We start from the raw sequence: 144,179 nt of genomic DNA, 5'->3' as shown, positions 1-144,179 counted from the left end.
GGCAAGAGTACTGGAGTGGGGTGCCATTGCCTTCCATATTATTAAACTAGAGATAGACGAATTCAGCAGGGTCCTTCCCCTAAATCTGGTTTGGTCCCCACCAACTATCACTTTGAGTTTCTCAGAAAGTGAAGGTGATGGACAGGATTGATTCTTCTAAGCATATCCGAAAACGGTGTCTTGCAACCAATTTTAAGGTCCTGTGCCGACGTGGCAGTTGTCAAGATGGATGAAAAGACATTGGAGGCATCCTTGTGAATGAAGTGCCTGAGGCTTGCAGAGAAGGCAGCCAAAGGGTGGTATCTTTTTGAAATGCCCGCTCTCTGACAAGCCCATCATCCTGCTCCCAAGAGTACAGAAAACCCACTCCCATCTCTCACACTTTCTTTCTCTCTGTGTCTGCCTCCCCGTCAGACCCAAAGTGAAGTTCACTTAGTCGTGTCTGACTTTTTGCGACCCCATGGACTATACATGGAATTCTCCAGGCCAGAATACTGGGGTGGGTAGCCTTTCCCTTCTCCAGGGGATCTTCCCAGCCCAGGGATCGAACCCAGGTCTCCCACATTGCAGACTGATTCTTTACCAGTCATACCCAGTTCTGAACCAAAGCCAGAATGTGGCTCCTGTCAGCCTTCCTTGACACCTCAGTCCTTGAAGCAGCCCTTGCCCTCCTGCCTGGTCTTTCTCCCACACTCCTTCCTTCAGGATCAACCGGTTTTCTGAAAGCATCATTTCCACCTGAGGGTGAATTTAAATCTCTGAATTATCTCCTGCAGAACCATAAGCATTTACATTTTATCTCTAGCTCCTGTTAGAGGGATTCCTGACTTACACAGTGGGGGAGTTTTATGGTTGTAATTCATCATCGTTCCCACCCACCTTTCTGAGGGTCCTTTCCAGGCACTCTAAAATCACCCCAGGCAAGAGGTTGTCTTCTCTTCCTGGTTATAAGGAGACCCCAGGGTCCTCTGACACTGCCCACACTGTCCTCAACCCACCTGCCTCGTTCTCCTCCTCCGAGGACTTGGAGACATCAGTATTTATTAAAGTGAATTGTGGTGTGAAAGAGATATTTTGGCAGTGTTGGCATCTTTCTTAAACCCAACGAGGAGCTCAGGCTTGAGAGACAAGCACCAGATGTCTGAACATAGATAACTGTCACTGTCAGATAACTGTTTCTGAAAACCCTTCCCTTTAATTTATGCATGCTCTATGAATAAATACGTTTCAAGTGTGCCCGAAGCCATTTTTAAGTGAGTACCAGCGTTCTCACTGTATGGTATGTCTGCCGTCAATATGATGTGCTGTCAAGATACTTGCCTTAATGAACACCGATTTTAAGGTTTCAAACATTCTCTATTTTCCTGACATGTATTTCAACTTTCCAGGATCTGCTTCTTTCCAGGTAAAAAGGATAAAATATAAAAACAAGTATCTGCCTCTAAATCAGAGCCTTTGGTATCAGAATTTAGAGTTAGGAGTTTTGAGGCATATGTACACAGATCAAAAAAAAAAAAAAATGCTGATTTAGAACCAAGTGAGTGTTGTCAGTGTCTTCAAATGAGTCAAAATGTCTGAAGTATTGGGATCCAAAATGACTGAAATAATCCTCTGCCTTTGACTTTAGGCATCAAAGCTGTGGGTACTAGTAAATGTTTCAGTTTCCAAAAATCTGGTCCCACACTCTTGCTTGCCCTTGTAGTTCACATTCGTCAGAGTTGAATAAATGGCACATGCCTGCGTTTCCATAGCAGACCCCCACCACCTTGGTTTTGCTGCTGCTGCTGCTGCTAAGTCGCTTCAGTCGTGTCTGACTCTGTGCGACCCCATAGACGGCAGCCCACCAGGCTCCCCCATCCCTGGGATTCTCCAGGCAAGAACACTGGAGTGGGGTGCCATTGCCTTCTCCGACCTTGGCTTTAAGATGGCTTTAATGCTGTTTGAAGTGTCATAGGCAGTGGTGGTGAGACCTGGGTGCTGATGCATGCTGTGAGTCAGGAATTCTGATGCACACATCCATCACTATGATTAGTCTCTTTTCCTGTCACTTCCTGTTCCTGGTAGATCAATGGGCTAAAAACACCTCCCCTCATCAGTAATTGTTTACAAAACCATCTGCATGTACAGATCATGCTGTTGAGGTTTACAAGTGCATACCCCAAATGAAAACATTTGTCTTGATGCCACGTTATATGTAGCAATCCCACCAGAATCCATGCTCCGCAGATTCATTAAGTAGGGCACTAGTGCTGTTAGTATGTGGATTTCCCATTGACCAATGGGGGCTCTCTTTCCACTGAAATATGATACTCACTTCAGTGAGTCCTGATGCACAGGATTCAAGTTCACATTTGCAAGCTCTAACAGAATAATCAAGCTTCTGGAAAGAGTTGTTTATACCTGTTGTCTCCATTTCCCAACTTACTATTTATTTCCAACCCCTAGCCCCCATCATTCCATAGAAACATCTTCCGCCAAAATAAAAAATGACCTATGACCCACTAGATCCAGTGGGCATCTTCAGGCTCCATTTTTTACTTCCTAGGAACATTCAACCCTGGGGAACCACACTCTCTTTCCTATAGCTTCCTTTAGCTTTCTGGACAACGTCCTCTCTGGGTGTCTCTCCTCACTGTCTGACCCTACTGCTCTGGCTGTCTTGTGGACTCATTTTCCTTCAGCTGTTGCATGTTGAGGCTCTTCAAGGTCTTTCCTGGACCCCTTTCTCTCTTCCTTTCTCCCCCAACCTTGCATTCATGCTTCAAGTGCTATGTATGTCAATGAGCTCACACACAGATCTCTAACCCCTCTAAGGTTAGAGGTCTCCCCCTCTAAGTTGCAAACTAGTTACCTGTCCAGCCGCTAATTAACATCATTTGGATGTTTCAAAGGCACTTGCAACTTGACGTGTCCAAAACTACGGTTTTTCCCCAAGAAAAAGAAGGAGGAGGAAGAAACGAGAAGGGAAGGGAAAGGAAGAAAAGAGGAAGAGAGAAGGGGGAGAAGAGGGACGCAGCTCCCAAGTCTAGACATTCTTTTGATGGTGGGGGTGGGGGGGCGGGGGGCGGTGGCGGGCCATGAAGCATGGCTTGTGGGATCTTAGTTCGCAGATCAGGGCTTGAACCTGGACACTCTGCAGTGGAACTGTGGAGTCCCAACCACTGGACCACCAGGGAAGTCCCAAATCTGGACATTTTTTTTGAGCTTTATATTCTCACAACCTGACAACCTGGAGGCCAGACATGGGCATTAAAAAATGCAGTAATCTCTAGTGACAAGCCCCCAATACATTGAAGTCACTGGGTGAGACCCCAGCACCCCAATCCATCCTCTCCACTCCCTCAAACTCAGTGGAAGATGCCCTTGCTGTTCTTCCCTTTCCCACACCTACCACATTCTGTATCTGCTATTTCCTTATTGCTCCACCCACTTGTTGACAAAAGAGACCAGAGCCACCACCCTGCCCCTCATGACATTCAACTCTTGCTGCCATCAATGCAAGGGTGGGAAGATGGTTCCTCCACTGTTACCAGGTTCAGTTTTCTCAAGTCTGGACAAACCTGAAAGATCTGGCTTGTAAGCAGGACACCAGTCACTGCCCCCGGATGGTGCCCAAGTAGCCCAACCCTCTCCTACCTGCCCATCCAGCTTGCTTCTCTCAGAAGTTTGGGACAGCATTTTTCTCTTTCTTATTTAGGAGAGTTGATTTTTTTTGTATTTTTTTGCGTGGCCACGATAAACAGTTTGCAGGATCTTAGTTCCCTGACCAGGGATCGAATGGGATCCCCTACAGTGGAAGTGCTGAGTCCAGCCATTGAACTGCCAGGAATTCCCTTGGAGAGCTGATTTTGGAAACACCGTTTCTGTAGAACATACAGTGGACCTTTGTATAATAGAGAGTCTTGATATGCAGTCTATTATCCTAGACCTGAGATGACCCCAGCATAATCCTTGCTACACTTTCCCTTCTGCCAAGACACCTCTTCTATCCCTCCAGGCCCTCACTTACTCTAAGCCTCCTCAGCTCAGACCTTACTTTCTCAGGGCAACCTCCTCTGACCTGCACACCAGATCAGATCTCTCTGTGGTTTGCTCCCTCTCGTCTGTAGCTCTTACTACAGTTGGTAATTCTATATTTGATTTCTATCTACATCCCCCTCTAAAGATAAGGTCATTGAAGGCAGCAATTCTTTTCTGCCCTCCATAGCTTCCCCAGCACCCTGCACAACACCTGGTCCATGATAGGGGCTCAGTGAATATCTGTTGAATGGGTGAATGAACTATGATTCACTTCATTATGTGTCAATCTTTTGGGAGCCTGTGTTCAGTAAAGCCATTCCCTTTGATGACCAAGAAAACACTCTGTGGGGCAGCCATTAACCAGCATGCATTTCATGTGTGAGCACCACAATATTACTACTTGTGAGTTTAATACTCCAACTTCATATTTTATTAAAGTATTTCATTCAGGATGGTAAAAAAAAAAACACTGTTACTGGCTTGTGGGCAGTTAAACCTGGCTCTGGGGGAAGGGGTCATGTTACAACACTGCAGATAAGTGGGGATACCAGTGCCAGGCAGGGAGGAGACTATGTGAACACCCCAGCTTCTGCTTGGGGACATTCTACCTCCTGCCTTCAGCCCTGCAGATTGCAAAGGGCATGAAGAAGGGATTAGACAGTCCCTAACCAAGTGACAGGTACTCCTGCAATCCCTGCAGTCATGAGGGAGTTCTTCAAAATGGTCTCAGAATGAGACTGTGTGGCTGGCTTCCAACATTGCTGGGTTCATTAAGTCATCTCACCCTGTGCTATTGGAAGATGACAACAGCAAAAATGACAGCAAAGCAGCTGTAATGTATTGGGATGAGGCTGGTAGTAGAGTCAGAACCATCATCCAGTTCCTTGGTTCCTGGTGGAAGTCACACATTGAGAATGAACCCTTGGTGAATGGAAGGTGAGGCTCCGGGAAGCAGTGTGGGAAGGAGAGAGGAGCACTGGGCTTGTTGTCAAGGTGATAACCACGAGCTTCCATGGAGCCCTTGCCATGGTTGGGTGCTGCATTGAGCATTTTGCAGGCATCGTCTTATTTAATCCCACAATAGCCTATAAGTGTTCTTATTATCACCAGGTTTCAGCTAATGAAATAAAATGTCAGAGTGAAAAAAGCGTGCCTGAGGTAACACAGCTGAGCAAATGTCAGAGCCAGGATCTGAAGCCAGTTCTTTTGACTCCACGTCGGCCTACTTAACCCGAGATGTGTTGCCCATCAGGAAGTGGGTTCCAGCCCTGACTCTTCCATTATGTCTGGATGTCTTGGAGTAATTACTTAGTTTCTGTGAAAGTTTTAAATCTGTAAAATGTGAATAATAATACCTTTGGCAGAAGGTTTCTATGAAGATTAAATGAGACAATGAACTCTTTAGAACTGTGCTCAGGCAGCAACCACTAGCCACGTGGGGCTACTAATACTTGGAACGTGTCTGGTGAACTGAGATGGGCTGCTAGTGTAACATATACACTCGCTTTTGAATATTTGGTATGAAAAAAGGATAAAATATCTCATTAATAATTTTGCATATGGAATATATGTTGAGATGACCAGTTAAATAATATCTGTTACTTTTCCTGTGGTCATGTATGGATGTGAGAGTTGGACTGTGAAGAAGGCTGAACGCCGAAGAATTGCTGCTTTTGAACTGTGGTGTTGGAGAAGACTCTTGAGAGTCCCTTGGACTGCAAGGAGATCCAATCAGTCCATTCTGAAGGAGATTAGCCCTGGGATTTCTTTGGAAGGAATGATGCTTAAGCTGAAACTCCAGTACTTTGGCCACCTCATGTGAAGAGTTGACTCATTGGAAGAGACTCTGATGCTGGGAGCGATTGGGGGCAGGAGGAGAAGGGGACGACAGAGGATGAGATGGCTGGATGGCATCACTGACTCGATGGACGTGAGTCTCAGTAAACTCCGGGGGTTGGTGATGGACAGGAGGCCTGGCGTGCTGCGATTCATTGGGTCGCAAAGAGTCGGACATGACTGAGCGACTGATCTGATCTGATCTGATTACTGAAATTAATTTCACCTGTTTCTTTTTCCTTTTTGATGTGGCTGCTAAAAAATTAAAAGTACATATGTGACTCACATTACATTTCCAGTGGACAGAACTGCTCTAGAGCACTATAAAGATGAGTGATTATTGTTATGGTAATTTCATACAGAACTCTATTTCCCCGCTGAGGTCAGCACCTAGAAGAGTCTGACATAGAACGAGTTCCCCTTTTTTCTGTAAACATGAGTTCTAATGAATTTTGGGGCTTCCCTTGTGGCTCAGCTGGTAAAGAATCCATCTGCAATGCGGGAGACCTGGATTTGATCCCTGGGTTGGGAAGATGCCCTGGAGAAAGGAAAGGCTACCCACTCCAGTATTTTGGCCTGGGGAATTCCATGGACTGTTAGTTCAGTTGTTAAAGAATCTGCCTGCAATGCAGGAGACCTGGGTTCGATTCCTAGATCAGGAAGTTCCCCTGGAGAAGGAAATAGCAACTCACTCCAGTATTCTTGCCTGGAGAACCCCATAGACAGAGGAGCCTGACAGACACCTCTGTCAGAGTTGGACATGACTTAGAGACTGAACTACCACCACAGTGAATTTTTAAAACTGTGGGTTTTAATCTTTTAAATCCAGTCTTTCTGATGTGTGCTTTATTGTTGTTTTTCAAGTAAGGAAGGTTTTCCAAGTGAAGGGAACTCTCTATGTCTGAGCCATATACACTTAAAGTATATAGATGACAATCTAACACATTCTGCCTCAGATTTTTTATTCAGATAACTGGAGAGTAAACTGCATCACTCAGAGCATTAGAATCACTTTTTCCTTACACATCCCTTTTTTCTTCCATTACTAATCAAACATTGCCTATCCCAGTTCATAATAATGTCTGAATCATTACAATTGTTTCAAACCACATCTATGAAAGTGTATCATTTTAATGCATGCCTAAATTTCATCTTGTTCCTTTTGACCAATCTAGATAAATTTTGAATCTTGAGTCTCTCAAAGAACATCATGCTACCCCTTTCAGCTTTGTCTGCAAGTTTTTTTCTAGATGCTCTATTGTTCATTCAGGTCACTAAATGAGAACATGGCTAAAGACAGAACAGTTCACTAAATTATAACCTCCATAAGGACAGAGGGACCAAGCTTACACAGCTGAAACAGAGGAGTGAGCCACATTCCATCCTGGAATTATATTACAAAAAAATGAAATATAATGAAAGGTTTTTTTTTTTAAATTAGGGTAACACTACCTGCTATAACACATAAACCCCAACATCTCAGAGATTCTGAGACAACAGAAGTGTATTTCTTCCTCATATAACAGCCTGGTGTTACTGTTCCTGCTCAGTGGGTATCTGTTTTCCCTCTGGTGATTCAGATCCAGGGGGTTCCTCCCCTCCCATGGCTCTGCCATCTCCCAAGCAAAGAGAGAACTTGGAGATGGCACTCACATTTCTTAAACCTGACCTGAAAGTGGTATACAACAGCTTCTGTTCATATTCCACCAATGCAAATTTAGCATGTGGTCCTCCCATAAGGGGAGCTGGAAATACAGATCCAGGATGGGAAGGCCCTTTCTAGAAATATAGTACCCTATGAGAGAGGATCATGAAGTCAGGTCTACAGCTCCCTGTCTTTTTATTTATTTGGCTGTATCAGGTCATAGTTGTGGCACATGGGATATTTGTTGAATCATACAAGATCTTTCGTCATGGCTCACGGACTCTTTAGTTGCGGCATGTGGGCTTCAGAGTTGCTGTGCACGGGCTTAGTTTCTCCACAGCATGTGGGATCTTAGTTCCCCAACTGGGGATCCAAGCCTTGTCCCCTGCATTGCAAGGCTGACTCTTAACCACTGGACCACCAGGGAAGTACCCAATCTCTGCTATCTTCTAAATGGTACTTACTTCCATAAGGCTGCAAAAATGCATGCAAAATAATCTAGATGTATTTTCAGACTTCACAAACCTTTACATATTATCACTGTCCCCCAAACACATTAGATGTCACTTAAAATGCATGGCATAAAATAATAGAAATAACAAAAGACTGCAGAACCATTTACATTTTATAAGGATACTATTAATACACTAGTGCACCAAAGGCAATGATCATAAAACTGTATTCCTAAGATGGAAGGAGTTAGGCGTAGAGTGGCAAGATGACCAAACTTTACCTCTCTTCACCCCACTGTGGGAGCAGTTGCAGAGACAGCGCAAGATAAATCAATTTAAGGGAGGCTGCAGTTGGTCTCCTTCTTATGCCCTTCAAGTTTGTGAAGAAGTGAAATGTCAACTGTTTTCTTTCTTTAATTTTAGTAACAAAAATCTCATGGTTACTCATATTTGCTCTGTCTTGGCCAAACTTTCTAGATGACTTGCCAGCTAAATACCTTAGAAATATACCTTAATACCTAACTTATCACATAAATATGTGAAAAATAATATGAAATGTTGAAGAGTAAACATGAACAATGACCCCTCAATTTCTTTATATTCCCCATAGTGCCTAGCAGTGCCGTGCCACAGCAGGCACCTGCTAAATATGTATTGATTTTTGATGGATTAAGGTGGATCCAGAATTTGTTATGACTGCCTTACCTGAATATTCAGTTCTGAAATATTTAATACTTATGTATATTATAGACATCAATCCCCTTCATGGAAATTCTTTCTTTGATGTGAAAATGTAACCCATTTAAATTTTTTTTAGTTTTTTTTTTTTTTCCCCTTGCCACGCTGTGTGGCTTTTGGGATCTTAGTGCCCTGACCAGAGATTGAACTTGGGCCCTCAGCAATGAGAGTGCAGAGTCCTAACCACTGGACCACTAGGGAATTCCCTTGCTGCTGCTGCTATGTCACTTCAGTCGTGTGCGACCCTATAGACGGCAGCCTACCAGGCTCCTCCGTCCATGGGATTTTCCAGGCAAGAGTACTGGAGTGGGGTGCCATTGCCTTCTCCGAGGGAATTCCCTTATTTGTGCTTTAATTTAATTTTTTTGAGGGGGGACTATATTCTAAATTGAGATCTTTTCATGTCTTTGGGCTTCCCTGATAGCTAGTTGGTAAAGAATCCGCCTGGGTTTGACCCCTGGGTTGGGAAGATCCCTGGAGAAGGGAAAGGCTACCCACTCCAGTATTCTGGCCTGGAAAAATCCACAGACTGTATAGTCCATGGGGTCGCAAAGAGCTGGACACGACTGAGTGACTTTCACTTTCACTTTCATGTCTTCAGTTTTGAACCTGCTATCTAGCTTTGAATGTGACAGTTAAGGTTTTCTGTTCTATATGTGGCTAGAATATAATAAATTAAAATGTCTAAAAATATCTGAATATGGGCATTTTTTCTGTTTAAAAGAGTAGTCACAGGACTTCCCTGGTGGTCCAGTGGCTAGGGCTGCATGCTCCCAATGCAGGGTGCCTGGGGTTCAATCCCCAGTCAGAGAACTAGATCCCACAGGCTGCAACCAAGACTTGGCACAGTCAAATAAATAAATTAAGTAAGTAAATAAAAACAAATATTTTTTAAAAAAGAGTAGTCACTTTTGATCATACCATGCTTATCTAATGTACCGATGTGGGGCAAGGGAGGAGATCAATTTATGCAGTAAATGTCTTGTTGTAAATAATCATAAAAATATAATATGTTGAGCTGTTTTAATAAGCTCCTCTCTCAAAGTGGGAAAATATTTTTAACTATGAGTAAATTCCAACAGCCATACATACCAAAAAGACTGATATATTTAGCAACATTAAAAAGAAAATATTCCCACATGGCAAAAATACTATAAAGTCAAAAGACAATGTAAACTTTGAGGAAATATTTGTAACTTGTATAACTAGAAGCTAATTTTCCTATTATATAAAGAATCCATAAATAAAAACAAAAAGCAAAATCCACTAATAACCCAATGTAAAAATAAGCAAAGAAAAAAAACATAAAAATGAGCAAAGAATATAAAAGACCACACAGAGAAAGGAAACACATGGGCCTTAAATATATGAAAAGATGTTCAACCTCATTCATAAAATAAGTGTAAATTAAAACTACACTGAAAACATATTTCACTAAGACTTTTCAACTTACAATAACACACTCTGTAGGCAAGGGCCTGGGGAAAATTAGGAGGATAATAGGGGACAACATCTGCAGAGAGCAGCTTGACAATATCTCTCAAAACTGAAGGTGCACTTACCTTCCCACCCAGCAATTCTACTTCTAGAAGTCTACCCGAAAGATATCATTCATGCATATAGTCACTTGTATACTGTCACTATGCATTCATTCCATTATTAGTTATGATAGCAAAAGTGTTGGAAGCAACCTAAATGTTCATAGACAAGAAGACTGGATAATTAATTTATGGCTCATTCATACAGTGAAACACTATCATATTTTGGGGAAAAATTTTTAATGAGGAAGCTCTCTGTGAGCAGATACAGAAAGATCCTCAAGCTATATATTAAGAGGAAAAAGTCAGATGTAGACCAGCATGAACAGTATGCTACACTGTGTAAAAGAAAGATTATTCCTGAATGCTTATTGGCACGTAAAGAAACTCAGACTAATAACAGTGGAGGAGAATCGATGGGAACCAAAGACTAAGAGAAGCCACAGAAGGGAGACTTTTGTGAAAACGCTTCAGATATCTTCTGATGTTTTAGCCTTGTTAATGTATTATCTATTCAAGAAGTTAAATTTTTAGAAGTAAAAGATCTCAGTGAACTTTTAATTCAGCTTTGGTGAGATGATGGTGGTCTAAGGAAAATGTGAATTTTCATGACTAGTGACATAACTGTATTATACAGATGGTCTTGTATGGCTCACTGACTTCTTCCGCCCAAGTCTCGTCTCCCCATTGAGATTGATGGCCCTCACCTCTTCTTGAGTGTCTACAGTATCTAACCTAGGTATCCCTTCAGGATCTGAGGAAACTTGCTGGTTGATTAGATCCCTGACTTTCATTTCTTTTCATCATGAGCATCTGTTGTGTGTCTCCATTTCTTCAAGTAAATCAAAATATTAGAGCAAAAGGACAAGTAGAGTAGAAAGTTGCCAGGTAAATTAGGCCTCCTGAGAGTACATCTTCAGGTTTAAAAAATGGCAGTCTCCATCTCACTGATGAAAATGTGTTTGCTTTCTATTCAGTCAATTACCTATTGTATGTTGGATGGTATTTTTCTGGTTCAAATGGCTGTCTGTATCAAATGCCAACATTTAAAAATCTTATTTCCTCACTATAATAAAAAGTCTATTTCCTCTGCTCCTGTTTCAATGTCGACAACTCTATTGTTAGAATCTGCAAGTTGGTGTCTTTCCAACCAGATGATAATTCAGCTGAGATGTTTGATTGTTACAATATAAATGTGATCTCACTTCTCCATGTGAGCTGCTTCCTGAAAAATCACTTAGTGGAACAAAGAGAAAAAGACGTAGAGAGTCCAGAGCATGCTGTGCTGACTGCTGGGGTTGGCGGCGGCAGGAGCAAACCAAGTTTGAAAGACTCCCGCCACCGGCTGAGGGGCCTCCTGGGATCCAGGTCCCACCCACAGGATCCACAGAGAATCGTCCTGGGCAAAGCATTCCAGCCTCATGCTTCCAAAGAGCTGAGAGAGCCGGGTGTAAAGAGCAGTTTACTGCCCTGCCTGCCCGCTGCTTCCTGGTCGGGGAGTCTGGCCAAGCAGTGGCACGCCAGCGGGGCTGAGACGCGCAGTGAGGAAGGTGTCATCTGACACCCCCCAGACTGGACCCCCAAGGCCCAGCCTGGACAGCACTGCCCCTGTACACGGCCCCTCCACCAGGCAGAGAGACAGTGCTTTGGGCTGGATCCCCAGGGTTTAGCATCCTCTTTCCTCCCAGCATCAGCGTTCCCTTTCTTCAATTCATTCCCCATGGGAGAAACTCTAGAACACATATGCTTGGGCAAGCTATTCCAGGACAATTAATTAATCTGGCTGGGTCTCAGTTTCCTCTTTTTTATAGTAATATCAAACTTTACACCCTTTAGAAAGCTATTCGGTAGTTTCCTATAAAGTTAAATATACACCCTGTATTTGACTCCTAAGTATTTGCTCAAGAGAAACTAAAATCTGCTTTAACTGAAACGCTTGTCCACAAATATTCATAGCAGCTTAATTCACAATAGCCAAAGACTAGAAACAACTCGAATGTCCATGGACAAGTAAACTGAAAACACACTGTAATGTATTCATAAAACAGAATACCACTCAGCAATAAAAGGAACAACTCCTGACACATGCTTCAGCATGAGCGAATTTCAGAAGGGTTACACTAAATAAGCCAGACTATGATTTATAGGAATCATAGAATCATTTATAGGAAGTTTCTCGAAAAAACAAAGTGGATTTATGGTCTGAGAAATCAGAACAGTGTTTTCTTTGGATGGTAAAGACTGAGAAGGGCAGAAGGAAGTTTCTGGAGTGATGGAAATGCTCTGTGTTTTGATTAAAGTGAAGGTTACATGAGTATATATATTAATCAAAAATCATATAATTGTACTTTAAATTTTGTATGTTTTATTTTATGTAAATTAAACTTCAATTTTAATATCTTTGAACAAATAATAGGATATACCTTACAAGATTGTTTTAATTATTAAATGAGTACGTAAAGTGTTTAGAGTAATGCCTGGTATATAGATATTGCCATATGAGTATTTGTGTAGCATTTGTAGTAGTATATACACGTAGTATTTATATAACATTTACTTTGGCTGCCTGATGCAACGAGCTGACTCATTGGAAAAGACCCTGATGCTGGGAAAGATTGAGGGCAGGAGCAGAAGAGGGCGACAGAGGATGAGATGGTTAGATAGCATCATCAACTCAGTGAACATGAGTTTGAGCAAACTCCGGGAGATAGTGATGGACAGGGAAGCTTGGCGTGCTGCAGTCCATGGGGTCACAAAGAGTTGAGTGACTGAACAACAACAAATAGTATTTATAATTAACCTGATATCTGTGGCATTATGGGGAAGACATTTTAAAGTACTATATGTCATATATATACTACTGTGTGTAAATAGATACCTAGTGGAAAGCTGTTATATAACACAAGGAGCCTAGCCGGGCACTCTGAAATGACCTACAGATGTGGAATTGGGGGCTGAAGGTGGGAGGGAAGTTCAAGAGGGAGGGACATATATACAGTTTTGACTGATTCGCTTTGTTATAGGACAGAAATCAGCACAACATTGTAAAGCAATTATACTCCAATTTTAAAAAGTAAGGTACTATATGTCAGAATTTTCTTTTTTTCCTTTATTAATATATTTTATTTAACCCACCATATCCAAAACATCTTCATTTCAATATGTAATCAATATTAACTTATTAATGAGCTTTTTTTTTATTAATGAGCTTTTTATATTCTTTTTTTATGTCTTAAATTCTGTGTATATTTTGCCATTACATTATCTCAATTTGGATGATAAATTTTCATTACAAATATTTGATCTGTTTTTAGATTTTAAAAAACGTACAGCTGAAACAGTAGATTCACATACCTAAATTTCTCCAAAGAAGCTTTAAAGTTTTCCAAGAGGGACTTCCAAGGTGGTAAAGTAGTTAAGAATCTGCCTGTTGGCGTAGGGGACTTCAGTTCAATCCCTGGTCTGGGAAGATCCCACATGTGACACAGCAAGTGTACCCATGCATCACAACTAACTGATCTGGTGCTCTAGAGCCTTCGAGCTGCAAGCAATGAAGCCTGAGTGCCTAAAGCCCGTTCTCTGCAAGCCACCGCAATGAAAAGCCCTTGCACTGGAATAAAGAGTAGCTCCTGCTTGCCGCAACCAGAGAAAGCCCAAATGCAGCAAAGAAGACCCAGCACAGCAAAAATTTATAAATAAAACAAAACAAAAAAAAAAACTCTTTGAAAAAAGTTTTCCAAGGAATGCATCCAAACTGCATTGCCTGTAAATTGAATAAGATAAAATGGAATTTAAAATGTGATTCTTCAGTCACACCAGCCATGTTACAAGGGCTGGACAGCCAAATGTAGGTAATGGCTACTGTATAGGACGTCTAGTTTGTTCAGGTATTCATCCTTAGCACCAGAAGAGACTGCTGCATTTGGAGGCAACAGAATTCGCTATAAAGGAATTCACACTGGAGGAGGTAGAATCACTTTACCACTGTCCCTACCTTGTAGGGAGTTGTGAGGATTAAATGGGCCATGTTGCCCAGCTACATTTGTATGTGATTCATAATAATATAAATGTGGATAGTTAAGTCATCCAATTGAACTTTCTGACATAATTTCTATATCTGAGAAACGTTGCTTCAAGTCCTCATATCAAAGAACCACAGAATGATGCAAGGGACACCACATATGCAACAGTTCCATAACAAATACTTATGTGTGTGCATGCTAAATCACTTCAGTCATATCTGACTCTTTGCAACCCTGTGGACCATAGTTTACCAGGCTCCTCTGTCCATGGGATTCGCCAGGCAAGAATACTGGAGTGGGTTGCTATGCCCTCCTCTGGGGAAATCTTCCTGACCCAGGGATCAAATCCCTATGTCTTATATCTCCTGCATTGGCAGGCAGGTTCTTTACCACTAGTGCCACCTGAGATAGATGCCCCAAAAGATGTCACATCAGCTGTGGCTATTTAAACTGCCCCTTTAAGAGGCTGCTTGTGGCAAGAGAAAAAGCTTGACTGCCTAGGTTTGAATACTGGCTCAGCTCCTATTACATGTGATACTGAGGAAGTTACTTAATCTTCCTAAGCCTCGGTTTCCTTATCTGTAAAATGGGAAAAATACCAACCCCATGTGGATTTTTGGATGAAGAAGCCATATGTTTCAGAAATAAAAATTGTTGCTGATCTCTGCAGAGAATGAATGCTGGTGATGAGAGGGTCTTTGTTGAGCAGGCTGTCTGGTCTGGGTGAGAGCATATGTTCCCATGAGCAGTTTAGGGAAGGCATGACCCAGCTGTTCTCTGCCTGAGGAAGGAGAAAAGATGCAGAAGCCCAGAGGAAGACCCTGGAGGGAGTGCCTGGGGCTGGGCAAGATTAAGAGGCCTCTCAGAGAAAGAGTGGTTGAGGAACAGTCAAAAAGGCAAATAAGGGAAGAGATGTCTAACAATGAAACTCTGCACCTATGCTGTATGTGTAAAACCCCCTCTTTCCTTCGTCTGCCATATAAACCGTCAAACAACAGAAAAGCACTACAAGATTTACTAAAGGTCTTGTGTACGTGGATTTTTTTTTTTTTTTCTTTTTTGAGAGAACTGAGAGTAATTGCTAAGTCCTGCTTCAAGGGTGGCACAGGGAGGAAAGACAGTCTGCAAATACTCAAATCTGGGTTACCATGCGCTTTGCACAGTCCTGGGTTCAGGTTACCCGCTTAAAAAAAGACACATATTTTGTGCGCGTGTACTCATCTGGTGAAGAACGTGCCTGATTGAACGCGGTGAGCTGGCGTAACTGCTCCCGCCCAAATGTTTCCGTTAACAATAAAGGTGTCTTTGAGCCTTTGGGTGGGCGCGCGAATGTGGGGATGTGGCTACAGCGGGCACCTGTTTTGCTCGGCTAGTGGACAAGCAAAACCTCCCTCTTTGGGGTGCAAATTACTCTCTCCTGTTTAGCTTCAGGCTGGTGGGAGGCGCTAGGCAATGAGCCCCGAGCAGTCTCCCAGCTGTCGCGTCCCGCGGCGGCCTGGTGTGACTCGCGTGCGTTCTCCCCGGCCCCGCGCAGCTCCAGGTCCCGCTCTGGGATCTGGCGAGTGGCCCGGACCCTGGGCGCTCCGCGAGCTTTCCGCGCTTCGGCCTCTTGCTCGTGACTCTGGCCTCACGCCCGCCAGCCGCCCAGACTCCGCACCGGGCGAGGCCCAGAGTGCGCCCAGACACGTTCCTCGGCCCCGCGCGCTTCTCCCCCGGGGCCGAGCCAGGGTCAAGGTCTCGGCCCTGTCCGCTCGCAGCGCCGCCTTCTGGCGCTGAGCCGGCGGGAACTTGCTGGCAGCTCCAGCGCGGATCTCGCACTGCCGGTTCCATCGCCGACAACAGGGCGGAGACTGGGCGCCCCTTTGGACCCCGAGGCCGGGAGGGGAGGGGCCACCTGCTGGGTGGTCACCCGGGTCTACCTTTGGGGCCTGCGCTTTGCCAGGTTGGAACAGAGTGTTTTAGACCGGAGGTTTGAGACGACGCTCCGGCTGTTGCTTGGATTGGACAGGAGTGTGTAAAATAGGGTCAGCAGCCCTAGTGAGCTCACCTGGTGACGAGAGGCAAGCCTTTTTGAGGGATGGTCCCAGGAAAGCAGCTCCCCACCCACCGAGGAGGTCAGGCGTTCTTGACCTGTCCCCATGGTCGCACCCCACCCGCCTTTGGCCCCGCCCCTCTACTCCCCAGACCTCCCCAGAGGTCTCTACCTCCCCAGAGGTCCCAGACCTCTATTTTGGGACTAAGTAAAGAACCTGCCTGCCGATGCAGGAGACGTAAGAGACAAGGGTTCGATCCCTGGGAGGAGAAAATCCCCTGGAAGAGGGCATGGTAACCTACTCCAGTATTCTTGCCTGAAGAATCACATGGACAGAGGAGCCTGGCGGGTTACAGCCCATGGGGTCACAAAGAGTCGGACACGACTGAAACGGCTTAGCAATGCACAGCACGTGAACTCTCCTGGCTCTGACACCCTCTCCTGTGGAGTGTGCATCTGTAGGGACCTGGGTTGCCCTCTTTGTCCTCCAACCCTGTCCTGCCCAACCCCCCATCACCTTGTCTTCCCCAGTGACCCAGTCTCCCCAAGATCCTTCCTCAGCCCCACCCCTGACCCTTATCACAGCTCAAGCTCACTCACTCAGCAGCTTCAGCAATAACCCTAGTAGGTAGTCAACTCCCATCCCCATTCTCATCCCTGTTTCCCAGTTTTTACAACCCTGTAGCTATTTCTGGCTCCCTATTCCCCTACCTCACTAATCTCCATCTTTAACATGTGCCCCAAACTGTGCCCTCCCCCAGCTGTCATCATGGTCCCTGACTCAGGCCTCCACCACACCTCCCTTGAATCTGGAATCACTGTCCAAGTTCAGCACAGGAACTTATGACCCAGCTTGATGGACTGTATGTGACCCATTGGTGTCCCCACGGGAGACGTCAGCTCTTGTGCTGCCCTGGGTTCCACTCCCAGCTGTACCCTCACTTGTGCTCACAGAGCTATCAGTGGAGCCCAGAGGCCTGGCAGGATCCTCTCTTCTTGTCCAATAGGCCTACTACAGTCCACGGAGCACATTCAGGATCCTGCTTTTTCTATCCAAAAGTTTGAAACCCCATTTCTTTTCTTTCTTTCTTAATTTTATTTAAGTATAGTTAATTTACAATGTTGTGTTAATTTCTGCTGTACAACAAAGTGCCTCAGATATATATACATATATATACTTTTTTATATTCTTTTCCATTATTTATCACATATTGAATTTGATATTGAACATAGTCCCTGCTATACAGGAGGACCTTGTTTATCCTTCCTATATATACTAGTTTGCATCTGTTAATCCCCAATTCCCAATCCTTCCCTCCCGCTATCTGCCATCCGCCTCGGCAAGCACGAGTCTGTTCTCTATGTCTGTGAGTCTGTTTCTGCTTTGTAGAAGTGTTCATTTGTTTTGTATTTTAGTGGTGGTTTAGTCACTAAGTCGTGTCCAACTCTTGTGACCCCATGGACTGTAGCCCATCAGGCTCCTCTGTCCATGGGATTTTCCATGCAAGAATACTGGAGTGGGTTGCCATTTCCTTCTCCAGGGATCTTCCCAATCAAGTAAAAACCCGGGTCTCCTGCATTGGCGGCTGAGTCTTTACCAATTGAGCTATGAGGGAAGCCCTTGTTTTGTATTTTAGACTCCACATGTAAGTGATATCATATGGTATATGTCTTACTCTGTCTGAGTTATTTTCACTTAGTATGATAATCTCTTGGTCATCCGTGTTCCTGCAAATCAAATGACATTATTTCATTCTTTTTTATGGCTGGATAATATTCCATTATATGTATATATATATATATATACATACATACACACATATATATCACATCTTTATTCAGTTATCTGTTGGACATTAAGGTTGCTTCCATGATTGTAAATAGTGCCGTTTATATGAGCATAGGTATGTGTATTCTTTGAAATGCAAAAACTTATAATTTTGTTTGGTTGTGTGCTCAGGCGTAGGATTAGTGGATCATATGGCAACTCTATTTTTAGTTTTTTGAGGAACCTCCATACTGTTTTCCATAATGGCTGCACCAATTTACATTCCCACCAACAGTGTAAGAGGGTTCCTTTTTCTCCACACCCTCTCCAACATTTATTATTTGTATACTTTCTAAAAATTTGTTTATTTATTTTATTGGCGGCACCATGTGGCATTTGGGATCTTAGTTCCTCTACCAGGGATTAAATCTGCACCCCCTGCATAAGAAGCAGAATATTAACCCCTGGGCTGCCAGGGAAAATCCATTTGTAGACTTTTTAATGATTACCATTCTGACTGGTGTGAGGTGGTACCTCATTGTAGTTTTGATTTGCATTTCTCTAATAATTAGCAATCCAGTGCTAAGTCACCTGAGTCATGACTCTTTGCGACCCCATGGACTACAGTTCACCAAGCTCCTCTGTTCATAGATTCTCCAGGCAAGAACACTGGAGTGGGTTGCCATGCCCTCCTCCAGGGGATCTTCCCAACCCAGAATCAAACCCAGGTCTCTTATGTCTCCTGCATTGGCAGGTGGGTTCTTTACCTCTAGCACCACCTGCTAAGCATAATTAGCAATAATGAGCAGCTTTTCATGTACTTATTGGCCATCTGTATGTCTTCTTTGGAGAAATGTCTATTTAGGTCTGCTGCCTATTTTTTGATTGGGTTGTTTGTTTTTTTGTAATTGAGTTGTGAGTAGTTTGTATATTTTGAAAGTTAGACCCTTATTGGTTGCATCATTTGCAAATATTTTCTCCCAGTCCATAAGTTGTCTTTTAATTCTGTTTATGGTTTCCCTAGCTGTACAGAAACCTGTACGTTTGATTATGTCCCATTTGTTTATTTTTGTTTTTATTTCTATTGCCTTAGGAACTGAGCTAAGAAAACATTAGTATGATTTAGATCAGAGAATGTTCTGCCCATGTTCTCGTCTAGCAGTTTTATAGTGTCATGTCTTATATTTGTCTTTAAACTATTTTGAGTTTATTTTTGTGTATGGTGTGATTGTGTGTTCTAACTTTATTGATTTACATGAGGCTGTCCAGCTTTCCCAACACCACTTGGTAAAGAGACTGTCTTTTCTCCATTGTATGTTCTTGCCTCCTTTGTTGGATATTCGTTGTATATAGGTGTGTGGGTTTATTTCTGGGCTCTCTACTCTATTCCATTGATTCATATGTCTGCTTTTGTGCCAACATCACACTGTTTTGATTACTGTAGTTTTGTAGTATTGTCTGAAACCTGGGAGGGTTATGCCTCCTGTTTTGTTCTATTTCCTAAAGATTGCTTTGGCAATTCTGGGTCTTTTATCAGATCAGTTCAGTCGCTCAGTCATGTCCGACTCTTTGTGACCCCATGAATCGCAGCACGCCAGGCCTCCCTGTCCATCACCAACTCCCTGAGTTCACTCAGACTCACATCCATCGAGTCAGTGATGCCATCCAGCCATCTCATCCTCTGTTGTCCCCTTCTCCTCTTGCCCCCAATCCCTCCCAGCATCAGAGTCTTTTCCAGTGAGTCAACTCTTTGCATCAGGTGGCCAAAGTACTGGAGTTTCAGCTTTAGCATCATTCTTTCCAAAGAAATCCCAGGGCTGATCTCCTTCAGAATGGACTGGTTGGATCTCCTTGCAGTCCAAGGGACTCTCAAGAGTCTTCTCCAACACCACAGTTCAAAAGCATCAATTCTTCGGTGCTCAGCCTTCTTCACAGTCCAATTCTCACATCCATACATGACCACAGGAAAACCATAGCCTTGACTAGACGGAACTTTGTTGGCAAAGTAATGTCTCTGCTTTTGAATATGCTATCTAGGTTGGTCATAACTTTCCTTCCAAGGAGTAAGTGTCTTTTAATTTCATGGCTGCAGTCACCATCTGCAGTGATTTTGGAGCCCAGAAAAATAAAGTCTGACAATGTTTCCACTGTTTCCCCAACTATTTCCCATGAAGTGATGGGACCAGATCCCATGATCTTCGTTTTCTGAATCTTGAGCTTTAAGCCAACTTTTTCACTCTCCACTTTCACTTTCATCAAGAGGCTTTTTAGTTCCTCTTCACTTTCTGCCATAAGGGTGGTGTCATCTGCATATCTGAGGTTATTGATATTTCTGCCGGCCATCTTGATTCCAGCTTGTGTTTCTTCCAGTCCAGCACTTCTCATGATGTACTCTGCATATAAGTTAAATAAACAGGGTGACAATATACAGCCTTGACAAACTCCTTTTCCTATTTGGAACCAGTCTGTTTTTCCATGTCCAGTTCTAACTGTTGCTTCCTGACCTGCATACAAATTTCTCAAGAGGCAGATCAGGTGGTCTGGTATTCCCATCTCTTAAAGAATTTTCCACAGTTTATTGTGATCCACACAGTCAAAGGCTTTGGCATAGTCAATAAAGCAGAAATAGCTGTTTTTCTGGAACTCTCTTGCTTTTTTCCATGATCCAGCGGATGTTGGCAATTTGATCTCTGGTTCCTCTGCCTTTTCTAAAACCAGCTTGAACATCAGGAAGTTCACGGTTCACATATTGCTGTAGCCTGGCTTGGAGAATTTTGAGCATTACTTTACTAGTGTGTGAGATGAGTGCAATTGTGCGGTAGTTTGAGCATTCTTTGGCATTGCCTTTCTTTGGGATTGGAATGAAAACTGACCTTTTCCAGTCCTGTGGCCACTGCTGAGTTTTCCAAATTTGCTGGCATATTGAGTGCAGCACTTTCACAGCATCATCTTTCAGGATTTGGAATAGCTCAATTGGAATTCCATCACCTCCACTAGCTTTGTTCGTAGTGATGCTTTCCAAGGCCCACTTGACTTCACATTCCAGGATGTCTGGCTCTGGGTCAGTGATCATACCATCGTGATTATCTGGGTCGTGAAGATCTTTTTTGTACAGTTCTTCTGTGTATTCTTGCCATCTCTTCTTAATATCTTCTGCTTCTATTAGGTCAATACCATTTCTGTCCTTTATCGAGCCCATCTTTGCATGAAATGTTCCTTTGGTATCTCTGATTTTCTTGGATCCATATAAATTTTAGAATTATTTCTTCTAATTCTGTGAAAAATGTCGTGAGTAATTTGATAGGGATTACATTAAATTGCTTTGAGTAATATGGCCATTTTAGCAATATTAATTCTTCCAATCTAAGAGCATGGAATATCTTTCCATTTCTTTGAGTCATCTTCAATTTCACTTATTAATGTTTTGTAGTTCTCGGTATATAAGTCCTTCACATCCTTGGTGAGGTTTATTCCTAAGTATTTTAATTTTTTGCTGCAATTTTAAAAGGGATTGTTTGCATTCCTTTTCTGATACTTCATTGTTGGTGTAAAGAAATGCAACTGATTTCTGTATGTTAATCTTGTATCCTGCTACCTTACTGAATTTGTTTATCAGTTCTAGTAGTTTTTGTGTGGAGTCTTTAGGGTTTTCTATATACAGTATCATGTCATCTGCATATAATGACAATTTGGAACGCTGTTTCTTAATCTCACCTGCCATTGAGGGTCCTGCATCCTTCAAGAATCTCCTGGGATGATGGAAGTGGAGGGGAGCTTGCTTACCATCCCAGCACATCCAGGGATCCTCTTTGGTCAGCTAAACATTTCCACTGAGAATTGGTAAAGGAAGCAAGTCTGGCTTGATCCGGAGTCTGAGCTGCCCCTGTTTCCTGAAGTTGATGATGGCAACAGCCACTTTCTGAGCACCTACGGAGCGTAGTAAGGGAAGATCATCACCCTCTCCCCCAGCTTAGCTAAATCCTACCTTTTCCATCAAGGTCCAAGCTCCATGCAGCTGAGGGCTTAATTAGGAGCCCTTATAACTTGCCATGTTTTTCTCGTTCTGTCTTTGCTATCTCCAGAAAGAGCCAGTAATGTTAACTCTGTCCCTTTGGTCAACTCTGGAGCACCCCATCACACCTTAGGCTGGACATCCAGGGACATGCCAAGAGGGGCAGGACTTCCATTTCCAAAGACACTCAGGAGGTGTGCTGTGGATGAGTGCTCAAGACGTATGTGTGCAGGTCTCTTACGCCCCACGTGGCCTCCACAGATCTCTTCTTGGCTCATCCTGAAGACACAGGGCATCCTGCCCCTGGATGAAGGCAGGAGTCCGTTCTTTCAGGGATACACACTAAAATAGTGCTTCTCACATTTTACAACATTTTTTTTGTACCAGGAAAGACACTGGAGAAGGGGCCAACAGGAAGTGGCTAACTTTTTAGTGTTCCAAGAAGTTCACTGATAATAATCACTATCATTTCATTCATAAACTTTTTTTAATTCTAAAAATATGGAAATGACATCATTGAAGGATTACTAATAGATTTTGCTTTTTTTTACTTTTTGTTTTGAAATTATTTCAAACTTACAAAAAGTTGCAAGAATAGCACAATGAGCTTTTCACTGAGATTTGCCAGTTACCAAATATTTCACCCTGTGGTTTGTCATTTTATACACACGCACACACAGACACAGAGAGAAAATAGTGTAGCTATTAATACATAAATTTCTTAACTGAACTGTTTGAGAATAAACTGTAGACACAGTATCTCTTAACCATGAAATACCACAATGCTCTTACCAAATCAGGAAGTCTGACATCTTTGGTGCAATGCTATTATCTAATCTGCATACCTTCTTCAGTTTTTGCCCGTTGTCCCAGTAATGTCTCCTCCCCTCCCTGCTACTGCTGCAGCTCCCCCTCCTCCTTCCTCTCCTCCTCCTCTCCCCTTCGTCTCATCCTTCCGTTTCTCCTCCTTCCAAGAGCTATTGTCTTTTCTGGTCTAGGGTCCAGCCCAGGATCACATGTTGCACTCAGTCGTCATGTCTGTTCAGTCCGCTATGGTCTAGAACAGCTCCTCAGCCTTTCTTTGTCTTTCATGACACTGATGGGGTTTTTTTTTTAATATATGGGCCAGTCATTGTGTAGACTGTCCCTCAGTTGGAATTTGTCTGATGTTTCCTCATGATTATATTCAGGTAATGCATTTTTGCCAAAAATACCACAGAAATGATGTGTCCCTCCTCCGTATATCACAGCAGGAAGTATGTGACATTGGTTTGTCCTATTTTGAGACAAGTTAACTTTAATCACATGGTTAGAATGGTGGTGACTATGTTTCTCCACTGTTACATTACTTTTTTCTCCTTTGGAATTGTTAAGTAATTTGTAAGGTGAATTAACAAATTTTTTTAGAGGAAATATAATTGTCTTTTTGGAAATCTCTCTCTAGAGTCCTTCGTTTCCTCATTTGCTCTTGTCTAGTGAAAATATCTTCAAGATCATCAGCGATCCATATACTGGCTCTTGAAAATCACTGCACAAGGATACAAGCAAATCATTCATTTATCAAACAAATACTTGAGTACTATATAGGCCCGGCACTTCAGAGGAAAGGACGGAATACAGTTGGAAACAATAAATAACATAATCAAGTATAGTCCACCTCTTTTGTAGAGGGGTCTGGAAAACACAGGGAGTAGAGGAACAAGTTGAACAACACCTAGAGGAAACAATCATTAAATTCAGCGAGTGGAACATTCTGTAAGAAAGCTGGCCTGCAGTCTTCAAAACAACAATGTCTTCAAAAAGAAAGGAGTAGCTAACCTAGATCAAATGATACAACAGTTCAGAAGCTTTGATTCAATCTGATTTTTTTCCCTAAAGCTATAACTGGGGACAATTGGGGAAACTTCCATGTAGCCTTGTATTAGCTATATCATGGAATTATTCTTAGTTTTCTTAGATGTGACGGTGGTTTGTAGTTATGAAAGGAAATGCCCTTATTTTAGGAGATGCATGCTAATGTATTTAGGAGTGAAGTGGTGTGATGTTTGCAATTTACTTTCAAAAAGTTCAGCAAAAAATGTGTTTATGTATAGTGAGAGAGAGAGCAAAATGATCAAATATTAACCTTTGTTAAAGCTTGGTAGAAAGTGTAAAAGGGTGCTCATAGTACTATCTTTTCAACTTTTCTGTGGTTTTGGATGTTTTAAAATAAAAAATTTGAAGGAAAACTCTGTGGGTGTGATTGTGATTAATACAAGTAAAACTCCCTTTTAAACACTGCTGAACTTATAGTAGATTTCTTTTATCATTGTAAATTTTCTCTACCAATTTCTCTTCACTATCATATGAGGGAAAATGTCCTCAATTTTTTTATCTTTAAAAAGGCTCCCAATTCAGCCTCTCTGGAAAGTATCTGGGTAATATAAGAAACATCTTAAAAACTTCATGTCATCTTTGACTTGGGACTTTAATCAAGAAAATAACCATGCATTTCTGTAAAGACTTAGCAATAAAGATGTTCATCCCAGTATAACAGTATGTCAGTGTAAAACTGGATATAATTTAAATGCTCACCAATAAAGAGTTGGTTAAATAAGTTATTATTTATTTAAACAGGGGCTTCCCTGGTGGCTCAGATGGTAAAGAATCTGCCACAATGTGGGAGACCCAGGTTCGATCTCCTGAAGAAAGGAATGGCTACCCACTCCAGTATTCTTGCCTGAAGAATTCCATGGACACAGGTAGGCTACATTCCATGGAATCAAAAAGAGTTGGACAAGACTGAGCAACTAACACTGTACTGTGCTGTGAATAAACTATGGCCCAGTCAGCCAAAGAAAGGAATATAATGCAGCCATCAAAAGTATTGTGGGGTCAGCTATGTGCAGATAGTAGTTGAAGCTGAGTAATTTGTATATAGAAGCCCATTATACTAGGCTCTCTGCTTTCCTACATTTTTGGAATTTTCCTTAATTGAAAAAAAAAAAGTTCCAGAACAATGTTTAACAATGAGTGGAAAGATATTTGGACAATATATTTACTTCATGGAAAAAAAAAACCTGTATGTACTGTATAATGCCATTTTTGCTAAAAAAAAAAAAAAAAAAATTAGAAGAAAAATGAAAAACATTCACTCAAGTGGCCTTACTTTGCTTATCTCTGGGAGTTGGGCTTACAGATAATTTTTATTGTTTTCTTTAACTTTATTTCTACTTTCTAAAATTTATAAGGTGAACGTGAATTAACTTTATACTAAGAAAACAATAAAAATGAAATCTGAAGGAATGCTGCTGAGTTACTGAATGTGTTCCTTTGAGGAGTCTAAAGAAGCCGCACTGAGGGTCCCTGGGGCCGTATCCAGAAGTGGGACCATCCCCAGCCACGAGGTGGCAGTGCTGTTTGCTGAGGCCACCCTCCTTGCCTTGAGCACCCTGCCACACCCCTGAGCGAGCCTCCTAACCCTGAAAACCCAGGGACACGCCTGAAAGTAGAAAGACAAACTGGTGAGAACAGAGGTTCCTCCCCTCTCCGCACCTAGGTTAGGGATGCAAATGGTGTGAGCGAGTAGAGTAAATGTTCCTTTCCTTGGGGAAAATGGAAAGCCTTCGTCACTAGAGCTTGTCTAGTTATCTCTAGATGTGTCCGCAGCTGCCAGATTGAGTGTGTGTGTGTGTGTGTGTGTGTGTTTATGTTCTGCATGTTTTATTGATTGTGTCATTCTCCTTGTTTGTGTGTGTGTGTGTTTTAATGTTTAAGAACCTGTTCTTTATTTCAGAACAACATGGATAGAATGTTGACAAAAACACATTTACTTAGTACCCAATTCCATGTATATTTTCTTCTGTTTCAGTTCACATATTGTTCATCATAATGGAAATCTTTTCTATACCTGCCTCTGAAGCAGGATCATTTTACTATACTAATATAATTTCAGCAAATAACTTGACAACCAATATGCAATGTATTGAGTAATGGTATCATTTTGCATTATGCTCTGTGAACTTGGTCCATTGGTAAAGAATCTGCCTGCCATGCAAGAGACCCAGGTTTGATCCCTGGGTTGGAAAGATGCTCTGGAGGAGAGAATGGCAACCCACTCTAATACTCTTGCCTGAAGAATCCCATGGACAGAGGAGCCTGGCAGGCTATAGTCCATATTGTCGCACAGAGTTGGGCATGACTGAAGTAATTAAGAAGCAGCAGCTGTGAACTTATCTTAAAAGTACTTTATCTACACAACAACAAGGTAAGTATATAAAATCATTTCCCAATTAATAATTTATAAAAGTTGACATTTGCACAATGTTTTTTAAATACAACTCACCTAATTGTTTAAAGTGTAAAGTGAGTGTGAATGAATGCTCATTCATTCAGTCATGTCTGTCTCTTTGTGACCCTATGGACTATAGCCTGCCAGGCTCCTCTGTCCATTGGATCATCCTGGCAGCAATACTGGAGTGGGTTGCCATTTCCTACTCCAGGGGACCTTCCTGACCTAGGAATCAAACCTGTGGCTCCTGCAGCTCCTGCAATAATATGGGGATCCTTTACCCCTGAGCCACCTGGGAAGCCTAAAGTGTAAAATTTAATGTTTTTTTAGTATATTCACAGAGTTCTTCACTCATCACTGCAATCAATTGTAGAATATTTTTGTCATCCCCAAAATAAATCTGTATCCATTCGTAGTCATTCCCCATTTCCCCCCAGTACCTTCCCTAAACAAGCACTAACCTGCTGTCTCTACATATTTGCCTGTTCTGAACATTTCATATAAATGGAATCATGCAATATATGGTCTTTTGTGACTGATTTGGCATGTTTTCAACATTCATGTATGTTGTCACATGTATCAGTAATTAAGTCCTTTTTGTATGGAATTTTACTTATCCATTCATCAGTTCATAGATATTTGAGTTGTTTCCACTTTTTGGTTATTATGAATAAAGCTGTATAAACATTCTATACATTTTTTGTATGGATATATGTTTTCATTTCTCCTGGGTACATACCTTGGTAACTCTGTGTTCATCTTTTGAGGAAATAGCAGGCTGTTTTCCAATAGCAATGTATGTGGGTTCCAATTTCTCCACATCCTAGACAATGATTTGGAGAAGGAAATGGCAACCCACTCCAGTGTTCTTGCCTGGAGAACCCCAGGGTTGGGTGGGCTGCTGTCTCTGGGGTCGCACAGAGTCGGACACGACTGAAGCGACTTAGCAGTAGCAGCAGTAGCAGACAATGATTGTTATCTGTCTTTTTGTCATAGGCAGCCTGGTAGATATGAAGTGGTATCTCATTGTGGTTTTGATTTGCATTTCCCTGTTGGCTAGTGGTCATTTGCCACTAGCCATATTCTTCTTTGTAGAAAAGTCTGTTTAGGTCCTTTGCTCATTTTTTAGTTGGATTATTTATCATTTTATTATTGTAAGAGTTCTTTGTATATACTAGATACAAGCACCTTATAAGACATCTAATTTGCAAATATTTTTGCAAATACTTTATCTGACTTGCCTTTTTACTTTCCTGATGGTGTTTATTCTCTGAAGCACAAAAGTTTTTAATTTTAATGAAGTTCAGTTGATCTGTTTTCTCTTCTGTCATTTGTGTTTTGCTCAGCCCAGGGTTACAAGGATGTATGCTTGCATTTTCTTCCTGTATTTCTTCCAAGAAATATATGGTGCTTATGGTCTCAGGTAGGAGGCCAACTTTGGATAGCCAGTTGTCCCAGCAGCCTTTGTTGAAAAGACTATTCTCTCCCCCTTCATTGAATTGTCTTGGCACTCTTATTGAAAATGAGTTGATCATAAGTTGAAGGATTATTTCTAGACTCCTAATTATATCCTATTGCTCTATACCTATCCTTACACCAGTATTACACTGTCTTGATTACTGTGAATTTGTATTAAGTTTTGAAACTGGGAACCATGAGTCTTTCAACTTTGTTCTTTTTCAAGAATGTTTTGGTAACTCTGGTTCCCTCTGATCTCCATATGAATCTTGAGTCAGCTTGTGAATTTCTACCAAAAAATCCAGTTAGGATTTTGTGGTGAATTATGTTGAATCTATAGATCAATTTTAGGATCATTGGCCTTAACCATATTAGGTCTTCTGATCCACAAATGTAGTATATCTGTTAATTAGGTGCACATATGACATTTTACTTTATTTTTACTAGGCAGGAAGCTAAACTATCAGATGGTCCTGGTTCACTCTCAAACATCTGGGTACCTTGAACAAAGTCTACTAAGCAGGTAGGTGTCGTTCACAACAGCTTGAGGTTAACAGCCCCTTCTTTGAAGACAGTTGCTCAGAATAATTTAGACATACTGCCACAAATAGCTGGTTTTGTACTATACGAAACTTTGGGTAAGTCTTATCTGGACTTACTTTCTTTGCCTGTAAAAAAAGCAAGGTAATCATGATTACCTCAATCACATCAGTAAAATTTTGCTAAATGAAAAAAATTTTTAACATATTTATTTATTTATTGTTGGCTGCCCTGGGTCTTCACTGCTGTGTTCAGGCTTTCTCTACTTGTGGTGAGTGGGGGCTCCCCGCTAGTTACGGTGCCCGGGCTTCTCACTGCAGTGGCTTCCCTTGTGAACCACAAGCTCTAGGGCACGTGGGCTTCAGTAGTTGCGGCACATGGGCTTAGCTGTCCTGGAGCACGTGGAATCTTTCTGGACCAGGGAGTGAACCCATGTCCCGTGCATCAACAGGCAGATTCTTAAGCACCGGATCACCAGGGAAGTATGAAACAAATTTTTTTAATTATTAAAATTCGGTGGACAAAAGTTTGAACAGACATTTCATTAAAGAAGATATGCAAATGACCAATAAATAAATGAAAATATGCTCAGTATCTTTAGTTAACATTTGAATAAAGGCTGTGTTGAGATATATACCCACCAGAATGACTAAAATTTAAAAGACCAATAAGGCCATTTATTGGTGAGAATATAGAACAACTGGGACTCTCATTCACTGTTGGTGGGAGTGTTAAATGGTACGACCACTTTGGAAAACAGATTGGCCATTTTCTGTAATGTTAATATATGTAACAATATGTGATATTTACCCAAGAGAAATGAAAATATACATCTATAGAAAGATTTGTATATGAATAGTCAGAGCAGTTTTATTCACAGTAACCAAAAATCAGAAACAATCTAATACCTATTGACAGCTGAATGGATAAATAAATCATGATATATTTAATATAATTAAAGATAAGTCAGGGACTTCCGTGGTGATCCAGTGGTTAAGAGTTTCTCTTCCAAAGCAGGGTTCAATCCCTGGTTGGGGAGCTAAGAACCTACATGCCTTGTGGTCAAAAAACCAAAACATAAAAACAACAGAAGCAATATTGTAGCAATACTATAATTATTGTAAAGACTTTAAAGATGGTCCATATTTAAAAAATCTTAAAAAAATAAAGACAAATCAGTAATTTAAAAGAACAAATTACAGATACACACACAGGCATGAATCTTAAAAATATGCTGAATGTGGAACCCAAACACAATGATTTTAGTTGTATGAAATTCTGGAGCAGACAAAACCAGGCTATAGTAACAGCAGGTCTGTGGTTTCCTGTGGACAATTTGGATGGGAGGAATGACTGCAGAGAAGTTTAAGGAAACTTTCTGAAGTGATGTAAGGGCTCTGTCTTCATTGGAGGGGTAGTTATATGAGCATATAGCCTTGGAAAAACTCATCAAGCTCCTTTTTGTGCACTTGATGTACGTTAAAATTAATATACCTAAAATGGATACATTCCTGATAAAATAAAATTAATATACTTAAAATGGAGTACATTTTATTGTATGTAAATTATACCTCAAAAAAGTTGATTTTAAAATGAGTCTATACTCCAGAATTAGCTATTACAAGTGCTCCAGCTATCCTTCTATCTTATCTGTATCAGGTGCTCACTAATTATCAGAATTAATGTTAGAAATGGGTTTTCCTTGGTGAAAATACTTAGTGATCTATAAATTAATAAATATCTCCCTCAGGAATTCCTTGGCAGTCCTGTGTTTAGAACTCTGAGCTTTCACTGCCAAGGGCCTGAGTTCAATCTCTGGTCAGAGAACTAAGATCCCACAAGCCATGCAGCGCAGCCAATAAGTAAATAAATAAATAGACGAATAAATAAATAAATGCCTCCCTCAGTATTACCGTGAGGATCAAATGTGATAACGTGCAAAAACATCTTTGATGGGCTTTACAAGCAAGTCTTGGCTTATAAATCAGAGATTCCCCCCAGAGTTTCAGCTTTTCCAGCCTCCCCACAGTCCTGACCTAAATGCTTGAGAGGTCCCCCTGGCGGTCCCCTGCCAGGGTCTGGGCTTGTTTACAGTCACCTCTAGGTCACACCCAGTACCCAGGCCCCTGGGGGTTCTCTTTCTGGTGTCTCTCCTTAGGTATAAATAAAACAATGTCCTGAATAATTGGCTTTTTTCTCCCTGACCCTGCCAGTTACCCTGAGTGGTTGGAAGTAGTTGGGCTTTACTGTTCTTTCCCACTAAGAAAGCAGGACTGAAGACGCCTCCAACAAAGACTCCTCTGATGCTGGTGTACGGGTGGGCTGCCCACTGCAGCCTCACCTACCATGATGTGGGCTCTGTAGATCAGAGCCAGGGAAAGTTAAAGTTGCTCATACCCCAGGGGTAAACATGGTTGACAGTGTTCACTGTCCTTCCAGAACTTTCTTTAGGCACATGAAGATATATGGGCTTGTTCATAAGTGTGTGTTGGGTAGTAATTTGAAGGAAAAAAAAAAAAAACAAACAGACTGGGATCATAGTCTTTCAATTCAACAAGTATTTTGCTAACTATATGCTATATGCTAGGCATTTCTGAATTACTGAAAATAATTCTGCATCTTGCAGATTTTGTTTAAAAGTATAAAAATCTTTTATGCCAATACATAATGATCTGTCATTATTTTTTCATTATTGTAAAACACTACACTTATCACTTCAATGTATTTCATGCTCTGATAAATATGAAATTGATAGAGGTGCCCATAGCTATTTCTATCACCAGCATTGGATGGGATGCAATGAGCAGATTTCCTAAGATTAAAGAATCAGGCGATAGCATGGATGAAATGATCACCACAGTAAGTTTAGGTAACATCCATTACCTCATATAGTTATAATTTTTTTCTTGTGATGAGAGTTATTAAGATCTACTCTCTAAGCAACTTTCAAATGTACAATTCAGTTCTATTAATATAGTTTCCATGCTGTGTATAACATCCCCAGAATTTATCTATCTTATAACTGGAAATTTGTACCTTTTGACAATCCTCACCCATTTCTCCCAATCCTACCCTCTATGCCCTGGCCCTGGCAACCAGCAGTCTGCTCTCTGTTTCTATGAATTGGGTTTTTGTTTGTTTTTATTTAGTTAGTTTTGGCTGCACTGGGTCTTTGTTGCAGCGCACGGACTTCCTGTAGTTCCGGAAAGTGAGGGCTCCTCTCTAGTTGCAGTGTTCTGGCTTCTCATTGCGATGGCTTCTCTTATTGAAGAGCACAGGCTCTGGGGTACAAGGGCTTCAACAGTTGTGGCTCGCAGGCCCTAGAGGGCGGGCTCAGAAGTTACGGTGCACAGGCTTAGTTGCCCCGTGGCATGTGGGATCTTCCAGGACCAAGGATGGAACCCATGTCTGCTGCATTGGCAGACAGATTCTTAACCACTGGACTACCAGGGAAGTCCAAGCTGGGTTTTTTAGGTTCAACATGTAAGTGAAATGATACAGCATTTGTCTTTCTCTGACTTATTTTGCTTAGCATAATGCCCTCAAAGCCCACCCATGTTTTTGCAAATGGCAGGATTTTCTTCTTTTTTGTGGCTGATTAATATACCATCATATATATATACACACACACATGTATATATATATACACACACACCATATTTTCTTTATCTATACCATATTTTCTTTGTCCACTCATCCATCAGTGGACACTTAAGTTGTTTCCATGTCTTGAATATTGTAAATAATGCTGCAGTGAACATGGGCGTCTAGACATCTTTCTGAGATAGTGATTTCATTTCCTTTGGCTATGTATCCAGAAGTGGAATTGCTGGATCACATGGCAGTTCTATTTTTAATTTTTTGAGGAACTGTTTCCCACATGGCTACACCCATTTATATTCCCACCAACAGTTCACAGGGGTTCTATTCTCTCCACATCCTCTTCAACACTTATTTCTTGTCTTTTTAATAATACTCATTCTGACAGGTATGAGAAGATATCTTATTGTGGTTTTGATTTGCCTTTCCCTGATAATTAGTGATGTTGAGCATCTTTTCATGTGCTTATTGGCTCTCTGTATGTCTTCTATTCAGATCCTCTACCTATTTTTATTTTTTTTCCTCTACCTATTTTTAAAACCAGATTTTTTTCTATTGAGTTGTATGAATTTTTATATATATTTTGGATATTAACCATTTATTAGACATATAATTTGCAAATATCTTCTCCCATTACATAAGTTGCTGTTTCATTTTGTGGATGGTTTTCTTTGCTGTGCAGAAGTTTTGGATGTAGTCCGGCTTGTTCTTTGCTTTTGTTCCTTTTGAAATCCCCACTTTTAATGCCAAGGAGCTTTTCTTCTATAAGTTTTATGGTTTCAGGTCTTATGTTCAAGTTTTAGTTCACTTTGAGTGGATTTTATGTATGGTATTAGTTAATGGCCCAGTTTCTTTTGCATGTGGCTCTCCAGTTTTCCCAACACTATTTTTTTTTAAGTTTTTAAATCAGAGGATAATTGCTTTACAATGTTATGTTGGTTTCTGCCATACAACAGTGAAAATCAGCCATAATCCCCTCTCTCATGAGCCTCCCTCCTGCCTCCCATTCCATCCCCAACATCATTTATTGAAGAGGCTATCTTTTCCCCATTTTATATTCTTGGCTCTTGTCATAAATCAGTTGACCATATTTGCATGGGTTTATCTCTGGGCTCTCTATTCTGTTCCACTGATCTATATGCATGTTTTTATGCCAATACCATACTGCTTTGATCACTATAGTTTTGTAATAAAGTGTGAAATCAAGTTTATGCCTCCAGCTATGCTCTTTCTCAAGATTGCTTTGGCTCTTTGGGGTCTTTTGTGGTTCCACCCAAATTTTAGAAGTATTTTTCATATTTCTGTGAAAAATGCCATTTGAATTTTGATAGGGAATACTAGGCTGCAGTCTATGGGGTCGTGAAGAGTCAGACACGACTGAGCGACTTCACTTTCACTTTTCACTTTCATGCATTGGAGAAGGAAATGGCAACCCACTCCAGTGTTCTTGCCTGGAGAATCCCAGGGACGGTGGAGCCTGGTGGGCTGCCGTCTATGGGGTCGCACAGAGTCGGACATGACTGAAGCGACTTAGCAGCAGCAGACATTCAGATTGTCTCCATATATTTTTCTATTACAAATAAGGCTTCAGTGAGTGCCTGCATCATATGATATTGTGCACATTTATGAATATTTCTGATACGTCTATGAGGTGAACTCATTATCTCATTTATAGATGAATAAACAAGTCCAGAGAGGTTGATGCCTCCAAATCACAAAGTTAACAAGTAACAGAGCCAGGGAGGAAGGAGCATCTGTGGGTGAAGGCAAGAGTAGCAAGGGCAAAGCCATTATTAACCCTGGGGCTTGCTGGGGACTAGGCTTGGGCCTCAAGGCCAGACCAGTGGGGTGAGGGCTGGAAATGAGACTAAATTCCTTCCCAGACTGCAGCTTGTGGGATCTGTTCTGCCTGGGTTTGTCCTGGTGGGGCAGGAGGCAGAGGCTGTGAATATGAAAAGACGGCCCTGGGTCTCCTAACTCAGAAGGACCAAGGGAGGAGTGGGGAGGACTGTTGCCCTGATCATGGTGGAGGTGTGTACAAGTTGATTACCTGTGTGCAGGCCTTGTCTAGATGCTAATGGGAGACCTCACCCCTCTGCCCAGCTGGCTGCTGCTAAGTCGCTGCCCAGAGCCCTCTGTAGAGACCTCTTTCCTCCAAATAAAAGCATCTCCTTAAACAATCCCTGCATGACTATGGCTGTAAGCCTCGGATCGCAAGGACAGACTCCTCTTTGACCATTTCTGATTCTAGCTCTTGTAGATTGGTCCCCAGAACTCAGTGCTCTGAAGAGACATTCTCAGAAGTTTCTGGCAGACAGCTGAGTGCCTTTCCCCTGAGAGTCCATTCATTCTCCAGGGAAGCTCAGCTCCAGTGGATAAGCTCACAGGATCACAGAAACTTCTATGGCTCTACACCTGCAGAGTTTCAGTATGAAAACAGGAGCCTCCCCAGAGGCAGTACCAAAACCTAGGGGAAGGCACAAGATACCTTCCCCTATGCCAGGTGTGTTAAGGTGGCCCTGCCCACTGGCAGCATGATTGACCTGGTAGTTTTCTGCTGTTTTCAGATCTGAGGGGCCAAGGGCTATAGAGAAGAGCCTTGTGTCCTAATGAGAATGCGGCCTAGGATCTCAGGAAGGTACAGTCGACTTTCTTATTTGTAAAATTAGTAGAAAGTTATCCATGGTGTGGTGATGCAAGGGAATGTCTTTATTCTTAGAAAATTCTATATTTATATAGGGAAGGTGGGAATGGAGAAAGGAAATACGCAAATAATTAGTGAATCTGAGTAAAAGGTATTTGGAAATCCCTTGTACTGTGCAACTTTTCTGTTAGTTTGAAATGGCATCAAAATTAAATGGTGACAGAGAAATACAATTACAAAAGTCAAAGGTGTATATTTAGGTATATACCTGACTAGCCCAGGAAAAGTCCTAATTTTGTGTAAATTTTGATTTATTTTTATCCAATTGTAATCATGAACAATTTTATAGTCTTTTGTGCATGTGTGAACATAGGTCATAAACTGTTTTACCTGCTGGTACACATTCCTGGCAACCGTCATTTTAATGACTTACAATGTTCCATTAGATGTCATAACTTCTGCTCTCTTGCTGAGGGACATGCAAGAGGAAGAAGCGGATTGATATCAGTTCACCATGACTTGGTACCAGGTGCTAGCCACCACAGGCTATGCATTATCTTTTTTAAAAAATGTTGTTGAAATCTAGTTGATTTACAATATTGTGCTAATTTCTGCTGTACAGCAAAGTGACTATGTGATACACACATATATATATACTCTCTTTCATATTCTTTTCCATTGTGACTTATCACAGGATGTTGAGTATCGTTCCCTGTGCTGTACAGTAGGACCTTGTTATTTATCTGTCCTATATATATGCATTATCTTATTTGACCCTCACAATCCTACTATGGTAAATATTTTTTACCCATAATGTGTGGATGAGGCGCTTATAACAAGCCAATCTTATTCCACTGGGGCAGATTCCGGATTCAGCCCCAGTCCTTCTGACCCTTCAGCCCATCCTCTGCCCCTGCTCATGCCATCACTCTGTTTTTTTCATGACCGAAAGCTTTCTTTTCTTCCTCCTCTAACTGCCCAGCTCTTTTTCTGTACTTCAGTTTATGTCTTGTATTGTGATTAGCTCAGCGTCTCAGCTCAAAGCTAGACTATGGGTTCTTTGAGTGTAGAGTCACAGCAGAGTCATCTCTGGAACAGACTCACCTCAACAGGCTTGGTCCAGCATCTTACACACAGCAGGAGTTCACATTGCTTATTCTCTCAGCAAATTCTGTCTTTATGGAAGGCCCACCATGCCCTGGATAGTGTTCCAGATTCTTGGGATGTATCAGCAATTCAGTACACAATGGAGCTTACATTCTAGGGGAAGCAGATGTACAATAAAGAATATATATGACAAACAAGAAAAGTAATGTAGAAGGTGCCAAGTAATGTGGAAAAATAGAACCGAGTAAAGGGAATAAGCTGGTAAATAATCCATTTGCAGTGCAGGAGACCTGGGTTTGATCCCTGGGTCGGGAAGATCCCCTAGAGAAGGAAACAGCAACCCACTCCAGTACTCTTGCCTGGAGAATTCCATGGACAGAGGAGCGAGACAGTCTTCAGTCCATGGAAATGCAAAGAGTCGGACACAACTCTGGGACTAACTTTAATTTTCACTTTTCAAGGGGAATAAAGGAGGAGGGGATGCTTCAATTTTAAATAGAATAATCAGGGTAGGCCACATTGAGAAGGTAACATTTGAGCAAAGACTTAGAGGAGATAAGAGTGACTCACGTATACCACGTGAATGAGCAAGTGAATGAATAAAATGACTCATGATACATTCTAACTATGCAATTAGAAAGCAGGCATTAGAAGCGCTAGGACTCTAAACTCGGAAAGATAAATTCCAAGGAGAGATAAGATCAAAGTTTAAAAGATCATACGAAGCACAGATGGGGTGGACAATGACTCACTCCCCAAATAAAGCACAAATTTGCTACTTCAAAATAATTTTGGAGCAAAGAAAATTGCTTTCCATAGCAGGGAATAAACACGTGAGACTCACTCCCTAAAGACGGTATAGGCTGAAAGCACAGGACAGTTTTCATTAAACCAATAGATGTGGGCCCTGAGGTCAGTGACTGAAAGAAGTTGGGGATATTTTCAGGGTATGGAAAACAATAGAATGGAAAGACTAGAGATCTCTTCAAGAAAATTAGAGATAACCAATGGAACACTGCATGCAAAGATGGGCTCAATAAAGGACAGAAATGGTATTGACCTAACAGAAGCAGAAGATATTAAGAAGAGGTGGCAAGAATACACAGAAGAACTGTACAAAAAAGAGCTTCACAACCCAGATAGTCAAGATGGTGTGATCACTCACACTCACCTAGAGCCAGACATCCTGGAATGTGAAGTCAAGTGAGCCTTAGGAAGCATCACTACAAACAAAGCTAGTGGAGGTGATGGAATTCCAGTTGAGCTATTTCAAATCCTGAAAGATGATACTGTGAAAGTGTTGCACTCAGTATGCCAGCAAATTTGGAAAACTCAGCAGTGGCCACAGGACTGGAAAAGGTCAGTTTTCATTCCAATCTCAAAGAAAGGCAATGCCAAAGAATACTCAAACTACTGTACAATTGCACTCATCTCACACACTAGTTAAGTAATGCTCAAAATTCTCCAAGCCAGGCTTCAGCAATACGTGAACCATGAACTTCCAGATGTTCAAGCTGGTTTTAGAAAAGGCAGAGGAACCAGAGATCAAATTGCCAACATCCACTGGAACATGGAAAAAGCAAGAGAGTTCCAGAAAAACATCAATTTCTGCTTTATTGACTATGCCAAAGCCTTTGACTGTGTGGATCACAATAAACTGTGGAAAATTCTGAAAGAGACGGGAATCCCACACCACCTAACCTGCCTCTTGAGAAACCTATATGCAGGTCAGGAAGCAACAGTTAGAACTGGACATGGAACAACAGACTGGTTCCAAATAGGAAAAGGAGTACGTCAAGGCTGTATATTGTCACCCTGCTTAATTAACTTATATGCAGAGTATATCATGAGAAACACTGGGCTGGATGAAGCACAAGCTGGAATCAAGATTGCCGGGAGAAATATCAATAACCTCAGATATGCAGATGACACCACCCTTATGGCAGAAAGTGAAGAGGAACTAAAAAGCCTCTTGTTGAAAGTGAAAGAGGAGAGTGAAAAAGTTGGCTTAAAGCTCAACATTCAGAACACTAAGATCATGGCATCTGGTCCCACCACTTCATGGCAAATAGATGGGGAAACAGTGGAAACAGTGGCTGACTTTATTTTTCTGGGCTCCAAAATCACCACAGATGGTGATTGCAGCCATGAAATTAAAAGATGCTTACTCCTTGGAAGGAGAGTTATGACCAACCTAGACAGCATATTAAAAAGCAGAGACATTACTTTGTCAACAAAGGTCCGTCTGGTCGAGGCTATGGTTTTTCCAGTGGTTATGTATCAATGTGAGAGTTGGACTATAAAGAAAGCTGAGCACTGAAGAATTGATGCTTTTGAACTGTGCTGTTGGAGAAGACTCTTGAGAGTCCCTTGGACTGCAAGGAGATCCAACCAGTCCATCATAAAGGAGATCAGTCCCGGGTATTCATTGGAAGGACTGATGTTGAAGCTGAAACTCCAATACTTTGGCCACCTGATGCGAAGAGCTGACTCATTTGAAAACACCCTGATGCTGGGAAAGATTGGGGGCAGGAGGAGAAGGGGACGACAGAGGATGAGATGGTTATATGGCATCACCAACTCAATGGACATGGGTTTGGGTGGACTCTGGGAGTTGGTGATGGACAGGGAGGCCTGGCCTGCTGCTGTTCACGGGGTTGCAAAGAGTCAGACATGATTGAGCAACTGAACTGAACTGAACTGAACTGAACTGATGCCCCAACTCTTTGTTGGGATCCTGGGTAAAAGTCTAGCCTCGTGCCATGTTAGAACGTAGAATCTTGGTAGATGGAGCCCTGGACTGTGTATCCTACATCAACCAACATTGAAAGTCCTTTCTTTTACACTTCACGGCTTTGATGTTTGTTAAATTACAAATTGGACAGGCAGAACGATTACATTTGTGGCTTTTTTTAAAGTACAGGAATTACATAGCATCAATTTTTTCAAACATATGATCACACTTTCTGACCAGGTCAGGATATGTCACCTTGTATAATCCTTAACAATTGATTTGCTTAATTATTTCAAAATTAAATGGCTTTTGTTCTTTACAGAACAAATTTCTATTAGAAATTGTTGTAATTGTTTAGTCACTAAGTCATGTCTGACTCTTGTGCAACCCCATGGACTATAGCCCGCCGGACTCCTCTGTCTATGGGATTTCCCAGGCAAGTATCCTGGAGTAGTTAGCCATTTCCTTCTAGAGGGGATCTTCTTGACCCAGGGATTGAATTCACGTCTCCTGCTTGGCAGGTGGATTCATTATCAGTGAGCCACCAGAGAAGACCTTTTATAGAACTATATAAACTTAATTTTGATGAAATGAATCATAGCTGTAATGTATGAAGTTGGCTTAATAGATAATTTCTTTACAACAGAGGCTCACTTGTGAGGCAAGTACCTCCTGAAAATTTTCTCTGTGTATATACATTTTTGTTTATAGAGAACACCCATTTGACATTACAGTTTTTTAAAAAGACTTAAACTTTTTACATACTGATATGGAATGTTCTCAAAAGACTGGCATGTATTTGATGCTGTTATTTCTATTAAAAATATACACATACAGCCTCATATATGTATAGAATATCCTTGGAAAGATGCACCAGGAATTGGGGATAGCATCTGTCTCCAGGGTAAGGAACAAGGTGATTAGAAAACAGAGGAAAGTGGCAGAGGTGATTTTTAACTCTATATCCTTTTATATCTTTGACCTTAGTACCATGTGTATATATTATTTAGTAAAAAACTAAAATAGTTTTAAACACAACATAAAAATAAATCATTTCTGTTCTAGGGTAATTATATAGTCACCAAAATGACTCAGAAATTAAATAATGAATGTTAGTGTTATGACACATTGACAAGGTCAGGGAAAGTATTGTCTGAGTCCAGGAAATGCCTTTTCCTAATTCTCCCTTTAAATGTAGACTAGTATTTCAAGCTAGTTGATCTCAATTTTGATTTAACAATTTACTCAAAATACAACTTATTTCCATGCCTTTATCAGATAAGGACCTCTGCTCTGATTTCACAGCATCCACCATATCTGCTCTTCCAGACTGCCTTTTCTTTTTAAATTGCAGCTTCTGAAACATGAAGGCTTTAATAATTATATGAACAATAGATATAAACACACAACTTGCACAAGATAAAATACAAGTAGTAAACCTAAGCATGGAAAATAGTCCATCTCAAGGATCAAAGAAATTCAAACTAAAAAAAAGAAATCCTGTATTCAATAAGCAATTTATTCAAAGGTTTACCCCAGTGGAAAGAAGGGTCTGGTAGAATCTGTATATATTGATATCACTGGCTAAAATATAAATCAGCTCAACCCTTTTACAAAGTGTACGTCAATTCATGCAGCCATAAAAATATTAATGTTTTTTGACCTGGTAATCCCACTCCTGGGAATTTGTCCTGAGAAAATTTTTCAAAAGAAGAGAAAAAGCTCAGCGTAGAAAGCTCGTCATTGCAGTTCTATTCATCAAAGTGAAGAAGTTACGGGCTAAGAAAGAGCATTGGTTTGGGAGTCAGGTGTCTGGTGTTAGAGGTCTTGTGTAGTCTTGGGTAAATGACCTGAGCCTGCATCTGCCAGGCTGGAAGGAGGGAAATCAGGCTGGAAAAGTTGGGTAGAACCAGATTATGGAGGATCCTGGCTGCTAAGCCAAAGTCTCCAGGCCCTATACTGTCAGCCAGAGGAAGCATAGCAAATGCTGGATTAGAGCTCTGCATCAGGAAAATTAACCCAGCAGTGAGTTATAAGATGAACAGAACAAGCAAGAAGGTGGAGTGGGAAGCCACTTAGAAGGCTTCTGCAGTAGTCTCTGAGAGGCAACGACTAATTAAATGAAACAGCCTAAGATGTGTGAGTACCTTGTGGGTGATGAGCCATTATCATAAATCTCCAGCCTCCCCAAGCATCTGGTTTACAGTCTGCCTGAGCAGAAATATTTCATAATAACACCTTATACTTCTATAGCCCTTTAAAGTTTTATTTTTTTTAAAGTGCTTTCATGTGTATTATCTCATTTGATTTTCTAGGGTGTTTAAAAGTTAATATTTGTAAAGTTTTCCCATGTAACAGACCTAGGTCTATGGGTTTATAATTTCCAGGGTCCACCCAACCTCTCCTCCTTCCTTCAAGCTTCCCTTTTTTGTTCAGTGTTCAGGCGCTCCATAGTTCTTTATTCCATTTCACTGCAAAAAAAAAAAAAAAGTGACTGAACAATGCATAGGCTCCTGGCTTAAGTCCCCCGCCGCCCCACACACACCACCCCAACAAGGCAGGTAAGTCATCAGTGTGCTGGATTTGAGCGCATTTGGTTTATTTAATCATTTGTCCATCGTTCTTGAATTGCAGTGGCATTTCACATGTTCCACCGTATGTTGTCCCCCGATGCTCTGCATACACGAGTGAGCCCACAAGGGGACCTAGCCTTCACTCACCTCCCTCCAGCTCTAACCCTTCTCCCATCCCAGGGAGGAACATCTCCCACAGGAGGCCCTCAAAGGGAGCCCAAGTCAGACAGACCCAATCCACAAGAAGTGGGTCTAGCGATCACCCAGGAAACCTGGGGCCTGGGCCTGCACTGTGCTGGGGACTTCATAACTCGGGGCTTCTCTGGCTTTCAGAGGCACTAATGAGCAGGGCTGAGCAGTAATTAAGTCTGTGCTCAGCTCCACATCAGGCAACACAGCTGCAGCCAGCCAGGAGGCGGGAGAGGGAGGAAGACAGGAAGGAGGCCCCAGCCCTCTCTTCCCACTCCAGGCCCGCTCTCGGGGGCTCTTTCAAGAGGAGGCCGTAAAGCCATAGGTTGAGGGAACAGCTATAGGAAACAGCTGCTCAGGGCTAGAGGGAAGGCACCCGGATGCCAACCAGGTGTTGCTCTCCAGCCCATGGGCTGCCAGTAGGCCAAGCTGCAGGTGTGTCAGAGGTGACGTTTACTCTGTCTTGCAACCAGCTTGGCACTACAGGGCCTGCAGCAGGGTGGGGCTGAGGTCTGGCAGGAAAGAAGGATGACACATACCACCCAGTACTCATTGCCATGCAGGTACACCATTGTCTCTGGGGAGCCTGGGACCTTCTCCAGCCCACACCCCAGACCAAGCAGCTCTGGATGAAAACCAACATCAATGTCCATTACTCAGGGAGTGATCCTCTGAAAGTCCCCGGGTCGATCGGACCCCCTCCACACCCTCCAGTGGGAAGGCTGATGTGAAAACAGAGACATGCCTTTATTTGGGTGTCTTTCTTTGGACGTTTGCATTTTTTATTTTCTATTTCTATTTTTGAAAGAATCATTTGGCGTTTCTTTATGTTTCAGCATATGTGTCTTGGAGCAATAAAGGCATTTGCAGTGTGGAAAAAGTGACATTTGATCTGAAGGAGTCTGGAGGGGATCTCTGAGTGTAGGGAGCTGACCTTTTGTAACCACCCACCCAGAGCATGGGCTGCGAAGTGTGAGCTGAGCCTCCAGGAAGGTTGTCTGGTGCCCTCCACAGGTCAAGTCACCATGGGAGCCTTGGTGACACCGCAAGAGCGTGTGCGTGCTGTACTCCGGTGCCTCTCTCCCGTGGTTTCTCTAGATGGCTGTGGCTAACCTTTTGTCCCTCTCTCACTGTGTCACCAGCTGTCCCGGTTCTCCGTCTCTCCCTCTCTCCTTTCCGCCCAGCCCGGATGCCTGAGGGCTGGGCCGAAGGGAAGCAGTTGTTGCTGTTTTTCCCCAGCTCCCGCTCAAACCCGACACCCACAGAAAGGTCAAGCCCACGTGGTTCAGCACATCCCTGCCTGGCCCGCCCCAGCTGTTGCCATGACGACTGCTGGGCTGGAAATGTCCTTAGCCACCTCTACTCAGCACATTGGGTGGCTGTCCCAGGCTCCGTTTTCAGAAAAGCCATTCCTGCCAGGCATTCCGGAGTTACAGGGCTTCCAGGAATACGGACAGACAGAAAAACAGACCAAGATAGAGGCACACACTCTGACCTAGACAAAGAGAAGCAAACAGACTTAGGGACCCAGAGACTATGAAGATGCAAGAGAAGATGGTGACAGAACCTTGGCAGCGCAGGACAGCGGGGAAAATAAAGTGAAACAGAGTCGGAGATGGAAATAAGAAAAAGAAAGAAAGAGAGGCACAGGGACCCCTGATGACATAAGCAGAGAGAACCCCAGGCTAAAAGGACAAAGGAGAGGCTCTGAGGGAGGGAGGGGAGAGGAAGAGGGCAGAGGTGTGAGAGAAGTCAGTTTTCACACCCTTTTGCTCCCATCCCAGTCAATTACCTTGTTATATGCGGGGCTCGGATCCAATATTTCTCTTTGTCTCATCCTCTCCAAGGGCTCAGGTGGAGTCTGAAAGGATTTGCTGGCCAGGCTCTTCCTCTGGCTGGATAATATTTGCCACCTTAGGGGAGCGATCTTGTCCTAAGCTAATAATGGTAAACTTGAACCTCATTCTACACCAGCACATAAACACACACGCACACACACCCCTCTTCCTGCCCTAGGGAGGTCCTTGGTTCCATCTCACCCCTAACTCATCATAAATACTCACTCTCAGCCTCACCTCTCCAAGGTGGTAAAATGGACATCAGAACACTGAGCAGGGATGAAAAGAAAAGAGCGAAAATTAAAGACTTGTGGATGTGAACATCAGAGATGATGAAGCAGCCCTGGAAGGTAATTAACATGGAAGAGGAGAGAAGAGCTGAGTACCAGACAGGAGTGTGGGAGTAAGAAGATAAGAGGAACCAAGGGAGGAAGAGAGAGATGTGTTCAAGCTCTGACCAAAGCAGGCCAGAGAAGTTAGAGGAGTGGTGAGCCAACTTGGATTGGTCCTCTGGGTCTGGCCAGGAACCCTGCCTCCAATGTTAGTGCTCTGATTTCCCATCTTTGAAGTGTCTCTATGGCCTTGAGTGAGGTTTCTTGGGGCCTTTGAGTTCTTGGTTGTGCTTAGCCTTTTCTTTTTAAGATATAGTGAGAGGAAACTCAGAGCCCATCCAGCCTTCAGCCTTCCCTGGCCTTGAACACAGTGTAGGACGATGGAGCCAATGTCCCTGATGTCACTGTTTCCAGCTCACATGTGGATGGAGAAGAGAGCAGGTGCCAGCTTAGAGGGCCCAGCCCGGTGCCCCCAGCCCAGAGAGCCCAGAGAGGGAGTCAGGCCCAGAAGGGAGACTGGAGCCCAGTAGAGCTGTGGGTGGACACTCAGACAGGGCTGTGCTGAACTAGCCAACCGGCAATGTGCCGTCAAAGGTTCTACACTGGAATGTGCACCACGGAGGCTGGAATGTGCAAATCAAAGGTCCCACGCTGCCCTGGAAAATAGGTCTGGGCCTGGGTGGGAAAGGGGCTGTAGCAGATGTTGTTGTTAGTGCCCATGTCCTTCCAGCCCACTTTTGTGTCCAGCTGCAGCTGCAGTGGATGGTTCTGACACAGCCTCTCTTCTGTCAGAGGCTCTCCTCAGCCCCTGCCAGGCAGCCTGGGAGTCTCAGGAGCTTAACTCTCCCAAGGGCAAACCTCAATCAACAAGGGAAGGCACTGGTGGAATTACTTTATCACTCGGGAGGAATTCTGATCAGTGATCTGTATGGTTCCTCAGAGTGGTCCCAGGTGGACTGAGCTGTAAGTACCCAGAGTGGTCCCCTCAATTCAATTTCCCCATCTCATTGCTCCCTCACTCCTACTCAGCCCCTAAAATAATGCCTACATCCAAGTCCTTGTCTCATGATATGTATTCAGAGAGCATAAATAGCATGAGTGCTGTCTTTCTGTGACCTTCAGAGCCAGAGTCAAAGTCAGTTCCCTTAGGGCTGAGCTAAGATAAGAAGTGTTGGAAAGGGACTTCCCTGGTGGCCCAGTGGCTAAGACTCCCAATGCTGGGGGACCTGGGTTTGATCCCTGGTCAGGGATCCTCGCATGCTGCAACTGAGAATTTGCATATTGCAACTTCAAAAATCCAGAGTGCCACAACTAAGACCCTGTGCAGCCAAATAAATAAATATTAATTTTTTTTTTAAAGTGTTGGAAGGCTCTGTTCCTGACTGCTGGTTGGTAGGTGATCAGGTATTTGTTGGAAGGGGTCATTATCATCTAGGGAAGGAAAAGCACTCACCAGCTCTACCTCCCAGATGTTGGGAAGGCCAGGGCAGACTTGTTAGCAGCAAGCTTACATAGATCTCCAACAGACAGCCATGAACTGTTGTAACTGGGAAGGAACCTCAGGGGGGTTACCTGATCCAATTTTCCAGCAATTTGGGAATTCCCTTTACAACCTCTCTGACACTTGCTTAAACACCTCTAGTGACAGGGAACTCACTACCTTCATAAGTAAGCATTGTCCATTCTTGGATAGCTGTTAGAAAGTTTTTATGTTAAATGGTCATTGGCCTCCTTGAGACTTCTCCACACTGGACCTAGTTGTCCTTTATACTTCGATGTCTCATCTTTCTATCCAAGGCTGCTCTGGATATTCTAAGGCCAACCATGGCTACTACATCTTCTCTTCTCTAGGCCAAAAACTCTTATTGCCCTGGTTCTTCAAATGACTCAATCTTCTGAGCCTCCTCATCCTGGACCCCTCCTCCAGGGAGCACTGTGATTTGCTAACATTCCTCTTTCAGTGTGGTGCCCCAATGATGCTTTGGAGCAGTACGACCAGTACAGAATGTACTTTTCACTACTATGGCCCTAAGTACATTTCCACTATTGATTTCTAGAATTATAATTTTTTGGCAGGTACACAAGTGGGCTTCCCTCATAGCTCAGTTGGTAAAGAATCTTCCTGCAGTGCTGAAGACCTGAGTTCAATTCCTGGCTTGGGAAGATCCCCTGGAGAAGGAAGCGGCAATCCACTCCAGTATTCTTGCCTGGAAAATCTCATGGACAGAGGAGCCTGGTGGGCTACAGTCCATGGGGTTGCAAGAGTCAGACATGACTTAGCGACTAAACCACCACCAACACTGTTGACTCAACTGAACCGAAGGCACAGAATGTCTGTGCTTTTGGCTTCTCTGCATCCCTTTTGCTTTTTTTTTTTAAGATTTATGTGTTTATTTTTGGCTGTGCTGGGTCTTTGTTGATGTGTGGGGGCCTTCTCTAGTTGCAGGAGCAGGGGCTACTGTTCATTGCTGTGAGTGGCCTTCTCATTGTGGTGGCTTCTCTTGTTGCAGAGAACAGGCTCTAGGCATGCACGCTTCAGAAGTTGTGGCTCTAGAGCACTGGCTTGTTAACTGTGGCGCATAAGCTTAGTTGCTCTGCAGCATGTGGGATCTCCCCGGACCAAGACCGGATCTTCCTGGATTGCACTCATGTGCCCTGCATTGGTAGGCAGATTTTTTAACCCCTGGATCACCAGAGAAGCCCCTCTTGCTCTTTTTTTCAGGTAACAGCAACTCTTCCCCCACTTGCCATTCTCAAATGGGTCTGGTCTAATTGCCAACCCCCAAACTCTGTACCTATTACCCTGGGGTTGGACCTAGGCTCAGACAAGAAATGAGTATCCTTTCCCTGGTCACAGTAATTGTTTCAATAAGCATGTGACCCAAGCCAGGCCAATCAGATTCCTTCCCTGAGATTTATTATATAGAGCTAGAAGGGAGAGCTCTACCTTTGGATTTGCTAAACTGGGATGATGTGCAGAACTCTCTGTGCCACACCAACACACACATCAAAGTTTATAGTGAAAAAAAGACTGAAGATACTGTTTGAGTCCTTAGATCTAGCTGGCCTTGAGGCCAGCTCCACTTCTGTTTTTCCCCGTCAGTGTCCCTTTATAGCTTAATCTAGTTTGAGTCTAGCTTCTGTTAGTTCCTTTCTCAAATTCATGGATTCTTTCCTCAGCTGTGCTACCTATTGACAAGCCCATTGAAGGAATTTATCTTTGATATCACATGTGTTTTATTTCTAGCCTTTCCTTTCCGCTTTCTTTTTATTTCTTTGGCTGTGCCGGGTCTTAGTTGCAGCACACAGAATCTTCGATCTTCACTGTGGCAGCAGAATCTTCAGTTGCAGCATGTGGGATCTAGTTCCCTGACCAGAAATTGAACCCGGGCCCCCTGCATTGGGAGCATGGAGTCAGCCAGGGAAATCCCTCCACTTGGCTTTCTTACAGTTTCTGTGTTTGTGCCAAAATTACCCCTTTGTTCATGTAAGCTGCCAACTTTTTTTTCCAACAGGCTGTTTAACATACTAAGTTGTTTCTATTTTTAAAGTTCCTGTCTGATGGTTTCAGTATCTGTGTCATTTGCCAGTCTAGCTCTGTTGATGTATCTTTTGACAATGGATTGGATTTTTTTCTTTGTTGACTTTTTGTATGTTTTGTAAATTCTTATTGAGTGCCTATCCTTTGTAGAACAGCAGAGACTGAGGTAAACGGTATTTCTGCCCGGAAATGGTCACGCCTCTTCTGTCCGCAAGTTGGTCTGAGGGGTGGGCGCAAGATGGAATTAATCCAGTTAGGAGTCAGGCAGGGTTTGGATTTTGTTGCTGCTGTCATTATCTCAGTGTGTCACAGACACATCCTTCTAGTGATGCTGCTTAGAGTGGAGACCACGTGTCAGAGGGTTTTTCTGTATTCCTGTATTTTTCTGTATTCCTGCTCCACTCTCACCTTTTCAGCCATCCCAGCATGCCAGCCCCTCGACCCAGAGGATACTCCCATAGCTTGCTCTTTGGTGCTAGGCTCACGGGGGTTAGAGCAGGGTCTCTGACATCCTGCTTCTGCTTCAGTCTTGGGCAGGTCCTATGTGAGTTTCAGAAGTGGATCTTTCTCAGTATTTCTGCTCCTGCTCCCAAACTCCACCTCCTACCTGTGGTTGGTTTTGGGTCAATCTTTCTTCCCTTTCCCCTAACAGAACAGACCTTGGCTTGAATTTTCAGCCTGAGATAGTTCCCTGCTTCTCCCCTTGGAGTAGAGGTCTTTTGCTTCTGTTTTCCCCCAAAAATCAATGGGTTTTCAAGTGTCGAAGAAGGACAAGAAGGTTTTTTTACCCTTCACCTAGAAGTAGATGAGGGCTTCCCTGGTGGCTCAGTGGTAAAGAATCCACCTGCCAATGCAGGAGACACGAGTTCGATCCCTGGGTCAGGAAGATCCCCTGGAGGAGGAAATGGCAACCCACTCCAGTATTCTTGCTTGGGAAATCTCATGGACAGAGCAGCTTGGTGGGCTACAGTCCACGGTTGCAAAGAGTTGGACATGACTTAGCAACTAAATGAAAACAATAACAACTTAAGCAAAACTCTGTTGCCCCTCCCTAACTTAAGGCTGTTGCTTATTGGAGAAAAGGATTGTGGGAGCAGCTGAGGCCTTTTGCCTTCCCCCAGCAGCTGCCTTAATCAATATATGCTTGCACCACCAAAGAGGAAAGCTCTCTCATTTCCTGCCCTGCTCTCACTTTTTCTCAGGAACCTCAGGGGGAGTCAGTAGAATAAAGCGTGCCTATGAGTATATAACACCCGCCGTGTCTGGAATGGTCTCCAGCTACCCTAAACTGACATGCTAGCCCATGACACCCTAGCTTTTAAACATTTGTTAAAATTTTTGTTGATTTCATCTTGCCCGCTTGTATGACAGCCACCCGTTTCCTGTGCTCTGCTAAAGTTGAAACAGTTCCTGTGTGTGTGTCTCTCTCTCTTGAAGGGGCTTTACTTAGTTGCCTGGTGACCTCAGCTTTCTGAGGACTCAAGAAAAGCTGTAATTTTGTCGATTATCTGGCTATTCCTCATTGTTAAGGTGGCAGTGATGTTTTCTTGCAGCATTGTTCACCCTCGGTAGAAATACAAGTCCTCAAGTCACAGTCAAGAACTGTTGCAGTTCCCTACAACCACCTCACAGCTGGTGCCTGCACCCAATTTTGTTCCCCTCCATGCTACATCCAGCATAACTATTAAAATTTTGTAACCATCAGAAACTAAAAGGGGCTGCAAATTAGCTATAAAATCTGAAACCTAGGTTATGGGGTACACACACACTCAGTCGCGTCCAACTCTTTGTGACCCTTCATGCTGTGCCCGCCAGGCTCCTCTGCCCTTCAGATTTTTCAGGAAAGAATACTGGAGTGGGTGCCATTTCCTTCTCCAGGGGATTTTCCCAAGCCAGGGATCAAACCCGCATCTCCTGTGTCTCCTGCATGGGCAGGCGGATTCTTTACCACTGAACCACCAGAGAAGCCCAGGTTATGGTGTACCAGTTATCTATTGCTGAGTAACAATCCAACCCAAACCTTAGTGGCTTAAACCATGACATTTACTCTGTTCATGAATTTATAGGATTCACAGGGACAGCTTGTCTCTGTTCCACTTGGAGTCAGCTGGGGTAGTTTGAAGGCTGAGCCTGAACTTATTTGAATCACTGGGATGGGAAGACTCAAACAACTGGGGGCTAACCTGTGGGAGCCCCTCTGGCTCTCTGCCGGGCCTCTCTTATATGGAGGCTTCGAGGTTGCCAGACTTCTCACATGCTGGCTCAGAACTACCAAGGAACATTTTGAGAGAGAAAGAGAGAGGTCCCAGGTGGAATGCTTTTATGACCTCGCCTCAGAAGTCACATTATTTGTGCTGTGCTCTATTAGCGGGGCAGTTACATAGGTCTAACCGGGCTCCAGGGGAGGGAATATTGACCTCACATCTCAGCGGAAGAGTGTCCACACCACACTGTAAGATGAACGTGTGGGATGTGATATATTGATAATGGCCATCTTTGGAAAATACAAGCTGCAATACATGATTCTATTTGTTCTATAGTAGTGAAAAAAATAACTTAAAAGAAATCAAGCTAGAAAATAAAAACACAGAAAAACCACAGAGCCATCTGATTGCATTATTTCGTGTCGACACATCATTTCCAAGTGTGAATTTGTGTTCCCCTCATCAATTTAAACACGTCAAACCCATGGCAGCTATAACCATCTTTCTAGATGCAATCCTGATCCTGTCACTGATCCTCTTAAAATGACCCTTTAGCTCCCTGTTGTTCCCCAAATAAATTCCAAACTTCCGAACGTGGCTTATAAGCCCTTCACACCTGGCCTTGCTTATTAATTTCCAACCTCACCTTTGATGCTGCCTCCCTTGTCCTTTATGCTCCAGCTACCCTGAACCTCTTGCCAGTATCCAAACTTTGTTTGGCCTTTTGTACTTGCTGTTTTCCTCTTCTGGGACTTTTCTCTGCCACCGGGCTCTTACACCTCTCGTCTCTCCAGCTGCTATTCTTTTTTCTGGACTTAGCTTCCCTAACTCGAGCTTCCTCCTACCTCCCACCTAACTGGCCTAGGGCTCTCATCTCTCCTTCCCATATGCTCTCAAAGCACTCTGTGCCTCTGCTGAGGCCCTCCAGCACCAGTTAACCAGGCTGCATCACCCCCTCCATCAACCCACGTGGGAAGATAGTTTTATTTTATTCCCCACTGTGCGCAGTGCTTGAAGCATGGCAGGGGCTCAACAAATATTGGTTACAGAAATGAATCTGTGCCTTAAATAGCCCACTAGGTTCAAGTAAACATCCCTCCCACAAGCCTGAGATAGTTTCGGCAGGGTCCCGTCTTGAATGTTATAACTGAGGTAAGACCAAAGCTGGTTGGGGGAGTTTGGAATTTTCAGGAAAATATCAGCTGCTTTATGTGGCTGGAGCTGTTCCTAGCTTTGGAGGACTCATTCCAAGGCAAGGCCAGGGAGTAGCTCCAGGACATTTTTCCTCTTCCCACAACAGTCCTGGTGGGCAGGCCTGCCTGACAGGGACACACCTCAGCAACAGCTGGTAGGATGTTTGTTTACTTGCTGTGCTCCATTCAGAGCCTATTTCTGGAGCAGGTACTGGACGCAAGCCTGTGCCGTTCCAGCACTGATCTTGCCAAGCCCTGAGCCAGGAGAGACAGTGGCAGTCACTTACCTTATCTCCCTGGCTCCAACCCAACCTTCTCTGGATATACCCAGTCATGACCTTTTTGCCCTGCTGGGAATTGCCCTTCTCTGCCGCTAAGGTTTAGCAGTAAATATTGCTCCATGTGCTCTTTCTGTTTCATTAAGGACAAGAGGAAGGAAGAAAGTTAAGGGTGATAAGAAAGGCTCTCTCAACTCATAAATTTTACTGATTTGAGGAAGTCTTAACTGGAGTTCCTTGGGAGTTCCCAGGGTCAAAGGAAACAGATCAGCATTTTTGACCAATAGAATTTTTCCTATGGTTAGTCTCATTTCTGAAACGGGACTAGAATACTAAGAGGTCATTTGACTAACTTAACGATCCCACAGTAAGCCACAGCATGGATAAAGATAGCACCCCAGACTCTTGGTTTCAAATTTAGGACTGATACATCCATTGCCTAAGTTAAATTTATATTAAAAAGCTAGCTTTGGAAACTAATACCAAATTTTTTTGGGGGGGGTAAATAGTTTCACCTTGTTTTTAGACAAATCACTTAAGTTGTCAGCTCTAAACCAATTAAGAAACCACTGGACTCCAGTGGTTACAAACCACTGGACTCCCTTCTGTGGAAGCCTGTCTCTGCTAAGAGTGAAGTGAAAGAGCAGCCAGAGATCCAGGCCTTCCCCTCACCCCAGCCCCCAGTTTCCACCCTGGGCTAACCACCTTTCAGCCCTCCAGTTCCTTCTCAGCTCCTCTAAATCAACTCCACCTTTATTCACACTAAGATTCCTGTTACTTAGGTCGAAAATAGGAGAAAGGGAAAAGGCAAAGTTGGAATCCTGCCTGAATGAGAGTAACGCTGTTTTCTGGTTCAGAAGCATTCTCTAACCGTCGATGAGCAGCTGCTCTTTGGGAGAATATTTCAGACCTCACTGCTTTTCTTCTTAAATTGTTGTTACTGAGGAAAAATAATTTTGTTTATCATGCAAGGAGAAGGAAATCTTTTTTTTTTCCTTTCCTTTTTAAACATATCCATTCATCTGAAAGCCATCAGATGGCTCTTTAGGAAGAGTGAGGGCTGGCACCTGAACCAGGCAGAATCCTTTGCAATTTTAGTCCAGGACCAGATGATTGTCAGTGTCTGGCTTCCTCCAAGTGTTTGGGAAACAGAGGGTCACTCACTTTATCAAAGACATCCTACTAATAAAAGGCAGTAGGAATAAAGTTAACACCAGTAGTCAATGGCAAAAAAAAAAAAAAAGGGAAAATAAATCAGGAAATTATGACAAAAATATTCATATAACCTGATTGGTTCCCATCCTTTTGGACAAGGCAAAATTTCTGCTGCTGCTGCTGCTAAGTCGCTTCAGTCGTGTCTGACTCTTAGCGACCCCATGGACTGGAGCCTACCAGGCTCCTCCGTCCGTGGGATTTTCCAGGCAAGAGTACTGGAGTGGGGTGCCATCGCAAAATTTCTAAATCTACTTGAATTAGAAATGAGCAAATGTTCACTGGAGATTTTTATGGCTACCTGTTTATCATTAGGGATTTGGAACCTACTACCCAAAAAGAAGCTCCATTGGAGCCATAACCCCAGAGCTCCTACCCTCATAGCACTGAAGTTTGGCTTGTCAGAGGGCACGTGTTAAAAAAGGAATCTTCCCTGGTGGTCCAGTGGTTGAGAATCTGCCTGCCAATACAGGGGACCCCAGTTCGATCCCCACTGTGGGAAGATCCTACATGCCCAGGGGCAACTAAGCCCATGTGCCACAACTACTGAAGCCCATGTGACCTAGAGCCTGTGTTCCACAAGAGAAGCCACCGCAAAGAGAAGCCCACGCACTGAAACTAGAGAGTCAACCTCTTCTCTGCAACCAGAGAAAGCCTGCTCACAGCAACGAAGACCCAGCACAGCCATAAATAAATAAATAAACAAATATATATATATTTTTTAAAAAACAGTAATCTGGCAGAGGTTATCAGCTCTCCTGCATTGACATGTGTTTGTCTTTAACTCCTCACTGCCTGGAAGCACCTCCCTCAGAGGAATCGGGTTAATAACACCACACACACGGCTAGTTTGAGGAGAAGAGTTTTATGTGGGCGATACAAACTGAACAAGAACACCATAAACAAGTAAGGAAGCACAGGCTCAGCCAGGAAAGCAGCCACAAGGAGCAGGCGTGGAATTATCCAGGAGCGGTTTCAAATACCAACACCATATTTACATGTCTAATTTGGAACCTGGCTCTTTTTAAGCATCAGAGGAAGTTAGGGGAGAAACCATGCATGAGATTAAAAATATATATACATGTATACACAGAGACACCAACATTTTCACACTTCTTTCGTTCATTTTCCCCACAAGAAACAAATCAGACGGAGGAAAAGCCCAGCCTCTTTTCCCTAAAGTCCCTATATTTATTATGGAGTTGGCAGAAGCCCCAGCTGGGGCTTGGATTCAAGGAGGCAGACTTCACTCTCTTTCACTCTACACACCCCTGACAGTTTACCAATGGAACACTTGGAACATGGGCGGGAACGTTCAGAAGAGGCAAGAAAAAGTACAGCTCATTTAACTTATGCATTATATACAAGGGCATCAGTTTTTCCCAATACCTTCACACTTCGTCCTTTACTAGGTTCTTAGCAGACTTCTGACCTGCAGCAACAGAGCTCAGACAAGCTGTGAGACATAGAGTAAGGTGGTACTTTGATCCAGTGCACACTGGGTCAGTCACTTTACTCAAGACAGTCACACATGCCAGGCCCTGGCAAATCCTCAGGGGGCTGTGGCTTCGTGCTTGGTGGAGTAGAAGGCTGGGCTTTTTCCCTCCCTAGATACCTCCTTGCTGCCGCCGTCACCACCAACGAGTGCTCCGCTTTTCCCTCCGGACCCAAGACAGCTGCTGGGCGTGTATGTGTGTAATTTATTGTTCTGCTGCTGTTGGCTCGTCCCCGGGCGATGGCTTCTCAACCTGTGACTCTGGAGGAATCAGATACTGGACCTCCTCTGTACTGATGGCTACCTTATCTGGCTGGAGCCACCTCTTGAAATGTTCCAAGGTGCTAGGAAAGAAGAGGAGGACAGTGTGACTGCATCAGACTTCACTGACTAATTACTTAATGATTATCTCAGATACTCCAAGACTGCCTTCCCACCCACCACCGATTCCTTCCTACAGTGGTTTTTCACTGCTAACACAGGGTGCGGGGCACAACAGCTCCTCTGACAGCTGTGCATCCTAGCAGCTCCATGGTATAATTTACCCGCTAGGGGGCACTTGGGCAATAAGCAGCACTAGCCCCCCTTCAAAGGCAGTTTCTGAAGACTTAATGAGAACAGCTGAAGAGCCTATGCCTGTCTGGGCTTTTTTCCTCCAAACTGGAGAGAAGAGAAATTTTCAAGGGGCAGGAAACATTTCAAATAAATACCAAATTATTGCATGTTAAGTTGCTTCAGTTGTGTCCGACTCTTTGTGACCCCATGGACTGTAGCCCACCAGGCTCCTCTGTCCAATGGGGATTTTCCAGGCAAGACTACTAGAGTGGGTTGCCACGCCCTTCTCCAGGGCATCTTCCCAACCCAGGGATTGAGCCCACGTCTCTTATGTCTTCTGTATTAGTAAGGCAGAAACCTGAGCATCTTGGTATCTCTGATACCTGAAGTAGTCTGAGGCTCAATTATACTTACAGCACTTAGTTGTACTAAGTGTGGTTTGTTTGGGTGTTTTTGTTTATTTAGTTCATTCTATAGCAAGATGCCAAGCTGGAAACATCTGAGTAGCAATGTCCCCCACAAAGGAATGGCCACTATACCAGGGGGCTTTTTTTCATTTGGATCTGGGGGAAGGAGGAGGGCTTCCCTGGTAGCTCAGCTGGTAAAGAATCCACCTGCAATGTGGGAGACCCTGGTTCGACTCCTGGGTTGGGAAGATCCCCTGGAGAAGGGGTAGGCTATCCACTCCAGTATTCTTGGGCTTCTCTGGTGGCTCAGATGGTAAAAAATCCATGTGCAATGCAGGAGACGTGGGTTTGATCCCTGGGTTGCGAAGATGCCCTAGAGGAGGGGATGGCAACCCATTCCAGTATTCTTGCCTGGAGAATCAATCCCATGGACAGAGGAGCCTACCAGACTACAGTTCATGGGGTTGCAAAGAGTTGGCCATGATTGAGCGACCAAGCACAGCACAGTGGCGAGGGGGAAGTATCCCCGCCTACCCTCCTTGAGCATCCAGGATCCTCCTCTAAAGGTATTAGACATTCACAGTAAACTACAAATGACCAGAAATAGTGGAAAGCTCATTCTATGCTCTTTAACAGCAAAAAGTCATAAGCCAAGAAATAAAGCCGTAACCAGCAGATTTCAGATACCTACCATGGGGGAGTCATGTGGACAGTAAGATTTCCCAGCCCACTGCTCCCTTGCCAAGAGCATTCGATGAGGAGGGGTCACCTATCTGGTCTTCACATACGTGAAGAAACACACAACTCCACTACAAAATGGCCTGTGCTTAAAACATACACTTTTAGGTTTAAAACCAAATGCATATCTGTTTCCTGTGCTTGTTCTGAACAGAAAGAAGCATTCCCACAGATGTAGGCTTAAGGCAACGCAATGTGGGTATTTAATCTTCATCTACCACACATTTCATAAAAGGGTTCCAGTTATTACTACAAGGAAGGGAAAACCACATTATTTTAGGTATTAATAAATACACAGAAACATGAACTTGAGTCTTGGTGCTGATCGTATTTCAGAGCAAAAGAATTCCTATTTAAGAATTATGCAAAAGAAAGTTGTCTTTGTTACTCAGAACTGGAAAGGAAGGAAATATTAATATTAGAGGGGAGAGAATATAATACCAAATTATTAGTGGCTCAGGAATCGGTGCGTCTTCAGCTTTTGTGTTTGGGTCAGTTTACTGGGAAAAAAAAAAGAGTAAATTTTATATTATTTTCTGAACCCTTGGAGGGTAGCTGGCCTGACCTTAGATGCCATCCTGATTTCTGAAGGATCTGGGGCCACCTTGAGTATTTGAGATAATGTAAGTGAAAATACTTCGCAAGTTAAAAAATAAAATGTAACTATGAAGTTCTATTTACATACTGTCCATGATTTCAGCAGCAGTATTCATCTGATACCATGGGACTCTGAAAATCAATGTTAATGATAGGTTGTGAAAGTGAAGTCACTCAGTCGTGTCCGGCTCTTTGCGACCCCATGGACTGTAGCCCACCAGGTTCCTCCGTCCATGGGAGTCTCCAGGCAAGAATACTGGAGTGGGTTGCCATTTCCTTCTCCAGGGGATCTTCCCGACCCAGGGATCGAACCCAGGTCTCCTGCATTGCAGGCAGACACTTTAACCTCTGAGCCACCAGGGAAAGTTAAATCATAGTCCCTAAAACCATATGTTAAAATTCAGGTTTTTATTTCCCTCATTGATTTTCATTTTGAATAATTTCTTAGTGAATTTTAAAATTCTGTTAGGAAGAATAATATTAGGAATAGCTAACACTTTGTACTGACCCTGTGCCAGGCACAAGTTCTAAGTGCTTTATACACAGTAACTCATTTAAGGCTCATAATAACCTTATGTGGTAAGAGCTACTACTCCTGCTTCACAGAGCAGGAAGCTGAGGCACACATGGGTTACTCAGCCAGTAAGTGGCAGAGCTCCTGTGCCCAGTGTCAAGCATCATCCTGCTCTTTGTGACAGAATGCTCTCTCCTCCTTTCTGCATCTGGCGCACCTGCAGATACTGTTTCCCTTTGGTACAAAACTAGAGCCCAGAGGGAGCTCAACTGTCTTTCAACTCTTAAAGCACATTGTCACTTCTGCTCATCTGGCTCTTATGTGCCTCGTTTTGTTAGCTATGTCTTCATATATATTCTTCTCTCCCCAAACTAGTTCTGATGACCAAAAGAAGGGTCTAGAATGTTGTTGCATCTCCCCCTTCATGCCCATGACATCAAGCGCAGTCCCTTCACACCAGAGATGCTTAAGAAATTCATTCATTTGTGCTACACAAATTTGAGTGTCTACAATATGACAGAAACTCTGTAAGGCAGTGGAGATTCATAGGTAAGAAGACGGTTCCAGTTGTTGATTGATGACTAGCTTCTCAAGTGCAGTGTGTACTTAAAAATGAAGACGGTGGTTTATTCTCAACTCTGTTCAACCTGTGATCAAGATGTAGATGGGGTATTTGCTTTTTGGAAAAAATATCCTTTCGCAAAAATCTGCCACTGGACTAAGAGCAAATAAAACCACCTTAAAAAGAATGATATTTAGCTCAGAAAAGCTGCTGTTGATATCAACTTATATCTGGACTCAGATGTCACTCTCCCTGACTTCTTTAGAGGAAGAGAAATGCTTTTGGTGAAACATACTATCACCTGGAGCATGTCTAGGAATCAATTACCTCTCATCAGAATCAAGTCCATCCACAAAGAACTCAGATGCTAACTTCTCCTGGAGGAACCGGTCCCAGCATTCCTTCTTTGCTTGGGCCAGGGTTCGAAGCATGTCCTTCGAAGTCACTTCCTGATTTAAACCTTTGATTCTTCTCAGTTTCTTCTCTAAAGAGAGAGGAAGTTGAGCTTAACAAGGAAACTGAATATGAAACAAAAGTAATCTAAAATGCAAAATGCCAACTGAAAAATTCTTATTGATGAGTATAAGCACATTGCTCTCATTTTTTTAAGGACAAATGTACATTTTTCTTTTTCCTTCACAACATCTTCACTCTACATTGTATCAAACAAATGTTTAACTCCAGAAAAGGGAAAACTATAGATTCTCATAAATAAACTGATGGCATGTTTTCTTTGAAATCATAGAAGCCCAGCAGGTATCTCTCTAAAGAAAGCCTGTTTTCCCTGGCGTGTGATGTGTATACTGTCGTCTTTTTTCAACTCCTGAAAATAGTTTTTCTGAGGAGTAAATGGTTGCTGTGTTTTTTTTTTTTTTTTTTAATAACAGTGTCATAAAGTGGTTTTCAAACCTCATGAGAAAGAATCAGAGAAAATGGAGAGAGATTCATTCAGTGGTTCATTAGACACTAAAATTAACTTGATGAGAACACAATAATAAGAGACCTTTAAGATCATGATGTGTGATTAAAGTCTTGATTAAAGAAAAGGAATCTCCTAACAGTTTTTTCTAAAAGTTGTTCTACTTGTGTCCTGAATGTTGGAGTCTTAATAAAAGCAAACATCCTATACTCCCTGTGAGAGCAGTCCATGTGGCTTCCTGACGATGCATGTTTACTCTTTGCAGTTTAAGTAAGAACACAAGAAAGAGGGACTTCTCTGGTGGTCCAGTGGCTAAGGATCCAAGCTCCCAGTGTAGGTGGCTCAGGCCAAATCTTTAGTCAGAGAACTAGATCCTACATGGTGCAACTAAGATCAAAGATCCTGGGTGCCTCACTTAGACCTGGTGCAGTCAAATAAATAACGATTTAAGAATAAAGAATCCAAGAAAGGGTATCACCATTTGTCTTCTGCCTTAATTTAGTCTTGCCTCCAACTATAATAAATGGGTAAATGATGCCATTTTGGAGGGGATAAGTGGACATCAAGCCCAGGACCAACAGAAGCTTTATGATTCGCAATCTGGTTTTCATTTCTAAGCAAGCCACATCAACTTGAACCCACTTATCAAAACAAACACCTTTATTGCTACAAGTTACCACCAAAAGCTCACCATGTAAAAAAAAAAAAGAACAAATCTACAGTTGATAAATGTTAAATATTTGAGGAGTTTTTTCTCTCCAGGAGGATGTGAAAAGGATTATGTACATCTCACGTTGAATTGGTTAAAAGTTTTTAATTGTTGCTCTTAGTGGATTCTCTGACATAAGTTTATTTGGCAATAAAAACAATCTTTATATTGTTAGACCTTGTCAAGGTGGAAGTAGTCTTTGGGGCTGGAAGAAGTCTTCCCCTCTCTGTGTGCTGAGTCCCTAGTTAGGTGTGATCAGGCAGAAACAGGCACCCTTGCATCCTCCAAACCTGCCTGCCATTGTCACCCAGACTCTGCCATAGGCAACAGAAATGCCTCTTGCTTTCTTCAGGGAAGGACATTTTAATCATCATGTTAACTGATTTTAGAAAAGATGAGTGGAAATTTTAACTTCCTGAACCAGTCTTCACCAATCAAAGACATGACTGATTCCATGAAAGATTCTTCTTTTCCCAGGACACAGAGCACCAACAAGCCAGAGGATCTGGTTCTCCAGCTTCCTCAGACTGTTGCTTCTTCTCCTTACCATCACTGAAGACAGATTCTGACTGCCACAACAGAACTGTTAACCTCCTTGGCCATTACTGCATGGATGACTATCCTATTTCTGATGGCTTCCCAGCAAATTTCACATTACACCCTCATCTTTTTCATTAGCCATCATTCCACATGTGTTTTTCTCATATTTTTTCTTGCACATCATTAACCAAATGCTTTTGTTTTTCCAAGACATTTCTTAGCAATATGTAAACCCTATTCTGACTCTTCTTTCTGTCCTTCCTCAAAAGCTTCTTCCAGAATTGTCTTTCCTTTTTCAAATAATTATTCCCAGGTTTGGCTTTGTGACATGTTGATGGGTCTCATGGATGTTTAATAAAACAGGATAACACAATTTTAAAGTTTGGCAATCCTGTCCAAGACTGATATTTGTCTTTCCCCTATCAAGGGACGATCTGCGTCTCTTTCCTGAGTTAGGAGTCTCTCTAAATACTTAAGGCCATAAAGATAAGTGAAGATGCGTCCAGGAAATATTTTAAAAGTGAAATGGCTAACAAGAGGAAGAATGAACTGTATGTCAATATGTTGTTGTTTAGTTGGGAAGTTGTATCCAACTCTTGCAACCCCATGGACTGTATCCCACCAGGCTCCTCTGTCCATGGGATTTCCCAGGCCAGAATACTAGAGTGTTGTCATTTCCTTCTCCAGGGTATGTTCCCAATCCAGGGATCAAACCCAAGTCTCCTGCATTGGTAGGTGGATTCTTTACCACTGAGCCACCAGGGAAGCCCATTATGTCAATATACTCCCATCCCAACAATTATTCTATTAAATATAACAGTTTCTCAAACTGTAGCATCAGAAATCCAAATGGAGCTCTGGGGTCATGACCTTTTTCTTTCAGGAAGGTATAGGTTTGACACTTTTGGGTAACCTGAATACATGAGCCACTAAGAGTAGGTAAGAGTGTTCTGTAGAATGCCAACAAATAAAGCAAAATTTAGATGAAACAGAGGCCAGAGATGACAAAGATTGTTTTAAGGGATATACTGGGAAAAGGGGGCTCCTTCCCAACAACCAACCTGAAACCCCCTGTAGAATTACATCGGACAGATACATGTGGTGAGGACAAAAAGAAAAATTAAGAATAGAAAACCAGATTTGATGTAACAGAACTTCAACATGCTTCCTTAAAACCTCCAGCTTCAGATTTAAACAAACAAACAAAAAAGCCATCTAACTTACCTAAAGATGCTAAATACACTTCTGAATCCTGCAAGGGAGCCCAAGGCTTTACAGCTGGCTGTGCAGCAAAGTGTGGGGCCTCCCTCTGGCCTGTGCCTGCAGGGTAAGAATCCATAAAGGAGTCTGAGAAGGCATTGCTGGCACTGTCCTCTTGGTCAGGATGTGGCAGGCAGGAACAGATTTCAGCCCAAAGATCTGGGCCAGATCTTGTGGTTGTAGAGTCAATGCTTTCAAACATTTTCATTTGGAATCTGAGCTGAAAAACAAAATCTCAAGTGAATAAGAACTGACTTGGGAAGGAAAGTTACAGCCTTTTAATTAGTTTTTCCTAACAAAATTTAAAATGTCTTCTATTACATTCTTATGTTATAGATAAAAAGATGACAAAAGGGTAATTGGGTTTCTCTTCTGGCTTTGCACTTGGGTTGTTTTCATAATGAAGTCTGTCTTTTAAAATAGAATTTCTATAAGCCAGACACAAAAGACTGAATGATTGAATGATTCCATTTTCATGAGGTCTCTGCAGTCAAACTCACAGAGACAGAAAATAAAATTGTGGTTGGGATGGGGATGGGGTGGTTGGAATGGGAGTTATTGTTTAATGGATACAGAGTTTTCGTTTGGGAAGTTCTAGAAATGGATGGTGGTAATGGTTGTTTGATAATGTTAATACCATCGAACATTACATCTGCTGCTGCTGCTACTGCTGCTAAGTCGCTTCAGTCATGTCCGACTCTGTGCGACCCCGTAGACGGCAGCCCACCAGGCTCTCCCGTCCCTGGGATTCTCCAGGCAAAAACACTGGAGTGGGTTGCCATTTCCTTCTCCAATGTATGAAAGTGAAAGATGAAAGTGAAGTCGCTTAGTCATATCCAACTCTTAGCGACCCCATGGACTGCAGCCTACCAGGCTCCTCCGTCCATGGGATTCTCCAGGCAAGAGTACTGGAGTGGGGTGCCATTGCCTTCTCCGAACATTACATCTAAAGATGGTTAAAATGGTAAATATACGTTATGGATGTTTTACACATATGCAAGCACACACATAGAGGTATTTCTAGGACATTTCCAGTGAGGACAACCGTCCTGCACTTTCCTCCAAAGATCTCCAAGATGTGACCACTCTGTCCTCAACCAATTAAATTCTGTTTTCAATAGGACACAGACTAAAAGTCCTGCACAGTTCCATATACAGTACACCAGGATAATAAAACTGCTGCTTGGTGAAACCTGTCTGTCAGAGTACTAGCTCATTGGCTCCTTACATGGAGAAGCTGAGCTTATGCCTCCTGTTCTTATTTAAAAACAAAACAAAACAGAAAGATAGACATTTTCATCATTTTACAGATGAAAAAACTGAGGATCAGAAGCATAACTTGCCAAAGACACATTATTGGTATAGAGTGAATCCTTGATTGGAAACCAGACCCCCGCCGCTCCAAAAGCCATGTTTTTACCCAATAAAACTCAGCCTGTTTGTGACTATACTGAAAATAGCACGAGCAGAGCTAAGAGGGAATAGCTACCCACAAAGCCCTGGGGGCTTTCATAACTATCTAGTCTAGTAGGATGAACTGACACCTCCTTTCAGGAGGGACCTTTGAGATTAGGAAGGCTGCTGAGGAAAAGATCTGAGTAATTTCAGGAGCGAGAGCCCAGGAAGCGCAGGGCCCGGAAGTAAAAGGCCAGATGTGACGGAGGCCCAGTATGAACTGATGCCAAGGGTCACAATGAGGCTCCACTCCCATCCCGAAGTCGTTTGAACCCACCCACACCAAAACTTTGCTAGCATCAGAGCCCTGGTCCCCCGGTCCCCACTAGGAAGTACCGTCCAGAGCGGAGAAAGAACCCTCGTGTCCAGATCCAGGGCCTCAATCACTCCAGTCTCAAGGACTGGCTAGGCGGGACGACTCAGGCCCCCAGGCACCTCTATGGTATCTCGGAATGCGACCGGAGCCAAGGATAGAAAACGCTGCGCAACCCTGCGCCTCTTCGCCTTACCACAACCGCCTGCCAGCAGCCCGCAAACGCTCGGCTCAGTTTCTTTGCAGGCAGCAGGGAAGAAATAAGGAGGCGGAGTCTCCAGGTGACGGATCCCGGAAGTCCTCCAACCACCGCCCAACTTGGCGATGTTCTGTGCTTCGATTGGTCGAGAGGAGTTCGGCGGGGTAAGGAAGTGAGCTGCATAGCGCTTCGGAAACGACGGGCGGGACTGTTGTTGCCTGGATACGGTAGAGCACACACCCTCCGTCCCTGTTTTCCAAGGGACCAGGTTGATTCCACCTACATCAGTGCGTTCCAGCCGCGCGTACACCGCTTTCCACATGATTCCTGCTCGGTTAGGGAAGCCCAGTTTCCAAGGCCTTGACTTTTCTTGGTTCCCTAAGCAAGTTAGTCTCCTCAGCAGTTCTCTGGACTGGTGTTGGTCCCCGAAAATTTCAGACCTTAGACACGCAAATTAGAGAATTTAATGCACTTTGAATGGGGGACGCAGGCGATTACTTTCCTTACTCCCACAGGAGATCCCTGTCCTTTTCACCAGTTATGACGCTTTCCCACATTAATTTAGTCAATAGGCATCAAGATCCTGCTGTGTTCCAGGCATTGTGTTAAGCGGGAATTCAAGACAGGTAAGACTTCGTATGGCTCCCAGCTTTATGGCTTAGGAGGAAGCTCCGTGGAGACAGACACGTTTACAAATCACAGCAAAGAGTTATAGAGATATGACGGAAATGTGGCCAGAGTACATAAAGGAGCCAGTGGTCATGGGAGGTGTGTGTCAGAAAGGCTTTGTGTGTCAGAAGATGACCTTTGATATCCTTCAGGGGTTCGCTGAGACATAACCCTCCCAACCTGATCTCCAATTTCCAGGGCCGATTACTCTCTCACAAAGCTATATGTGAGAAAAGACAGTAGCCACCCATCTGTAGAAGTAGATTGGCTGAGGGTATAGTCTCTAGATGTGTCTGAAGCTTCTCAGTGTGGCTATGGTGGTGATAACTACCACCATGTGAAAGGCAACTACAAGGCACTCTTTTACTTACATTTATGACCATTCTTAGAAAATGCACACAGAAGGAAGTGGAAAGCAAGAAAGTTAGAAAACAAAGGAGCAAATAATAGGCAAGATTTTTGCCAGTGCTTATTCATAGAGAATTTATGAGGATGGGTGGTTTCCCAGAGTCCTCCAACTGCTGCCTGACCTGGTGACATGAACCTTGTAGCATCTGATTCATAGAAAGGATGACTATCATAGATTTATGGGTGCTTCATTGAACTGCTCCATAGCCTTTCAAGTCACTTACGAAGTTTTCTCTAATTTCCCGCTCACCAAAAAAATACCCTCTTGATTTCAAATTTGGCCACCCATATCTTACATATCTTACATATCTTGATACCAGAATGAGGGTTCCTTTAATAGTAGGCACAAATAGTGGCTAATGTAAAATTGAATACACCTTTCAACTTAAAGTGACAGTTGTAAATTAACAAATGGTCCCCTTTTCTGATAGGGCTGCTCAGGTGGTGCAGTGGTAAACAGTCTACCTGCCAATGCAGGAGATGCAGTTTCCTGGCTTGGGAAGATCCCCTGGAGAAGGAAATAGTAACCTACTCCAGTATTCTTGCCTGGAAAATTCCATTGACAGAGGAACCTGGCAGTGTACAGTCCATGGGGTTGCAAAGAGTTGGACACCACTGAGCACAGCACACCCTTACTAATTCATCCATGTCATTTGAGTTTAATTAGTGTGTGTGCTGAATAAATCCAAACCAGATCCTGGACTTGCAAAAGTGAAACCATAAGCCCTGATGATCTCCGTCTTCCCAAGGACTGCTCACACTTGGAAGCCACATGACAGCAGTCAACATCCTTCTGTCTTAGACTCTGCTTTCCCACAGTGTGATTAGTACAAATACGTTTTTTATTTGTATTCTCAAGCAGCCTAGTCCTTCACTGAGGTCAGAAACCATGTCTTTCTTACCTTTGTATCTCTGAAGCCAAGTGATGCTTGGCAAATGTTCAAAATTTGTTTGGTGTCTGAATGTTTAAATTAGAAACCTTTTGGTCAAAGACTACACTGAACTGGAGCTAGAGCTTGTGATTCACTCTTCAGTCTCTTCTCCAAGTGGCAACCAGTTAATCTTTTTGGAATGAAAATTGGATCATCACACACACACACAAATTGGATCATCACACACACAAACACACACACACACACACACACCCCAGAAACTCTTTGATAATTTCCCATTGCTCTTAAAGGCTTAAATTCTTATCAGAGTAAGTTAGGTAGAGTTCTTAGTTCAAATAATAGAGCTCATTCTAGCCAGTTTAAGCGGTAAAAGGGATTAATTAAATCTGCTCTGTACAATAAAATTTCTGTAATGATAGAAGTGTTCTGTATCTAAGTTGTCCAATAAGGTATCCACTAGTTTTATGTGATTCTTGAGCACATGAGATGCAGCTTCTGTAACTGAATAGCTGAATTTTAAATTTTCTTTCATTGTAAATAAATAGCCACATATGGCTAATGACTATTCTGTTGACCACAGGATTAAAATATATTAAACAGTTCACAGAACCTCAAGATGGGCCAGAGTCAGACTTGGGGTCTATATAGCCAGGAGTTTCTAAAACTCAGTGAAGGACTTCTCAGGGAGCACCCCAGTGCCACTCAATGTAGATACTGCAGCTGGGCACTGCTCACAGGAACTTCCCCCAGGTTAGTCCCCAATATAACTCCATATATAAATATATAAATCCCTCCAATGCTATCTTGTCAGACATGAATTCCACACTGCCTGCTTCCTCTGCTATTATGCCTCTTGAACCAAAGGCTCTGCCTGATCAAAGGAGCCCAGGTGATGGATGCCCAAGTTGCTAGGGAGTCTGAGAAGCCAGTTTCTAGATCCTACCTCTTGGAAACAGTACTTAATGTGGGAAATTCCCCCACACAAAGAAGAGTGTTGAGAAGATGCTGGATGTCCAAAGGTATGAGAACAGTCTACTTTGCATGGTTTATGTCAGTGCTTTCCAAACTTAAATATGTGGTCAGATCATCTGAGGATCTTGTTAAAACAGAGATTCTCACTCAGGGGGTCTGAAGGGAAGAGGGAAAAGATTCTGCAGTTCCAACAAGTTGCTAGATGTTTCCCACGTTGCTAATTCACAGACCACATTTTGAGCAGCAAGGCTTTATACAATTCCACAAGGACTCCCTCTCTAGACCTCTCTTATAGCTTTCTCCTTGTCTGTATTTCAGACACATTCTGAAACAAACAAACAAAAAAACACAAAAAACTTTATTGAAATACAATTCACACTCCATAAAATTCACCCTTTTGTCATGTGGTGGGTTCTCAGAAGTCTTGGCTTATCTTGATTTGGCTGTTTCTGAGCCTGTTCTCCAGCTCTCTTATGAATCCTATGAGGCACTAATATCCTTTCAATAATTCTGTCTCTTATGAAGTTAACTGGAGTTGGTTTCAGTATTTTGCATTTAAGAATTTTGACAAATACATCTTCTGATCCACTTGGAGTTTTAATCTCAGGACAGGAGCATATGGAAGGCAAGTGGGAGATCTCTAGTCCTCATGCTGTTAAGGAGAAGGACAAATGTAAAAATATTTTTCCTCGGGTGTGTGTGCTTAATTACATATATGACAGCTTTATTGAGTTACAAGAAGTGAAATTTAGTTGCTCATTAGTGTCTGACTCTTTGTGATCCCATGAACTGTAGCCTGCCAGGCTTCTCTGTCCATGGAATTCTCCAGGTAAGAGTACTGGAATGAGTTGCCAATTCCTTCTCCAAGGGATCTTCCCAACCCAGGGATCAAACCGCAGGCCAGGTCTCCCTGTCCATCGCCAACTCCCAGAGTTTACTCAAACTCACATCCATCGAGTCGGTGATGCCATCCAGCCATCTCATCCTCTGTCGTCCCCTTCTCCTCCTGCCCCCAATCCCTCCCAGCATCAGGGTCTTTTCCAATGAGTCAACTCTTCGCATGAGGTGGCCAAAGTACTGGAGTTTCAGCTTTAGCATCAGTCCTTCCAATGAACACCCAGGACTGATTTCCTTTAGAATGGACTGGTTGGATCTCCTTGCAGTCTAAGGGACTCTCAAGAGTCTTCTCCAACACCACAGTTCAAAAGCATCAATGTCTCTGCTTTTTAATATGCCATCTAGGTTGGTCATCTCTTCACGCAGCCTCTGCTTCTTACCTTGGAGGAGGGGTATATCCTCACTGCCGCCCCTCCTGACCTTGAACGTTTAATGGGGAAACAGTGGAAACAGTGTCAGACTTTATTTTGGGGGGCTCCAAAATCACTGCAGATGGTGATTGCAGCCATGAAATTAAAAGACGCTTACTCCCTGGAAGGAAAGTTATGACCAACCTAGATGCATATTAAAAAGCAGAGTCATTACTTTGCCAACAAAGGTGCATCTAGTCAAGGCTATGGTTTTTCCAGTAGTCATGTATGGATGTGAGAGTTGGACCGTGAAGAAAGCTGATCGCCGAAAAATTGATGCTTTTGAACCGTGGTGTTGGAGAAGACTCTTGAGAGTCCCTTAGACTGCAAGGAGATCCAACCAGTCCATTCTAAAGATCAGTCCTGGGTGTTCTTTGGAAGGAATGATGCTAAAGCTGAAACTCCAGTACTTTGGCCACCTCATGTGAAGAGTTGACTCATTGGAAAAGACTCTGATGCTGGGAGGGATTGGGGGCAGGAGGAGAAGGGGACGACAGAGGATGAGATGGCTGGATGGCATCACTGACTCGATGGACATGAGTTTGAGTGAACTCTGGGAGTTGGTGATGGACAGGGAGGCCTGGCATACAGCGATTCATGGAGTAGCAAAGAGTTGGACACGACTGAGCGACTGAACTGAACTGAACTGAGGTTGATCATAACTTTCCTTCCAAGGAGTAAGTGTCTTTTAATTTTATGGCTGCAATCACCATCTGCAGTGATTTTGGAGCCCCCCAAAATAAAGTCTGACACTGTTTCCACTGTTTCCCCAACTATTTCCCATGAAGTGATGGGACCAGATCTCATGATTTTCGTTTTATGAATGTTGAGCTTTAAGCCAACTTTTTCAGTCTCCTCTTTCACTTTCATCAAGAGGCTTTTTAGTTCCTCTTCACTTTCTGCCATGGAGTGGTATCATCTGCATATCTGAGGTTATTGCTATTTTCCCCAGTAATCTTGATTCCAGCTTGTGCTTCTTCCAGCCCACCATTTCTCATGATGTACTCTGCATATAAGTTAAATAAGCAGGGTGACAATATAGAGCCTTGATGTACTCCTTTTCCTATTTGGAACCAGTCTGTTGTTCCATATCCAGTTCTAACTGTTGCTTCCTGACCTGCATATAGGTTTCTCAAGAGGCAGGTCAGGTGGTCTGGGATTCCCATCTCTTGAAGAATTTTCCACAGTTTATTTTGATCCACACAATCAAAGGCTTTGGCATAGTCAATAAAGCAGAAATAGATGTTTTTCTGGAACTCTCTTGCTTTTTCCATGTTCCAGTGAATGTTGGCAATTTGATCTCTGGTTCCTCTGCCTTTTCTAAAACCAGCTTGAACACCTGGAAGTTCGCGGTTCACGTATTGGTGAAGCCTGTCTTGGAGAATTTTGAGCATTACTTTACTAGCGTGTGAGATGAGTGCAATTGTGCGGTAGTTTGAGCATTCTTTGGCATTGCCTTTCTTTGGGATTGGAATGAAAACTGACCTTTACCAGTCCTGTGGCCACTGCTGGGTTTTCCAAATTTGCTGGCATATTGAGTGCAGCACTTTCACAGCATCATCTTTTAGGATTTGAAATAGCTCAACTGGGATTCCATCACCTCCACTAGGTTTGTTCGTAATGATGCTTTCTAAGGCCCACTTGACTTCACATTCCAGGACGTCTGGCTCTAGGTGAGTGATCACACCATTGTGATTATCTGGGTCATGAAGATCTTTTTTGTACAGTTCTTCTGTGTATTCTTGCCACCTCTTCTTAAGATCTTCTGCTCTGTTAGGTCCATACCATTTCTGTCCTTTATCAAGCCCATCTTTGCATGAAATGTTCCCTTGGTATCTCTAATTTTCTTGAAGAGATCTCTAGTCTTTCCCATTCTGTTGTTTTCCTCTTATTTCTTTGCATTGATCGTTAATGAAGGCTTTCTTATCTCTCCTTGCTTATTCTTTGGAACTCTGCATTCAGATGGGAATATCTTTCCTTTTCTCCTTTGCTTTTCGCTTCTCTTCTTTTCACAGCTATTTGTAAGGCCTCCTCAGACAGCCATTTTGCTTTTGTGCATTTCTTTTTCTTGGGGATGGTCTTGATCCCTGTCTCCTGTACAATGTCATGAACCTCCGTCCATAGTTCATCAGGCACTCTATCAGATCTAGTCCCTTAAATCTATTTCTCACTTCCATTGTATAATCATAAGGGATTTGATTTAGAGTTATAAATCACAAAATATCCTCACCCTTTAAAGTATACAACGCAGTGTTTCTTAGTACATTCAGAGTTTAGCAATCTTCATTTTGTTTTGTTTTGAAATATTAATAACTCTTTCAAGAGTTTTTCCAGAGTAAAGGAACTTCGAGCATATCTACATGGAATCTACACTTTTAATGAGTCATTCTTACAGCTTTCAACTCATTCAGCTACCTCCTTCACGCCTGTTCTCAACGCGGTCCCGCCTCGGCACTAGGTCTCACTGATTGGTTGGTGCCGAGTGACGCCCTCAGATCGCGACCCACAGGCAGCGGCCGCTGGGTCATGTGGCTGGGAGGCCGGTTGTGGCTCCCGGTTCTTGGGCAAGTGTGCTCCAATCTCCGGTTCCTCGCAATTGCCAGGACTTGGAGTGCCTGTAGGGGACCCATGGCGGAAAGACTCTCGACCGGGGCTGAGGCAGCGAGCGGGCTGGGGGCTCCAGCTCAGCAAAACGGAGATGCGGGCGGCGCCGCGAGGGGTGAGCAGCCCCCTGGGCACCCGGAACCGGGGGGTCCAGGAGAGGAGCCGGTCTCGGGGGACGCGAAGCAGCCCTCAGGAAACGGGGAGCGGGCCCCGGCTGCAGCCCTGGGCCCTGGCAAGCGGAAGAAGCGGCGGGGCGCGGTTGGAGAGCGCGTTGTGCCGCCCCCGAAGAAGCGGCGGGCAGGGGTTAGCTTCGGCGATGAGCACTTTGCTGAGACCAGCTACTACTTTGAAGGCGGCTTGCGCAAAGTGCGGCCCTATTACTTTGACTTCCGAACTTATTGCAAAGGCCGCTGGGTGGGCCACAGCTTGCTGCACGTCTTCGGCACGGAGTTCAGAGCCCAGCCCCTGGCCTACTACGAGGCCGCTGTCCGGGCGGGACGCCTGCACCTCAACGAGGAGCCGGTACAGGACCTCAGCATTGTGCTCAAGGTGGAGTCCTGATGGGGCCTGCCCGAAAGGGGGCATGGTGTTTTCGGTTACTAGGGCATAGGTACCGGAGTAAATTCGGGGTCATTCTGAAGCGTTCTCGTTTTAACTTGTAACACTCTTTTACCGCTCCATTTCCGCAAGTAGACTGCCTGTATGTTTCAGACCTCAGCCGCCTTATCCCCTCCATCAAAGCGACTTTGGTGTTTCCAAGGCACAGAAGTTGGAATTCTTGTGAAAGTGAGAGTTAGTCGCTCAGTCGTGTCTAACCTTTTGCGATCCCATGAACTGCCAGGCCTCTCTGTCCATGGAATTCTCCAGGCAAGAGTACTGGTGTGGGTTGCCAATTCCTTTTCCAGGGGATCTTCCCAACTCAGGGATTGAACCCTGGTCTCCTGCATTGCAGGCAGATTCTTTACCGTTTGAGCCACCAGGGAAGCACCAGGGAATTCTTAACAGCTCCTTTTATGTAGTCTTCTGGCAGTGGCACTGATGATTTTCTGCCTTGCATTGTAGATCTCTGTACAAACGGTAATAATCGAGACTATCGTTTGTATCTCCTGTGTGCTGGGCACAGCGTTAAGCATTTTATGTACTTTAACATTTAATTATAGTGACAACCCTGTGGAGTAGATACTGTCACTTCATTTTGCCTGTGAGGAAGTTGAGGAAACCAAGATCAACCTCACAGAAGTAAGGCACAGTGCCACTTCCAACACCTGTGTTCTTATAAGTGAAGTGAAAGTCAGTCAGTCATGTCCAATTCTTTGCAACCCCATGTACTATACAATCCATGGAATTCTCCAGGCCATAATACTGGAGTGGATAGCCTTTCCCTTCTCCAGGGGATCTTCCCAACCCAGGGATTGAACCCAGGTCTCCCACATTGCAGGGGGATTCTTTACCAGCTGAGCCACAAGGGAAGCCCGTGTTCTTATAACTTCCACTTGAATTATTTATCCTAGAGCCTGATAGGATAGAACTGTGAAATGACAGAGATTGAGACCAGAATTGTGTAGCCCAGTGCTTTGACCCTTCTTTAAATTTCCATCACAGCTAAGAGGTACCAGACATTGTCATTAACAGTGTCTCACCATATTTGTGAGGGGATGGTAAGGCATTTGGAAAATGAGTGGTTTGAATCAGTCACAGTTTTGAAGCACAGATCTGGACTGACGCTCACATTTTACAGATAAGGGAACTGAGGCCTAGAGAAGTTAAGTGACTTCCCTAAGAGCATGCAGTAAGCCTGTAGCAAATCCAGGTCTGGAGCCCACATCTCTGGACTTACAGCTTGGTATTTGTTCAAGGTCACAATAAGTGATGGTTTATGGAGGATTTTCCCCTTCATTTTAGAAAAATATATTGTTAAATATAACTTTATTGTAGAGAAAATACAAATAATCAGAACAGCAAAAACCATAATCACACCATCCAGAGATAGATAACATTTTGGGTATATCCTTCTAGCTCTTTTTCAATTCCTGCTTCTACCTGTGTGTCTGTGTGTTTACAAAATAAGAATACATGGTGTATACTGCTTTTTCTGCTTAAGGATGTACTATGCCCATTCTTTCATCCAGTAAGGAAGATGGGGGGAAGTTGTGTGTGAAGTTGACTGATCATAGGTGGCTGGACCCTGGGCTGACCAGTTGCCTGTGTCATTGGCAGGACAATGACTTCTTACGGAACACAGTGCACAGGCATGAGCCACCAGTTACCGCAGAGCCCATCCGCCTGCTAGCAGAGAACGAAGATGTGGTGGTTGTAGACAAGCCTTCTTCCATTCCTGTCCACCCCTGTGGCCGATTCCGACACAACACGGTCATCTTCATCCTGGGCAAGGAGCACCAACTAAAGGAGCTACACCCATTGCATCGGCTTGATCGCCTTACCTCTGGGGTCCTCATGTTTGCCAAGACAGCAGCCGTCTCAGAGAGAATTCATGAACAGGTTCGGGACCGGCAGGTGAGCCAAACTGAGTTTGCTTCTTGCAGGCCACTTCTGGACTCACAAATGCTCTGCATCGAAAGGGTGTCACTGAGTTCTAGATCTGAAATGAGCCTTTGTGTTTATCTGCTCAAGCTTCCCATCTTTAGGAAGGTCAGCACCTAAGGAGCCAGAGACAAGTTCTTATCTCTTAAGTTTCAAAAGATCTTTAGAGATAACATATACTGCCTCTCTTGGTAATTTGCTGTTTTGAAAATTTTAAATGCTGACAGGCTGAGCAAGGTTTTTAAGACTGTGGAGAGAGTCTACTTGGTGGAAAGATTCTGGATAGAGTTGGAAGAGGTTTGGGTAGAAGAGTTAAATAGTGGTGATTGTGGTCTTGAGACTTGTAATTCTGGATCTGATTATAATGTATTTATTGTTTACTGTTTACCAGGCTCAATACCAAGTATGTTAGAGCCCAGCTAACTAAATCCTCGGAATAGCCCTGTTGCGATAAATGCTTTTCTAAGCAAACATTTTATAGACAAGTTAATGGGTTTTAAAGAAGCTGAGTACTGTAATGTGCCTAGGATTGTGCAACTGGTAAATGGTGGAGCTGGGGTTTGAACCCTCTTCTGTCTGATACGGATGCATTTGTCATCACCGAAAAGGGTTTGGGCTTCATGCACTGACTTTCTCCCTCTTCCCTCCTGTGTAGCTGGAGAAGGAGTACGTGTGCCGGGTGGTGGGGGAGTTCCCTACCGAGGAAGTAACCTGCAAGGAACCCATCTTGGTGGTATCTTACAAGGTAGGGGTGTGCCGTGTGGATCCTCAGGGCAAGCCCTGTGAGTCAGTGTTCCAGAGACTGAGCTACAATGGCCACTCCAGTGTGGTACGGTGCCGGCCACTTACAGGCCGCACCCACCAGATCCGAGTCCACCTCCAGTTCCTGGGCCACCCCATCCTCAATGACCCCATCTACAACTCAGCCGCCTGGGGTCCCTCACGAGGCCGAGGCGGCCACATTCCAAAGACAGATGAGGAACTCCTGCGGGACCTTGTGGCAGAGCACCAGGCCAAACAGAGTCTGGATGTGCTAGATCTCTGTGAGGGTGACCTGTGCCCAGGAGCCCCAGACTCTACAGCACCTTCCTCAGAGCTCAGCAAGGACTGCCTAGAAGAGATGGCTGCATCTTCCCAGAAGATAGATGGAGCAGTTGAGGCAGCCCCTCGGGATCTGGATGGAGTGCCTGTGACATCAGAGAAGGCAACCAAAATGGATGTTGTGAATCAAGAGACAGACCCACTCTGTTCAGAGTGCCGGAGAGTGCCACAGGATCCCTCGCCCCAGGATCTTGTGATGTTTCTGCATGCCCTGCGCTATAAAGGGCCAGACTTTGAGTACTGTTCACCAATGCCTGCCTGGGCACGAGATGACTGGCAAGAACACTGAGGACTATGGCCAACGGAGGGATTATTTATTGGATTGGAACAGGAATGGGCCATGAAGTAGGAGCTAACCACATGGGCTGGTACAGAGTTTCTTGGGGGTGAAGTTGGGCTCTTAAAGGATCTGCTCATACTTGCTAGACCTTCCTCTCCTTCCAGCTAGAGTTTGGGAACTTTCTGGTTTGTAAATAGAGCTCTTTTTCTAATACCTTGTATGTCTAATGTTTTCACTAGTTGTTTCTTTTTTCCTTTTTTTAAGTGAAGTAAAATTGACAACACAATTGCCATTCTAAAACATAGAATTTAGTGGCCTTTCTTACGTTCACAATGATGTGCAACCCTCACCTCTTAATTAGTTCCAAAACATTTCATCACTCAAAAGGAAACCCATATTCATTAAACAGGCAATCCCCATTTCCTCTTCCACCTAGCTCCTGATTCGATTAGCCAATCTTCTGTCTTTATGGTTTTTCCTATTCTGGACATTTCATACAAACGGAATCATACAACATGTGACCTTTTGTGTCTGTCGTCTTTTGTTTAGCATGATGTTTTCAGGCTTCATCCAATTCATAGCATGCATCAGTACTTCATTCCTGTTTATGGCTGAATAATATTTCATTGCATGGATATACCACATTTTGTTATACCCATTCATTGGGTGTTTGGGTTGTTCCCACTTTTTGGCTATTGTGAATAGTGCTGCTGTGCACATTTGTGTACAGATTTTTGTTTGAATACATGTTTTCTGTTCTTTCAAGTATATACCCAGGAGTGGGATTGCCAGCTCATATGGTAACTCTTTGTTTAATTTTTAGGGGAATCACCAAACTTTTCCACAGTAGCTGAACCATTTTACATTCCCATAGGAAATGCACAAGTGTTCCAATTTCTCTCCATCCTCACCAACACTTGTTATTTCCCATTGTTTTGATTATAGTCATCTTAGTGAGATTGAAGTAGTATTGTGGTTTTGATTTGCATTTCCCTTGGGACTAATAATGTTAAACATCTTTTCATATGCTTGTTGGATATTTGTGTACCTTGTTTGGAAAAATGTCTATTCAAATTTATTGCCCTTTTTAAATTTGGATTGGCTTGTTGTTGAATTATAAGACTATATATTCTGGGTATAAGACCCTTAAGAGATATATAATTTGCAAATATTTTCTCCCATTCTGTAGGTTGTCTTTTCACTTTATTGGCAGTGTCCTGTGACTCACAAAAGTTTTATTTTTTTATTATGGTGAAAACACTTAATGTGAGATCAGCCCCTTAGCAAATCCGTGTGTACAATATGATACTGTTAACTATAGGCACAGTACAGCATCTCTGGAACTTAAAATCATCATGCATAACTGAAACCTTATACTTGCTGAATAGCAGTTCCTTATTTCCCCCTGCCCCCAACCCCTGACATCACCATTCTACTCTCTGCTTCTGTGTTTATTTTAAATCCCAGAAAAGAAAAACTCACTTTTCTTTATTCACAGAATACTCTGTACTTTTAAAATATGTGGTGGTTTCCCCACATCAAGCAATTCTCTGACACAGGCTGGGTATCCTACAATCTGACTCACCTCTGACACCATCTACCCAGAGATAGGGTCAGATCCCACAAATTAAGGACTCAGTCCCACAAAACTTGTCCCCACTTCAAATGACAATGGCAGGTCTAGATTGTTACCTGTGAATCAAAATTTCCCACAACTCCCTCCTCGGGTTCAACCATTTATTAGAATAACTCACAGAATTCAGGAAAACAGTTTCCTTTCTTGATTTATGGTTTATTACAAATGATATTAAAGGCTAGAAAAGACCAGCAAGATGAAGAGATACATAGGGCAAGGTCTGGAAGGGTCTGAGCACAGGCGCTTCTGACTCCATAGAGTGCAGGTGGGTCACTCTCTATATGTGGATGCCTTCTTGTTCCCTGACTCAGAAGCTTTCTGAACCTAGTCATTAGGGGTTTTCAGGGCCAATGGCCTTTTATTTAGCCCAAAGAGAAATATGAAAAACTTTCTACTCCACAGTACCACAATCAGAAAAGGAATTACTGCTTCTGTTTCTAACTCCATGGATCACCAGTCATGTCCTCAGGTCTTGCCATCATCTGTTAATTTCACCCTATTGAAGTTGAGTTTGACCCAGTTTTACTTCATTCTGAAGATCTCAAAAGAAAATTTTGAAATTTGAAATCTCGGGCATTGCTCATTCTCACTATGATCAGGAAAAGTGTACTGTTGCTTGCTATCTATTCATAGCTATCTTTGCAGAAGTTACAAAGCATGGGCTATAGCAAGTGTTATTCCCCATTTCCCCAATTCTATTGGCATTTATTCATTTTGTCTTCCCCAAGCAAGTTTACTATAAGCTAGATTTCAATTTTTGTTCTAATTGATCTTCAATATGACATATTATTTAGTTTTCAGCTTACTAGGCATTCCCAGAAGTTATTTTGGCAAAGTAGAGGTTTTCATATGATAGCATGAAGCTAAGGGAATGATTTGAGAAAAAAGTTTTGAGTTGGTGTTGCACCAACTCAACAGAGAACTCTTGCATTAATTCTTGAACCTCTTCAGGCCTTGGAGCTTCCCTCATAGCTCAGTCAGTAAAGAATTTGCCTGCAGTGCAGGAGACCCAGGTTCGATCCCTGGATCGGGAAGTATTCCTCTAGAGAAGGAAATGACAACCCCCTCAAGTATCCTTGCCAGAAAATCCCATGGACAGAGGAGCCTGGTGGTCTATAGCCCATGGGGTTGCGAAGAGTCCGGCCTGACTGAGTGACTAATGCATCACATCACAGACCTTGTCATGACTGTTTTCCCAGAGATGTTTCCCAGTGGGACTACACTTCCTAATGGTAAGGAATAGAAGGATTTAACTTATATCATTGCCTACCTCTCAAAACCAACCTTTGCAAGTCTTACAGCCCTGGGTCTGGGTTTTTCTTATAAGAGTTTAAGAAACAACGGGAGGCCGCACACGCACACACACACACATTTCACTTCTTCCTTTAGAACTTTGTGAGGGCTCACACACACACACACATTTCACTTCTTCAGAGCTTTGTCTGTGAGGGAGGCTGACACATAAGGGCCTGCCCAGGCAGCAGACCATCACCAACTATACACTGGACAATTTTTTCCAGAGCACCTCATTCTCCATTGAGAATTGGTCTTCTTGAAGTTGGACTCAGAATGGAGATTCATTCCCTGGCACTGAAATAATAAAGAGATCTGGAATATCTTGGTAATGCAATTTGGCTGTACAGTAGTTCTTTATTTCTGGTCTTCCAGAGGTTGAGGGGTCCTGCAACAGTTCAGGATAGGACTTATGAAGAACTGGTGTTGATGGAGAATGATTTCCTTGATCTGTGGCTTGTGACAAATTGGGGGTGGGGGTCAGTAATGGGAATCTTGCAAAATGTATTAGCAGATCAGGCAGAACTGTCTTGTCCAAATCTTCAGTTGTAGCTCCTCCAGTAGATGGCGCCTCTAACTCTTACTGCCTTCATTTATTATAAATTTCTTTTTCCATTACTAATCCAAGTCCCCACACCACCACCCCTAGGCTTTTAAATAATCTGGCATGTTGTTAATCCTTTTTTTTTTTTTTTCCAGCTGTGACTCCAGACAGAATCCAAGACGAGATTTACAATCTTTTCTCTGGATTTGAGATTTACTCTACCTTACTGTGTTAGCCTTAATCCTTTTGAGTCTCGTAGAAAGAGGTAAAATAAGCACAACTCTTATACATCAATAGATCACAGAAATGCAAAAAAACTGGGACCATCACAGCAAGACTTACTGCAATTTCATATGAAAGAAACCACAAATGAACTAAGCATGAAAACAGGTAAAGAAATGAGGAATAGAAAAGTGAGTTTCCACTCATGATTTCTTCTTTTTAACCTCAAGACACTTCCAGTGCTTTATAGTTTCAGAATTTTTACAACTGAAGATCTTCCTTTGAGAAAACAACCCACTCACTTTTTATTTATAGAGACTAGACACATTGATAGACCTTATCAATTTTCCATAGGAAGTCATCACTGTGAGAAGCAGGCAAAACTCAGAAAAATGATGTAGACTTGCCACTCTTTGGAGAGGTCAAAGCACCAATGGACAATTTAAATACCATCTGGCAAATGCTGAGGAAGACACACAGAGCTACAGGAACATCTAGGAGGGGTACAAAGACCCAGAAGCAGAAGGGCATGGGACCAGGCGAGAGAAATCTAAGAAGGAGCTGCAGGTTGCAGGGCTAGGAAAGTCTTCATGATAGCGATGACATCAAAGCTGAGATCTGAAGGAGGAGCAGGAGCCAGCCAGGAAGGGGTTGATGGGAAGGAGGTGTTGGGCAGCAGGAGCATGATCCAGGGAGAGGAGTAAGTAAAGCATCTGCAAAGGTTTTGGGGAGACAGAAAAAGGCCTAATTCAGGGGAGGGGTTTTAAGACTAATGTGTTGAGGACACTTCAGAAAATCCCTCAGGAGCTCTTAACCTTTTCTTGTGACACAGATCTTGGGCAGTCTGGTGAAGCCTATGGGTCCCTTCTCAGAATATTGGTTTTAAATGCATAAAATTAAGTTTGTTGTAATATAAAGTCAACCAATTATGTTGGAATACAGTTATCAAAATAGAACAGATAAGAACAGAAGAGAGTTTATTTGAGCCAAACTAAGAAGTTTCAATAGTATGTGAACCGAGAACTAGGTTTCAACAGTACATGAACATCTTGAACTTCCAGATGTTCAAGCTGGATTAGAGAAGGCAAAGCAACCAGAAATCAAATTACAAACATCCACTGTATCAGAGAAAAAGCTAGAGAATTCCAGAAAAACATCTACTTCTGCTTCATTGACTATGTTAAAGCCTTTGTGTTCAGTTCAGTGCAGTCGCTCAGTTGTGTCCGACTCTTTGCAATCCCATAATTGCATCACACCAGGCCTCCCTGTCCATCATCAACTCCCTGAGTTCACTCAAACTCACGTCCATCGAGTCGGTGATGCCATCCAGCCATCTCATCCTCTGTCGTCCCCTTCTCCTCCTGCCCCCAATCCCTCCCAGCATCAGGGTCTTTTCCCATGAGTCAACCTTCGCATGAGGTGGCCAAAGTATTGGAGTTTCAGCTTCAGCATCAGTCCTTCCAGTGAACACCCAGGACTGATCTCCTTTAGGATGGACTGGTTGGATCTCCTTGCAGTCCAAGGGACTCTCAAGAGTCTTCTCCAACACCACAGTTCAAAAGCATCAATTTTTTGGCACTCAGCTTTCTTCACAGTCCAACTCTCACATCCATACATGACCACTGGAAAAACCATAGCCTTGACTAGATGGAGCTTTGTTGGCAAAGTAATATCTCTGCTTTTCAATATACTATCTAGGCTGGGATTAGCAAATGCAAACTATTACATATAGAATGGATAAACAAGGTCCTACTGTATAGCACAGGGAACTACATCAATATCCTGTAATAAACCATAATAGAAAAGAATATGAAAATGTATGTGTATATATATATATATATGAATTATTTTGCTGTACAGCAGAAATTAATAAATTATAAATCAACTATAATAAAATTAAAAATAAATTGGTGAACCAACAATACAATGCATATACTTCCTTATGAATGCTTAAGTTTACAAGATCTAATGATAGGTCCAATAACTACCAGTATATTGAAGTACTATAGCAGTAATGAGCATAAAACAATAGCAGTATTGCATATTGCTAATATGATACAATATCTGTTATTTCAGTTGGTGACAAAAATCACAGGTAAGGTTAATAGTACTGTATTTTGTTGCTTACCTTTATTAATAGAAGGAAGTGTTTTCAATTAGAGATTAATGAAGATAAAGCTGCAATTTTTTTCTCCCAACCAAATAACCAATTCAGGTCTATCCATGGACCCCTTGGGAGTGTGTGGAACCCAGGTTGAAATCCTTTCAAGCAACAGGGTGGTGAATGGATTAGAAAGCAAAGTGCTCGGGTGACCCTCAGCCCTCAGCTGTGGGAGGTATCTACATTCCTAAGGGGTTTGGATTGGTGTGGGAGGAGTCACTGGAGCCTGATTTCCACTCTCAGGGCTGAAGGTATCTGCCGAGTGTCAGGTTCTGGGGTACCATTCAGTGCGGAGAGAATGTGTAAACCATGACCGCAAAGGATTGAAGAGCGCTTTTTACTAATTTCCAGGAGAAGGCAATGGCACCCCACTCCAGTACTCTTGCCTGGAAAATCCCATGGACGGAGGAGCCTGGTAGGCTGCAGTCCATGGGGTTGCTTAGAGTCAGGCACGACTGAGCGACTTGGCAACCCATTCCAGTATTCTTGCCTGGAGAATCGCAGGGACAGAGGAGCCTAGTGGGCTGCCGTCTATGGGGTCGCACAGAGTCGGACACGACTGAATCGACTTAGCAGCAGCAGCAGCAGCAGCAGCACCATATAGGGTGGCAGATAAGGGCCACCAGAGTTTGATAGACTTAAATAAATGCCTTTTCTGGAATTACAAAAGCTGTATAACCTTGGACAAGTTTATCTTTTAGTGTCCTCATCTGTAAAATGGAATAATAAACATGTCTGTCGTGATCACAGGGTTATTGTGAATTAAAGTGCTGTAATTCATTGTGGTGCCTGTAGATAAATACTGGATAAATGACGGTGGTTAAATGTAGTTGAAAGACTGCCTGATGACCCTTCAGGAGGAGAATCCCTATTCTTTTTCTACTCCCTCTCTGCTTAAATCCAAGAGAAGAATTAAAACTTTCTCCTCTGGGAAGGCAGCTATGTCTTCACCTCTCTGACTTATAGATAACTACCAAGTTTCCAAGTGCTGTCAACATCTTTTTTTAACGTTGAGTACTTTTCTTGAAGCACCTGCAGCCTTCTGGGGACTGAAAGAGAACCCTGAACACTGAGTCTCACGGTAGCTTTTGAAGTAAAATCTGCTTTTTCATAGTAACGACAGGTATGAAAAACGCTGGGGTTAGAGTCCACAATAACCGAAGTTCCTCAATCAGGAGCTCGGTTAATTACTACTGAGCAGACCACCACTAGAACATATGTAAATAGCGATAATCGTGGGATTCTATGCACTGTTTTTTGCTACATTAGAAATACACTAAACGCATTATTTAACTCTGATTCCCAGAAAATGTCTCTTTCCCTTTTTCTTTATACGTGAGATCAGAATGCTCCAAAAGCTGTCTTTCGAGTCAAACCGGAGGTTTCAAAGTCGACTAGTGAATCATACTTGCAATGAATAAGCAACTCTTTGCATTCCGCAAGGAAATTTACCGTCATCGGTTCAAATCAGTGGCGAAAAAATAAAACCTACATCCGACGAGGATGGGATTCGAACCCACGCGTGCAGAGCACAATGGATTAGCAGTCCATCGCCTTAACCACTCGGCCACCTCGTCCCAGAAGCCTATTCCTTCCTGGTAGCTATAGGGAGTAAAACTAGGGGGATGTGACGCAATGGACTGGGAGCCGCCATTTTGTACGGAAGCAAAGCTCCGATCTTTTTTACAGCAAGAAATAAAAAGAAGATGGCCGCTCCCATGCAGTGAGGAATCTGCAGTGGGGAGGAATAAAGGAAAATTCCGTAGAAAATGAGATAACCTTGAAAGAAATAAAATTGGCATACAAACTGGGAAAAAATTTTGATTGAAGTAATCTTAGGGAGGGTCTGCCGCCTAAGGGGCGGGGCCGACGCGTTGAGCGGCTTTGCGCCTGCGCTTCCGCTAGGCGGTTAGATTTGAATGCTTTACAGAGGTCCTCTGGGCGTTGTGAGGAGACTTGTGAAGGGGTGGGGGTGAGCTATGTGAGGAGCGTGCGGACCACAAACAAGTCTGAGGAGAATTTGTGAAGCCGTTGGGTCGCGGCGAGTAACTTTCGTCCTGGTCTTCGCCCGCGGGATTTAGTTTTTGTTAGAGCGGACTCAAGGCCCCACGCTGGGAGGAGAGGGACGCGCCTACAGCCAGGCTGCCTCAGCACTCGCTGGGCTCAGGTACGGACGCCCTCCCCCGGTGCAGGACTCGCTCTTCTCTCACCTCGGCCTGCACTTGGGCCGCCTCTCGCCCCGCTAGCAGTCTCCATCCACACCTGGGCCCCACGAGCGGCCCTGGGTCGCTGGCCCGCGGCTCTCCCAGCGTCCCGCCCCGCCATCTTCTGTCAGGGCTCCAGGACTCCCTAGCACCTACCTCCTTTTCCCTTCTTTGGGGAACTCACGGGTGTTTGCATTTCTTACTCAGTCTTTTCTTAGCTATAAATGAAGTGACAGAAATGTGATTTTAAACTCTCGGTTTATGGTTTATTTACAGTGTCTGATCTGAGTGCTAGCGGCACTGAGCAGATTTTGAGTCTTCTGCGGATGTAATAACATAAATAAAGCCAGTATTAGTACGCCACAAATAAGTTTTTTAAAAATCCTCGGTGCATTATTAAGCCAGAGTTAAGGAGTCTTTTCTTGCTGTTTGTCTCAATAGTAGAGTTTCAGAAAAAAGTTCTAAAAATATATGTTTTGTCGATTGGAATTTTAAAGATAGGTTTATAGAGATATGACAGAGAAGACCAAAGCAGAGCTTACTTTAGGTATGAAGATTGAAGTTTTCAGTTGAATTGGATCAGTCTAATTCCTCAGATCTGTATTGGATTCCTTGTCTTGTGCTCGGGCAGGGAGCAGATGATTCAGTCCCTCATCTAGAATTTACAGTCCAGAACGGGAAGGAATTGATATACACAGATAACTATAAAGCAAGACTGTAAAGGATTACAGGACATTCTAAAGGAATGTGGGAACACAGACCAGCTTATTTAATGCTTTTTGGCAATGGAGACTAGAGGAGGCTTCTTGGAGAAAGTGGTATTTAAGGTGGAACTTGAAGGAAAGAATGATTTGAAATGTGAATTTAACGTACTGTAAAGGTTGCGTTCCAAGTGATATGATTTTTCTTGACAACGTGAAATGGCTGGAAATTTTTACAAGGTGACAAGTAGATGTAAACTGAATGAAAAATACTTGGAGTGGTAATATTAATGATGTGTTTGATGCTAAGTAAGAGACAGTAAAAGATACCCTAGATATTGGTAGTAGGACAGTGCTGACCAATAAAACTTCCAGTGTTAATGGTAATGTTTAATTTCTGCATTGCTCAGCACGGTACTCATTAATCTCATATGACTGTTGAGCACCTACAGTGTGGCTAATTGTGACAAGAATGGTGTTTTAAATTTTATTGCATTTTAATTAAATTTAAATTATCTGATATAGCACAGGTCTAGAGTCTATATCACTGGACACTATGAAATATATTAACTGTTGTTCAGTGGCTCAGTCGTGTCTGACTGAGAGCGCATGGACTGCAGCAAGCCAGCCTTCCCTGTCTTTCACCATTTCCCAGAGCTTGCTCAAAGTCATGTCCATTGAATCGGTGATGCCATCCAATCATCTTTCTCAGCGTCAGGGTCTTTTCCAATGAGTGGGCTCTTTGCATCAGGTGGCCAAAGTATTGGAACTTCAGCCTCAGCACCAATCCTTCCAATGAATATTCAAGGTTGATTTCCTTTAGGATGGACTGGTTTGATCTCCTTGCTTTCCAAAGGACTCTCAAGAGTCTTCTCCAACACCACAGTTCAGAAGCATCAATTCTTTGGCGCTCAGCTTTCTTTATAGTCCAACTCTCACATCCATACATGACTACTGGAAAAACCATAGCTTTGACTATGTGGACCTTTGTCGGCAAAGTAATGTCTCTGCTTTTTATTACACTGTCTAGGTTTGTCATAGCTTTTCTTGCAAAGAGCAAGCGTCTTAATTTCATGGCTGCAGTCACTGTCCGCAGTGATTTTGGAGCCCAAGGAAATAAAATCTGTCACTATTTCCATTGTTTCCCCATCTATTTGCCATGAAGTGATGGGATCGGGTGCCATAATCTTAGTTTTTTGGATGTTGAGTTTTAAGCCAGCTTTTTCACTCTCCTCTTTCACTTTCATCCAGAGGCTCTTTAGCTCCTCTTCACTTTCTGCCATAAGGGTGGTGTCATCTGAATATCTGAGATTATCGATATATACATAAACTGAATGAAAAGATATTTTATTTTGTTCTTAAATAATCGCAATTATTTGATTGGATATGTGCACCTGTTGTAGCTGAAAATGGGGTCCAACTGCTTACCGCTCAAAAGTCAATAAAGAGGCAAGGTTGGTGGAAAGCAAAGTTTGCTTCTTTTTGGATGCTGGCAACAGGCTAGGAGGGCAGACTTCTGTTCAAAGCCCAACTCTCCCCCACTGATGATCAGTGGGCAACAGATTTTAAAGGGAGAGGCTACATGCAGAAACAGCACAGTCAGCTCTGACAGTCATCTTGAAATTGATCATGTGGTGGTCTGACCAACATCATCTTGATTGTTTTAAATACAGTTGATCTTCAGTTCTAGGATGGGCTTGTTCCCGTTTCTTTGAGACTAATTCTCTGAACAGTGGCAGCTTATGTCATGGCTACAGTCTAGTCATCGTGTAGTTCACTTCTTCCACCTGGTGGGGGTTTCAGTATCTTTAAGAGCTCACAGGATATGGCCCAGAATAATATCTATAGCCCTTGAGAAGGAACTAAAGGTCCTTTACTATGCTTGATGACTAAACTATTATTATGTGGTCTCTTTGGCTGTTTTCCTTTGTATCTGCATTTTCTCACTTCTCTGATTATGCTTATTCTTTGGGTAAAGTTTTTCCATAGACAAAAGGCAGGTGGAGAACATGAGGAACAAGGTTCATAGTGTCCTTCTCCATTTCATGTTGAACACTATGCAACTTTCAGATCTTGGAATCGGATACTGCCATGCTCATTTCTGGGGCCACATTGATCAAAAGTACTTGCTTTATATCACAGCAACTGCCAAAAATCCAGCTTTGCAATAATATGTAAACAAAACTAGTGTAAGGTCAATGGGTACTCTTTTGAACTAGCAGTAGATAGATGTTGAGAATTGTTTCTCTCAGAAATTTAAAATATTCCAGAACCCCTTTGTGAGTATGCTGTAGCACCCCTCCTTACGTGCCTGGTGCACAGTTTTGGAACCAATTAATAATCAATGAATGTGATGATGATCAAAAGTTCAACCATAACAGCATTTTACACATGAGGCTTAATGTGAGAGTCTGCAGTCTATTTCTGTTGGAAGTGGAACTTACAGATATGTAATAAATAGAGTATTTTTAAAAGAGGACATCAGTAAGCTTCAACTCTTTATCACTTAAGTGCTAACTAAGTCTGGCAGAGAGACAGGGCTTATGCACAATGACTGTTTCAAACAATGAATATGTTTAGATGACTCAAGGCTATGGTTTTTCCAGTAGTCATGTACAGATGTAGAAAGTGAAAGTGAAGTCACTCAGTTGTGTCTGACTCTTTGTGACCCCATAGACTGTAGCCTACCAGGCTCCTCTGTCCATGGGATTTTCCAGGCAATAGTACTTGAATGGATTGCCATTTCCTTCTCCAGGGGATCTTCCTAACCCAGGGCTCGAACCCAGGTCTCCCACATTATAGACAAACGCTTTACTGTCTGAGCCACCAGGGAAGTCCAGATGTAGAACTGCACAATAAAGAAGGCAGAGTGCCATACAATTGATGATTTTGAACCGTGGCACTCTTGACAGTCCTTTGGAAAGCAAAGAGATCAAACCAGTCGATTTTTAAGGAAATCAACCCTGAATACTCTTCGGAAGGACTGATGCTGAAGCTCTGATACTTTGACTACCTGATGCGAAGAGGTGATTCATTGGAAAAGACCCTGATGCTGGGAAAGACTGAAGGCAGAAGGGGAAGAGGCTGACAAAGGATGAGATGGTTGAATGACATCACTGATTCACTGGACATGAACTTGGGCAAACTCTGGGAGGTGGTGAGGGACAGGGAAGCCTTGTGTGCTGCAGTCCATGGTGTTGTGAAGAGTTGGACACAACTTGGTGACTGAGCAACAAGTTTGATAGTACTTTAAGTTTTATCTGTGAATTTTGAATATGGACTTGAAAATATTTCTAAAAGGAGAAAAAAATATGGAAGGCATTGAGTTTATTGAGCTCATATTATTTACTAAGCACTGTGCCAAATTCTTAAAATGTGACAGTAAACGTAAGAGACACCAGCCCTATTCTCATGGAGTTTACTGTTTAGGCAAGGATATGTTGATGCAAATACTAGTCAATCTATAAATAAGAACAGAAGAGAGTTTATTTGAGCCAAACTAAGAAGTATAGCCTGGGAGACAGCCTTTCAGTTCTGAAGAACTATTCCGGAGAAGCATGATTTTCAGTGCAGCTTTATATCTTGTCAGAACAAAGAACATCAAATATAACAAGGGTACCTTCCTTCAGTGTTTCTTAAAGAAAGATTAACACATACACAGCCGGTCATTATGTTTTTGGAGCTTGGGAATGGAGCCTTATCATCAAAGGAGTACTAGCACTGACATCCCAGAAAGGGAGGCTTTTATGTCTATCTTCAAAACAGACATTCTTTACTTCTGGACAGTGTACCCTCTTCTTTAATGGCTAAAGCACATGTATAGTGTATTTTAGATAAGCTTTAATACTGGCTGTTCTAATTAGAATAAAGTTCAAGCCAAATCATGTGTAATCTGGCTTGATGACAATGGCTTCACCATACTTCAATATGTCAAAATTTCTTCCATCAGTTAGTTTGGGAAGATAGAAGGGATAATTAATTTACATAACAGACTTAAATTACAGTTGTGGTAATGCTACAAAGGAGACATACACAGTGATACAAATTGTACTTTTCTTGACTTTCTTGCCAAGAAATAATAGCAAATAAAAATTTGAAGACTTGGGAAGAGCTTTGTTTGTGCAGGAATAGAAATGCCAGTGTGTCTAGCACAGAGAGAGAAACAGTGGTATGAGATTTAAGTATGAAGTCTGAGAGGCAAGCAGGATCCAGATCTTGTAAAGCTTTGTAGGTCCTGGTAAAGAGTTTATTTTCAGTACAATGGTAAGCTTTTAAGGGGTTTTACATAGGGAATGTCTTAAAGATGATTTATGTTTAAGAACATAACTGCCTACTATGTGGAGAAAGGACTTCAGGGGGATAAGAGTGGAAGTAGGGAGACCAATGAGATGGAAATTGTAATATTCTACTTGAGAGATGAGGGCAGCTTGAATTATGGTGGTGAAGATAGAAGGGAATGAATTTGGGATATATATTGGATATAGAATCACTAAGACTTAGTGCTAGATTGAATAGAAGTGCAAACAGCTATCATACTTGGTTGATCTTGAAAAGTTTTCAGTTTTGCTGTTAAGTTGATGTTTGCTGCTTTTAAAATAGATACTGTTTGTTAGATTAAGGAATTTACTTTCTATTCCTAGTTTGCTAATTTTTTTTAATTTGAAAGGATGTTAAAAATCATCAAACTTTTTTTAATCTGTTGAGATAATTTATGATTTTTCCCTTTTAATCTGTTAGGATAGTAAATTGTAAAAATGATTTTCTAATGTTGAACCAATTTTGCATTTCTGGAATATAAGCAATGTGACCATAACACATTCTTCTTTTCACAAATTGCTCCTTTTTGCTATTTTTTTTTTTAGGATCTTATATTTTTTGTAGTAAAATTAGCATGTAATATTTACTTTGTTGTACTGTATATATATCGATATAGAGTGTCTGTGTATGAGATGGAGATGATTGCAGTTAAGAGAGTTTTCTTTAAAACAAAATAATTAAAGTAGTGGAGGTAGTTGCTTTTGGGAAAGAGGATAGTATGTACTATCTTAAAACTTTAAATTAAAAATATTATTTTAAGTAGATATGGCTATAATCTGTGAACAAGAGATAAGTAAAACCAGAAAAATGGATAAACAGGCTGAGAAAGTGATGGAGGACAAAAGGAGAGTCAGAGATCAAATTCTAGGTGATTCCCATTGCCTTATATATCTATGCTGCTGCTGCTTCTGCTAAGTCGCTTCAGTCGTGTCTGACTCTGTGTGACCCAATGGACAGCAGCCCACCAGGCTCCCCTGTCCCTGGGATTCTCCAGGCAAAAACACTGGAGTGGGTTGCCATTTCCTTCTCCAATGCATGAAAGTGAAAAGTGAAAGTGAAGTCGCTCAGTCGTGTCCGACTTTGTGTGACCGCATGGACTGCAGCCCACCAGGCTCCTCCGTCCATGGGATTTTCCAGGCAAGAGTACTGGAGTGGGTTGCCATTGCCTTCTCCGAGGTAGGAGCTAAGACCAACTAAAGAAACTTCAGGTTATGCTTCTTTTGCACACTCTTTCCAAGACAGATAGATACTCACTGAGTGGGATTGTAAGCATAATCAAATACTTTTTTTTTTTTTATATAATTTTTCGATTGATTTTTTGGCTGCACTGGTCTTAGTTGCTTTGCGAGGTGAATGGGAGCTTTTCTTCATTATGATGCATGGGCTTCCCATTGCGATGGCTTCTCTTGTTGCAGAGCACAGGCTCTAAGCTCACGGGCTTTAGTAGTTGCAGCTTGCAGGCCCTAGAGTGCCTGGGCTTCAGTGGTTGTGGCGCATGGGCTTAGTTGCTCAGTGGCATGTGCAGTTTTCCTGGACCAGAGATTAAACCCGTGACCCTTGCATTGGCAGACAGATCTTATTCACCCACCACCAGGGTAGTCCCAATTACAGTGTTTACAGGGTTATTTTTATGTCTTAATTTTTTTTTTTTCTGAGTAAAGTTAAATTTTCATGAGATAAATATTCATTTTGTGCAGATTTTATTAAGCTGTATTTTGACGGCTGATTGACTACATTTTGAGATTGAATTATTATGTAATCCATAAACTTCTATAAACTAGGACAGTTTTTTATTTGAAGCAATAAAGTCCATATCATCCCAATCAGTATTGGTCACTGATTTCATCTTGAATATGAGAATTTTCCAAGAGTGGTAATTAGAGCGGTGTAAAGTCCTCAAAATTTTTCATATTTCATATTCCTGTAATGAAAATTTTTCCTTCTTTCCTCCCTTTTTTGGCCCTCTCACAGAAAGTAATCCTAAAATCACAATTCTGTTCTTAATCTCTTCATTCATTACAGTTTCTCCTCCTTTTTTCTCACCTTTTCTCTTATTGTATATTTGTTACAGAAAAGTTTTTCTTCAAAAATGGATGGGATATCTTCAGAGGCTAATGACGAAAAGTAAGTTCTTGAAATGCAGCTAAAAACATTAACTCCTTATCAGAGAAAGATATTTTTCTAATCAGTAAGACATATGGATAACTTCTGAAATGTTTTCCCAATCTGTTCCAGGGAAAAGAAGTAAATGTTACAGAATCACGGCACTTCTTGTCATATCTTTGTATAAACTCATCTAGAATCAAAATTGAGACGGATTTAGAGACTGCCTCCCATCTCTTCAATTTAAGGATGAGAAAATTGAGGCCCAAGGAAATGATTTGTCTAAAGTTGGCATCACAAACTAGCAACTGTTTACAGCCTATAGGCATATGTATATATGACAAAGAAAAATATTGTTTAAACGTTGTTTTTTAATTTTTGAACTAGTTGCCAAAGTTTCATACAACAGTTAGATTTTCAGTTTTTTCTGAAAAATCGAGTGTTACGACACTGGGCTCATATTCTTGCTTGGCAACAACTAGCCTAGTGAAGTACATAGTAGCTGTAATGATCAAACCAGGCAGGAAGGAATTCTCTGTAGTCTCAACACCACCTATTTTTCTTAACATCTGCTAAATTATCTGTTTGGCTTTTTCAGTATTCAAAGCCTGGTCTAAAAAATCACACAGTAGTAAAACCAGAGCTAGAGGCTTTTGATTTATGATCCATTTATCTTTTGGGTTTTTTTTAGCCCATACTGCTGCTTATAGAATCTTAGTTCCCTGACCAGGGATTGAACCCATGCCCCCTACCCTGGAAGCTCAGAGCCCTGACCACTGGACCACCAGGGAATTACCTTTCTTATTGGTTTTTTTTTTTTTAGTCCATTTATCTTATAATCGTACTTATATCAATATGGTAAACTATGTTGTACTGATTGTTTTTCAGGAAATAGTTGTATGATATACCGTATGTATTTTAAAATGCTGACTTCCTAAATACTGAATTTAAGTCTTGTACTATAAAGTTTATTAAGTGAAAATGATGACTGATTTATAAGCATGGAAGAGATATTATAATGATGGGTTTTAGAATTCAGTCTTTTACCACTGTGTATGTAAAATTTTTTCCCTTTTTCAGTGGCAATGTGGAGAGACCTGTTGGAAGACGACATTCTTCAGTAAGAAACACTTATTTGAGCTATTGTTACCTTTTATTGATTGATGACTATATACCACAGTAATTTTGAATAGCATCATCATCCCAACCCTGCTGGCTTCTATTACTCTCTGGATAAAGACTCAAGTATTTAACCTGATTACACAATTCTGTAGATATACTAAAATTCCTATTTTATGGATTTCACGGTAATTTAATTCGTTGTGTTCTGTGTAAATTATTCTTTAATAAATCTGTTTAAAAATATATAAAAACTATTGTACAGAGCTGCAGCAAAACACAAAATAATCCAGCTAAAATCTATTTAAGCACAAAACTTTTTGAGTTATGAAATTGAAAAAAATCCAAAGATAGGGATGATATTAGGCACAAGTTAACTGACAAGGGGTTCCAGCAATAGCACCAGTGGTTCTGTGATGCTTTCGCCGTAAGAATCTTTGCCGCAAGCACTTTTGCCCCATTACTAATTGGCAGCAGTATTATCATTGTGGAAGGGTTTTATAACGCAATACAAAACTCAATTACAAATATGTATCCTAGTGTTTGAAAACTGATAACCTATCTTAGTAGAAGAAATTTTAGTGAAAAACTACGATGCCAAATGAAAAGTATGAATCAATAAATTTTTTTTAATGTATTAAATGTACTATGAGCGAAAGATAAAAGGCAAGTGCTTAGGTACAACCCGCAAAATAAAATCAGTTATTTATGCAGTATTGCCATGAATTTACACACATTTTAAATGTATTCAAGTATTCTGTATTTTGCAATAAAGTCTTTAACTTTGTTATTCATTTTTCATGTTTCATTATGTCCTTTTTAATGTCCCTCTTTTATCTTTTATAGCAAAATTGCCTTCTGGTCAATTAGTTATGCAGCAGAAGTGTTTGTAGGACAGATGTCTGTGCAAGGACACTTATGGTGAAAGTACTGGACCCAATTAGTACTTGATTTCCTTTCATTTTTATACTCTAATCTCTTCCTCTGGGTAGTGAACAGCTCTCTGTCTCTATTATTGTTATTACTACTGTACAGCTAGCTCACCCAACTTCCAGGTTCCAGTTCTACATAAAAAATAGTGTCTGTTTCCCCAGGATTAAAAAATAAATAAATAAACCCAGAATACTCAGGGTTGAATCATGTTGGCTCTGTTATTTTGATATGGGTCAAGTCCTCATTCCCAAACCAGTCACTATTGATGAAAGAATGTTTGTGCAGATTGATCTTGGCCCCAGGTTACCTGTTGAACCCTAGAGCTGAAGCAGAGTTTTACCCAGACCACATGGGATGAGAGTAAGCAAATAACTGGAAAATGGAGGCAAGGAGAAGGGAATGGAGCCAAATATTTAAAACCGCCACAGAGTACAAAGCAGTATGAATTTGTGGTGTTTTAGAGGTTTCTACAGGAATTTTAGCATCTCTACCTTTCTGATCATGATATAACTTGAAGTGATTTCAAGTTATATCATGAAATAATAATAGATAATAGCAGACTTTCTTGAATATTTCTCTTCTAGATATTGAAACCCCCAAGGAGTCCTCTTCAGGACCTCAGAGGTGGAAATGGGAATGAAACTATTCAGGTAAGTCTCTGGTACAAATGCATCATAGATGACTATTTTCAGTGATACTTTCAATAAGTAGAAAATTTGCTAGCTATTGAAGGGAGAGCACCATAAATGATTCTCAGTTGAATATGTATAAGTAAGCATTCCATGGCCCTCAGGTTATAATCCAAACATTTGAGCAAGCTGGCACTCTTGATTTTTAACCCCTATTTACTTTTCCAGACTTCTTGCCACTCTCATACATGTATCTCACCATTTAGAATTGCTTACCATTCCCCAAACAGACATGAACTGTCAAGGCTGCGGGTATTTATATGTGATATTACCTCTGTTAAGATGGCTTGTCCCTCATCCTTCATTTACCTGCCAGTATTTTATTAAAAATTTTTTGAAACACACTGAAAAGTAGAAAGAATTTTGTAGTGAATGTTCATATAGTCATTACCTAGATTCTACAGTTAATATTTTATCATACTTGGTTTATCACATATTTGTAGTCCTCTTTACCGCATAATTCCCGTTTGATCTCTAAGACTCAGCTTTGGTGTCACTTCTCTGAGAAAATCATCCCTTAACATATTCTGTTGTAGTTGTTTACTAATGTCCATTATAAATTAAGAACTCTCTTGAGATTAACTTTGTTGTGTGTGTTTTTAGTGTATTATACGTGGTATATAATTCACTTTCAGTACATTTTGTTGAATGATGAAATGTGTATAGCTTTGGAGACCATTTAATTCTGAGTGCTTACCCTACTTTAGCCTCTATAAATAAATTTTTCTATTTCTCAAATACATCAAGCCTTTGCACATGATCTGAATCAAATGCTTTCCTTCTGTTCAACTCTTCATCTGACTACTAATTAATCCTTCAGATCTCAAATGTACTTCTTCACAGAAATCTTCCATAATTCTCAGGCCAAATTATTATTTTTTAATGTAGTTTTTATTCCTATCACTACATTTTGAATTTTATATTTGTGTAGATTTTTGTTTTAATGTCTGTGTTACCATTAATCCCCAGTAGAGTAGGGACTGTACTGTTTGCTTTACCATTCTTCTGTTGTCACTCAGCGTGAGATTTAGTATGTGTGGTTTTTTTTTTAGTTTAATGAATGTTTGAATGAGTAAATAATGTATTCAAAGATTCATAGAGCTTTAAAACTAACAGGACCTCAATAGTAATCTTGAATCTTATTCCTTAATTTTATAAATAAGAAATAGGAGGTCCAGAGAGGTTAAATGTTTGTCTAACCCCACACAATTAGTGGCAGACTTCAGATTGGAGCTGTAATCTCCTTAGTGCTCTTTCTAATATACCACGCAAATTTCAGGGTTTTTTAAAAGGTAAGAAGTATAGTAGTATTTATTATGTCCATATTATTGTCATTATTAAGCTCAAGGCCACCTGTAGTGTCTGCCAGGATCTTAACAGAGAGGATGAACATTCTTGATTCTTTGTAACAAAATTTATGCTCAGGTATCCAGAATTAGGAAAGCAAAATTCTCTATGGATTTCATTTGGTTTTGTGTTTGGTATCGATATGAGTAAAAATGTTCGTCCTTGTTAAGGAAGATGAAGGAAAATAAAAATAGTATAATGAAAATATGTTCAGCATCACTAATCATTAGGGAAATGCAAGTCAAAACCACAGTAAGATATGAATTCATATCTGTTAGGATGGCTACTGTTAAAAAAAAAACAAAAAATAGCAACAGTTGGCTAGGATGTAGAGTAATTGGAACCACCTGACTCTTGAGAAACCTATATGCAGGTCAGGAAGCAACAGTTAGAACTGGACATGGAACAACAGACTGGTTCCAAATAGGAAAAGGAAGTATGTCAAGGCTGTATATTGTCACCCTGCTTATTTAACTTATATGCAGAGTACATCATGAGAAACGTTGGGCTGGAAGAAGCACAAGCTGGAATCAAGATTGCCGGGAGAAATATCAATAACCTCAGATATGCAGATGACACCACCCTTATGGCAGAAAGTGAAGAGGAACTCAAAAGCCTCTTGATGAAGGTGAAAGAGGAGAGTGAAAAAGTTGGCTTAAAGCTCAACATTCAGAAAACTGAGATCATGGCATCTGGTCCCATCACTTCATGGGAAATAGATGGGGAAAGAGTGGAAACAATGTCAGACTTTATTTTTCTGGGCTCCAAAATCACTACAGATGGTGATTGCAGCCATGAAATTTAAAGACGCTTACTCCTTGGAACGAAAGTTATGACCAACCTGGATAGCATATTGAAAGGCAGAGACATTACTTTGCTAACAAAGGTCTGTCTAGTCAAGGCTATGGTTTTTCCAGTAGTTATGTATGGATGTGAGAATTGGACTGTGAAGAAAGCTGAGCGCTGAAGAATTGATGCTTTTGAAATGTGGTGTTGGAGAAGACTCTTGAGTCCCATGGACTGCAAGGAGATCCAACCAGTTCATTGTAAAGGAGATCAGTCCTGGGTGTTCTTTGGAAGGAATGATGCTAAAGCTGAAACTCCAGTACTTTGGCCACCTCATGCGAAGAGTTGACTCATTGGAAAAGACTCTGATGCTCTGAGGGATTGGGGGCAGGAGGAGAAGGGGACGACAGAGGATGAAATGGCTGGATGGCATCACTGACTCGATGGACGTGAGTTTGAGTGAACTCCGAGAGTTGATGATGGACAAGGAGGCCTGGTGTGCTGTGATTCACGGGGTCGCAAAGAGTCGGACATGACTGAGCGACTGAACTGAACTGACTGTGTACTATTGGTGGGAATGTAAAATGCGTACAGCTGCTATAGAAAATAATGATTCCTCCAGAAACTAAAATAGATTTACCATATGATTCAGCAATTCCACTTCTGGGTATATACCCCAAAGAATTAAAAGCAGAGTCTTGAAGAGATGTACACCACTGTTCATAGCAGGGTTATTCACAGTAGCCAAAAGGTGGCAGCAACCCAGAATCCATTGACAGATGAATGGATAAACAAAAGGTGGTATTAATGGAATATTATTCAGCCTTAAGAAGGTAATTCTGATACATACTACAATGTGAATGAACCTTGAGAACATGATGTTAAAAGAAAGAAAAAAGCCACAAAAGACAAATACTTTTATGAATTACCTGGACTAGTCAGATTCATAGAAACAGAAAGTAAAATTGTGGTTGTGGGGAAGTTGAGGCATATGAGGGAGTTGTTTGTTGAGTATAGTTTCACTTTTGAAAGATGAAAAGATTTCTGGGGATTGGTTACACAACCATATAGATGTATGTAACAGTACTGAAGCGTACACTTAAAAACAGTTAAAAGAGGCTTGAGTATGTTAAGTAAAATAGTCACAGAAGAACAAAAACTCCATGATTCCACTTATGTGCAATGTCCAAAAGAGCCAAATTCATAGAATCAGAAAGCGGGGGAGTGGTTATCAGAGACTGAAAGGAGAGGGAAATGGAGAGTTGCCAATCAATGGGTATAAAGTTTCGGTTATACATGGTGAATGAATTCTAGAGATTCACTGTATAACACTATGTCTATAGTTAACAACATTGTATTGTACACTTAAAAATCTGTTAAGAGAGTAGATCGCATCAAGTTCTTACCATAATAAAATTAGAAAAATTGTAAGTGATTTTATGTTAATTGTATTTTACCACAATTTAAAAAATTCTTTTAATCTTAAAAATAGCATAGTAAGGTTACCATGATAGGTAATATATCACTTGTTTTGTTTCCAGTCTTTCTTCTACTGGATAGCAAAATTACCATTTATTTAAAGGAGAGAGAAAAGGTTAAGGACAATAATCACCTTCCTTAAATATATGTTGTTTGTGTCAGTGAGCTTATCATCATTCACATTGAAAATCATATTCATGTTAAGTGCTTCTGTATTGGAATTTTTTGAAGGATCAAATTATCAAAATTAATAATATCACATTAATTTAAAATAAGACCTGGTGTCTGTCATATCATACTCTTGGAAACATACTTCTTAGTGGTTTCATTAAGAATCTTACCATATATTCTCTACCCTTAGGAACCCAATGCTTTGAGAAATAAGAAAAACTCTCGTCGAGTGAGCTTTGCAGATACTATAAAGTAAGTTGAAAAAAATAATTTAAATGTTACTGGTAATACTTTTTTGTGTGTTACACCAAATATGTTGGTACTAACTGATTTGGATAATTGGTGTGTCAATTAGATAAACGTTAGAAAATTGTTATTTAAAAGTCTGTTATGCTTAAAAGACGGAGAAGGCAATGGCACCCCACTCCAGTATTCTTGCCTGGAAAATCCCATAGACGGAGGAGCCTGGAAGGCTCCAGTCCATGGGCTCACAAAGAGTCCGACACGACTGAGGGACTTCACTTTCACTTTTCACTTTCATGCATTGGAGAAGGAAATGGCAACCCACTCCAGTGTTCTTGCCTGGAGAATCCCAGGGATGGGGGAGCCTGGTGGGCTGCCATCTATGGGGTTGCACAGAGTCGGACACGACTGAAGCGACTTAGCGGCAAGCAGGAGCAGCATGCTTAAAAGAAACACTGAAAGCATCCCCTCTAAAGTCCAGAAGAAAAACAACTATGTTTTACTGCTGTTATTTAACATTTTTTTGAGGTGCTAAACAACAAAAATAGAGAAAAAAATCGGAGTTATAAAAATTTGAATATATTTCCTACATAATAATAATCAGAAGATAAATGTCTTTTTTTCTTTATATTTTGTTGCTATAAATTTAATAATAATAGCATATGAAGAATAAAACATTACTGAAGGATACTAAGTTAAGAATTGTACAGGGAATTCCCTGGTGTGGCCAAAAAAAAAAAAAAAAGAATTGTACAAGTGAAGACAAGTACCTAAATAAAAAGATTTAATATCATAAAGACGTCACTTCTCCCTGTTATTAATTTAATGTAATTCTTATATGTAGTATTTTTATGATTATTTTCTTGATGCTCATCAATATATTTGTATTTCCTCACTGAAGAGTTATTTGAGAATTTTAAAATTCATATCTAGTAAAGGCATTTTGTGGTCATTTTCAGTTATATTGTAGTGAGAAAATGCTAATCTGTATTATTTTGATTTTTATTGACATTTTCTGTGTGATCTTATGTATGATCAATTATTGTGAATTATCCATAAGTACTTGGAAAAGAAGATAATATTTTGACTATTGGAGTGTAGAATTTGGCATATCAATTCTATCCATTTTCTACCTTTTATTATTTGGGTCTTCTGTAATCTTATATAGTTTCAGTCACTCTAATTTCCATGAATTATGAGAGGTAAATTAGTCTCTAATTGATACTGCATCCCACTCTAACTCTTTATCCAATAGTTTTTCTCTGTGAATGTTTATTCTATGTTCATTGGTGCATATTATCATTGTTGATCTTTATTCAAGATTGTACTTTCTGGCATTACAAACTAATCATCTTTGCTTTGTTTATTGCTTTTTGATTCAGATTCTACCTAGACTGCTGTTAAGGTTTCTGTCTCTGCTAGATTTTTGCTTTCATATTTGTGGTACACCTTTTTGTATTGTTTGACCATGTATGAACAATTGTAAAGTTAGTCTGTTCCCTCCCTTCCTTGTACTATTTAATATGCTTAAACTTCAGTTAAAACTTCATTGTTTTATATGATATCCTTTGGTATTTATAAAGGATGAGGTAGTTAGCCTACTTCTTCCTTTTATTTTTCCCCCATCCTCATTCCTTTCTTAATTTTTTTTTTTTGAAATGTTTATCATGTCTCTTTTTCCCTCTCTCTTTCTCTCTCGTATCTCTCTCTCTCTCTCTGGGAATTTGACGTTAGGGAATCTGTCACATTTGTGTATCAGTTCTATTATATATATTTAATTGTTCATATCAGTTCTGTCACAATAGTTGCCCTAATTATCTCTTGGTTGGTTGAAGCTTTTTCCCTTATATTTGAGGGCTCATTTGAACAATACTCTCTGAGTTCTTGGGTACTCAAACTGTTAGTTACAGGCTTTATACTTGACGATTTAGCTGAATATAAAATCTTCAGTTCACTTTCTCTTTAAAGAACTTGTTAATGTGGTTCTGTTCTTTTAGCATTGAATGCTTCCATGAACAAGTCAGAGGAGAGTCTTTTCATTTCCTATCTTTGAAGTTTATTGACTTTACTAGAATGCATCTTCATTTTGACTGCTTTGGGTCTTGAATCTTGAATCAACCTTTTAATATTTTTTCTATTCCATTATGTAAATTTCATTCAGTTCACTTCAGTCGCTCAGTCGTGTACGATCTTTTGTGACGCCATGGATTGCAGCACGCCATGCTTCCCTGTCCATCACCAACTCCTGGAGCTTGCTCAAACTCATGTCCATCCAGTTGGTGATGCCATCCAACCATCTCATCCTCTGTTGTCCCCTTCTCCTTTTGCCTTCAATCTTTCCCAGCATCAGGGTCTTTTCAAATGAGTCAGTTCTTCGAATCAGGTGGCCAAAGTGTCGGAGTTCAGTTTCAGCATCAGTCATTTCAATGAATATTCAGGACTGATTTCCTTTAGGATGGACTGGTTGGATCTCCTTGCAGTCCAAAGGGCTCTCAAGAGTCCTCTCCAACACCACAGTTCAAAAGCATCAATTCTTCAGCATTCAGCTTTCTCTATAGTCTAACTCTCACATCCATATATGACTACTGGAAAAACCACAGCTTTGACTAGACAGACCTTTGTTGGCAATGTAATGTCTCTGCTTTTTAATATACTATCTAGCTTGGTCATAGCTTTTCTTTCAAGGAGCAAGTGTCTTTTAATTTCACGGCTGCAATCACCATCTGCAGTGATTTTGGAGCCCCCCAACATAAAGTCTGTCACTGTTTCCAGTGTTTCCCTATCTATTTGCCATGAAGTGATGGGACCAGATGCCATGATGTTCTTTTTCTGAATGTTGAGTTTTCAGCCAACTTTTTCCCTCTCCTGTTTCACTTTCATCAAGAGGCTCTTTATCTTCTTTACATTCTGCCACAAGGGTGGTGTCATCTGTATATCTGAGGTTATTGATGTTTCTCCCTGCAATTTTGATTCCAGCTTGTACTTCATCCAGCCTGGCATTTCTCATGATGTACTCTACATATAAGTTAAATAAGTAGGGTAACAATATACAGCCTTGACGTACTTCCTTTTCCTATTTGGAACCAGTCTATTGTTCCATGTCCAGTTCTAACTGTTGCTTCCTGACCTGCATACAGATTGCTCAAGAGGCAGGTAAGGTGGTCTGGTGTTTCCATCTCTTTAAGAATTTTACAGTTTGTTTTGGTCCACACAGTCAAAGGCTTTGGTGTAGTCAATAAAGCAGAAGTAGATGTTTTCCTGGAACTCTCTTGCTTTTTTTATGATTCAACAGATGTTGACAATTTGATCTCTGGTTTCTCTGCCTTTTTCAAATATAGCTTGAACATATGGAAGTTCTCGTTCATGTACTGTTGAAGCCTCTCTTGGAGAATTTTGAGCTAGCATGTGAGATGAGTGCAGTTGTGTAGTAGTTTGAACATTCTTTGGCATTGCCTTTCTTTGGGATTGGAATGAAAACTGATCTTTTCCAGTCCTGTGGCCACTGCTGAGTTTTCCAAATTTGCTGGCACATTGAATGCAGCACTTTCACAGCATCATCTTTTAGGACTTGAAATAGCTCACCTGGAATTCCATCACCTCCACTAGCCTTGTTCATAGTGATGCTCCTAAGGCCCACTTGACTTCGCATTTCAGGATGTCTGGCTCTAGGTGAGTGATCACACCATCGTGGTTATCTGGGTCATGAAGATCTTTTTTGCATAGTTCTTCTGTGTATTCTTGCCACCTCTTCTTAAGATCTTCTGCTTCTGTTAGGTCCATACCATTTCTGTCCTTTATTGAGCCCATCTTTGCATGAAATGTTCCCTTGGTATCTCTAATTTTCTTGAAGAGATCTTTACGATCACTGAGGAATGCTTTCTTATCTCTCTTTGCTATTCTTTGAAACTCTGCATTCAGATGGATATATCTTTCCTTTTCTCTTTTGCCGTTTGCTTCTCTTCTTTTCTCAGCTATTTGTAAGGCCTCCTCGGTCAAACATTTTGCCTTTTTGCATTTCTTTTTCTTGGGGATGGTCTTGATCACCGCCTCCTATACAATGTCACGAACTTCCTTCCATAGTTCTTCAGGTGCTCTATCAAATCTAATTCCTTGAATCTGTTTGTCACTTCCACTGTATAATCATAAAGGATTTGATTTAGGTCATACCTGAATAGCCTAGTGGTTTTCCCTACTTTCTTCAGTTTAAGTCTGAATTTTGCAAGGAGTTCATGATCTGAGCCACAGTCAGCTCCCGGTCTTATTTTTTTGACTCTATGGAGCTTCTCCATTTTCTGCCACAAAGAATGTAATCGATCTGATTTTGGTATTGACCATCTGGTGATGTCCATGTGTAGAGTCTTTTCTTGTGTTGTTGGAAGAGGGTGTTTGCTATGACCAGTGCATTCTCTTGGCAAAACTCTGTTAGCCTTTGCCCTGATTCATTTTGTATTCCAAGCCCAAACTTTCTTATTACTCCAAGTATCTCTTGACTTCCTACTTTTGCATTCCAGTCCCCTATGATGAAAAGGACATCTTTTTTAGGTGTTAGTTCTAGAAGGTCTTGTAGGTCATCGTAGAACTGTTCAAATTCAGCTTCTTCAGCATTAGTGGTTAGGGCATAGACGTGGATTACTGTGATATTGAATGGTTTGCCTTCAAACAGAGATGACTCTATCATTTTTGAGATTGCACCCAAGTACCACATTTTGGACTCTTGTTAACTATGATGGCTACTCCATTTCTTCTAAGGGATTCTTGCCCACAGTAGTAGATATAATGGTCATCTGAATTAAACTCACCCCTTCCAGTGAATTTTAGTTCACTGATTCCTAAAACGTCGAGGTTCACACTTGCCATCTCCTGTTTGACCACTTCCAATTTACCTTGATTCATGGACCTAACGTTCCAGGTTCCTATGCAATATTGTTCTTTATAGCATCAGACTTTACGTCCATCACCAGTCATATCCACAACTGGGCATTGTTTTCGCTTTGGCTCCATGTCTTCTTTCTTTCTGGAGTGATTTCTCCATTCTTCTCCAGTAGCATATTGGGCACCTGTCAACCTGGGGAGTTCATCTTTCAGTGTCATATCTTTTTGCCTTTTCACTAGGGACTCAATACTTTATAAATACAATGTTTATAATCTTTGCTTTTCTGTGTTATAGTCTCTCTTAATTCCTTTTATTTTCTTTTACTTTGTTTAGTTAAATTTTTCTGTTCTTTATCATATTTTCCAAAGTACTTACTCACTCTGACTCTTCCAGTTTCACCTTCTTTCTGTTGATGATTATATTTTTTCTTCTGCTTCTTTCATTAATTTCATCTATTTGTGTGTCATTTTCTGTCTTCTTATCTTTTCCTTGAGTTCTTGCATTTCTGCCTTTCAGAGAGATGATTGCTTTGTTATGCTTTTTAAATCCATAGCAAACTGTGCATATAGTTTTCATCATCTTTGGGACATTTTTCTCAGTATTTTTTTTATGTTAATAAAGTATATTATGCTTTGCTTTCTTTTAATCTTTGGTGTCTTTCTGGATTGTATGCTTTTTCCTCATCATTGAATATGTTGGGTGTTCCTGAACCAGTTATTTTCAAGACATTTCTGTGGAGGAGGAGGGGATGTGGTGGTATTCCAGGGTAGCTGTTTTTCTATAAATAGGCTTTCTTTTTAGCTATTGTAAAGACAGACTGTCTATTTAATATCACCACCTTCAAATTTTATTTTCTGTATAACTTAGACTGCTTTGACTTGGCCTATAGTGAGATGAGTTCCTAGATCAATTTAACCTTGGATTTGAACAGTTTTGGATGAGACTTGATTGTTTTCATGTCCAGAAATCTTCTAGGCAAGTCCTGGGCTTTAATCTCCATTATTTCCCATTCCTCATTTGTTCCTCTGTCTCCTCCAAATTCTTTACCTTAATAAACCTTTAGGATCAGACAGATGAAAGAAATTCAGTTCTGCAGTTGCCACATAAAACATGATTTTGCACTAGGATGCCCAGGATTTCAGTTGTAGGGCTGCTGGGAAAATGTTTTCTTCTTTTCCTTAGAGGAAGAGTAAGTAGATGTTGGTAAGGGGTGAAGTAGGGAGTTCCCTCTTAGCAGACACTGTGTGACATCTTTCTGTTAACTGAGTAGTTCCAAACAGTAGGTGTCTTCTGAAATATAAATTTGTTGTTGTTGACTCATAGTAATTGTAATTGTTTTATTGCTGTTTTCTGTTTATCTTTTATCTGTAAGTCAATTAATGCCTTTATGGATAAACATGAGTTGTCAATGTTTTATATGTATTGAATTCCAAGGGTGGGGGGTGGGAGAGACATAAGATTTGGTATTACCGGGGAAGGCTAGCTATTGCCTGCCAGTAGGCTTCCCTTGGTGGTATATTCCTTGGTGAAGTTGCCACTATCTTCCTAAATCCTGAACTTGGTTTTGCAGACTACTATTTTTTTTTCCCCTGTACCAAACTGGGTGGATCTTTTAGAAATGGGCTTGTATTAAAGAGATTCACTAGAGATTTGTTTGTAAATAAGAATGCTACTACTAAATATGGGCTTCCTTGGTGGCTCAGATGGTAAAGAATCTGCCTGCATTACAGGAGACCTGGGTTCAATCCCTGGGTCAGGAATATCCCCTGGAGAAGGGAATGGCTACCCACTCCAGTATTCTTGCCTAGAGAATTCTGTGAATAGAGAAGCCTGGCAGGCTACAGTCCATGGGATTGCAAAGAGTCGGACACGAGTGAGTGACTAACCATTTCTTCACTTCACTACTAAATATATCATGAGAAACAAATGAATCAGAACCCTTATATGAGTACATCAATACATTCCTCAAAGGCATTCTACCTAAGAAAATAAATTATACTGTAAATATGGCTTGCTGATCATGGAATCTGAACTATTAGTTATGAATCTGAACTATTAGTTATAATTCAGAATGTTTAAAGGCACCAGGCTATGAAACCTAATGAATCTACCTCCACAGTAAATATATACACACCTATTATTGAATGTCTTAAAAGATTCTATTTGTACTCTCTGTATACTCCCTGAATAACTGTGGCCTGCTACTGCTGCTGCTGCTAAGTCGCTTCAGTCTTGTCCGACTGTGCGACCCCATAGACAGCAGCCCACCAGGCTCCCCTGTCCCTGGGATTCTCCAGGCAAGAACACTGGAGTGGGTTGCCATTTCCTTCTCCAATGCATGAAAATGAAAAGTCAAAGTGAAGTCGCTCAGTCATGTCCGACTCTTAGCGACCCCATGGACTGCAGCCCACCAGGCTCCTCCATCCATGGGATTTTCCAGGCAAGAGTACTGGAGTAGGGTGCCATTGCCTTCTCCGAACTGTGGCCTAGGTTTGATTTAATAACTCACTTTCTCCACTTTGTTTCAGACTGACTTTTCCTTCACATGTTGTTGCTGCTGCTGTTGTTATTGTTTTGTTGGCTTGCAAAATCTTAGTTCTCTGAGGAGAGATCGGACATGGATAATTTTACTTAATTGCGTGCTAAGTCACTTCAGTTGTGTCCAGCTTTTTGCAACCCTATGGACTATAGCTCACCAGGCTCCCCTGTCCATAGGATTCTTCAGTCAAGAATACTGGAGTGGGTTGCTATGCCCTTCTCCAGGGTATCTTCCTGACTCAGAGATCGAACCCTCATCTTTTAACATCTCCTGAATTGGCAGGGGGGTTCTTTACCACTAGCGCTGAATATTAATGTACAAATTACTATTTCAAGTTTTCTGTTAAGCATTTGTACTGTGTTAGATATTTTTATGTAAATTAACCTTTTTTCTTTTGAGTTACTTCGTTGGGATTATATTCCTCAAAGTAGAATTCCCAGGTTTAAAAGAAGCAGCAGTTACATAGTCATTACATTTTTGTTACTGGTTTTAGTAACTTTAGTAATGTACCTGTTTTTCCTCAGGGTATATTTTAACACTTAATTTTAGCTGATTTGATTGATTTTATTATCTTAGTTATTTTAATTTGGATTTTATTTGTCATTACTATTTTTTCTATATTTTGCTCATTTGTGCTTTTTTTCGTCTCATTTTGAAATGTTTTATTTTTCATTTCCTCATCTACCTAGACAATATTAAAGAAAATATTTTAAAGTTTTTGTGTGATTGAACTCTTTGTTATTAAAGCATGTGTCTTTCTTGGTTCATAAATAATTTTTGCAACAGATTGTACCTTTGAAAGCTTTCCCTATATCATAGATACTGTATAGGTTGAAAAAAAATGAGAGAGCAAGGGATAACATAATTAAGATAAATTTACAGGAAAATGGAGGAAAGAACTATTTTGCCATTTCAGTTAAGTATCTCCATATGTTTGCTAAATATGCTTTAGTAAATATGTTTTATACATTTACAACTTACTATTTGCCTACTTAATGTGTGGTGTTCCAAAATTTGGATCTTATATATAAAATAGATAACTAATAATAACATGCTATATAGCACAAGGAACTCTACTCAGTAATCTATAATGGCCTATATGGGAAAAGAATCTTAAAAAAAAGAAGTAGATATATATATACATTATATTAAAAAAAAGTAGAGAGATATATATATATATACATACACATATATATATATATGATCCACTTTGCTGTGCACCTGAAACTAACACAGCGTTATAAATCAACTATACTTCAGTAAAAATAAAAATTTGGATCTTGAGGCATCTAAATATATTTCGGCATTTTCTTGTTTGTATTTCTTTCATTTTTTTTTTCTCTGACTTTTTACATGTAAATTGGGTTATTCATTGTTAGTTTTCATTGATAACTTTCCTCTTAGTGTATAATAGCAACCTTGTTTAGTTCTAATTCTTTTTTGCTATGAAACATAATGTGTTTAATTACTTCATAGTTATCTTCACTTTTCTGTTGTTTGTCCATAGATAATTTTTTTAAATATTTTTAATTTGTAACTTGCAGGTTGTAGATTGAGTTTAAAATTTTTAAAAATTTAGTCAATAGCCATTTTTAATAGGGTACTTCAACCTGTTTACATTTGTTAAAATCAGTACGCCTATTCTCTCTGTATTATTGGGTAAATTTAACTTTATTGTTGCAGATTTTTAGTTTTATTTTTAAATTTTTATTGGAATATAGTTGATTCACAATGTTGAGGGTTTTGTTTTGTTTTTAAACAAGAATGGGTTTTGTAAATGCTTTTAGAGCAATTATTAAAATAACTGAGTTTTTAGTAGTTTAATCTTTAATATGATAAAATAAATTTTTGGATGTTGTGTTATCTCTGCATTCCTGGGATAAATCCAATTTAATCATAAAATAACTTTGCTAGCGTTAGTTTCGGAGAAGGCAGTGGCACCCCACTCCAGTACTCTTGCCTGGAAAATCCCATGGACGGAGGAGCCTGGTGGGCTGCAGTCCATGGGGTCGCGAAGAGTCAGAAACGACTGAGCGACTTCACTTTCACTTTTTACTTTCATGCATTGGAGAAGGAAATGGCAACCCACTCCAGTGTTCTTGCCTGGAGAATCCCAGGGACAGGGCACCCTGGTGGGCTGCCGTCTATGGGGTCGCACAGAGTCAGACACGACTGAAGCGACTTAGCAGCAGCAGCATTAGTTTGCTAATATTTTGGGTTTTCTGCACTAATATTCATATATGAGATTGGCCTATAGATTTTGTTATGTGGTATTCTTACTTGGTTTTACTACTGAGGTTCTATGAAGTTTTATAAATCAATCAGAAAGCTTTATCTTACTTATCTCAAAACATCATAGTGTTCTAATTAAAACTTGAAGATTTGGGGGAGTTCCCTGGTTGCCTAGGGATTAGGATTCCAGGCTGTCACTTCTGTGGCCTGACTTCAACCCCTGGTGGGCGAACTGAGATCCCACAAGCCATGCAGTTCAGTCAAAAAAAAAAAAAAAAAGCTTGCAGATTTTCAGTAATCTTTATTTTCTTTTCTAGAGTATTCCAGACAGAGTCTCATATGAAAATAGTGAAAAAGTCAGAAATTTCAGGTAAATTTGTTCTGTAACCCCTACTAAATCTGTTTTCTATATGATTATGCTGTGGTTATCTAACCAGATAACTGGTATAACTTAATATCTATCTTATTGCTTAAAAAGTGTAACTTGAGCTGTGAGGGGCAGAAGGTAATGTGCGGCATTAGTATTTTTTTATTGTTGTTAACATCCTTATGTAATTTTTCTAATACTTTATTACTGTATTTTTGAAAAACTTTAATAACCCTTTCTCTATTTATAGAAACAGAAGCAGGAGAAAATGTCCTGTTTATACAGTAAGTAAGAAAAGTGTGATGCAAATTATACTTTAAATGTTGTTTATTCCTATTATTTAAGTGTTTTTAAAGTTAATATTCTTTTTGTTTTTTATTTTAATTCCCTTTTGTGTAATACTTAGGATTAATTCTTAAAACACATTATTTGCATAATAATATGCTGCTATGGCTGTTAAGTATAGCTTATCCTCTTAAGAGGGATGAAACATTCTACTTTCATATGTAAATCTTTAAAATACATTCGCTAGTGGAAAACAATAAATACCAGGTCTTCAGATTTTTTTCACTAAATGTTTTTATTATAATATTAATTCAAAAATTAAATAATCATAGAGCTTGAACAGATGGAAAGATGCTTATCTTCCTCATAAAAGAAATATAACTTAGCCTATATTGAGATATAATGTTTATCTAATCAATTAAGAATCTAGATAAAAAGTCACTCATTGGTAGTAGGTAAATATTATAGAGGGCTTCCCAGGTGGCACTACTGGTAAAGAATCTGCTTGCCAGTGCAGGAGACACAAGAGACTTGAGTTTGATCCCTGGGTTGGGAAGATCCTCTGGAGGATGAAGTGGTACCCCACTTCAGTATTCTTGCCTGTAGAATCCCTGTTGGGCTACAGTCCGTGGAGTCACAAAGAGTCAGACATGACTGAGCATCTGAGCATATACTGTAGAAGACAATTGCCAATGTCATTCCAGATTTTAACTTCACTTGCTCTTTGGCACAGAGATTTCATGTAAGATGCAAAAGATTCTAAAGGTCTATCACTAAGAGGTTGGTTAAATAAATATCAGTTTTTCCATGTAATTGACTAGAGTTGAGCTGGAAGGAAAAGATTCTCTGTATATACTTATACAGAAAAATCTCTAGGTCATATTACTCAGGCTTCTCACAGATAAACACTATTGATAATTTTGGATGTCCTTGGAGAAATTTTATATATATATATATATATATATATATATATATATATGTATGTATGTATATGTATATATATATATATGGAGAAGGCAATGGCAACCCACTCCAGTACTCTTGCCTGGAAAATCCCATGGACGGAGGGGCCTGGTGGGCTGCAGTCCATGGGGTCTCTAGGAGTCGGACACGACTGAGTGACTTCACTTTATTTTTTCACTTTCATGCATTGGAGAAGGCAATGGCAACCCACTCCAGTGTTCTTGCCTGAAGAATCCCAGGGACGGGGGAGCCTGGTGGGCTGCCGTCTATTGGGTCGCACAGAGTTGGACACGACTGAATCGACTTAGCAGCAGCGTATATGTGTGTGTGTATATATATATATATGTATATATATCTAACTACATGTTAATCTTTAGCTTTAAAAAAAAGACAAAAATGGGATCACTTAATGTCTTGTAGCACTTCCCATGTTGTTACATATAGATCTACCTCAGTCTATTATAATATGCTGTATGTTAGCACCAATGTTTAGTCAGCTCCCCATTGATGGACCTTTGGGTTGTTTCATTTTACTTACCTTTTTTTCCTAGAAAATGAGCTGCTTTAAAGATCATTCTTTTCTCAAAAATTAGGGAATTCCCTGATGTTCAATGGTTAGGACTCTGTGCTTCCTAACCACTGCAGGGGGCATGAGTTCAATCCTTTGTTGAGGAGCTAAGATCCTGCAAGCCACAAGGCACAGCCAAAAAAATTTAAGAAAAAAAAAGAAAAGAAAAAGCAAGCAGCATATGTTAAGCATATTTTTATAGTGTTCTTGATATTTAAATTTCTGAAAAAATTTAATGGTAAGTTCCTTTAATTGCCTTGTAATTTTTTCTTCCAGATTAGATGTGGTCAGTTGCTAAGTCATGTCCAATTCTTTGCGTCCCTGTGGACTGTAGCCTGCCAGGCTTCTCTGTCCATAGGCGTTTTCAGGCAAGAATACTGAAGTGGGTTGCAATTTCCTTCTTCAGGGGATCTTCCTGACCCAGGGATCAAACCCACTTCTCCAGGGGTGTCTCCTGCATTGGCAGGCATATTCTTTACCACTGATCTATGTGGCAAGCCCACTTATTAGATGCTGCTGCTAAGTCACTTCAGTCATGTCTGACTCTGTGCGACCCCATAGACGGCAGCCCACCAGGTTCCCCTGTCCCTGGGATTCTTACTAGATGAGTCTTTTTTAAAAGATATCTTTGGGTCGTCCCAGTGCACTAGCCCAGAGGGATGGTATGGGGAGGGAGGAGGGAGGAGGGTTCAGGATGGGGAACACATGTATACCTGTGGCGGATTCATTTTGATATTTGGCAAAACTAATACAATTATGTAAAGTTTAAAAATAAAATAAAATTAGAAAAAAAAAAAAGAGTTGAAATAAAAAATAAATAAATAAATAAAAGATATCTTTGGAGTTTTCTGCCAGTTATCCTGTGAAAACATTTCACCTTCCCTCCTCTTTCAACTGTTGGAATTCTTGGTAATTGTCTGGAGTATAGATTTTTTAATTACTTATTAATTTTTAGGAATAAGAATCCAGAAGATAATTACTGTGAGATAACTGGTGAGTATGATCAGAATACTTTTCTTATTATCATGTGTTTTTCTCTTCATCTAGATTCCTTAAAAAGTAATATTTAAGAGTACCGTGAACAAAAAATATAGAGAAAGTATTGATCTTTACACAAGCTCTTTAAAATTTAACAAACTTACTAATATTTCTCTCAAACCTGCTATTCCTCATTTCTATGTTGAACTCCCATTCACAGTCACTCACTCAAGTCAGGAATTGAGTCGTTTTTAAACTTTTCCTTCTTTCCATATATTCTTTTGGCCCTATTCTCTTTCAGTTCTGTCTTTGAAATATCTTGCCTATCTGTTACTTATTCTCTGTACCTTCTGCCAGTATTTGAATTCAAATCCTCACTTGAATTCTTTTTTGGACTATTGTATTTAGGTTCTTATCCTTCTAATTCATTCTATGTATTTTGAAATCTTATTGTATTACCCTCCATCCTAAAATTGTTCAAAAGACACTATTTTGCTTACAGGATAAAACCCATACTCCTTAGCATAAACTTAGAAAGCCTTTTATAATTTTACTTGTCTTTTTCTCCAACTTTATCTCAGGCCCTTTACAGGCATATTTTGCTCTGGCCCATGAATAACTACTTGCATTTTCCCATATGGTCTTTTTTCTGACTGTGTCCATTTGTAAATGCTGTTTCCTTTACCTAAAGAGATCTTCCTAATCCAATTTGTCTAACAGTCTTCTCATCTTTCACTTAACTTAGGTTTTCCCTTAGCTTAACTTAAGTGCCATTCAAAGTAGCCAGTCCACAACTGTTATAGTCCATAATAAGAAAGGAACTTGCACTATGGTAGTAAGCTACTGTTTAGTTAGTGACTTTTTTTTTCTTAGTAAAGCTTTACTAACGAATTTTACAGTGGCTGCAAGCTCCTTATATTAAATTAATTGATATTAAGCAGTTCACAGACTGACACCATACATTAAGTGGTCCTGGCTTAAATTGAGCCTTCTCTATCAAAACCAAGCAGTTAGTTACTCTGATGTGTGCTCTCAATATACCCTTTTTATTTTTCAGTCTATTGTAGAATTTATCATATTGTATTTTAGGTATTTATTTTTGGCTCTTTTATTAATCTAGAAATTCTTTGAGTCCAGAAACTTTGTCTTGTTTTTTTGTGCTTTGGCATATAGTTGAGTTTTGGGGCATATATATGTTCTGAATCAATATTTGTTAAATAAATGACAAGAATGCAAGCTTGATATGTAAATAAGGCTTTAATAAAAAGCCCATCATCACTTCATTATATTCAGTCAGGGTTGCCATAACTATTGAAAATATTCTAAAGATTTGTCTTAAACCTAAGTATTTTTAGATACATTTCTTGTTTTATTATAGCATCTTCAGTCACTTCCTTGTTTCCAAAGTCCAGTTTGTCCCCAAAACTTTATATTTCAGTTCTAAAGTGTCTTGAATCTAATCTCTTATTTCTGTTCTTACTGTCTGTTGCCCTAACACAAGTTCAACTCTCTACAGTGCTACATCTGAACTATTAGAGTAGCTTCCTCATTGGTTCATCTTCTCTTGAATCTATTTTCTTCTCTTGAATTATTTTTATAAAGTGCACATCTCATCTGGGAACATCTAGATTCCTTAGCATAGAATAAAAGATGCTCAAAATCTTACCCTAACAGGGACTTCCTTGGTGCTCCAGGGGCTAAGACTCCATGTTTGCAATGCAGGAGGCCTATGTTTCATCTCTAGTCAGGAAATCAGGTCCCACATGCTGCAACGAAGATCATGTGTGCCATAACTAAGACCCAGTGTAGCCAAATAAATACATTTTTTTGAATAAAAATGTTACCCTAACATTTCAGTCTTAGCAGTTGGTACTCTTTAGTGTGTAACTTCTACTATCCAGAAAATAAAAATGGAGACTTGAAGGAGGAAAAAAATTAATCCATACTTTCCATCTTTAGAATCCAACCATTAAAAATTTCTACCACATTCTAAAATTTCAGTATGCAGAGAATACAGTAATCACTGATCTGTCTGTTTCTAAAGTGGGACAATTTGAAAGTCTCAGTAAAATTTAATACCTAAGTCTTTACAAAAGACTTAGTAACCGAAAAAACTTAGTAAATACTTGTAACTAATGAAACTCCTATGAATAGAAAAATCAGGCTCTTTGTGATATATACATTTGTCATGACTATAGTTTTTCTTTTTACTCAATAGGAATGAACACATTGCTTTGTGCTCCCATTCAGACCCAGATGCCCCAGAGAGAGGTATGAGTTCATTCAAATGCCTTCATATTTTAATTTTGCTTGATAGTTTAAAACACAAAAAATTTAGTGTTAATGACATGATTTAGAAATTACTTACCAGAATGAACCAACATAGACTGGAAAAGCTACCTACCTTTCCAGTTAACTTGTTGTTCAGTCGCTACATCGTGTCCAACACTTTGCGACCCCATGAACTGCAGCACACCAGGCTTCCCTGTCCTTCACTATCTCCCAATTAACTAAGTATAGTTAAATCACTTCCAGTTTAAATAATACAGAAATATGTTAATTATATCAGAAATTCTCAAACTTTATGAGGCATATGAATAATCTAAGAATTTGGTTAAAATATAGATTCTTATCCCCTAGATCTGGGATAGGTCCTGAACTTCTATACATCTCTCCCAGGTGACAGTAATGCACTGGTCCACAGACCATACTTTGAGTAGCAGTGTTAGACCATGTCTTTACAAGTAAAACCACTGCATTCAAAGAAAACTCAACCCCCAAGAACTTAGAGTGTACTATAATTTAGCCATCATGAGCTTATTCCTTCTAATTTTTTTTTTTACTTAGAATGAGAATGACCTATCTAATATAATTTTCATTTCAGTTACATTTGGTATTGTCAGTCTTTTCATTTTTTAGTTAATGGTTAATTATAATTAACCTTCAAAAACTGCAAGTATTCATAGACTTTAGAAAAACATTTTAATAATAAATTACATGCTACTCACCACACCATTGATTCACACAAACCAATGTATCATGAAACCATCATTTAGGATTGCCTATATAATCTTTCTATATAGCACATGTTATAAAATACCCTTTTAAAAGTTTGCACTTTATTTGATCCCTTACATTTTGCTTTTGCTGTAGATTTCAATGACAGAATACAGCCATGAAAGGAAACATGCAAATGACCAAACAGTCATCTTTTCAGATGAAAACCAGATGGACCTGACAGCAAGTCACACTGTGATGATCACCAAAGGCCTTTTAGATTGTACCAAAAGTGAAAAGTCCACCAAGATAGATACTACATCGTTTCTGGCTAACTTAAAACTCCACACTGAAGATTCAAGAATGAAGAAAGAATTAAATTTTTCCGTAGATCAAAACACTTCTTCAGAAAAGAAGATAAATTTTAATGACTTCATAAAAAGATTGAAAATAGGAAAATCAAATGCTTTTCCTTTTACAGGACCTGATAAAGAAAATTCTGAGATGCCTATTCATTCCAAAGAAGCAAATAAGACCACTTCTGTACATCAAATGCATGTATCTCTTGGTGTAGATGAAAATACCAGGAGTATGACTAGACTCTTTAGAGAACAAGATGATGGAATGAATTTTACCCAGTGTCATACAACCAATATTCAGACTTTTGTTCCCACATCCAGTGAGGCCACCTTAAGGGAATTTAAAGGTGATGATATTACAGTTTATGGCAATGACTTCATGGACTTGACAATTAGCCACACTGTACAGAAGTTACCTTCAGCAGATAATCTGCCTGAAATAGAAAATCAAACTCAGGATGTCATGATGGATGTTTCAACCTGTTATGAAACTAAAGCACTAGAACAGAAGACAGTCTTTAAGGATAAACCGAATGATGCTTTTCAAGACCTTTCCTTAAACCCTGAAGGTAACATACATATGATCAGAAGTCATATTACAGGGACAGAAATTCAAACAGGCACACAGGCTACCAACCAGAATATCAGACCATTGGCCACGATCCCAGAATCTAAATATTCTGGTCCAGTTATGCAAGATGATAAGACATTTTTCTATTCTAGTTGTAATGATGTCATGGAACTGACCAAGTGTCACTCAAGTATGAGAGAGGAGAAAAATTTGGTAAAGCATGACAATAATTATTCTAAAATGTATCCCAATCCAGATGGCAGCTCTCTTCTCGGAGAGAAAACTGTTTATTCAGGAGAAGATAGCATGGACATTACCAAGAGTCACACAGTTAAAATCGATAATCAAATTTTTAAACAAGTTCAGACAAATGTACAGAAAGCAACTGCACCAGTATCTGAAAAAGAAATGATGATCCAAAATCACATAATTGTGTCAGAGAATTGGGACATAAATGTAAATTGTCACTCTGTTCCTCTTGTATCTAAGGAAAGATTACAGCAGAGCCCGGAAAATCCTTTATTTGTTTCATTGACTGACAAAAGGACTGAAATCTTCATGGATGAAGATATGGATTTGACTAAAAGTCACACAGTTAATTTAGGAAGTCAGTTTCCTCTTCCATCTTATGATCTGACATCTGAAAATACCAGTAAATCTCACTCTCACAGCAAAAGCCTTTCAGATGAATGGGAAAAAATGACGAAAGATCATATTGACCTATCCCAACAACAAAACATAATATCTAAGAACATCCCAGCTAATACCTGGGACAAAGAAAAAAGTCAAGTTTTGAAGATTTCACCCTTTCTTGATAAAGATTCTCCTCAGTCACCTGATACTAACCAGGACGTAGCAACAAAACATAATATAGTATACTCTCGTGAAGATCTTGACAAACAGGTACCACTGGGAAATAACAGAAATACAATTTCATGTGAGCAAGCTTTGTTTCCTACTTCAAAGCCATTATTTTCATCAAGAGGATGGCCTGCCATGAGAAATCATAATGTTGTTAACAGTCAAACAGTAAAATCTGTACTAGGCCAGAATTCTAAACTGCCTGAGCCACTAAGGAAATGTTTAGGTAATCCCATTCCTGACTGTTCTGACAAGAAAGTTACTTGTTCAGAGAAGGAAGAAGATATGGATCTAACCAACAGTCACACTGTCATTACTGGATTTGGTCCTTCTGAAGTACTAGAACTAAGTAAGACTAATTTAGAAAACACTAATAGCCAGTTATCAACAGTAAACAGACAGAAAGCTGTAAAAGTTAAAAAATGTAATGAAAGTCCTATAGAAAAAATGGGAGTGTTTATTTCTAATGGTATCATGGATGTGTTGGAAGACAAAAATGTACAGAAATCCGGAATTCTGAATGAAAAACAAGACGTCAAAATTTGTGGAAGAAAAAGTCTTGGCAGGCTAAAAGTTGATAAGACTGTTGTATTTTCAGAGGGAAATGAGAATGATATGGATATCACCAAGAGTTGTACAGTGGAAATAAATCATAGACCTTTACTAGATGAACATGATTCCCATTTGGTGCCTTTGGCAGGAAATTCTAACACTGTTTTGTATGCATGTGGGCAAGATGACATGGAGGTCACCAGAAGTCACACAACTGCAATAGAATGTAAAACTGTCTCACCAGATAAAACAACTACTAGGCCTGTGGACAAAACTGTAGTGTTTGTAGATAATCATGATGAACTAGAAATGACAAAGTCCCATACTGTTTTCATTGACTGCCAAACAAAGGAGAGAACTGTGCTTCCAGATAGACCTGACTTTGAACTATCCAAAAGAAAAAGCCTAGAAAAATCAAAAGTTTCCCCTACTTCTACTGAAGAGAGTGTTTTTTTCCAGCAAAATGTCAAAAGGGATCATTCAGTCGCAAAAGTCAGCCAGCTGACACTACCAGGGAAATGGTCTAATCATGGTCCTTTAGAGAAAGCTGAAGCATTTATAGCTGATAACACGGAAGTGTCTAAATCAACCATTTGGAAAAATGACAGAAATGTACAAAAGCCTATATTGCTGAATGAACCTCTATCAGGCAAAAATCAGAGAAGGAAAAGCCTTAGACTCAAAAATGACACGACCATTGCATTTTCAAAGAATGATAAAAATGATATGGATGTCCTCCAGTGTTGTACAGTGGAAATAAATAACAAAAGTGTCCTGGAAGATAGAGAGGACTCCCATTTGGTGCCTTTGGAAGGAACTTCTAATACTGTTTTGTATACCTGTGGACAGGATGACATGGAGATCACCAGAAGTCACACGACTGCCTTAGAATATAAACCTCTCTCACCAGATAAAATAACCACTAGGACTACAGACAAAACTGTTATGTTTGTAGATAATCACAGTGATCTGGAAGTTACTAAGTCACACACTGTTCTCATTGATTGTCAAGCCACAGAGAAAATACTTCAAGAGTGCCCTGCATTTGGAATAGCAAAAAGAAAAACCTTGGGTGTCTCTTTTCCACAAGATGGTAATTCTATTCAAGAAGTCACTAAAAAACAAGCACTGGCTGTAGAAAACAAAATCGTTCTTCACAGTGAGCAAAAGCATAATGTGATACCCTTTGTTCCTACTAATACATTGTTTGGGGGTCAAGGTGAGACAGATGTCAAATTCCATAGCACTTCTGTGGATGAAGTCATGAAAGTTGTAGGCCAGGCCTATACATTGGAAAAAGCCAAAATTGAAAGCTGTCAGTTAAATAGTACAGATAGAAGAAATGTGGATTTTACAGGTAGTCCTGCAACTGCTATTTGTGGATCTGGTGATAATTATTCCTGTTTACCTAATGTTACTTCCTTTATTGGTAATTTGGAAAAGAATGTCTTGTCCTTACATGATAAAGATGAAGATTTAAAAGCCAGTCATTGCCCAGTGCAAAATGATCTTCCTTATGCAAACAATTCAGCCAGTGATGATGATTTGAAATCTGAGGGACTGTCTCATTCTGTTCCTTGCTTGTTAGAGAAGGAAAAAGTCGTTCAAACCAATACCCAAGGACAGTTACATTGTGCCCCAAAAGTGCTAAAAGATCAAGATCTGATTAAGGAGCCCCCAAGTCTAATATCAAATGAAACTTTAGTATATGGTGAAGATTCAGGGAAGATGGCTAAACTTAACTCAAAGCCAGTGTCTTTTAAGCTTCCAAGGGATCAAGTGGAGCCCTCTGTTGATAAGGCAGAACACAGTTTAAAGACCACCTTTGTTGATGATGTTTCTCAGCATCATCTGTTAACCCAACTACCTCCATTACCTCAACAAGGACAGAATAGTGTCAATAAAGATGAAGCAATATTGTCTAAAGCTGGAAATAATTTAAATATTGTTGGAGGAAATTCCTCTGAACCCACATGTGAAAACAATTCCACAATGCTCTATAATGGGAAACAGTTTACTATGGCCTATAAAAAAGAACCAAAGAAAAATATTCAAACAGCTAAATGTAATACAGCTATAGATTTCCACAATAACTCAGCCTTGACTAAGCAAGTTATTCAAACTCTTATCAATCCTCGAGAAGCGTCAGATCCTGTGATTGCATCCAGTGTTGCAACTTGTAGTAGTGTCAAATCAAATCTGAATAACTTAAATGGAAAAACTGAAGAATTTTTAGATTTCCAACCAGTTCATTTACCACCTTCTCCAGAACAGTTGCTTGAATTAGTAAATAAGGCACACCGTGATATGAGTATAGTGCAAGCTACAGAAGCACATAATGTTAACACAGTGTCTAGCAGTGCTAAAGATGATAAAGATGAAGAAAATAACATTCCACATAATGGAGCTGAAGCCACCTCTGTACCATTAATGACAACTGTAAAAGATAAAATGAGGAGATGTTCTTTGGGAATATTTTTGCCCAGATTGCCAAACAAAAGAAATTGTAGTGTCACTGGTATTGATGATCTGAAGCAGGTTCCAGCAGACACAACTGATTTAAATCACTTAGAAACTCAGCCGGTTTCCAATAAGGATTCAGGCATTGGAATTGTTAGAGCTAAACTGAACTTAAGTCCATCTCAATATATAAATGAGGAAAATCTCCCTATATATCCTGGTGAGATTAATTCCTCAGACTCTATCAGCATAGATACTGAGGAAAAGGCTTTGACTGAGACATACCAAAAAGAGACTTCACCCTCTGAAAATAAAATGGAAGAAACCTGCAATAGCCAAAAAAGAACCTGGGTACAAGATGATGATGATATTCAGAATGAGAAAAAAATCAGAAAAAATGAAATTGTGTTTAGTGATACTGCACAAGATCAGGAGGTAAGCCCTGTCTTGAACTAAGAAATGTTCTTGATTGTCTTCTTTTAAATTATGAGTATTCTTGAATTTTAATTTTAGTGTTAGGTAAGCAGGAATTATTTCCAGTTATAGACCTGGAGAAATATTCCTGTATAAAATCTTAAAGAAATTAATTGACTAGCAGGTAGACTTAAACACAGTTTGAAGTGACAAATGGTCACAAAAAATGAAATGGGAAGTAGAAAAAATTAATATTGATTGTGTAATTCTAAATATTCTGTCACTTCTAGTGATTTGTCATTGTGACTTTGCATATAAAAATCTCTAGGCAGGGTACATGGAGTTTGATAAGTCATCTTCAGTGTTAAAATGTTTGGATAAAAAGATTTATTATGCAGACTGCATAAAGAAAAGATGGACTGAATTTTCTTGACTAATGAAAATATGTAGAAGCTGAGAGTCCATTTCTTTTGAGGATGGGAGAATGCCTAGATCAAACCCAGTACCTCAAAGTGAAGTAAGATTTTATGTTTATTTAAAAACACTGATTTGGATAACTTGGGGAGAATACAGGCTTCCCTGGTGGCTCAGCTGGTAAAGAATCCTCCTGCAATGCAGGAGACTCCACTTCGATTCCTGAGTCAGGAATATTCCCTGGAGGAGGGATAGGCTACCCACTCTAGTATTCATGGGCTTGTCATGTAGACTGAGTTTTGTAAGTGGAGAAATAAAGATTAGAAAGTATAGGTTCATAGAAACAAAGTTTAAATTCTGTTCAGAAGTTTGTAAGTAAGCTTAGAAGATGATTTCAGTTAGATGAAAATGGCAGATAGAAAATGGTTTCAGATAGATGAAAATGACACTTAAGTCTGTAAAGTAAAATAGTTAAAATGGTAAAACCAGGACCATGTGACTTATTTGACTTCAACCAAAGGAGTCTTGGTCATCTGGGGAAGGAAATACTAAAGCCTAGAAATAAATTTTTTCTCTGTACTCCAGACAGGGCTATTTTGTATAGTCAGTATTCTCTTCTGTTTTCTACAGTGTAGTAGCCCTGACCCTGATGTCTAGTAGATGAATAACTGGATAGGTCAACATTTGGTATCTCATAGGATCTGGTTATAACCTGGATACTGCTGAGAAACAATTTTCTCATATAGTATAATACATAATGTTATTTCATTATATTTTTAAATAAAATTACTTTGAACTTCTAAAAGCCTACTAAGCTGCTTGTTACTTATTCTAATTCTTTACTAAAGTATTTTATATAATTACAGATACATTTTATGTTAGAAGTATTTCTCCTGGCATTCAGCATTTAGTCATTATAATTAATAGTGTAATAACTTTACTCTTATGATGTTCCTTTATTGATGATTTCAGATTTCTGATCTCCGTGCTGAAGGAGAGATGGATAAAAATGCTAACAGTGTATTGATAAAAAGCCTGAGCAGAACTCCGTCTAGTTGTAGCAGTTCTCTGGATTCAGTCAAGGTTGATGGGACCTCTCTGGACTTAAGCAGTAAGATTTTAATGAAGGCTAAATAAGAGAAATCATCTGTTACTTGACTAATAATACATGTATTTCAGTTTAGGAGATATTTGAAATTTGTATAAGATTTTTGGGAGTTATAAATAGTTGATAAGTAAAATAATATTTAGTTTATTTTTAATTCTTAGTTTTAACAAATTGAGAAGTGTTATATTACAAGAGTGATTTTCTTAAGAAGCTTAAAATTAGTAGAAAAATAATATGGAGCCCTTAAAACTAATATACTTTACCCTACAAATGACTGTCTTCCCAGAAGGATCCTAGCAGATAGCTTCAAGAGCATGAACCACACATAAACCTGAACAATAATTAAAACTAAGTTTATAGTTTAATTTAACTTGTTCATCACTTGAATTTGCTTTACTTTTAGCACACCTTGGTAGTCAAATAGAATCACAGTTTCTCAGAGATACCGTTTGTGAAGAGAGCTTAAAGGAGGTATGAAAGTATTTCTCATTTTTTAAAATAATTTTATTTATATATTTTTTTGGCTGTGCTGGGTCATCTTTGCTTTGTGCAGGCTTTTTTCTAGTTGTAGCAAGCAGGGGCTACTCTCTGGTTGTGGTGCACGGGCTTCTCACTGTGGCTGTCTCTTGTTGAGGAGCACAAGCTCTAGGATGTGCAGGCTTCCGTAGTTGTGGCACGTGGACTCAGTAGTTGCGGTTTGTGGGCTGTGGAGCACAGGCTCATTAGTTGTGGAACATGGGCTTAGTTGCTTTGCAGCATGTGGGATAGTCTCGGATTGGGGATCGAACCTGTATCTCCTGCATTAGTAGGATTCTTTACCACTGAGCCACAAGGGAAGCCACTATTTCTCAAATGCACCTGATTTCCTCATTTTGTTTTCTCTTGTTTAATTTTTTTGAATTATGAAATATTTCAAATATACAGAAGGCTAGTTCTCTTTTTTTTTTGTTAAGGACAGGACATGTCAATTATGTGGAGTAGAATCACAATTGGAAGGCCTACGTTTTGTTGTTTTTTCCCCCCAATTTTACTATTACTGAATAAACTTAAGAAATAATATTAGATGAAATCTACTTGTGTATAGCCTACATCAGAATAATATTTACACATATGCAAAGTACTTTAAGCAATATAGAAACAAAAGAGGTGGTTCTAGTCAAAATTGCTCATAAAAACAAACTTTGAGCAATGGTCAAAGTTTGAGCAATGGTCAAGTTTTACCTTGAATGGTCATGCAAACTTTTTTTCTTCCTCAGAAACTCAAAGATGGAAGAATAACAATAAAGGAGTTCTTTATACTTCTTCAGGTACACATTCTGATACAGAAACCCAGACAGAGCAATCTTCCAGCCAAAGTAAGTACAATTTCTTGGCAAAATAGTCATCTCAGTTAAAATATATGTTTACTAAACTGTATCGAAGCAAGTGTTTATTAGAAAAACAAAAAAAAGAATCTAAGGAAGCAAATTTTCCTACAGAAAATTTTGCTATAGAAAGTACATTTGGGGTTAGCTTAAAAATTTATTTTTAAAAAATATGACTTTTGAAAAGGTGGAGTTTTTTTTTCATTTCTTGCCATCTGTTTTGTTTTTTATACTTTTTCCTGAACATATGCTTTCCCCTATTATTATAAAAAGCCAAGTATAGCAGAGGTTTTAATAAACATTTTTCAATATAAAAAATATTTAAAATCATAGAATATTTAAATAATGCAACCAAGAAGCTTAGTTTAAAAGATTAATAGAAAACTCATATCATTTACATATAAAATTACATAGTATTTTTTTTAACTTAAGTCTGTTGAACATTTACAAAAATTAGGTATACCCTTGATCACAAAGAAAAACATGAGAAATTGAAAAACGGAGACTTCATAGATATCTGATCTTAATCCAATAAAATTAGAACTATTAAAAACACAAACATCTTGGAAATTAAGAAACATGTTTCTAGATAATTCACATCAAAGAGGAAAGCAAAACTGTTTAGAAAGTAAAGGAGAACAGTCTATGGGATATACAACAGAACATACACTTAGCAGGAAATTAAAAGCCTCAGATCACTGTTATAGAAGAGAATCTAAAACTAAAGGACTTTTTAATACTTTAAGAAATTGGAAAATGAACAATAAAATGACATCTGTAAAAAAGGTAGGAAGACAGAATTCAGGTAAATAGAAAATTAATAAAATAGAAAACAAAAACTAGTAGAAAAGATAACAGATCTAAAAATTGGTACTTTGGGGGAATTCCCTGATAGTCCAGTGGTTAGGATTCTGTGTGCTCTCTGCCAAGGGTTTGGGTTCCACCTCTTGTCAGAGAGCTAAAATGAAGCATTTAGTGCTTCATTTATTAGTGCAATGCAGCTAATAAAATAAAAACTGGTACTTTGAAAACACAATTAAAAAAACTCTTAAAGAGCTTAATTAAGTCAAAGGAAGGCTTCTCCCTGTGATCCAGTATATAAGAATCCCCCTTGCAATGCAATGGACACCGGTTCAATCCCTGGTCTGGGAAGATCCCATGTGCCTCAGGACAACGGAGCCCCTGCGATGCAACTACTCTGCCATGCACTACTCTAGCCAGTACTCTAGAGCCCATGAACCATAACTGCTGAGCCCATGTACTACAGCTACTGAAGCCCATTAACCTTGAGCCTGTGCTTCCCAACAAGAGAAGGAAGCCAGTGCAATGAGAAGCCCATACTCAACATCTAGAGAAAGCCTGTGTGCAGCAGCAAAAACACAACACAGCCAAAAATAAATCTTAAAAAAAAGGGGGGAGAGAGAAAGCTAAAATACATATAATTGAGAAAGACACATCCACAGATTAAAAGAAAGATAAAAAGAATTTTTTTTAATCCTTCAACTGTGATGACAACTTTTAAGACCTAGATGATTTTTTAGAAAAATACCAAATTTACAAAAATACCAAATACAAATTTTGTCATAATACAAAAATTACCAAAATTAACCCAAGAACTGGATAACTCTGATTAACTACCATTGACTATTTGTTTTGGCTACACCACCTGACTTGCAGGATCTTAGTTCCCTGACCAGGGATTGAACTCACACCCTTTGCCATGAAAGTGAGGAGTCCTAACCACTGGACAACCAGGAAATTCCCACCATTGAAATTTTTAGTTTGCAATTTACCATTAAAATTGTCACTAGGACCAGATGACTTCTAACTTTCAAAGAAGAGACCCACACATTTATGACTATTTGGTTTATGACAAAGATGCCCCTGTAGAATAGTGGCCTTTCCTATAAATGGTGTTGAATCAGTTGGCTATCTACAGGAAAAAAAATGAACCTTGATCCATACTTCACATTGTACATTAAAAAAATCAATCCTATACAACACCAAGGCACAAGTGCCAAAATTAAAAATTGGACTTCATCAAAATTTAAAACTTGTGTGCTGCAAATGATACCATCAAGAAAGGGCAAACACAACCCAGAGAACAGGAGAAAACATTTGAAAATCATACAACTTAGCCTTGTATCCAGAATATTTAAAGCACTCTTACAACTCAAAAAAATAACCCAATTGGGGACTTCCCTGGTGGTCCAGTGGCTACAGCTCAGCGCTCCCAACTCAGGGGGCCTGGGTTAAATCCCTGGTCAGGGAACTGAAACCCATGTGCTGCAACTAAGACCCAGTGCAGCCAAATAAATAAAAAGAATTAAAAAAAAAAAAAGATAACCCAATTAAAAATATCAAAGGATCAAAATAGACGTTTCTCCAAAGAAGATATATGAATGGCCAATTAGCAAAATAGTGATAAAGGAAGTACAAATTAAAATAAGTTACCACTTCACACCCACTAGGATGCCTGTAGCCAAAATGACAAAATAACAACTGCTGGCAAGGATGTGAAGAGGCTGGAATTTTCATACATTGCTGGTAGACTTGTAAAATGGTGTAGCCTATTTCCTCAAAAAGTTAAACAGAACTATTATATGATCCACCAATTCCAATTCTAGGTATTTACCTAAGAGAATTGAATATGTACCTCTACACAAAAACTGGTACATGAACATTATTCATAATAGCCAAAAAGTGAACTGATTAGTGGTTACCTGAGGCTAAGGTAGGGGTGGAGGAGGAAGGAATGACAGCTAATGGGTACAAGGTTTCTTTTAGAGGAAAGTGCTCTAAAATTAGCTGGTGATGATGTTGCACAACCTTGTGAATATATTTTATAAATCATTTAATTGCATACTTAGTGAACTATATGGTGTGTAAATTAAATCTCAATAAAGCTGTTTAGAAAGAAATCAATTACAGGAGCATTGATATCTAAAGGTGAAAAGTAAATCAAAGATAGAAAGGAGAAAGATACTCATGCATCTTTTGGGTCCCCAACCTCATTATTCTCATCACCATAGTAGTGTCCCTTCCCTGTAGAATCCCCTTGCCTCAGCTGCAGATGGGAGATAGAAAAGTGTCTAGGTATGTTATGTAGAGTCTTGGGAAATGCAGAAACAGTGCCAGGGGCCAGAGAAAGCAAAGGGGAAGCGTAGGAACAGAAAGGTTGCTGGCAGGGTAGAACAGTGGAGGATATCTGGGAAGCTAATCTTTGAGGGATGAATCAAGGGAATATTAGTATGAATTAGTATGACTCTTGCCCTTTGGTCTTAGGCTTTGTAGAGGTCAGGAAAGGCAGTGTTAGGGAAATGTATCTGGGAAAGAACCATCAAGAGGGTAAGACAAATCAACTATACTTCAGTTAAAAAAAAAAAAAAAAAAGATGGTAAGAAGAGTTCATGCTATCGCGGGAAAGAAATTTAAAAATCCCAAAGTAGGGACTTCCCTGGCAGTCCAGTATTTAAGACTCCATGCTTCCAGTGCAGGAGGCACAAGTTCCATGTCTGGTTGGGGAACTAAGATCACACATGCTATGTGGTGCAGCCAAAAAAAGTATTTAAAAAAAAAAATCCCAAAGTAGAGAAGGGCCAAAGAAATGGGTAATGTATGGGCTGTGGAAAAGGAGGTTCACAACTATGGGCATCTGTTACAGGATTTAGATGACCATGAGTCTCCTCTAGGGTGGAACTGGGGAGGCATTCTTGAGGCAGACAGGGAGATGTATGTTTGGCACCCATGTGTGTGTGCAATTGTAGGAGTTCAGCTGGTAGGACCAGCTAAAGATACTATGTACAGATGCCATATTGCTATATTGTGTAAGAAGAACTAATAACATAGTATTGTAGGTCAGTTATATTTCAAAAACAAACAAACTCATAAAAAATGAGATCAGATTTGTGGTTTACCAATGGGATGAGGAGAGGGGGAATTGGATCAAGGCAGTCAAAAGGTACAAACTTCCAATTATAAGATAAATAAGCACTAGGGATGTAAAGTACAACATGATAAATACAATTAATACAGTAGTATGTTTTATATGAAAGTTGTTAAGAGAGTAAATACTAAGAGTTCTCATCACAAGGAAAATTTTTTTCTATTTCTTCAATTTTGTATCTGTATGAGGTGATCATTTAGTCAGTTCAGTCACTCAGTCATGTCCGACTCTTTGCAACCCAGGGACTGCAGCACACCAGACTTCCCTGTCCATCACCAACTCCTGGAGCTTACTCAAACTCATGTCCATCCAGTTGGTGATGCCATTCAACTATCTCATCCTCTGTCATCCCCTTCTCCTCCTGCCTTCAGTCTTTCACAGCATCAGGGTCTTTTCCAATGAGTCAGTTCTTTGCCTCAGGTGGCCAAAGTATTGGAGTTTCAGCTTCAGCATCAGTCCTTCCAATTAATATTCAGGACTGATTTCCTTTAGGATGGACTGGTTGGATCTGGTTACAGTCCAAGTGATTCTCAAGAGTATTCTCCAACACCATAGTTCAAAAGCATCAATTCTTCTGGTTGCAGCTTTCTTTATAGTCCAACTCTTATATCCATACATGACTACTGGAAAAGCCATAGCTTTGACTAGACAGACTTTATTGGCAAGGTAATGTCTTTGCTTTTTAATATGCTGTCTGGGTTGGTCATAGCTTTTCTTCCAAGAAACAAGCATCTTTTAATTTCATGGCTGTAGTCACTATCTACGGTGATTTTGGAGCCCACCCCCCAAAAAAAATCTCTCACTGTTTCCATTATTTCCCCAACTATTTGCCATGAAGTGATGGGCCCAGATGCCGTGATCTTAGTTTTCTGAATGTTGAGTTTTCAGCTAACTTTTTCACTCTCCTCTTTCACCTTCATCAAGAGTCTCTTTAGTTCTTCTTCACTTTCTGCCATAAGGGTGGTCATCTGCATAAATGAGGTTATTGATATTTCTCCCTGCAATCTTAATTCCAGCTTGTGCTTCATCCAGCCCGGCATTTCACATGATGTACTCTGCATATATGTTAAATAAGCCGGGCAACAGTATACAGCCTTGATGTACTGGTTCCCGATTTGGATGGTTCCATGTCTGTTGTTCCATGTGATAGATATTCATTAAACTTGTGATAATCATTTCATGATGTATGTAAGTCAAATCATTATGCTGTAAAGCTTAAACTGATACAGTGCTGTATGTCAATTATATCTCAATAAAACTGAGAGGGGAAAAAAAGGTTCTATGTTAGTGCCCCATGACCTCCTGCATGCCCAAGGAGTGTTTCATACCAAAATACTCCCTTTCAGTGCAGTTGTGGAACTATTGTAGGTACCCTTAGTTCAGTTCAGTTGCTCAGTCATGTCTGACTCTTTGAGACCCCATGAATCGCAGCACACCAGGCCTCCCTGTCTATCACCAACTCCTGGAGTTCACCCAGACTCACGTCCTTCGAGTCGGTGATGCCATCCAGCCATCTCATCCTCTGTCATCCCCTTCTCCTCCTGCCCCAATCCCTCCCAGCATCAGAGTCTTTTCCAGTGAGTCAACTCTTCGCATGAGATGGCCAAAGTACTGGAGTTTCAGCTTTAGCATCATTCCTTCCAAAGAACACCCACGGCTGATCTCCTTCAGAATGGACTGGTTGGATCTCCTTGCAGTCCATGGGACTCTCAAGAGTCTTCTCCAACACCACATTTCAAAAGCATCAATTCTTCGGCGCTCAGCTTTCTTCACAGTCCAACTCTCACATACATACATGACCACTGGAAAAACCATAGCCTTGATTAGACCTTTGTTGGCGAAGTAATGTCTCTGCTTTTCAATATGCTATCTAGGTTGGTCATAACTTTTCTTCTAAGGGGTAAGTGTCTTTTAATTTCATGGCTGCAGTCACCATCTGCAGTGATTTTGGAGCCCCCAAAAATAAAGTCTGACACTGTTTCCACTGTTTCCCCATCTATTTCCCATGAAGTGCTGGGACCAGATCCCATGATCTTCGTTTTCTGAATGTTGAGCTTTAAGCCAACGATTTCACTCTCCTCTTTCACTTTCATCAAGAGGCTTTGTAGTTCCTCTTCACTTTCTGCCATAAGGGTAGTGTCATCTGCATATCTGAGGTTATTGATATTTCTCCCGGCAATCGTGATTCCAGCTTGTGCTTCTTCCAGCCCACCGTTTCTCATGATGTACTCTGCATTTAAGTTACCCTTACCAGGCCTGAAATATCTAAGAGCTGATAGTGCATAAATTGGACACTTAATCAAAATAGATAAAGCAAGGGAAGGGAGTGACTTGTGCATGTAGTCCTGGAATCAAGGAGCAGCAGTTTAACCCATGTATTGCATTACAGCATAGGCAATTGCATTCAGTTGTATGCACAGTGCATAAGCCTGATATCCTTTGCAGTTGGCATTCCTGGTGAATCTCTGGGAACTTAGTCCTGTGTTTCACTTTGTGGTTATGAAGGTTCAAGAGAAACCTTACTCTTTAAAGAAAGAAAACTTAGATGTTATAGGAATTTTCAAACATATACAAAAGTAAATAATAGTTTAATGAACTTCTCATGTATCTATCACCAAACTTCAAAAATTATCAACTTCTGGGACTTCCCTGGTAGTCCAGTGGTTAAGACTTCGCCTTCCAATGCGGGGAGTACAAGTTTGTTCCCTCGTTGGGGAGCTAAGATCCCACGTGCCTCAGGGCCAAAAAACAAAAACATAGAACAGAAGCAATGTTATAACAAATTCAATAAAGACTTGAAGAAAAATTATCAATCCTTGTTTCCCTACCTATATTTTCCCAATCCTATATTTCCCTACCTCCCCATCCTGTTATTTTGAAGGAAATCCCAGGTATCATCAATTTATCTGTATTTCAGTATGTATCCCTGAAAAGATGAGGACTCTTTAAACTATGTCCAAATATGATAATCTTATCTTTAAGTGATTAATTATTCAGTCAGTATTATATTTCCCTGATTGTCTGCATTATTTTCCAGTTTGTTAAATTGCAACCCAAATGAGATTGATAGCTCTTTCTCAATTATATTTTAAAGTATAAGGTCCCCTTCAATAACCCTCTGTCCCCCGATCTCCCTTCTCTCTCCCTCTTTTTTTTTTGGAGGAAACCAGGTTTTTCCATACTCTGCTAAGTATGTGTTTTGCCCATTTTTCATACCCTAACTTTAGTTTTAACGTGTCCTCCTGTCCTTTGTATTTTCTGTAAATCAGCAGAGGCTTTATCAGATGACATGTTTTTGTTTTGCAAGTTTACTTTATACTTGTCCTTCCATCAGGAGTTAATGTCTGGTGATGATCACCATTAAGTTATCATTATCTAGATCTAGCAATTTATTAAGAGTTGTAAAGTAGTGATATCATGATTTTCTTCATTTTTTCATATTATGTCCAAATACTTATGTAAAAAAAATATCTTTTATTAAGTATTTGGCTCCTATATGAAAGACAGTCAGCCATGTTCCCAAGGAGGCCTCATTTCTTTGAGAAGTATAGAGCTTTGATTTTTCTTTATAAATTTAGCCTTAAAACTACTTTTTAAGAAAGAGAGTCATCATCAGTAATCATTGCCTTTAGCACCTTTTTGCACTTTAACAACATGTTAGAAAACTAGTTACAGATGGAGAAATGAAATTAAAACCTCATTTGTATTTCCTTTTAATTTATCAACTGAAAGGGGAGAATGAGAGGAAACTAAAGTTTGTTAGATTATTTAGCAGGCCCTGAGCTTTGGTACCTTTTTTAAAAACTTTTACTTTGATCTTAAGAGGTTGGTCAATATTGTGCCCATTTTATAGATGAGGCCAAAACCTAGAATGCTAAAATGACTTATTCTGTGCCACACGGCCTATGAATAATGGACATTTGTAGTGTTTTCTTTGGATTTTATATGTAATAGGCTAACTTGGTTTTTCCAACACTGCATTAGGGACATCAGAAAGTCATTGGGTTAGAGCTATAAGACGTTTTTTAAAATGTCCAAAAGACATTATAAGACATTTAAAAAAATAACCAGATTTTTACTGCTTCATTTTATGTATGCCAGAAAAGTCTGAGTTCAACCTGGGATAGAAGTAAGGATCAGGGCTAGTGAATGAGAATAGAAAAGAATAATCTTAGAAACTGGCATCTTTTTTTTTTTCTTTCAATAAAGAGGTTTTTTATAAGTTTTAATTTTCAGATATTGATAGTTTTAAAACAATGTGTAAAATTCAAACAGGGTCTCTGTATCAATCTAGAGGGGTGGGATAGGGCGGGAGATGAAAGAGAGGTTCAAAAGGGAGGGATATATGTATACCCATGGCTGATTCATGTTGAGGTTTGACAAAAAACAACAAAATTCTGCAAAGCAGTTATCCTTCAAACACAATGTATAACCATTTCTCTCTCCCACCCAAGTTTATTGAGGTGTTTGTGCAAATAATGCATAAACATTTTCAAATCATTTTTAAGCCTATGTGTGGAACTTCCACAGTTCCTCTAAACATCAGTGGGAAATGGACTTTGATGTCAGAGACTTTATTTCAAATTCCAACTGTAGCTTACTAGGTATATGAATTTAAAGTTTTCCATTTTTCCTTTGTAGAACTTGTAAAAGTAAGCACTCACGTCTCAAGCACTGTTTTGAGACTCTTAACAGTCCTTGCACGTGGTTTGGTCCTCAAAATACCAGTTTTAAGGGATTTTTTTTTTTCCAGTTTGCTGTAAACACTTCACCTACTCTGGAAGACCTGATGTTAAGTCAATATGTTTACCGACCCAAGATACAGATTTATAAAGAAGATTGTGAAGTTCTTTGCCGGAAGATTGAAGAGTATGAAAGTTTCCATTTTTTGTGTGTTTTGTTGGATGGGTGAATAATCTGTGTGACAAGATTTTGATTAGAATAACACTGGCATAAGAAAAGCTGACCGCATTAATTGGCAGTATATATAGTATATGGGAAAGAATTTCAGGTTTGTAGTCAGATGGAAGTTCAACTCTTGGCTACTTATGTAAGTTATTTAACCTTCATTTCCACATTCATCAATTGAGGTTAATAATACCTACTTAGTAGTGTAGAAGTAGTGTATATAATGAGCAGTAGAAGTAGTATATATAAGTTTGCATGCCATTCTTAGCAAAGAGTATGTCCTTAATAGGGATTCCCAGGTGGCTCAGTTGTAAAGAATCCACCTACCAAGCAGGAGATTCAGGTTTAATCCCTGGGTGGGGAAGATCCCCTGGAGAAGGAAATAGCAACCTGCTCCAGTATTCTTTCCTGGAAAATTCCATGGACAAAGGAACCTGGCAGGCTATAGCCTTGGGGTCACAAAAGAGTTGAACATGACTTGGTGATTAAACAACAACAGAGGTCCTTATAAGCAATAATTATTAGATTATGATATCATAAATTCCAAAAGAACATGTTTAAAAGAAGATAGTACCCTTTAGAGATTTATATAGTGCCTAAAAGTAAGATTGCCTTTGGGTTTATAGTTTTATCACACTTGCTCTTAGTTTGCTTTATAAAAGAACATGGTTTTAATCAAGACTGTAGCTCAGTGGTTTGGTGTAAGTAGATGCAGCAGACTAATTTACAAATTAGGTATATCTAGATTTTCACAGGTAAACCAAAACTTACAACTCAAGGCAGTGTTTATATCATACTTATCTAGAACTGTCAAACTGAATTTGAACCAGTCTAACAAACAGAAAAGAAATGAAGTAATCTTTTAAGCATCATGTAGTTTTAAAACTTTTGGTGGTAAACACACTGTAGTGTACATAGATGTCAAAAGATAATGTACACATGAAACATATAACCAGTGTTTTAAACCAGGGTCTTAAACCAGTGTTACCTCAGTAAATAAAAATAAATTAAAGGGAATTATAGTTTTAAAGGGCTTCCCTTGTGGCTCAGCTGGTAAAGAACTACAACTTTCCAACAATTATGCATTCACAAGCCCTTAAAGGATTCTTTATAAGCAACATATTGAGTTGACCAAAAAGTTTGTTTGGTTTTAAGTAAAAATAAAAGACATATTTTTCATTTCACCAAGAACTTTATTGAACAGTGTATTCATTAACCGAATAAGCTTCTTGACCAAAACAGTATTTTCATTTTGAAACAAGTTGATGCCTTGAGATGAGAATTCTATTTGGGAGGGAAATCTTTTTGAATCATAACATTCTTGAACTGTTCTACAAGTGTTGAAATAGTCAGACTGGCCACTATTCCTGAGTGAATTCCCCTCTTTATGTAGAAAAGACCTAGGAAAAATTAAGTATGCCTGTAGATCTAAATTGAATCATTCGGGTTGACTTCTGAACTCTGTGCTAATTAACTTTTCTCTATTTAGATTAAAGCTTTCTGCACTAAACCAAGATAAACTGTTGACTGATATAAATAGGAACCTGTGGGAAAAAATGAAACACTGCTCTGATGAGGAGGTACTTTTGTCTTATTTTCTGAATGGGAATCACTATAGACATTACAGTGTTTATTGTGAAATTAGTACCTGTTACTTGATAATTGGACTTCACTGGTAGCTCAGCTGGTAAAGAATCTATCTGCCATGCAGGAGACCTCGCTTCAGTTCCTGGGTCGGGAAGATCCCCTGGAGGAGGGCATGGCAACCCATTCTTGTATTCTTGTCTGGAGAATCTCCATGGGCAGTAGAGCCTGGAGGGCTACAGTCCATGGGGTCACAAAGAGTAGGACACAACTGAGCGACTAAGCACTCACACACAAATACATACACATACTCACACTTGATAATTAGTGGTGAGTTCTTTAGTTTACTTCTCAGATATAATATGTCAGTAGGATTTTATTATACATGAATGATTGTTAGTATAGAATCTTACATTTCTTACATGATCAATTTAATATATGAAATACGTTTGAAATTTAGAGTTCCCTTCTTGTTTGCTTTTCACTTAGATTTAGATAGGGAAGAGATAGACTTTAATTGATTAAATAAGCAACTCATTTTATATTTGCCCTGATTGAAGTTTTATTAACTAAGAACCTGTCATTTTCTAATTTGTAATATAAATTAATTTTGTACTGGAATTATTCAACTGGAATCAAAGTTGAAATCTTTGGTTCTGGACTTAAGCTATTAAGAGAAATTAAATTTGCAAATAAGAAGCCTTAGGAATCATAGTCTAGGATGGGCAAATCTTAGCACATAGCAGCTGAACCAGCCTTCCCAGACCTTTTGCCTTTTCTAACTCGTTTGTTTTAATGCAGTGTAATCTTTGACTTTACAGCTGAAGGCCTTTGGAATTTACTTGAACAAAATAAAATCACGTTTTACCAAGATGACTAAAGTCTTCACTCACCAAGGAAAAGTGGCTTTATACAGCAAGCTGGTGCAGTCAGCTCAGGTAATTTGAGACTGTTAAGAGCTTAGAAAGATCTATTAAAATTACTTTATAGTGATTGTAGAATATGAAGAATGTTCCTTAGGAGACATGTGAATGAGAGTTGGGCAAAAACTTAAAATTGCTCATAAGAAGTGAGGTTCAGTTTAACAAAAGTAGTAAATCCTGGCATATGTCTCGTCTCAAATTATATATATTGAAATAAAACAATATAGAATTATGATCTTCCTTTGCTAAGGAAGATCTGTGCTCTGGTATTATCTTCCTCATAGTCCATACTCAGCTATGCATGTGTATGCGTGTATTTTAAAAAAATAGATTTTCCGAAATTATCATCCTTGAAGAAAGGTCCTACATAAAAAAATTTTCATTGGCAAATAAGTCTGAAAAGTGTTACATACAGTGTCCCCCTTTTGGAGAAATATAATAGCTAACATATTAAAGTCTAAGGTCAGAATTTTTTTTTTTTTTTTTGGTCTAAAAAGAAAAAATGCTATAATTCTATTTGAACAGTGTTTCCCAAATTTATTTGACCATAGATCATTTTTATAAACTCTAAGTTATATATATTAATAGAAATCTAAAATAAAGTATAAAATATGAATTAATATTAATCTGTTATGTATGCTTAAAAAACTTTTTTTAAGACAAGACTAGAAGTTTTGATCTTTTAGATTTGCCTGTTCATGGGACTTCCCTGGTGATCCAGTGGTTAAGACTCTGCACTTCCACTGCACGGGGCCAAAACAAAAATAACAACAAGCAAACAAAAAGATTTGCTTGATCATAAATTAGATGTAGCAGTTATGTTAGCAGTTTGAACTGTTTATAATGTTATAATGTTTTGTTTTGAGGTTTAACTTGACAGTCTATGATATTGTGTGTTTAGAGTGAGAGAGAGAAACTTCATAAAAGGATAAATGAGATGGACAACACACTTAAGAAGATTGATAACTATCTTACCGAGGTGGAAATAGGTAAAATATCTTGAATACTTTTCCAAAAGATAATTTAATTATATCTAAATCCTTCCCTACTTTGCTAGTAGCACTATGCTGAAGCCTGGTTAGCAGCTTGAGACATTAAATTGGAGCAACTCCTTTACTGTGGTCATTCATAACATAATCAAGAAATACCCAAAATAATAAGTCTCTTTGGAAAACTCTTCATAACCTAGACCGTAATCTTGTGTTTTTTTTCTTTTTAATAAATGAACTTATTTATCCTTTCAGTTTGGTCTCTCAGTATCCCAACTTGTTAGTTTTGTCTTGAAACTGCTTTTTCAAAGATCGCAAAATTTCACATAATCATCAAATTTGGTCGCTCTCAGTCCTTAGCCATCTAGACCTCTTTCAGTATTTGACACTGCTGATTATTCTTTTCTTCCTGTAACGTTCTTCTCCCTGAACTCTATGATATTGCTCTATCTTGATACTGTTCTTTTCTCCTGACTCTTCCTTTTAGCTCCTCTCTTGTCCCTTTTCTAACTAACCCCTTGTGTAGCATTCATCTATTCATTTCTATATTTTCTCCCCTAATACTTTCATCTGCCTTAACAATTATGTTTATATGAATGATTCCCAAATTCAGTTAAATTCATCCAGCATTTGTTCAGCACCTACTACCTGCCAGATACTGCACTTAGTGTCAGAAAAAATATATACACAGATTTTTGCCCATTTTTAAATGTTTATTTATTTAGGCTGCTGTGGGTCTTCACTGTGGTGTGCAGGCTTCTCTAGTTGTGGCATGTGGGCTTAGGTACAGTAGGTGGCATCTTGGTTCCCCAACCAGGGATGGAACCTGAACCCCATGCATTGGAAGCTTGGAGTCTTATCCACTGGACCACCCGGGATGTCCCAGATTTTTGCCTTCAAGTGACTTGTAATCATTTTGCATGAGGGCATCTTTCTCTTCTCTTGAGTTCCAGACTTAACATTTCCAGCTTCTTGCTGAACCTTTCAACAAAAGTGTCCTTTAAGCACCTTAAACATTATGTGAAAAAATGAAAGTTATTGTCTTCCATTTTCAAAATAATATCTGAAAATTTGTTGTCTATGATGCTTCTCATTTGTATTAAGTGTCACCATTCTTATAAATTGTAAAAGGCTCATAACTTTTATTGTCTTTGAGTTTTATTGTCTTTTATCAAATCCTGTTATATCCGCTTCAGTATCTTCTGTATTCTTCCCCATTCCCATTAACACTATCATTAATTCTGACATGTGCCATTTCAGATCTTCTAACTAATCTTTCTACACTCTTAATTTCATTCTCTCTCTTTCCAGTCCAACCTGTACATTGCTGCAGGATTAATAATTATAAAGGACAGTATTCATTATGTTCAGTTCAGTTCAGTCACTGTCGTGTCCGACTCTTTGCAACCCAGGGACTGCAGCACACCAGGCTTCCCTGTCCATCCCCAGCTCCTGGAGCCTGCTCAAATTCATGTCCATTGAGTTGGTGATGCCATCTAAACATCTCCTCTGTCGTCCCCTTCTCCTCCTGCCTTCCGTCTTTCCCAGCATCAGGGTCTTTTCCAATGTGTCAGTTCTAATCAGGTATCCAAAGTATTGGAGCTTCAGCATCAGTCCTTCCAATGAATATTCAGGGTTGATTTCCTTTAGGATTGACTGGTTGGATCTCCTTGCAATCCAAGGGACTCTCAAGAGTCTTCTCCAACACCACAGTTCAGAAGCATCAATTCTTTGGTGCTCAGTTTTCTTTATGGTCCAGCTCTCCCATCCACACATGACTACTGGAAAAACCATAGCTTTGACTAGATGGATCTTTGTTGGCAAAGTAATGTCTCTGATTTTTAATATGCTGTCTAGGTCAGTTGTAGCTTTTCTTCCAAGGAACAAGCATATTTTAATTTCATGCCTGCAATCATCATCTGCAGTGATTTTGGAGCCCTCAAAATAAAGTCTGTCACTGTTTCCATTGTTTCCCCATCTATTTGCCATGAGGTGATGGGACTGGAGGGGACCCATGATAGGACTGGATGCCATGATCTTCATTTTCTGACTATTGAGTTCTAAGCCAGCTTTTTCACTCTTCTCTTTCACTTTCATCAAGAGGCTCCTCAGTTCCTCTTCAATTTCTGCCATAAGGATGGTATCATATGCATATCTGAGGTTATTGATATTTTTCCTGGCAATCTTGATTCCAGCTTGTGCTTCATCTAGCCCGGCATTTCGCATAATGTACTCTGCATATAAGTTAAATAAGTAGGGTGACAATATACAGCCTTGACGTACTCCTTTCTCAATTTGGAGCCAGTCTGTTGTTCCATGTCCAGTTCTAACTGTTGCTTCTTGACCTGCCTACAGATTTCTCAGGAGGCAGGTCAAGTGGTCTGGTATTTCCATCTCTTTAAGGATTTTCCACAGTGTGTTGTGATCCACACAGTCAAAGGCTTTGGTGTAGTCAATAAAGCAGAGTTCCTGGAACTCTCTTTTTCTACGATCCAGCAGATGTTGGCAATTTGATCTCTGGTTCCTCTGCCTTTTCTAAATCCAGCTTGAACTTCTGGAAGTTCTCGTTCACATACTGTTGAAGCCTCACTTGGAGAATTTTGAGCATTACTTTGCTAGTGTGTGAGATGAGTGCAGTTGTGCCGTAGTTTAAACATTCTGTGACATTGCCTTTCTTTGGGATTGGAATGAAAACTGACCTTTTCCAGTCCTGTGGCCACTGCTGAATTTTCCAAATTTGCTGGCATATTGAGTGCAGCACTTTAACAATATCATCTTCTAGGACTTGAAATAGCTCACCTGGAATTCTACCACCTCCACTAGCTTTGTTCGTAGTGATGCTTCCTTAGGCCCACTTGACTTCAGACTCGGGGTGTCTGGCTCTAGGTGAGTGATCACACCATTGTGGTTGTCTGGATCATGAAGATCTGTTCTGTATAGTTCTTCCATGAATTCTTGCCACCTTTTTTGTGTTCCTACCCTGAGAAACTTCTGGCTTTCCATGTATTACAAAATAAAGTCCAAACTCCTGAGTTTGACATTTAGCGTTCTCAACCATCGTTTTCAGATATTCCCTTCTTACATGATTTTTACTATTACTCCCTTACACATTCTAAATTCCAACCAAATCTTGTCATTTCTATGCAGTTCTGCCACTTTGTGTTTGCCTAATACATTCTCCTTTTATTTTTTACCAAGGGATAGTGTTCTCTCTCTTGAGCTGCTATGGCTATTTTATTGTACCTATCATATCTAATTGTAATTATAGTTACTTCTTTATAGTTTACTTTCCTATCTAATTTGTAAGCTCCATTGAGGACAAAGATCAGCTTTTATTTTTCTTCATATCCTTCAAAATTCTTAGCACTATGCTTTACACAGAAAAAGTGCCTGGTGCATATTTTCTGCATTGAACTGGTAATAAATATATGAAGTCCATAATCTTAGACTGTCACACCCCTTTGTTCATTACCTTGCTTTTTCACTTCATGAAAAAAAATAGAAGCCAGAATTTCTAAACTTCCTGCTACAAAACAAACCAAACTTTTATATATCTGTATCCATTCTTTCATCCTTCCTTTCTTTTCCCTAAGATCAATCTCTCCACCTAAACTTTGAATTGCAGCCTCTCTTGTCTTCTCAGGAATCTTATCACACTGACTTTCCCTTATCTCTTGTATTTACAACCTCTCTGCCTCCTCCACTGAATATATTCACTTCTTACCTTTAAAAGTACCAACAATCACACTCTTTCTCTAGTTGCCACTGAATGGCTCTCTATTTCTGTCTTCTTTCTTCATTATTCCTTGAGCAAATTACGAAGTACCTGTCATGTGCTTTGTATAGTGCTTGGTGCTAAGACTACTGTAGTGATTAAAAACAAAACTTTATGCCCTTGTGGAGTATTTTTTTTTTTTTTGTCAATTCTCCCATTACTATCTTTTAATTCAAACATTCATATATTAAGAAAGGCTTCCATACTTTAAGTTTTTACATTACTATACAGAGCTCCAATGCTATTTTAGTTTCATATTACAGGAGATCACATTCAAATATGTTTGGATTTGACAATTTGCTTTTACAATATTGAGGAAAGATTATAAGCATTAAATAGTGGAAGAGTGGTTCCAGGGTGCCGTAAGTTCCTGAAGTAGAAATCTGTCAGGTCAGGAGAGGCTTCCCTTTGAGGAAGTGGCATTTAAGCCAAGGTCTGAAGAATAAGTTGGGGCTAAAGTGAGAAGGGAGGGAAAAGCAGACTGCTCAATATGAATAACACAGGCAGAAGCCTTTCTATGGAAAAGAATATACCAAGTAAAAGGATCTGAAATAAGGCAAATGTGGCTAGAATAGAGAGAACAAAAGGGAACATAGTCTGAGATAAAGCTGGAGATGCCAGCTTTAGGGACCAGGTCAAGGAGGGCCTCTTAAGGAATTTTGACTTTTTCTGAGAACAGTGAATAGCCATTTGAAGGGTGTTAAGCATTGGCTGTAAATTAAGAAGTTAAGCAGTTATTGGATGGTATGGTTAATAAAGGACAATAGTTTATATAAAGGGAACTTAGTAGTGGTGAAGGAAAAAAGTAGATTCACAAAATATTTCTGAGGTAAAAGTCTAAAGTTGATTTGGATGTGGGGAGAGAGAAGGCTTTTAGGGATGATTCCAAAGTATCAGAAATAAATTTAAATATGTGTGTGTGCATTTATATATGTGTATGTGTTCCTGCTTAGTCCATGGGGTTGCCTAACAATAATTTTGATGTATGCAAATTATATATGAACAATTTCCATCTGCCACTAGAAGCAAGTCTTACGAAATTATTATTTTATCTCAATGCTTTTTTGTCAAGGAAAAGGTGGGTTAGCATAAATGCTTGTGAAATATTCTTAACACGACATTTTGGGACCATCTCTTCTTTTCATCTCTGGTTGTTTAGTTATTTTTGACTGAGTTATTTTAATCCATGGTCTACTTTAGAAACTAAGAGTTTGGAGGATGAACAGAAAGACAGTCCTGTGGAAGAACTGAATTCTGAAGTGAGAGCTGCAGAGAAAGGTAACTGATTTAATTAGGGAGGTAAATGGGGAAAAAAATCCTCTGTTCTGAGTTTTTTATTTAAATGAGATTAATGAGATAGACTTTTCAATAAAACAGATGATTTGTATACCAGTATTTTAATGTGTACATTCTGATAGATTTGTTTTTGTTTTTCTTTTCAAAGAACTGGAACAGCTGAAAACTGAGGAAGAAAAGCTTCAAAGGTTAGCCTTCAGTTTGAGTGTTAGAAAATATGCTAACCTCTACATGGTTAAGTGATTTCCTACCTCCAGAAACTGACAAGATTGAGAACATGAATATTGACTAAGGTTGAGCCAGGGCTTCTACTCCACTTTGAACTTGACCTTGGAGGCCATCTTAGCAGTATTCTCTAAGCATTTATTGCTTACAAAGCATTAATCCAAGGCAGTAGTTCTCAAGCTTGTGTAATATCAGGATCCTGTTAAAGAAAATCTAGCATTAAACTACTTTTGTATGACACTTAACTGTAAATAAATATAAAATGAGGTGTGTTTCTTATACTCTGGATCTTAATTTAACTGTAAGACTCAAAGAAATCAAATACAAATAATGACAAAACCAGTAAAATTCCAACTGGAAACATTAACTTGATAGGTGATAATAATTTAGCTAAAATTAAATTGATGCTAGCAAAATGACTAACAAAATATAAATTCTGTTTAGCTCTAATAAGCTAAACAAAACCAAATGCATGCACCAAAATTATGGCATGTTTAATTTTTAAGGTGGGCATTCTTATCGTCTATATTATGCTTATATTTTTAACATCAAAATGAAAATTAAATTTTTTTGAGGTTAGTTTTTGTTAATTTATTTTTAATTGGAGGATAATTGCTTTACAATATCGTGTTAGCTTCTGCCATACAACAATGTGAATCAGCCATAAGGATACATATTCTAGTGTGGTGGATGAACCTAGAGCTTGTTAGAAAGAGTGAATTAAGTCAGAAAGAGAAAAACAAATACCATATATTAATGCATGTATATGGGACCTAGAAAAATGGTACTGACGAACCTATTTGTAGTGCGGGAATAGAGACATAGACATAGAGAACGGACTTTAGACATAGCAGAAAGAGAGGATAGGATGAATTGTGAGACTAGCATTGAAACGTATGTATTACCACATGTAAAATAGATCAGTAATGGGAAGTGTTGTATAACACAGGGAGCTCGGTGTTTTTTAGCAACCTAGGAGGGTGGGATGGGGTGGAGGGGGGAATGTAAATTTTAATAATAATAGACCCAAACTTCTAGTTTAATGTTTATTTTAAAAAAACCTAAAAATGCAAAAATATACGTCTTTCACCTCACTGGGGGAGCCATTTAGCACATGGCTTTTAGTCATAAACTTTTATTTTAATGATGTCTGAATTCTCTAGCAGTGACCTTATCTTTCTGTGAATACCTTGTTTGATTTGCAGAAATTTCTTAGAGCTGGAGATACAGAAAGAGCAGATCCTTGCTCAATTAGACTTTGTGCAAAAACAAACAAAGAGAACTGAAGAGCTACTGGATGAGTTGAGGTAAGGGAAAACAGGTAGCATTAATTTGTGTTTTATCCTGTACCTTTGTGGTTGTCTCAGTCCACTAGTGCAGTTGACATGTGTTTGTAATGTGTATCACTGTTTTTAAGCTATAATGCAATGTATTCTCAAAAAGAATAATTTTTGAAGCTGAAAGTATACAAGGTGGGAGAGCTATGAAATTTGTAATGTTAAAATATTTAATATTTTATATTGCCTAGACTTGGCTTTTCTCTGACATATAACTCAAAATTGAGTCAGTTCTTATTTCTTTCAAAAGCATAAGTTTGTACATTCACAGTCTTGGAATTAAAATAATGACTGTCTCCCAAGCCAGTAGAAAACTCCAGTAGCTGCTGATGGTACTATTCAGGTGGTAGAAGAAGTTAACTCTCTTCTTTTATCTTAAAAATGTTTTTTTGTCTTTTCTCTTTCTTCAGCTTGTCTGAATGGGATGTCATTGAGTGGAGTGATGATCAAGCTGTATTCACCTTTCTTTATGACACAATAGAACTCATCATTACCTTTGGAGAGCCAGTAGGTAAGTAGCAATAATAAGATAATTCCTCTGCAGATAAATGTATGCTTAAACTTACTAAAGATTCATATCTTTGTTTTAATGTAATATTAACATGTATTGACATGATGAAAGTACTGCTGAAAATCTTAAAAGAGGCAATCACTTTAATTAGTGATAATAGAATTTTATTTTATTAAAAGTAAAAACCTTCAGCTGGTGAAAAGTTGCCCTTTGTTGAATTACATTAGATAATAGAATTTTTGCCTATCCAGAAAAATGGATCAACATGCTCTTCACATCTATTTAGTCTGATTTCTTTTTTTTCATCAGTCTGTCTGTTGTGATAGAGTATTTGCTCTAATACTGATGATTCTTGACTGGGTTTTTGATGTACATAAGTTAACCCAAAAAGCTAATTGGAAATTCTCTGTATATTGATTGGTAGGTTTATCAAAATAGGTAAACATCACTAGGTGGTAAGTTGATAGAGTCCTAGCTATTTTGTTATAATCTCCTGTCAGTATCTTTAGGTCTCTTCTCTTGAAACAACTTCAGCATGGCCAGCCCTGGGTGAACATGGCCAAACTGAAACTTTGAATCTTTATAATTTCTCAGCCTTGTCCAAGCCCAATTCTCCTTAACAGTTCCTGGGAACTCCTTGTCTGTTCAGTGATTAGGACTTGCGCTTTTACTACCATGGCCCCAGGTTCAGTCTCTGGTTGAGAAACTAAAATCCTGTAAATCGTGTGGAACAACCCCCCCACCACCACCGCCACCATAAAAAAGTTCCTTTTCTAAATGAATAGCATCAACTTCTGTTCAGGTCCGAAATTAAAAGTTAGGAATCACTCTGTACCGCTTTCTTCTTTACCTGGCATATCTAAATTATGACTTACTGATTCATATTTAACATTCTTCTACTTTTTTGTGTCTCTTCTGCCAAGAGACACCTTCAGTCTGTACAATAACATATAGATAGTCTTTCTGGAACTTTTTCTTTTCCCCTCTATTTCTTTCTCCTTCCTGTAGCTGTAGTAATTGTTGAAAATTTTATCATGTACCTCCTACTCTTAAACTGATGATCAAAATGCTTATAACCTGTAAAGCCTTGAATGAATTGAATTTTTCCTCCTTTTCCTGCCTCATCTGACACTGTTCTCTGCACATCGGCCACAGTGAATTTCTTTCATTTCTTTAAAAGATCATGGTCATTCATGCTCAGTCATATTCCATCCTACCTCAGGACATTCATCCTGATGTTTCTTATGCCTGGAAACTTTTGCCCTATCTTAGTCCTTCTGGGTTGCCATTTTAAAAATACCATAAACTGGGACTTCCCTGGTGGTCCAGTGGTATAGAATCCGCCTTCCAGTGCAAGGGACATGGGTTCAATCCCTGGATGGGGAACTAAGATCCCACACGTCTTGGGACAGCTAAGTCCATGCACTGAAACTATGGAGCCACCGGCACGTTCTAGAACCCATGTTCCACAACAAGAGAGGCCTGCATGCTGCAACTAGAGAAAATTTAAAAATATAAAATTTTACATACCATACACCAAGTAGCTTATAAACAACAGAAATTTATTTCTCACAGTTCTGGAGGCTGGAAGCTCAAGATATGGATGCCAGTATGGTCAGGCAAGGGCCCTCTTCCAGGCTGCAGACTCCATTGTATCCTCACATAACTAGCTAGCTCTTCAAGGTCTCTGTTTTAAGAGCACTAATCCCATTCATAAGGGCTCCATCCTTATGATCTAAGCACCTCCCAAAGGTCCCACCTCCTACAACTATCACAGGGGGCATTAGGTTTTCAGCCTATGAATTTTCAGACCATAGCACCTCCTCTTCACCAAGTAAATGTCTACTAATAGTCCTTAAGAGCTCAACTAAATTATCACTTTCTCAGGAAAGTTTTCCTTGACTCTTCTTTTACTCACTCCCTCTGCTATTTGCCCTCCTGGTATATGTTCTAATTGCTTCATGCAGTTTTCTTAATTGTGTTTATTACAGTTTGTAGTTCTTGGTGTGTTTATTAGTGCAATTATCTGTGTGTCCCCCTGAGCTGTAATTCTTTAGAGCATAGGTTGATCATGTTTGTTTGTCTCACTAGCATATCCTCAGTGCCTAACACGTAGAAAATATTCAATAGAGTGAAAAGAATCAGAATCTTAGAGACAAGAGATAACTCTGGTGTATGGAAGAACAATCAGCTCTCCTAGCTACCTAAAATTCATTGCTGTTATTTAGTCACTAAGTCACATCCAACTCTTATGTGACCCTATTCACTATAGCCCGCCAGACTCCTCTGTCTATGGGATTTCCCAGGCAAGAATACTGGAGTGGCTAAAATTACTGTGATGCTAAAAGCATAAATTGTTTTCACTGTATTTGTACAAAGATAATAGGTGTGGGGAGGTTGTAGTCATCTTTATATGATTCCTAAAAAGAATATTTTTTTTTCACAGACGTTAGTGTTGAAAGGAGGAGGCCCTGATAAATTTACAAAAATGTTGCACACCTTAAATTTCCTTAAAGGCCTGCCAGTTAATATAGTTCAGTGTTCTCAGGGGAAACTTTACATACACAGAGAATAGTATGATTCAGGGATAAAGCTTCAACTGTCTATGAAAAAACCCTGCTACCCAGAAAGAATAGGATTCTAAAGTACTGAGTTGTATGTGGCTTTAAATCAGATGATAAAAAGAAATACTGTTTTTGTGCTGGTTTTTCCCTAGTTGGTCTCCCTTTCCTGGGCAAGGCTTATAGGAAGATTGTTGATCTGAATTTTCAGTCTCTGTTAGATGGTAAGTTCAGAACATTTAATCCAACAAAACTTTGTTGGAAATTTATTTAATATTGATTAAATTATTTAATAAGTGTATATTGCTCCTTGAGAACTCTTTTATATACTAAATTAAATATAAACAACAATAGTAATTAGAAATGTGTATTAGACCAAAAACTGCTTGAGAATTGTTCTAAATATTGTGTGGGCTTTAAAAGAAATTTTAAAAAATTATTACTAAATCTTGAGTAATAGCTATTTCCATAATTTAAAAATTACCATTATGGGTACTTACTCTGTATCAGACATGTGTATTACTCACATCAACACTATTCTCCATTTTGTGATTAGAGAACTATAGCTCAAAAGCAATTTTGTGCTTAGGATCACTCAGGTAGTAAGGAAAGCCAGAATTTAAACTCAGGGTTATGTTACATTTAAACCTACACATTTATCTCAGTTTTATTCTGTATGTGATAAAGGCTTGAGTTTATATCACAGTGACTTATGTTCACTATATATGATGATTTATGTGTTTGAAAATAAAATGGAGATGATAGTTAGATACCTAGTTGTTTGAAGGTATTTCTAGTTAATATTTCTAGTGTGTATATGTGTGTGTGTGTGTGTGTGTGTGTGTGTGTGTATATATAATACATGAATGATAAGTAATAGCCTGCTTTTGATTTCTTTTTTTTTTTTTTGCTTCCTCAGAGGATAAAGCTCCTCCTTCCTCCCTTTTAGTTCATAACCTTATTTTCCAGTACATTGAGCAACAGGAATCCTGGAAGAAGACATGTACAACACAACATCAGGTACCCAAGGTAAATTCCCACTGAAATATTTAAAGGAAATCATGTCAACTGTCCCAAAAAGCAGAACTGAAATTGTATATATGTAATAGTGAATCCTGAAATGATAAATATACTAAAGATATACTAAACTGTTTAACTTCGGGCCATTCTTTATAAAAGAGTCACTAAACCCTGAAATGTTTTTATACTTCCATCTTTTCTTTTTCTATTTTTCCCAGATGCTTCAAGAAATCTCACTGGTAGTGAGCCATTGCAAACTCCTTGGAGAGGAGATTGAGTTTTTAAAGCGATGGGGACCAAATTATAACCTAATAAGCATAGATGTGAATAATACTGAGTAAGTGTATTAGTTTCTGTAGAGCTGCCATGACAGAGTACTACAGACTGGGTGGCTTACACAATGGAAATTCATAGTCTCACAGTTCTGGAGGCTGGAAGTCTGAGGTCAGAGTGTCAGCAGGATCAGTTCCTTCTGATGGCTATGAAAGAGAATCTATTCCATGCCTCTCTCCTAATTTCTGGTGATTTGCTGGCAGTCTTTTGGCATTCCTTGTTTGTAAATATGTAATCCCGGTAGCTTCTTTTATCTTCACATGACATTCTTGCTGTGTGTATGTCTGTGTCCAAATGTTCCCTCTTTGTTAGGACACCAGTTATTTTGGATTAGGGGCCTACCCTACTCTGAAATGATCTCATCTTAACTAATTAATTCTTCAATGATCCTCTTTACAAATTAGGTCACATTCTGTTGTACTAGGGGTTAGGGCTTTAATACATGAATTTTAGGGGACACAACCCATGACAGTAAGTAGTTAGTCGAAAACTTATTAAAATAATTAATAGTTTGATGACTAATGATGAAAATACAACCATAAGCATGCTTTGTTCCAGATGTTTTACCCTCTGTTCTTTTGGTAAGCAATGATGTATACCATAGTTTCAGTATAAAAAGAAAATGTATTTGTGTTTCATTCTATTTTTGTTTTGTATTTTTAATTGAGGACCTTGTCTTTTACAGACTGAAGCTTTTATTCTCCAGCTCAGCAGCATTTGCAAAGTTTGAGATAACTTTGTCTCTCTCAGCCCACTACCCATCAGTCCCATTACCTTTCTCTATTCAAAATCACCTTGGAAACATTGGGTGAGTAAAAAGCAAGCAAGAAAGGGCTCCCAACTACTTTTTTACCTTTGTTCTTTCCTTTGAAAGATTTCTCAAAGTGGTCAGAAAATGGATAGACCATAGTGAAAGCCAGAAGTCACCTCTCTCTCTGATTTCATTTTGAAGAATTTGTTCTTTTAAAGTCAGTGACCTTCATTGCTATCTCCAGTGAATACTGGAGACCATTGGTCTATTTTTTTATATTTGCTCCATTTTATGGTCACTCCTTCGTAAAACAGGAATCAAAAAGAAAAAAATCCTGCTTAAGTTTAGCCCAGATCACATCTGAACAACTTTTATGGCCTTAAAAACAGAGTAATCACTTTAAGAACTGTGTAGTCATAGTGCTTTTCTCAGTTTGTGGAACAGACTTAAAAGTACTTCATTTCTACTGTATGTTTTGTGACTTTTTGTATACACTGCTGACGGATTGCAAGGTGATAGAGTGTAGAATATGCCCACCCCAAATCCATCAGCAAACACCAATAGTTTAGATTTTTATTGCGAGAGAAAGCAGCTAAGTCACAGTACCTCACAATTACATACATAATTGGTTCTTAGACCTTATTTTTAGAATCTCAGTTCAGATTGGACAGTCTAATTATTTCCAGACATGCCTGTTTGTGCTTCCTAGTAGATAGAGAAACCCTACTCAAAAATATGAATTTCATTGAAATGAAGACAAGTTTCCAGAAAAATTAATTAGCCTTTTGTTCTTTCCAGCCAAGATGAAGTCACTGCCATTCTATCTAAAGTGCCACTGGAAGACAACTACCTAAAGAATGTAGTCAAACAAATTTACCGAGATCTGCTTCAGGACTGACTGCCATTTCTACCACTAGAATCATGGATTGCAGTTATAAAAATCAAACACAGTACACTTAATAATAATACTTCCAGCATTTCAATTACTGTTTAATATTCATCTTTAGGTCATAGAAGCCTAGTAAAGTTTCTTCTGATGGAAATTTCTCCCACTAAAGTTATGCTCTCTGCTTTAGTACAAACCCTTTAAGAATTAACTTTTAAGTATAAGAGGAGGGGTCACCACAGACAAAAATATTAGCCATTTTCCCATATCTAGGGCTGTGATTTTTAGGTTTCTGCCTTCTGCCTACCAAATATTTCCAGGGTAGTCAGGTCTATCTACAAACCATTCATCCTCCTTTTTTCTCCATTCCAGAGATGTTATTAAGAGAAAGCAGTAGCACTCAGCTATTGGAGTGGTTGCCATCTTCTCTTAAACACCTTGTGTTCTTTTATATAGTGTCTACTAGT

The 144,179-nt window shown here is 40.1% G+C and overlaps 3 protein-coding genes, 1 long non-coding RNA gene and 2 other non-coding genes across 9 annotated transcripts; 2 read left to right on the top strand and 4 right to left on the bottom strand.

The window, feature by feature from the left end:
- Positions 1-40,658: 40,658 nt before the first annotated feature.
- LOC147364754 (uncharacterized) lies at positions 40,659-41,275 on the bottom strand. The gene is made up of 2 exons (XR_015134943.1): positions 41,137-41,275; positions 40,659-40,887 (listed from the first exon to the last, which is right to left on the bottom strand). It is a non-coding gene; the product is annotated as an uncharacterized LOC147364754 (long non-coding RNA).
- Positions 41,276-52,625: 11,350 nt separating this feature from the next.
- On the bottom strand, positions 52,626-62,068 carry CCDC32 (coiled-coil domain containing 32). 4 transcript variants are annotated; one of them, XM_086321908.1, is made up of 4 exons: positions 61,864-62,068; positions 60,037-60,292; positions 56,972-57,128; positions 52,626-53,615 (listed from the first exon to the last, which is right to left on the bottom strand). In XM_086321908.1, exons 2-4 carry the CDS (start codon positions 60,278-60,280, stop codon positions 53,477-53,479), a joined length of 540 nt encoding a protein of 179 aa, XP_086178034.1. In that variant the 5' UTR covers positions 60,281-60,292; positions 61,864-62,068; the 3' UTR covers positions 52,626-53,476. The 4 variants fall into 4 exon arrangements, with proteins under 4 accessions (XP_086178034.1, XP_086178035.1, XP_086178033.1 ...); XM_086321909.1 differs by having other exon boundaries at positions 60,037-60,287; XM_086321907.1 differs by having other exon boundaries at positions 62,037-62,068.
- A 6,731-nt stretch (positions 62,069-68,799) lies between these two features.
- On the top strand, positions 68,800-73,114 carry RPUSD2 (RNA pseudouridine synthase domain containing 2). Its single transcript, XM_086321864.1, has 3 exons — positions 68,800-69,441; positions 71,110-71,406; positions 72,089-73,114. The coding sequence occupies exons 1-3, from the start codon at positions 68,815-68,817 to the stop codon at positions 72,821-72,823; spliced, it is 1,659 nt and encodes a 552-aa protein (XP_086177990.1). The 5' UTR covers positions 68,800-68,814; the 3' UTR covers positions 72,824-73,114.
- Positions 73,115-76,440: 3,326 nt separating this feature from the next.
- LOC147364751 (small nucleolar RNA SNORA26) lies at positions 76,441-76,556 on the bottom strand. Its single transcript, XR_015135638.1, has one exon. It is a non-coding gene; the product is annotated as a small nucleolar RNA SNORA26 (small nucleolar RNA).
- Positions 76,557-80,147: 3,591 nt separating this feature from the next.
- Positions 80,148-143,869, top strand: KNL1 (kinetochore scaffold 1). The gene is given in 27 exon segments (XM_086321863.1): positions 80,148-80,837; positions 87,964-88,016; positions 89,076-89,115; positions 90,632-90,697; positions 94,710-94,771; positions 104,724-104,776; positions 105,024-105,057; positions 107,545-107,582; positions 109,786-109,838; positions 110,721-115,802; positions 117,168-117,306; positions 117,707-117,774; positions 118,560-118,658; positions 127,367-127,482; positions 129,011-129,101; positions 129,927-130,043; positions 130,930-131,017; positions 135,993-136,070; positions 136,237-136,276; positions 137,519-137,620; positions 138,061-138,161; positions 140,878-140,946; positions 141,642-141,751; positions 141,961-142,079; positions 142,761-142,883; positions 143,625-143,721; positions 143,723-143,869. Coding segments are annotated over 26 exon segments (7,041 nt in total). The 5' UTR covers positions 80,148-80,837; positions 87,964-87,981; the 3' UTR covers positions 143,744-143,869.
- On the bottom strand, positions 80,166-80,247 carry TRNAS-GCU (transfer RNA serine (anticodon GCU)). Its single transcript has one exon. It is a non-coding gene; the product is annotated as a tRNA-Ser (tRNA).
- Positions 143,870-144,179: the final 310 nt, after the last annotated feature.

The sequence above is a fragment of the Bos grunniens genome, chromosome 10 (genome assembly GCF_055505025.1).
Source record: "Bos grunniens cultivar Pamir isolate PY7600 chromosome 10, Bosgru_T2T1.0, whole genome shotgun sequence".
In the NCBI taxonomy this organism is placed as follows: Eukaryota; Metazoa; Chordata; class Mammalia; order Artiodactyla; family Bovidae; genus Bos; species Bos grunniens.
Note: the sequence above shows the minus strand (reverse complement) of the source record. Positions and strands in the feature narration are given on the sequence as shown.

What these genes read in the sequence shown, in the direction of transcription:
- RPUSD2 (XM_086321864.1), top strand. Translation starts at nt 68,815, where the DNA reads ATGTGGCTGGGAGGCCGGTTGTGGCTCCCGGTTCTTGGGCAAGTGTGC. An exon ending in ACCTCAGCATTGTGCTCAAG is followed by an intron (nt 69,442 to 71,109) that starts GTGGAGTCCTGA and finishes TGTCATTGGCAG; the next exon opens with GACAATGACTTCTTACGGAA. An exon ending in AACAGGTTCGGGACCGGCAG is followed by an intron (nt 71,407 to 72,088) that starts GTGAGCCAAACT and finishes CCTCCTGTGTAG; the next exon opens with CTGGAGAAGGAGTACGTGTG.
- CCDC32 (XM_086321908.1), bottom strand. Translation starts at nt 60,280, where the DNA reads ATGAAAATGTTTGAAAGCATTGACTCTACAACCACAAGATCTGGCCCA. An exon ending in AGTGTATTTAGCATCTTTAG is followed by an intron (nt 57,129 to 60,036) that starts GTAAGTTAGATG and finishes CTCTCTCTTTAG; the next exon opens with AGAAGAAACTGAGAAGAATC. An exon ending in GGACTTGATTCTGATGAGAG is followed by an intron (nt 53,616 to 56,971) that starts GTAATTGATTCC and finishes CTTCTTTCCTAG; the next exon opens with CACCTTGGAACATTTCAAGA.